The 144,179-nt window shown below is 41.5% G+C and overlaps 2 protein-coding genes and 1 long non-coding RNA gene across 4 annotated transcripts in view; 1 reads left to right on the forward strand and 2 right to left on the reverse strand.

The window, feature by feature from the left end:
- Positions 1-15,146: 15,146 nt before the first annotated feature.
- LOC140711507 (uncharacterized) lies at positions 15,147-26,208 on the reverse strand. The gene is made up of 2 exons (XR_012092769.1): positions 20,017-26,208; positions 15,147-18,351 (listed from the first exon to the last, which is right to left on the reverse strand). It is a non-coding gene; the product is annotated as an uncharacterized lncRNA (long non-coding RNA).
- A 110-nt stretch (positions 26,209-26,318) lies between these two features.
- On the forward strand, positions 26,319-83,952 carry IL6ST (interleukin 6 cytokine family signal transducer). Of its 2 annotated transcripts, XM_007972856.3 has the most exons (17): positions 26,319-26,553; positions 37,683-37,770; positions 44,255-44,333; positions 50,652-50,957; positions 52,141-52,261; positions 56,133-56,299; positions 56,947-57,101; positions 59,820-59,979; positions 63,093-63,175; positions 64,139-64,349; positions 65,403-65,585; positions 68,025-68,126; positions 68,299-68,445; positions 68,771-68,911; positions 73,078-73,174; positions 77,912-77,993; positions 78,821-83,952. In XM_007972856.3, the coding sequence occupies exons 3-17, from the start codon at positions 44,270-44,272 to the stop codon at positions 79,556-79,558; spliced, it is 2,757 nt and encodes a 918-aa protein (XP_007971047.1). In that variant the 5' UTR covers positions 26,319-26,553; positions 37,683-37,770; positions 44,255-44,269; the 3' UTR covers positions 79,559-83,952. The 2 variants fall into 2 exon arrangements, with proteins under 2 accessions (XP_007971047.1, XP_072870860.1); XM_073014759.1 differs by lacking the exons at positions 73,078-73,174; positions 77,912-77,993; positions 78,821-83,952 and adding an exon at positions 70,192-70,619.
- A 14,056-nt stretch (positions 83,953-98,008) lies between these two features.
- IL31RA (interleukin 31 receptor A) overlaps positions 98,009-144,179 on the reverse strand; it is a 60,561-nt gene continuing 14,390 nt past the window's right edge. Inside the window, exons 4-14 of the mRNA XM_007972784.3 lie at positions 134,292-134,443; positions 126,963-127,128; positions 120,969-121,048; positions 117,598-117,814; positions 114,210-114,392; positions 113,039-113,140; positions 112,083-112,229; positions 110,190-110,330; positions 107,285-107,378; positions 105,932-106,013; positions 98,009-104,220 (exon numbers count right to left, since the gene is read on the reverse strand). Coding sequence (XP_007970975.2) covers positions 103,735-104,220; positions 105,932-106,013; positions 107,285-107,378; positions 110,190-110,330; positions 112,083-112,229; positions 113,039-113,140; positions 114,210-114,392; positions 117,598-117,814; positions 120,969-121,048; positions 126,963-127,128; positions 134,292-134,443 — 1,850 coding nt within the window. The 3' untranslated portion in view covers positions 98,009-103,734. The remainder of the gene's footprint in view (positions 104,221-105,931; positions 106,014-107,284; positions 107,379-110,189; positions 110,331-112,082; positions 112,230-113,038; positions 113,141-114,209; positions 114,393-117,597; positions 117,815-120,968; positions 121,049-126,962; positions 127,129-134,291; positions 134,444-144,179) is intronic.

Here is a 144,179-nt window from a genome sequence, read left to right on the forward strand (position 1 = left end):
GGAGATAGAGACCATCCTGGCTAACACAGTGAAACCCTGTCTGTACTAAAAATCCAAAAAAAATTAGCCAGGCATGGTAGAGGGCACTTGTAGTCTCAGCTACTTGGGAAGCTGAGGCAGGAGAATGGCGTGAACCTGGGAGGCGGAGCTTGCAGTGAGCCGAGATCGTTCCACCGCACTCCAGCCTGGGTGACACAGCAAGACTCCATCTCAAAAAATAAATAAATAAATAAGAAAAGGCAGTACATATAGCCTATATCAGTCTACTCATATTGCCATAACAAAATACCACAGTGGTAGCTTAAACAGTTGAGGTTTATTTCTCACAGTTCTAGAGGCTGGGAAGTCCAACTATCAAGGTTCTGGCCACTTTGGTTTCTGATGAGAGCTCTCTCTTCATGGTTTGCAGATAGCCACACTTTCTCACTGTGTCCTCTCATGGCCTTTCCATGGAGAGATCCCCTTCTTTTTTTTTTTTTTTTTTTTTTTTTTGAGACGGAGTCTCACTTTGTCACCCAGGCTGGAGTGCAGTGGTACAATCTCGGCTCACTGCAACCTCCACTTCCTGGGTTTAAGCAATTCTTCTGCCTCAGCTTCCTGAGTAGCTGGGATTACAGGTGTGTGACACCACAACTGGCTAATTTTTGTATTTTTAGTAGAGACAGGATTTCACCATGTTGGTCAGGCTGATCTCGAACTCCTGACCTCATGATCCACCCACCTCGGCCTCCCAAAGTGCTGGGATTACAGGCGTGGGTCACCATGCCTGGCCAAGATCCCATTCTTATGAACTCATTTAACCTTAATTACCTCCTAAAAGGCCTATCTCCAAATACAGTCACATTGGGAGTTAGGGCTTCAACAAATCGATTTGAGGAGGGTACAGTACAATCTATAGCATAGTCTACAGTCCTCTAACACAAACTGTACTGGGAGACACTGTGTAACTCACTGTAAGAAAACTAGCTAAAGCGGTTTAACAATAAAACTGATACCATCCCTCCCTGTCAGGCTGCAGCCTTTCTATTACTGGAATTAATAATTCAGTTTAAAGAACCATCTCTCTCAGGGATGTTGAAGAGGTTCCTACAATGAATGTAAGTTAAGAACAGAAGACTGCTGGATCTCTCTAACTCATAAATTTATCTCTACCATATAAACAAAACAAAACAATTCTACCATATTTGAACTTTTTAAATGTTGCTATTCTATTAGAATCACCCCACATTGTCCTTATCCTGAAAGATTGGAACCATATGTGGTTATTTTGGCATAAGAAGAAAATCTAGTAAAAGGTTTAAAACAACAACATTTAAAAATTCTTGGATTAACTAAAATTTCACAATTCATGCTGCTGCAAAGAGCAATGAGATGTTTATGATTCTCATCTGGATTGTGCTTGGGTTTGTGATTTTTTTGTGGGGTTGGGAGGAAGTGGTTTAAGCAAATTCTTAAGTAGCATCCCAAACTGCTTGCAATCAATTTCTGAAGAAAGACCTTAAAGAGATTAAATCTAATTCCATGACAAGATTGGAGGTATCTAATATGCAAGATAATTTCAAACTTAGTCTTTGGTAACTTTTAGGTAGAAAAAGCCAAGAAAAAGAAACCAGATTAAGAAAGAAAAACAAAAATATTCATTCACTATTTGCTTTCAGAAATTACATGGCCTCTAGTAAGATTACCAGATATAGTTAATTTTCAATAAAAAATTCTTGGTTCTGGATGAACCAGAAATACTTGGCAACAAACACTGTTTCTGAACTCTGTTTAACTGTGACCTCCATTATAACCAAAGTGTGTTTTTTTGTTTGTTTATTTTTGTGTTTTTTTGCTGCCAAGGTCTTACTCTGTCACCCAGGCTGGAGTGCAGTAGCACAATCAAAGCTCACTGCAGCCTCAAACTCCTGGGCTTAAGTGATCTTCCTGCCTCAGCCTCCCAGATAACTGGGAATACAGGCGCCTGCAATGTTTTTGGTTTTTTTTTTGGTAGAGGCAGGGTCTTGCTATGTTATTCAGACTGGCCTTGAACTCCTGGCCTCAAGCAATCCTCTCACCCTGGCTTCCCAAAGTACTGACATTGCAGGTGTGAGCCACTACCCCCAGCCATGACCAATGTTTTAAAAATATGGTAGTTTAGCTTAATACACGATGTTTCACATTTTTGTAAAACTATGTCAATGAACTTAAGACATAAAATGAATTAGTTGCAATCAATGCCTTATTTTTTTATAAATCAAATCATGCTATTAAGAATGTTAAGCAAAAAGGATAGCAAAAGCTATATTTCTGATAAGTAAAGAATAGTTTCCATATAAATTAAAAGCAATGCCCTTAAAACACATCAGTCAGGATCCTTAATGTGAAATATGATTGATACTGATGGCTTTTTTTTTCTCTCTCTCTCTCTTTTAGATCCTTGGACACAGAACAAAGAGATCTCCCAATTGGAATCACACATTTTATTGACAAATACTGGTTCACTCTCCTGTGTTCACTTATAGAGAAAGAACCTTGACTTGAACTAAAAGCCCTGTGTGGTAAGATGATCATGTAATTTATATATGAGAATAACCAACCGGGCGTGGTGGCTCACACCTGTAATTCCACCATGTTGGGAGGCCAAGGCAGGCGGATCATGAGGTCAAGAGATCGAGACCATCCTGGCCAACATAAAATACAAAAATTAGCTGGGCATAGTAGCACATACCTGTAGTCCCAGGTACTCGGAAGGCTGAGGCAGGAGAATCGCTTGAACCCAGGAGGCAGAGGTTGCGGTGAGCCGAGATGGTGCCACTGCACTCCAGCCTGGCAAGAAAGTGAGACTCCATCTCAAAAAAAAACAAAAACAAAAACAAAAAAACCAAGACACTTTTGACATTAAAGGGGGACATAATTACACCAGCTCAGCCTCAGCCAGGTAAACCAGGACATTTATAGAAGACCATGGATTGATACCCCAACATCTATTCCACCTCAATTAATTATCCTACAATAGTAGTCTTGAAAGTTGTGGGCTGGAAGCAATGGCTCATGCCTCTAATTACAGCACTCTGGATGGCCAAGGCACACAGATCACAAGGTCAGGAGTTCGAGACCAGCCTGGCCAACATGGTGAAACCCCATCTCTACTGAAAATAAAAAAAATTAGCCAGGCGTGGTGGCACACGCCTGTAATCCCAGCTACTCAGGAGGCTGAGGCAGGAGAATCGTTTGAACCTGGGAGGCGGAGGTTGCAGTGAGCCAAGATCACGCCACTGCACTCCAGCCTGGGTAACAGAGCAAAACTCTGTCTCAAAAAAAAAAAAACAAAAAACGGCCAGGTGCAGTGGCTCACACCTGTAATTCCAGCACTTTGGGAGGCCGAGGTAGGTGGATCACGATGTCAAGAGATCAAGACCATTTTGGCTAACATGGTGAAACCCCGTCTCTACTAAAAATATAAAAAATTAGCCAGGTGTGGTAGCAGGCGCCTGTCGTCCCAGCTACTCGGGAGGCTGAAGCAGGAGAATGGCGTGAACCTGGGAGGCAGAGGTTGCAGTGAGCCGAGATCGTGCCACTGCACTCCAGCCTGGGTGACAGAGTGAGACTCCTTCTCAAAAAAACAAAACAAAAGTGAACTTGTGGCCCCAGACCTGCAGCACCAGCATCACATGGTAATGCATCATAAACACAAATTCCAACCCCAGACCCACTGAGTCAGAAACTCCGGAGTAGGGCAGGCAGCAATATGTTTTTACAAGCCCTCCAGGTGATTCCAATGGAGGCTAAAGTTTTAGTCCACCAGTGTAAGCCAATTAAAATATTTAATCTCCTTTATCAATGATTGGTTTAGGAATAAGCAGATCCCAAACCAGCCTGAGCCCAATGACATACAGAGAGGGGCTAGTTTGTGATTTCTGGGAAAGATAAATCAATCTCTCTTTTGTTGGAAGTGAACCAAGGGAGCATATTGCCTGGCTGTTGAAGATGACTCTGCGAACTGCAGAGCAGCGACCTGAAAAGGACTTGGTTCTTTCATGGCACACTTTGACTGCTGAATCAAGCAATTCAGAGGCCCATTTTACCTCTGGACTATGTAAAAAAATTAATTGGTTTAAGCCATTTCTATTTCAAATAGCTGAAAGCATTCTAACACACTAGTGCTCATTCTCACTTGTTTTGAACCTATCTTTGCCCTAGACCTTCACCCACAATGTCATCTCTTCTGACATTTCTCCTTTCAATCCCATCCCTTCTCATTTAGTCAAGTCCCACCCATCCTTCAAAGTTTTATTCACTCCCTCCTTCATAAAAGTTACCCTGATTACTCCACCCCAAATTGTCACCACCTCCTGTGTTAGTCTGTTCTTATGCTGCTAATAAAAACATACCTGAGGCTGGGTAATTTATAAAGGAAAGAGGTTTAATTCACTCACAGTTCTACATGGCTGGGGAGGCCTCACAATCATGGTGGAAGGCAAAGGAGGAGCAAAGTCACATCTAACATGGCAGCAGGCAAGAGAGGTTGTGTAGGGGAATTCCCCTTAATAACACCATTAGATGATGTGAGACTTATTCACTATCATGAGAACAGCGTGGGAAAGACCTGCCCCTGTGATTCAATTACCTCCTACCAGATCCTTCATATAGCACATGGGAATTATGGGAGCTACAACTCAAGGTAAGATTTGGGTGGGGACACAGCCAAACCATATCACCTCCTCTTCAGAATTCAATTTCACGTACTTTCTGAAGCACCAATCTGCTATTATTATATACTTCCTTCTACTGCTTTTTCTCATGTCGAAGTGCCTTATTATGTGTATGTTCCTGGCACCTGATATTGAGCATGGCACTCCACAGATGCTAAGTTAATGTTTGCTATAGATGGCGATTCTGTTGATCTACGGAGATGAAGGATTGGGTGAAGTACGAGTTGCTGCCGCTGCTAGCAACAACCGCATTCCCAGGTCACAGTGGGACTTTTGGCTGTGATCACCTTACCACGTCCTGCCTTAATTATAACTCTAATTCTGCTGTGGCCTAACTAGACTTAAACAACTTTACGACAACTATTAGCCAGATACTCCAGGCACAAACATTTTCTGCTCTCCTTTTCTTTTCTCATTGAGAAGATACAGGTTATCAGGTAAATGCCTGGTCACTCCCCAAGTTAGGACATTATTTTACCAAGGGAGGTCTGTGTGGTGAGTAGGAAATGGAGTTGCCAGGCCAACATCAGCACCCAAACTCCTTTTCTGTATTTGCTGTCTTTGGAAACTGGATACTACCAATGGAGTTGTGTTTGGTGGCAGGAAGCTGAGTATGTGAGGTTACAACCAGAGGTTGCAGTATAGCTTAGTGTTTGAGGATGTGGGTTTTACAATCAGACCTCCTGGATTTGACTCTTGGTAGAGACTCCTGTCTAATTATAATCCTAGGCAAGTCATTTGACTTCTCTAACACTCACTTTCCTCATCTGTAAAATGGGGATAATAATCAGATCAGCCATATTTTCTGATATGAGAAATAAGTAAGATCATATAGGTAAAATGCTTACAATCATGCCTGGCACATAGTAAGCATTTGATAATTTGTAGTTTTTATTAGTGTCTCAGCCTCTCTGTGGCTCAGTGCTGGCTTCTTCCCTCCTGCTTGTGATTGTGGGAGAGGGGAAGGGCCTTACACTTCCCTGCTCATAGGCAGGGCAATGAGTGAATAGTGTAAAGGAAACTGGGGTTTCAGGTACAGCTAGAGAGAGCAGGCTTTGCCCTGGCTTTCTGCCTGCCCAACAGCTGTGATTTCGCATCTGAATATAAAAACTGCCAGTATCCTCTTTAGCACAACACCTACCACCTCCGCAGCCTGACACCTTCTCACGCACAGTAATACACAAAGCTAGGATGTTCTCCAAGAGTTGACATTAACTCTCAACATCTGCCCAGCACTTTAGAGTTTAGAAAGCCCTTTCCCATCTCTTCTCCCATTTGGCCCTCATACTATCCTTCTGCAGTAGCCAGGGATAGCTGTTGTTAGTCACATTTTACTGATTAGGAAAGTGAAATTCAGAGCGATTATGTGATTTGCCAAAGGCTGCATAGTCAGGAAGTTACAGAGCTCAAATAGAGATGTTCTGACTCCAACTTACTCATCTGCCCACCCCATCACAGCCCAAATGCCCTCCATGTGGAATGAGGTTTTCCAAAGAAAAGCATGATGTATATGTTCTACATGTAAGATTATTTCAGCAAAATTGTAGAAATGTGAAAAACTTCTTACCTCCCTCTCCAGGACCCATTGCTTAATCTTCAAGTATGTATATGCTTCTCAGGAAAATGAGAGGACAGACCTGTCTATAAGTTAGTTGTCTAAAAAGTATTTATTGTCATGCTTTAACTCTAAGCAGTAGCCATATCCTATTTAACCTGAGTGTTTGCCCTAATCTCTACCTCTCATGTTTAATCAAACCAAAGGTATCCATACTTGACTCTATATAATGAATTTTTTTTTTTTTTTTTTTTTTGAGATGGAGTTTCGCTCTGGTTGCTTAGGCTGGAGTGCAACAGCGTGATCACGGCTCACTGCAGCCTACGCCTCTCAGGCTCAAGTGATTCTCCTGCCTCAGCCTCCCAAGTAGCTGAGATTATAGGTGCCTGCCACTAGGCCCAGCTAATTTTTTTGTATTTTTACTAGAGACTGGATTTCACCATGTTGTCCAGGCTGGTCTTGAACTCCTGACCTCAGGTGATCCGACCACCTTGGCCTCCCAAAGTGTTGGGATTACAGGCATGAGCCACCACGCCTGGCCTATATAATGATTCTTTTCCTCCCTTTCACATTCAAGAAAGGAATCTGACATGCTTATGAAAATTGAAAAAAGAAAACGAGATCAAATAGAAAGCTTTGGAGAGCTGGGGTCAAACTGAGTGTGAATTCACTGTAAAAGGGAAGGATCGAAAGCCCTGTTTGCAGTAGAGAATCTTAACAGTGTGGACTGTGTTGGGCAAGCAGCTCCAGTTAAGGACACTAATCCTTGTGCCGAAGTTTTGTTTTCAGATTGGCAGAAATTAAAGATGTGGCCATGAAGGAAACAATCTTAGTCTCTGGGTCATCCATACTCATTAACTGTAAGTGATAGAAAGGGCCTGGGCTTCAGTGTCATACAAACATGAATTAGAATCCTGGCTCTGACATTTGCCAGCTGTGTGACCTTGAGTAAGTTCCCTAGTGTCTCTGAGTTTTGATTTCATCTGTAAAATGGGACAGTAGTGCCACTTTCCAGATGGCCAAAGGGATTAAGTGACATGACTTAATTAGAATGCCTGGCATGTAATAGGTGATTAATAATAAATAGCAGGTATTATTTATTATCCTAAGCAATTAACAAGAATTATAAGATGGCAATGTTTTCTAAACAATTCTTTTACAGATTAATAATACCATTGAAATGACAAAAATCCATTGGTGATTCTTAGCCTGAACAATCTCTCTGTGTCCTCCAACAAGCTTAGTTATCAAGAACTTCAGTTATTTGCCTGCAAGCCTCTGTGTCTCCATGTGATAGGTCACCATAGGATTTAATGTCAGACCCAGGCTGCTTCAACACGCAGTCCTATTTCACATTTACTTGAAATAGTGGTTTATCATCTTTTTTGCTGTTTTTTTTTCTTTTTGAGACAGTCTCATTCTGTCACTCAGGCTGGAGTACAGTGGCATGATCTTGGCTCACTGCAACCTCCACCTTCCGGGCTCAAGTGATTCTCCTGCCTCAGCCTCCCGAGTAGCTGGGATTATAGGCGCCCGCCACCACATCCAGCTAATTTTTGTGTTTTTAGTAAAGATGGGGTTTCACCATGCTGGCCAGGCTGACCTTAAGTAATCCACCCACTTCAGCCTCCCAAAGTGCTGGGATTACAGGCATGAGCCACTGTGCCTGGCCAAAACAGTGGTTTATCATCTTGATCCTGCACTTAACTAATTGTTTGAACCAGAAACTAATTGAAACCAAGTCTCAATGTCTTCAACGAAACAAACTGCAATGTGTGTGTATGTGTGTGTGTGTGTGTGTGTGTAAAACAAAGGTCTGGGCCAGGCTCAGTGGCTCATGCCTGTAATCCCAGCACTTTGGGAGGCCAAAGTGGGCAGATTACCTGAAGTTGGGAGTTCAAGATCAACCTGACCAACATGGAGAAACCCTGTCTCTACTAAAATACAAAATTAGCCAGGCATGGTGGCGGGCGCCTGTAATCCCAGCTACTCAGGAGGCTGAGGCAGGAGAATCGCTTGAACCCAGGAGGCGGAGGTTGCGGTGAGCTGAGATTGCACCACTGCACTCCAGCCTGGGCAACAAGAGCGAAACTCTCTCTCTCGGGGGGGGGGGGGGAAAAAAGTCTGACATTTAGGTTTTCATTGTTATTTTGAGACCCTAAACCACAGATCCCCACTAAGTTATCCTAGTTTGCCAGTCAGTCTATAAGTCTTCCATGACTAAACTTACTAGTAATAATAATCATAACAACAATAATAATATGCCTTAAAAACTGTAAAGGATTTTTCCATGTTTAGCACTTTTACATATATTATCTTATTTAGATTTCATAGCAACTTATTGAAGAGAAGAGATTTTATTTCCATTTTACAGATAAGGAAATGGAGGTTCAGGTGAGACAAGTAGTCTGTCTATAGTTACAGAACTAATAAATGGTAGAGACACCTGGTTTTCTATCTCCATGTCCTGAGATTCCTCTCAAACCCATCATCATAAACAACAAAGAATTACCAATTGTCTAATACATTAAGGATAGTGTGTCTGGCTCTATTTGCCTAACTGGTTGCTTCCACCAAGGCCCAGCAGAACAAAAATCAGAGCCAGCAGCCACACACCCCCTTGATCTGAGCCTGGCCCCCTTGCACATATGTGATCCTGTGAAATTCACTAACACATAAAGCATCATGGCATCTGAAGGCACAAAATAGCTATTAATAATCCCCTGCATTGGTAAAGTCTCCTCTCTTCTGGAATGTTAGTTTTACAAAGGCTATCATATAATTTCCTCCAAGGCAATTTTAATGATGTGTGCTGTTTCCTTATGTGAAAAAGACTCAAGATGAATTATTGAAACTCATTAGTTGCTTCCAAAAAGAGAAATATTTTGGTTGGCATAATGTCGACTGTTGATCCACAGGTTCAGCCTGACTATTCTACTTAGAAAAAGTACAAATGAGTTTGGGCCCATTCAAGATCTGAAACCTTCTGGCCAAAGCTTAAAGGTACTGGCGTTCTTACCAGTGAAAATTCCAACCAGCACGAAAAACACCTCGCACAGAGGCCATCCTGTATTTCCTCAGAGATCCATGCCAGAGTATGCTGAGGGCTTTCAGGGTCATGCCATGGTAGCTCCTTTTACCCATGATCTCCATATTTCTAATTATTTTTTCCCCACTTTTTGGTATTTTTACCCAAACTAGAAAGCTTATTCACAAGGGAGCATGTGTCGGTGTCCAAAGTGTTTCTGCCGGAGAATGGCAGTGATAGGGCAAAGTGGGCACAATGCTGCCATGAAGTTTGAGTTGACTTTATCTTCATCTTCTTCCCTCACAAACCAAACCCTGGAAGCCATGCAAAAAAGCCTCTCCTGAGGCTTGGCTACAGGAAAGGCAAAAGTAGAGGGAGCAGCCAGGCAGTTGCCTCCTTCCAAGATTACACCCAGGCTAATCTGAGGCTACCATACCCTCTGCTATGTCTACTCCCAATATATCTGTGAAATGTATTGGAAAATTTCAATGAGCTATTAAAAATGTCATGAGTGTAGTCAGTAAAATTAGCTTTTAAAAACACAGGAAATTGGGTAGGCCATGGTGGTAACTGACAAAACAAAGCAAAAATTATATGCATCTAAAAGATATTAGAAATATACCAAAATAGCTGTGTGTAGCGGCTCATGCTTGTAGTTCCAGCAACTTAGAAGGCCAAGGCAAGAGGATTGCTTGAGGCCGGGAGTTCACACCACCTTGGGCAACATAGGGAGACTTCATCTCTACAAAAATTTGTTTTAATTAGCTGAGCGTAATGGCACACACCTGTAGTCCCAGCTACTTAGGTGGCTGAGGCAGGAGGATCACTTGAGCCTAAAAGTTTGAGGCTACAGTGAGTTATGATACAGCCACTACATGACAGAAAGAACGTGTTTCTTTATATATATAATTTAATATTTATATATAAATATATAATAAAATATACGAGGAATATATAATTAAATCATAATTATATAATTAAATTATATATAATATATAAGGAAGATATATAATTCACATATATATATATACATTAACACTTCTAGGTCATTAGAGTGTGAGTACAGTGAACAACTGCTATTTCCTGCCCTGTTTGTTGCAAAAATTAATTGGGATATAAAGTGTATGGATATAAAGTGTATGGTATAGTGAGTTTCTGTCACATAGCTGGCATACAAAAAAGGGTAGCACTTAGGATAATACTTGTTATCCAGGCATTGAAAATTTGTCTCTGATTAGAGAAAACAGCTTAACATATTCCTACTTGGAAAAAAAAAATCACTTTTTACTGAAATCAGAATCACAGTCTAAGTGGTTTACACTGGTTTTCTGCATTTGGGTTGGACCATTTAGTCCACCTGTAGCTAGATGCTCCAGGGGTTTAAAGACATATTCAGTTTCCTTTCTATCTCCTGCCATGACATCTAACACACAAGACAGATGATTCATTCTTCATTTCTTTTTCTGTCTTTATAAACTTAGAAAAAGGTAGGGAGTATATGAAAAAACATTCATGAGAATGATGTTAAGAGGTAAGAAGGTGGGCAAAAGAAGGGAAGGTGTAGTGGCATGTCTGGGCATTGGTGATCCTCTCCCATAGCTCCACAAGGCAGAACCAGAACTGGACACAAGGAGAAGTTCGGCACCTGGCAGTTTTTTTAGTTTTTCTCTTTTCTTACACAATAGAGTATGGGCTTCCACGACCGTCACTGGGAAATTTTCTATGTGACCCCTGAGGCTGAGTTCCCAAATCAGTCAATCCTGGGAAAATATCTAGTTTTATGCTCTGGCCTCTGGTACCTGAAAGCAAGTTTTCAGAATCTGGTTCATCCTTCGTCTCTTCTCATTATCTGCACACACAAATCAGATTAAGGAAGCAGATACTCTTTATTCTAATTTGAGGTTTCTTACCTATGACTGTCTTGGCAGATGTGAGAAGAGGGTGCATATATTTGGAAGAGACAAAAACTTTATTTCAGTATATCAAGATATTTAAGTAAAGTATTTGTTCCAGATTTTTTTTTTCTCTCTACATTCTTCACTTAACAACTTTCCCTGATTGCATTAGAAAAACAAACAACAAAAACCCACTGACTAGCAGAGAATGAAGATGCCAAACCCTTGGACCCTCAAACTCAAAAGCCTTAGTAGTAAGGCAGAAAGATTTGCGGAGATACTTGCTGACCCATCTTAATTGCCCCCCCAACTAATATCAACCCCCCTACCCCACCCCCACCCCTAGGCTAGATAAAGACTTTCCAAATTGGGGAGGGCAAAAGTAGAGAAACGAGTGTTAAGCAAAATAACTTTAGGTAGTAAAGATCTAAGAAAAGGGTCCTCCACCATGCCCCTTACTTGGGGTTAGCTCCAAGTTGGGGAGACATGGTGGAGGCTCATGACAATGTTGGGAATCTATTAACATCTGGAATCCTGGGAGGCAGCAGTCTAGCAGATGTTTACTAGACCACAGTGTTGTCACAGAAGTAAGGTAAAGATGGCCACATATAGTGCCCTAGGTAGGGAAAGTCTGAGGCAGTCCCTCTGAATCTTTTGCAGCCCCCAGAGTGGCACAGAAAAGCTAAAGGGCCCTCAAGAAAGACACATAATTTAGCTGACAAACGGTCCAAGGGGACTTATAGTCATGACCATGAGACACAAAAGTGGAAAGTAGCATGGAATGTACATCTAGAGCCCAGATGCAGACAAGGACATCCCTGCAGGTGCCTAATGTGGGGGTGATGACATCCAAGAACCACAAAGGACACAACTAGAGTGACAGCCCAGGAGTTTGAGACCAGTCTGGGCAATAAAGTGAGACCCTGTATCTACAAAAAATCAAAAAAAAAATAGCCACACATGGTGGTGCGTGCCTATAGTCCCAGCTCCTCAGGAGGCTGAGGTGGAAGTCGCTTGAGCCCAGAAATTTGAGGCTGTAGTGAGCTATGATCACATCACTGCACTCCAGCCTGGGCATTAAAGCCAGACCCTGTCTCCAAAAAAAAAAAAAAAAAAAAAGGAAAGGAGCGGACAGGGGAGGGGAGGACCAAAGAGGGGAGGAGAAGAGAGGGGAGGGGGAAGAAATTACTTAAGAATATACAGGCCGGGCGCGGTGGCTCAAGCCTGTAATCCCAGCACTTTGGGAGGCCGAGACGGGCGGATCACGAGGTCAGAAGATCGAGACCATCCTGGCTAACACAGTGAAACCCCGTCTCTAATAAAACTACAAAAAAAATAGCCGGGCGAGGTGGCGGGCGCCTGTAGTCCCAGCTACTCGGGAGGCTGAGGCAGGAGAATGGCATGAACCCGGGAGGCGGAGCTTGCAGTGAGCTGAGATCCGGCCACTGCACTCCAGCCTGGGCGACAGAGCAAGACTCCGTCTCAAAAAAAAAAAAAAAAAAAAAAAAAAAAAAGAATATACAGCTCATCAGCAATGATTAACCCAGGCTTTGATCACAGATCTGTCCATACATTTCTTACCATATCCCACTGTCAAGTCTTGCCATTCTATCTCCCTAGCATTATTCAGAACACCCTCTTCCTTCTCTTCCAAGATAAGGAGCTACTCTAGTTCAAGCTCTCTTCCAGTTTCTCGTTCCCCCAATTAATCCTCCACAGTATTAAGAGAATTTGTTTTATGAATCACAAATCTGTTCGCAACAGTATCCTGATTTAAAAACTCTAATATCTCCCTACAAAATAAAGTGCAAATCCCCTGTGTAGCATGGCTTTCAAGGAAGGTCTCCACTTTCTTGTCTCATTTTCTCAACCTGCACTCCCTGCTCTCCTCTCACCAGACCTCTTGGTAATACCTTGCCCTTTCACATTCCCACTGCTTCCTCTTGCTGTTCCCTCTGCCAAGAACTGCTTCCCTCCATTATCTCCCTTAGTGAGTTCCTACTCATCTTTCATGAACCTGCTTCAATGTCACACTTCCTCTAGAAAGCATCTCCAGTCTCTCCAGGGAAAAGTAATTGTCCCTTTTCTGAATTAACATAGCACTTTCTTCAGATGACTAATACAGCATCCATGACATTGTATATGTTGGGAGAGACTAACCAAAAGAGCAAAGAATTTTTTCAGTCTGCCATTTTATCTGGTTTCCCCCATTCCCTTTTTGCTCTGTGGTCTAGAAATCTCTTCCTCAATTCCTTTTCTTTCTTTTTTCTTTTTTTCTTTTCTTTTTTTTTTTGAGATGGAGTCTCATTCTGTCGCCAGGCTGGAGTGCAGTGGCGCAATCTCAGCTCGCTGCAACCTCTGCCTCGCAGGTTCAAGCGATTCTCCTGCCTCAGCCTCCTGAGTAGCTGGGACTACAGGCATGTGCCACCACCATGACTAGCAAATTTTTTGTATTTTCAGTAGAGACTGACCTTCACCATGTTGGCCAGGATGGTCTCGATCTCCTGACCTTGTGATCCTAATGCCTCAGCCTCCCAAAGTGCTGAGATTACAGGCATGAGCCACCACGCTCAGCCCCTCAATTCCTTTTCTACAGTGAATGATCATCTGGAATCATTTGCATTTTTGGCTGTGAGTTTCTCATGGCCTAGAGCAGACTTCTGGGAGGAAATAACTACTTAGATGAATATTTTTACACGGTGAGCAAGTTACGCAAAGCAAATGAAGAAGGCAATGACCGGCCAAGGAAGCTGAATAAGCTGTCTCTTCTTGGCATGGAAGCAGGGAACAGTATGTTGGATGTTGGCCCAGGAACCATTAGCGAATAGGTAATATGAGAGCCTGGAGTTGGGGGCCATGTTAGGAGGTAAGACTGGAGAAGTAGGTAGAGGTCACGTAATAAGGGACTTCCATGACATACAAGAAGGATTTGGGTAATGGGAAGGCACTGATGGAGTTTTAAGGAGAGTGAGATGGTCAGATTTTCAGCATGGTACATGATAAAGATCAGAATTTTATTCTGGTTGCTTATTACTCTTAACAAAACAGTGACTTAAACATTTTATTATATATCATACAAATTTTTGAGTCAGCAGTTTGGAAATAATTCAGTTAGGCAGTTCTTCTGCTCTATGTGGCAGTGACTGGGATCAGTTAGTATTAATCATCTGGTGGCTGGTCTGGTATGGAAGTTCCAAGATGGCTTTACTCACACGCCAAGTTCCTGGGCAGGGTCACTAGGAAGACTGAGATCAGCCGGGTCACTCCCCATCTCCCTGTAGTCTCAGCTCTCTCTAGATGGTCTAATAAGGTAGATGGATTTTGTACACAGTGACTCAGGACTTCCACAGACCAAGGCGAAAGCTCCTCTTAAAAGCTGGACCCTGAAAAAGCCTGCCTAAATTCAAGATGAAGGGAAATAGCCCTCAAATCTCTCTACAGAAGAGTATTGAAGAATTTGTGGCCATTTTAAATCTACTACAAGGTACAAGGATGTAGAATTGAAAGTAGATAGAAGCAACTGAGTTCTTACAATGCCCAGTTTCTGAAGTATTCATGTATGAGTACTTCCAGAATATTCTCTTAACATCTTCCTCATAGCACTGTAACATGGCTATGATTTTTGTATGATTGTTAGTTTATGTATTAGACTTTTGAGGTCCTCAATGAGGATGACACATATGTCTTCCTTAGATTAATATCTCAGTGCCTGGAACATAGTTGATGCTCAATTCTTATTGAATAAATAAATTGAATACATTCGAATGGTTGGATCCCATCTTCACAACACCAGAGCAGCCTTCTGCTTGATATAGTTTCCTTCTCCAGATTCATATCTTCTTATGAACTTAAGAAAAGCTTGATTTAAATGTGTAGAAATAATATCCATTATAAATATTTATGTGAATAGCTTTTAACTTTTCCCTGTTGTATTAGTTCTCCACTACATAACAAATTATCACATACTTGGCAGCTTAAAACAACACACATTTATTATCTCAGTTTCCGTGGTCAGGAGTCTAGGCACAATTTAGCTGGGTCCTCTGCTTCAGTTCTCACAAGGCTGCAAACAAGTAGTTGGCCGAGGACGCTGTCATGCGCATCCATGTGAAGAGACCACCAAACAGGCTTTGTGTGAGCAACATGGCTGTTTATTTCACCTGGGTGCAGGCAGGCTGAGTCCGAAAAGAGAGTCAGCGAAGGGAGATAAGGGTGGGGCTGTTTTATAGGATTTGGGTAGGTAAAGGAAAATTACAGTCAAAGGTGGGCAGGAGTGGGGGTCATAAGGTGCTCAGTGGGGGAGCTTTTTGAGCCAGGATGAGCCAGGAAAAGGACTTTCACAAGTTAATGTCATCACTTAAAGCAAGGACCGGCCATTTTCACTTCTTTTGTGGTGGAATGTCATCAGTTAAGGCAGGGCAGGGCATTTTCACTTCTTTTGTGATTCTTCAGTTACTTCAGGCCATCCGGGCATATACATGCAAGTCACAGGGGATGCGATGGCTTGGCTTGGGCTCAGAGGCCTGACGTTTCTGACTTCTTATATTAATAAGAAAAATAAAACAAAATAGTGTTGAAGTGTTGGGGTGGCGAAAATTTTTGGGGGGTGGTATGGAGAGAGAATGGGCGATGTTTCTCAGGGCTGCTTCAAGCGGGATTAGGGGCAGCGTGGGAACCTAGAGTGAGAGAGTTTAAGCTGAAGGGAGATCTTGTGATAAGAGGTGATATTGTGGGATTGTTAGAAGGAGCATTTGTTGCATAGAATGATTGGTGATGGGCTGGATGTGGTTTTGTATGGATTGAAAAACTAAACGGAAGACACAAGGTCTGTATAAGAGAAGGAGAAAAAACAGTTATTAAAGGACTAAGAATTGGGAGGACTTAGGACATCTAATTAGAGAGTGCCTAAGGAGGCTCAGCATAGCCTTGCCAGCAAAGATTATTTATTTACTTTAAGAGGGAATTTAGAGTGGCGGTTTGGGAGAGCACTAGGAGATATCAGCTGTGATGGCTTGGAGAAACAGTATAAACCAGCAGTGTAAACATAAGCAGGGCATTTATGAGTAGTTGAGAACGGTGAACAGAAGTATGAGTAGACAGAAGATAGTGGGAATGACAAGTTTTTTGGGGTGCAGTCCAAGTTGGTCTGGTGTCTGGAATGAGACTGGGACCAAATAAAAAGGAGTGTCCACCCAGGAGCTCAAATGGGCTGGAACCTGTAGCATTCTGAGGACAGGCCTGAATTCCATTCTACCTTTCCTGAAGATTGAGGACGGTAAAGAATATAAAGGTTTCACTGAATACCAAGAGCCTGAGAAACTGCTTGGGGGATTTGACTAGTAAAAGCTGGTCCGTTATCAGACTATATAGAGGTGTGAAGGCCAAACTGAGGAATTACATCTGACAGAAGTGAAGAAATGACCACGGTGGCCTTCTCAGACCCTGTGGGAAAGGCCTCTACCCATCCAGTGAAAGTATCTACCCAGACTAAGAGATATTTTAGTTTTCTGATTCGGGGCATGTGCGTAAAGTCAATTTGCCAGTCCTGGGCAGAGGCAAATCCTCGAGCTTGATGTGTAGGAAAGGGAGGGGGCCTGCATAATCCCTGAGGGGTAGTAGAACAGCAAATGGAACACTGAGAAGTGATCTCCTTGAGGATAGATTTCCATGATGGAAAGGAAATGAGAGGTTCTAAGAGGTGGGCTAGCGGCTTGTAACCTACATGGAAGAGGTTATGAAATGATGACAGAATAGAATGGGCCCATGAGGCTGGAAGGAGACAATTTCCTTGGTCTAAGAACTATTTGCCTTGTGTGGGAAGAGACTGATAGGTGGAAGTTTCAGCTGGGGAATAGGTGGGAGTGGCCGATGTGAAGGAGGAAAACTGCCTTGAGGGATAAAAATTGGAATGCTAGCTGCTTTTTTAGCTAACTTATCAGCGTAAGCATTGTCTTGAGCAATGGTTGGGGGAAGAAAATAGATTTTGGAAGTTATGAGAACTGTAGAAAGTTGAGCATAGTTTGTGATTTTTAGGGCCTCTAACAGTATTAAAGCAGTGGCAGTCGCTGCACACAGACATGAGGGCTAGGCTAAAACAGTAAGGTCATTTGGACAGAAAGGCTACAGGACACAGTCCCGGCTCTTGTATAAGAATTCTGACTGCACTAACCATGCCTAGCAAGGAAAGGAGTTGTTTTGTAGAAGGGATTGGGGTTTGGGAGATTAGCCAGCCGAACATGATCAGCAGGGAGAGTAAGTATGTATTTATGAGAATTATGCCGAGATAGGTAACAAATGAGGAAGAAATTTGGGCTTGACTGAAGTAATGGGGGCTGTCCATGAGGCCTTGCGGCAGTACAGTCTAGGTAATTTGCTAAGCCTGGTGGGTGTCAGGGTCAGTCCAAGTGAAAGCGAAGAGAGGCCGGGATGAAGGGTGTAAAGGAATAGTAAAAAAGTATGTTTGAGATCCAGAGGCAAGACAATTTGGTTGATAAGGTGCAGAGATCTTGAACTAACCTGTAAGCCTTGTCTGGTTTTAGGACAGGTAAAATGGGGGAATTGTAAGAGAAGTTTACAGGCCTTAAAAGGCCATGCTGTAGCAGGCGAGTGATAACAGGCTTTAATCCTTTTAAAGCGTGCTGTGGGATGGGATATTGGCGTTGAGTGGGGTAAGGGTGATTGGGTTTAATGAGATGGTAAGGGGTGAATGATCAGTCACCAAGGAGGGAGTAGAGTATCTTATACTTGGGGGTTAAGGTGGGGGCATACGAGGGGAGGATGTGAAGGAGACTTTGAACTGGGGGAAAAGGCAGCAATGAGGTGTGGCTGTAGCCTAGGAATAGTCAGGGAAGCAGATAATTTAGTTAAAATGTCTTGGCCTAATAAGGGAACTGAGCAGGTGGGGATAACTAAAAAGGAGTGCATAAAAGAATGTTGTCCAAATTGGCACCAGATTTGGGGAGTTTTAAGAGGTTTAGAAGCTTGGCCGTCAATACCCACAACAGTTATGGAGGCAAGGGAAACAGGCCCTTGAAAAGAAGGTAATGTGGAGTGGGTAGCCTCTGTATTGATTAAGAAGGGGACAGACTTACCCTCCACTGTAAGAGTTACCCAAAGCGTCTGTGATGGTCCAGGAAGCTTCCGAAGCTATGGGGCAGCATCAATCTTCAGCCGCTAAGCCTAGAAGGTGTGGGAAGGAGTCAGTCAGAGTCTTGGGCCAGAGCTCCAGGGTCTCTGGCAGTGGCTGCTGGGCGAGTTGGACAGTCCGATTTCCAGGGGGTTCTCGCACAGATAGGACACAGCTTAGGAGGAATCCCGGGCTGCGGGCATTCCTCGGCCCAGTGGCCAGATTTCCGGCATTTGTAGCAAGCTCCTGCGGGAGCCTCTGGCAGCTGCGGTTCAGGCGTTTGGAGTTGTGTGCTGGAGATGCGGCCGGGTTTTGTCTCACAGTGGAGGCAAGGTATTGCAACTCAGAAATAAGTTGCTACTTGGCTGCCTCTACTCTATTATTGTACACCTTGAAGGCAAGGTTCATTAAGTCCTGTTGTGGGGTTTGAGGGCCGGAATTTAATTTTTTTATATTTGATGAAAAAGAGCCTAAACGCTAACTGATTTAGGAGGGGTTGGATAAAGAAAAAGGAACATTAATCTTGACTATGACTTTAGCTCTAGCCACTTTTTTAAGAGGAAATTGCTGAACAGGTAGGGGAGGGCTAGTCACGGAATGAAATTGTAAGCCAGAGCGGGTGTGAGGAGGTGAGGTGATAAAAGGATTATAGGGTGGGGGAGCAGAGACTGAGGAAAAATTGGAACCTAGCTCAGCCTGTTGAGGAGGGGAGAGGTCAGATGCGTCTGTAGAAAGGAAGATTAGAAAGACTCAGTGACACCTGGGGTTGGCACTGAGGGGACAGGTGGGAGGGAAAGAAGGAAGATTTGGGACGAGTTGCATTGGGAACGGAGACTAGGGAGGGACCGATGTGTAAAAGAATGCCTGGACGTCAGGCACCTCAGACGGTTTGCCCATTTAACGACAAGAATTATTTAGATCTTGTAGGATGGAAACATCTAAAGTGCTGTTTTCTGGCTATTTGGAACTACTGTCAAGTTTGTATTGGAGTTAAGCAGCATTGTTGAAGAAAATAAGGTGTTTAGGTTTTAGGTTAGGTGTGAATTGAAGAGGTTTTAAGTTCTTGAGAACACAGGCTAAGGGAGAAGAAGGAGGATTGGAGGATGGAAGGTTGCCCATAGGGAAGGAGGCAAGCCCAGATAAAAGAGAGAGTAGAGACACAGAGAGAAGGAGTTCGGGGGTGCTTGCCCTCCAGAAAAGCAGGAAAGGGGTCGGGGCGTGAAAGGGATTGGTGCGCAAAAATGAGAGGTTGGGGGTGCAAAAATAAGGTCGGGGCACAAAAATAAGAGGTTGGGGTGCAAAAATGAGGTCAGGGTTCTTGCCCTTCCCCCAGAAAAGCAGAGAAGGAGTAGAAACAGGGAGAGAAGGGGTCGGGCCGCTTGCCCCTCCCCCAGAAAAGCAGGGCTTGCCGCTAAGGGTGAAGGACCAAGGCAGGTGTCCCTGCAGTGTGGTCAGACAACTCTGAAACGTGGGTGAGTAATCAGAGAGGCATCCCTGCAATGATTAAACACCAAGGGAAGGCTGCCTACCCCAATCCGTGACTGGCGCCGGCGTTTTGGGTCCACAGATAAAACGTGTCTCCTTTGTCTCTACCATAAAATGAAAGGAATTGAAATTAAGAGAAGGGAGAGATTGAAGGGTGGTGCCAAGATTGAAAGGAGAGAGGTTGAGGGATAGCGAAAGAGGTTGGAGAAGCGAGTAAAAAAGGGGCCGCTTACCCGATTTAAAATTGGTGAGATCTTCCTTGGGCTGGTTGGTCTGAGGACCAGAGGTCGTAGGTGGATCTTTCTCACGGAGCGAAGAGCAGGAGGACAGGGGATTGATCTCCCAAGGGAGGTCCCCCGATCCGAGTCACAGCACCAAAATGTCATGCGTGTCCGTGTGAAGAGACCACCAAACAGGCTTTGTGTGAGCAACATGGCTGTTTATTTTACCTGGCTGCAGGTGGACTGAGTCTGAAAAGAGAGTCAGCGAAGGGAGATAAGGGTGGGGCCGTTTTATAGGATTTGGGTAGGTAAAGGAAAATTACAGTCAAAGGGGGGTTGTTCTCTGGTGGGCAGGAGTGGGGGTCATAAGGTGCTCAGTGGGGGAGCTTTTTGAGCCAGGATGAGCCAGGAAAAGGACTTTCACAAGGTAATGTCATCACTTAAGGCAAGGACTGGCCATTTTCACTTCTTTTGTGGTGGAATGTCATCAGTTAAGGCAGGGCAGGGCATTTTCATTTCTTCTGTGATTCTTCAGTTACTTCAGGCCATCCGGGCATATACATGCAAGTCACAGGGGATGCGATGGCTTGGCTTGGGCTCAGAGGCCTGACAGATGCTGTCTCATCTGAGGCTTGACTGGGGAAGGATCTGCTTTTGTTGGCAAAGTTCAGTTCCTTGAGGCTGTAGAACTGAGAGATTTGGTTTCTTTTTTTTTTTTTTTTTTTTTTTTTTTGAGATGGAGTCTCGCTCTGCCGCCCAGGCTGGGATGCAGGTGCAATCTCAGCTCACTGTGACCTCTGCCTCCTGGGTTCAAGAAATTCTCTGCCTCAGCCTCCCGAGTAGCTGGATTACAGGCGCCCGCCACCACACCCAGCTAATTTTTGTATTTTTAGTAGAGATGGGGTTTCACCATCTTGGCCAGGCTGGTCTTGAACTCCTGACCTTGTGATCCATCCACCTTGGCCTCCAAAAGTCCAGGGAATAAAGGTATGAGCCACTGTGCCCGGCCGAGCGATTCAGTTTCAAAGCTAGCTGTTGGCAGAGGCTGCCCTCAGTTCCTTAACATGTGGGTCTTTCCATAACAAAGTTCAAACATGGCAGGCAGCTTGATTTTTCAGAGCCACAAGAGAGTGAGAGACACCAGCAAGATGGGCACTATCTTATATAACCCAATGACATACATCCCTTCACACTCAAGAGGAAATCACACAAGGAATACCAAGAAGCAGGAGGTCATAGCATTTCCCCTAAAAGTCTGTCATATATCTTTACATCCAAATAATGACTTTCATAATTTGACATATCACCAGATAAGCTTTGTTTCTAGTTTCATTTGACCCTGACATAAAATTTCATTTATTTATTTGTTAATTACGGAAGATGGCCATTCCCTAAATACTGTGAAAAATCAGAGGGGACAATTTTCAGAAAATTCCAGCCCTCTCAGGAAGTATATCCATTTCATTTTTACTTTTCAGTAGGGACTGCCTTCCTCTCTTAAGGAGACAGATACACATTTGTCTAAACCATTATTTAACACAATTAGTACTAGATCTTTCTTCAGATCCTATGTAGGGGGCTGGGAATTCTTAGCTATACAAGCTTACACAATATATTTTTAAAAATTAATGTTGATACTTTTTTATCTATTTGGTTTTAGCATAAGTATTAGACTTGCAGCCAAGGAACCTATTTTGTAACTGCAGAATATTCTTTCCAGGAAGATTGGTGAAAGGAGAATCAACAAAGGAAAGCCCTTGCTTCTCAAACTCCCCATGATAATATTCTGAAGCAAGTATAGTCCATTCCAAAGCTACAGTCCCAATACCTGACTTCCTTATCCTATCTGTGTCTGGGAATAGGATGCACCTAACTGCTGCTCACGTCTTGCACTGGCCTTTCCTTCTCTGAAGCCAAGTTTCCCTCTGAACGAGTAACTCAAGATCATTGACGAGCCCACGGCTATTTGACCAGGGTTTTCCCTAGAAGTAGAGTATGGAGATCTCTGAGCTAGATCCCTTCCTCTGTGTTTAACCTTTACAGAGCAGTGCTTATTTCCTTTTTTTTTTTTTTTAAATGGAGTCTCGCTCTGTCGCCCAGGCTGGAGTGCAGTGGCGCGATCGTGGCTCACTGCAAGCTCTGCCTCCTGGGTTCACACCATTCTCCTGCCTCAGCCTACCAAGTAGCTGGGAGTACAGGCACCCGCCAACACACCCAGCTAATTTTTTGTATTTTTTAGTACAGACGGGGTTTCACCGTGTTAGCCAGGATGGTCTCAATCTCCTGACCTTGTGATCCGCCCGCCTCGACCTCCCAAAGTGCTGGGATTACAGGCTTGAGCCACCGCGCCCGGCCCATTTAATTATTTTTAATTTTGGTGAATTAGGTGCTATCAGGTTACAAAGGTTTTAACACATGCAGAGAGGCTGTCCTCAATTCACCACTGAGTTAATATTTAATTTTTAAACATTTCAAAGACACTTAGTGTTAATAATCAAAAACATAAAACTAGGGGACTAAACTTAGTAGTAGTACGAAGAACAGAGGAGGAGGAATTAACCTTTTAAAAGTAAAGGAGCCTTTTTTCCTCTGAATGGGGAAAAGAGAAAGAGGATAAATATATATTTGCTTCCTAAGTTGGAGAAAAGTTAAGCATGCTCACAAATGATGGTCTTGATTTTAAGGGAGTAAAACAAGGTTCTGTACTAAGAATAAATGTTAGGGTGGGGCTGATAGCTCAAGGAAAAAGGAAATAGTTAGGAAATAGTCTGATAAGGTAAACATAGCTGAAGGTCAAGGGAACTGAAGATAATAGAGTGTAGTTAAAATGGTTGATAAAAGGGTTCTTGGGGGGCTGTGGCTCACGCCTGTAATCCCAGCAGTTTAAGGAGTTGAGATCAGCCTGGCCAATTTGGTGAAACCCTATCTTTACTAAAAGTACAAAAATTAGCCGGGCATGGTGGTGAGCACCTGTAATCCCAGCTACTCGGGAGGCTGAGGCAGGAGAATCTCTTGAACCCGGGAGGCGGAGGTTGCGGTGAGCCAAGATTGCACCATTGCACTCCAGCCTGGGCAACAACAGCAAAACTCTGTCTTAAAAAAAAAAAAAATGTTCTTACTGATAAGTATGATAAAAGAAGATAGGAAACAGCTGATAAACTATGAGAAGAAATACTGGCTGTCACGCTGTCACATTGAGGACAAATTATAGATTCAATGGGAGTGAACACAAAATAGAGGTAGATGGGGGTAAGTGGCTGTAGGTAGAGAGGGAAACTCACAATCCAACGCTTTGGAGGGGAAGTAATTTCATTGATGACTAGGTTGAGGGTGTGGCTCCATCTGTGGGTTGCTGATACAGAGTGAAGTTGAAGATGATTGGAAAAGAAAAGCATGAGAAATTGTGAGGTCAGAGTGCTAATGAGTCATGAACATGGATGCTCAATCATTAAGTTGATGCAGAACATGAGGATAATTCCAGGGCTGACACAGAGTTTCAGAAACATAACTGGGCACAGACAAGCAAGTAAAGAGATCTCCTAGTCAGTGCCAGATTTAGGGAAATAGAAATGCAGGCAAAGTGTGTCTTTGACATTTATCACCTTTGTTCCATGGCACAACTTCCTAAGCTTTGCTCACTTACTCCCAAGTAATTGTAATTTCGGTGCCTTCATGTTACTTTCTCACTGTACAGGTTCCCCAATCTCTGCTCTTTTTTTTTTTTGAAAAGGATTCTTGCTCTGTCACCCAGGCTGGAGTGCAGTGGCACCATCTCAGCTCACTGCAATTTCTGCCTCCTGGGTTCAAGTGATTCTTGTGCCTCAGCCTCCCAAGTAACTGGGATTACAGGCACCCACCACCATGCCTGGCTAATTTTTGTATTTTTAATAGAGTCGGGGTTTCACCATGCTGGCCAGGCTGGTCTTGAATTCCTGGCTGGCCTCAAGTGATCTGCCTGCCTCAGCCTCCCAAAGTGCTGGGATTACAGGTGTGAGCCACTGCACCCAGCCTGCTCTTGACATATCTAAAATCCCAAATGGTCACAGGACACAAATGGAGAGTTCTCTATTAATATACCACTTTCCCCTACTTACCGTAATTTGCATTTTGACAAGGCTTTCTAATAACAAATTCTTAATCTGAAATTGGTAATTTCAAGGCCAGTACTCTACAGAGATGTCTGCAAAGTCATGTAATTCCAGCACAACAGAGGTCTCCTGTCCTGTTGTTCTGAAAAATATTTCTCCAATATTGATTCATCCTTTTGTCCTCAGATTTTAACCACTCCCATAAAATGTGAGTTTCTTGGGAGGAGGACCTGAGCTGAGCCAATAAAAAGACACCCATAAAAGCACTAACTCAGTCATTTGTTTTCCTAATGGTGCCAAGGCAGGCTGGTGTGCTGTGACATATCAATCCACTTCTGTGTACCTGCCCTCCCCTGTCCAGCAAAATATCATTTTTAATATATGTTGTGATACTAAAAGATTTCAGAAGCGTTGACCAAGTAGACATTCAATGATGATTATAGTTGATACCTACAGAGCACCTATTATGTGCTGAACACTTTATGTATTTTAACTCATTTAATCCTTGCAACAATCCCATAAGGTTGGTATGGTTATTCTCATTTTGCAGATGAAGAAACTTAAAAAGACTTGCCCAAGGTCACAGAGATGGGAAATAGCAGCATCAGCATTTAAACCTACGCAATCTAGAACCAGAGAGTACATTTAACCACTATACATTTTCCCCTAAATTCATCTTTGCACCACACCTGTTATCTCTGCACTTTGGGAGGCCACCAAGGCCAGGGGATCGTTTGTTGCCAGGGGTTCAAGATCAGCTGGGGCGGCATACCAAAATCTTGTCTCTCCAAAAATTTAAAAAATTGGCCAGGTATTGTAGGGGCACCTGTAGTCTGAGCTACTTGGGAGGTTGAGGTGGGAGGATCGCTGGAGCCCAGGAATTTGAACGTGCGCTGAGCCATGATCCAGCCACTGCACTCCAGCCTGGGTGACAGAATGAGACTATACAATAACAACAGAAAAATCAAGTCTCCTGGATCTATACAAAATTTTCAATTTAACAAATTTTTATAAAAGTTTGTTTTAAAATAAACACCCCTCTAAATGGCAAAGCCAGAATACAATCTGGTAACAATCTATAGGTTAGATATAGGATGACAGGGAGCAGCAAGAGCTGAACACATCAGCTGCAGCACCATCTAGTTTGCCTGCGACTCTGTTAGCAGGCCCACTTTTCCGTTTTATAAATTACCTGATCAACAACTAAGAGATTATAATTCGATCTACGTTTTACTCTATCTGAATCCTCAATATAATGAAGAACTTTATAATTGTTAATTTATAGATATAATTTAAGTTCATTAAACCATTATTTCCTTCCTATATCCTCTCATTCTTCCACATAAGCCTCTACCTTTGGGTGTTTCTTTACTTTTACAGACACCCACTCACACACCCAATACGCACGCATGCACACGCCTTATCTTTTAACTCGAGATTCTCATCTTCCTTTGGGGAGAAACAAACATCGTGAGGCTTTAGGTCCATTTTCTGAGGGAAAGAGGGGGGCGGAGGCGGGGAGGGGAGGGGGATGAATAGGTTTTTACCCGGTATTTTTTACCATAAACAGGGAGGTATAAACCGCAAAGAAACACCAGTCGCTTGGTGGGCCAGCAGCTCTGGGGCTCACTGATGAATCGCACTCAAACTCATTTACTAATTTAAAAAAGTACTGTGGCAAGGTTCGTTTACATAAGTCTTGGAGCGAAGCCGCCGCCACAATCTGCCGCAGTCTCGTGCGGAGTCACGGCCACCGAGCTCTTCACTTTCCTCAAGAGGCTCCCACGCCTCCCCCGTCCCCAAGGGAGCCAGGCGGTCCCTCGCCGCTCTGAGTCCCTCGGGGAAGGCCGCGAGGAGGCCACAGGCGCCCTGGCGAGAAGGGAGGGCGGGGGCAGCGGGCAGCGGGCAGCACCCGGACTTCAGTTCATGACCCCGTTATTCCACAGAAAAATGGAACATTCCGCTCTTTCCGCCCACAGAGGGGAGGTGGGGGGAACCCTTCGATCTAGTCTGGGAGAGGCGACGCGGGCGCAGCCACCGGAATCCGGGACGCGGGGAGCCGCGTTACGGGAATCGCTACCCCTCGGAGTCCCGCCCCCTCGTCGACGGGCGGCCGCTGGACCAATGCCTGGGCGCAAAGGGTCTCTCAGGGGCCAATCAGCGCCTAGGTCCCGGTTGGGGGCGAGGCGCAAAGGGGGCCGGCGGGGGACGCAGCTGGGTGGGATTGGGGAGCGCCCCGCCCCGCCGCGGGACTGGGGCGGCGCGCTACCTCTGCGGAGAAGGATACGCGAGCGTTCCGGAGCCGGGGCGAGCAGCCAGAAGGCCCGCGGAGCCGCGCTGGGCCGCCCCGGTCCAGCTGAACCGGGGGCCGTGCCTGCCAGGCCGACGGCTCTGGCCCAGCCTGGCGCCAAGGGGTTCGTGCGCTGTGGAGACGCGGAGGGTCGAGGCGGCGCGGCCTGAGGTGAGGAGGGGCCGGGTGCTGGGCCGCGTAGCTGGAGGGAGAGGGTTGGTGTTTGCGGACGGGGTATTTGGCACTCGAGGAGACCTCCCTTCCTCCTGAGAGCAGCGCCCGGAACTTGTCAGCCCAGCCTGGAAATCCCCACATTCCTTCCCCTCCCGGCTCCCGCACCTCTGAATTCTACTTCCACAACTTTGTCACCTCGATTATCTCAGCCCTGAGTACAAACCTCACCCACGCGCACGCACGCACCCCTCTTACGCCCGTCCCGCAGAACGCCCTTCAAGAACAAACTCCCCTTTTTGTTACCAGATCCCACGTTTTTCCCAATCCCCTTTACATCTCCTCTGAAATTCTGTTCGCTCCGCACTTGTCTTTATTCTCGAGGTGGATTTCCCTTCCCCAAAGCCGTTTTTTCATCTTGAAATCGTAACGTTTCAACATTGTTGAAAGTTCACAATGCTTGTAAACATTATTAACGTTTCTTTCCTTCTTTTGATCTCTTCTATTAATAATTATCATTCCTAACGAATTCCACATCCCACTGTATCCCGAGGAGAACAAATCTGTTTTTAAAATTTTACCTCCTCCGACCTAAGCTTGAAGATAGTCCAGGAAGCAAGGGTCTGTCCTTCAGTGGATGAACAGCATTTTATTTCATAATCCGAAACTGAAAAAAAAAAATTACAGGTTAAAAATAAGACTTGTCACTTTTTTTTTTTTTTTTTTTTTGGCCTTCAGAAGGAAACGCATTTCGTGAAGTATATCAACAATTATACTGCCTTAAAATGACTAGTTATTAGAATTTCAGGGTGAATTTTCTGAAAGATTGTGGTATTTGCTTTTGTCAGTGCTGTTAACAAATCGTTTAAACTGTATGACTGCCAGCTTCAAGTTGGAACAAATCTTAATTTGAAATTACGAACTCAGATCATCAGTTTAGCTGTCTTATGTTAATTTCTTAAATTCATGTTAATTCCTATTTGGAAGTATTTTTGAACTATGAACTGAAATACTACATTTATAGAACCAACTTGCCCAACTATCTTTGGGGATAATCTTGAACATTTTTGATCTTGAGTGAAAGAAAAAATTACAGGAAGGAGAAAATGTCAAAAAGGACAAACTTTGTAGCGGGATTTTTTTTCTCATCTTAAGTATGTATTATTGACAATGCCAGTTTAATTTTCTCACAGGCCATTTAGATTATTATAAATACTGCCGCCACCTAATTTAATATAATATATTCTTATGTAACTAAAAATGTTCTCACTTTTATTTGTGAATTGCAGTGTTTTCAGTTTATTTAAATTTGTTTCCAAGGCTTTGCACTTCAGTTCAGTGTTAGGATGAAAGTTAAATACCTGTGAAGTAGGTGTTAAAATGTCCCCTTTATAGAGAAGGAAACAGGAGTCCCTCTGAAACCTAGATCTGTGTGACTCCAAATCCTGTGCTCTGAATCATTTTGTCATGTTGACACATTTCTCAAAAAACCCAGTGCCACAATTTGGATTGGGAACTTAAGGGCTACCCATAAATCCTCTACAGTGGCAGGAAGGGTTCCCCCCCTCCCTCTTTCAGAGCTGCTCATTTTAATGGGACTCAGAATTATCTGGCCCTAATATATTTGCAGCTTGGCTCCTGGAGAAGCATGGAATGTTCTCACAGCCATCTCCCTTTCTTTGATTGCAAAGGCAGAACGATCAGAGTTGAGGTTCCTATTGTGCTTTATTATTTTACACAGCAAATATTAAGCAATTACTACCTGCTATAGGAACTCACAAAGGTGCAGGAGATGTAATCAGGACCTTCAAAGAGTTTCTAACAATTGAATTGACAAACTTATACAAGAAAAACTACAAGGAATCAAAGCAGTTTTAATTAAATGCAGAGTGATGCAGAAAATCCTGTAGATGTTAAAATTAGGGAATGATCGTTTAAGGATTGGAATGAGCAAAGGATTTACCTGAAGTTGGCCTTGAAACCTGGGTAAGATTTGGATAAAGGGAAAAATGAAGAGAGCCCATTTATAATAGCGCATGGAGGACATAATATAGAATGGAGAATATAGAACATAATATAGGACTAACTTGTGGAAAGGATCAGCAATAACTAAGGTCTATTAATTAAAACAGGTGATATATAATTAGTACTTATGTTGTGCCAGTCACTGTTTTGAGCACTTTGCCCATATTAAGGCATTTAATCTTCATAATATTATGAAGTAAGTTTAATAATAATAGGATAATAATCTTCTTTTTACACTTAGGGAAACCCAGGCACAAGAAGGTTAATTAATTTGCCCAGCTAAGTGGTAGATCTAAAGGTCATACATAGACAGCCTGGCTTCAGAATCTGACCTCTTTACCATGATACATCCCACCCCTTCATCCAGTATACTTGAGTAAGAGTGAGTAGATAGAATAATAAGATCATACCAGAAAGTCTTTAAAAACCCACCCTTAATTGTCCACTAGGTGCCTCAAACTATGTTAGATTCTGAGGATATCAAGATATGTGAAACAATTACTGTGCAGCGTTCTGAATCCTATTAGGGAATGATGTGAGAGTACACTGAGAGCAAAGATGTTTATAAAGTGGGGGGAAATTCCATAGAAGAGATGATATTTCATAAGCAGTTTGTAGTGCACAGCAGAGTCAGGAAAGGCATTGTAGAGGCAAGGAATAATACATGTAGAAGCACAGACTGAAAGAACAAGGTATGTTAGAGGAAGTCTAGTGGTTTGCTGAGTCTACAGGGATGGTTAGTAGGGAGTGATGAAAGATAAGACCAAATTATAAATGGTGTGGTGTGGTCAAGCAAAATGAGAAGCTTAAATATTTGCTTTGCAATTTGGAAGCTACAAGAATAATTTCAGCATGATTGGAGTAAAAGCTAGATTGCTTGCAACTGCAAGCAGTTCTCTCTAGAAGTATAGTAGTAAGGTAGCTCGAGGGAGAAGTCAGAGGAAAGGATTTTTTTTTTTTTTTTTTTTAAGAATAGAGAAACTTGAATATTGGAAAAGATAGATTGGATAGGCACACCAAAGCCAAAATTTTAGGTTCGTAAATAGTTAAAATATTTGGCATTATTATTCACCCTTTAAAAAGCTGTTGAGGAAAAGAATGACAGGTTTAGTTACGTTTTAGAGAGAGTGATCCACCAACAATGTTGAGAATGCTTGGGAGGGGGGAAAACAACCGGAAGCAGGAACACAGATGAAATTATTGAGTTGATCAATGTCCAAATTAGGTTAGTTTGTGGTAGAGGGTAAAAAGAAGAGACGGGTGGAAAAGATATTATGGGAAAGAAGACAGGGTAAGATTTGTAACTGAGAAAAGCTAAAATGTACGGGATAAATGAGAGAAATGATAGACTCCACTGACTTAGGCAATTGAAGAGGGTAAGTTGTTTGTAGATAGGGAAAAACTGTAAGTCCTTGTGACTTTTTAAAGTGTGTGGGCATTCATCCCATTACTGGGCATATACCCAAAGGATTATAAATTATTATGCTATAAAGACACTTGCACACATATGTTTATTGCGGCACTATACACAATTGCAAAGACTTGGAACCAATCCAAATGTCCATCAATGATAGACTGGATTAAGAAAATTGGCACATACACACCATGGAATACTATGCAGCCATAAAAAAGGATGAGTTCATGTCCTTTGTAGGGACATGGATGAAGCTGGAAACCATCATTCTGAGCAAACTATCGCAAGGACAGAAAACCAAACACCGCATGTTCTCACTCATAGGTGGGAATTGAACAGTGAGAACACTTGGACACAGGGTGGGCAACATCACACACCAGCCTTTCATGGGGTTGGGAGATGGGGGAGGGATAGCATTAGGAGATATACCTAATATAAGTGACGAGTTAACGGGTGCAGCACACCAACATGGCACATGTATACATATGTAACAACCCGGCACGTTGTGCACATGTACCCTAGAACTTAAAGTGTTAAAAGTGTGGTCATTTATGTGTATATGTGTTCATGAGCATGTATCTGTGTGTATTGGTTTTAGACCTCTTAAATTGATAAGACTCGGAGACAGAATAAGAAGATGAAATGTAACTGGAATTAAAAGAAAGATCCAAGCCGGAATTCTTGAAATTATTTTGTTTGAAGGTAGTAGTTGAAGTCATATGTCTTCAAAGAAGTTGGTATTTAAAAAGAAAAGTTGATGCCCAATACTTTTATCTTTTGCTGCCTTCATAGCCTGGAGATAAAAGCTAGCAGAGAATTCAGCAAAGGAGACAAGAAAGAGGATAAAGGAAAGAATTCAACTACATTATTTGGTTACATAGAAACTGATGTAGCTCTTATTCACAATCAATCAACTAATTAATTTCTTATTAAATCTTACTAAGACATACCAGATAGCCACAGTTTAAAAAAAAAAAAAAAAAAAAGAGACTGTAGCCATTTTGACTATGTATATCACAAGTGTTTCTGAAGCCTTTCACAACTGTTGTTTTGTACCATTGATTTAATTGTCTATTCATTTGCCAATCAGTGCTATGTTTACCTTTAGACCTTTTTTTTTTTTTTTTTTTTTTGGGCGAGACCTCTTTTTTGAGACACAGTCTCGCACTGTCACCTGGGCTGCAGTACAATGGCACAATCTTGGCTTCTTAGTTTACTGCAGCCTCTATAGTCCAGGCTCAAGTGATCCTCCCACCTCAACTTCTTAGGTAGCTGGGATTACAGGCATGCGTCACCATGCCCGGCTAATTTTTTTTTTTTTAATTTTTTATAGAGATGGGATTTTGCCATGTTGCTTAGGCTGGTCTGAACTCCTGGGCTCAAGAAATTTACCTACCTCGGCCTCGCAAAGTGCTGGGATTACGGGCGTGAGCCACTGCACCCAGCCTTCTGTTACATTTTCTAATTAGTTATTACTGGTATGTAGGAGAGTTTTTTTTTTTTTTTTTTTTTTTTGGAGACGGAGTTTTGCTCTTGTTGCCTGGGCTGGAGTAAAATGGCGACATCTCGGCTCATTGCAACTTCCGCCTCCTGAGTTCAAGTGATTCTCCTGCCTCAGCCTCCTGAGTAGCTGAGATTACAGGCATGTACCACCACTCCCGACTAATTTTTATTTTTAGGAGAGACGGACTCCATGTTAGTCAGGCTGGTCTGGAACTCCCAATCTCAGGTGATCTGCCTGCCTCGGCCTCCCGCAGTGCTGGGATTATAGGCATGAGCCACCGCGCCAGCTGGAGAGCTATTTTTTGATGATGTTTTGTTTGATTACTATGTTAAATTCTTAATAGTCCTAATAGTTTGTCATGTGATTCTCACTCTTTCTTGATAGATGATCATATCATTCACAATTTGTTTTCCGTTTTTAGATCTTATTTATTATATTTTTGCTTAAGCCCTTTGGAGCAGTGGTGAATAAGTGATGACTTCAAGCATCTTGTCTGAATCCTGACATTAATAGGAATGCTTCTGATTTTTATCTGTAAACCTATAGATGCTTATTATAGGTTTCTTTCTTCTTTTTTTTTTTTTTTTTGGAGGCAGAGTCTCACTCTGTCACCCAGGCTGGAGTGCGATGATGCAATCTCAGCTTACTGCAACCTCTGCCTCCCGGGTTCAAGCAATTCTTCTGCCTCAGCCTCCCAAGTAGCTGGGACTATAGATGCCCACCACCATGACCAGCTCATTTTTGTATTTTTAGTAGAGACAGGGTTTCACCATATTGGCCAGGCTGGTCTGACCTTGTGATCCACGCGCCTCAGCCTCCCAAAGTGCTGGGATTACAGGCGTGAGCCACCACGCCTGGCCTTACAGGTTTCTTATAGTAGTACCTGTGGCAGCAACAGCAAAAGCTGCACTAATAACAGCTGTTAACCTTCTATTGAGTAGTTACAATGAGCCAAATGATTCTAAGCGCTTTATGTATATTGAGTTATTTAATCATAACATTCCAAGATGGGTAGGTGGTGGTGGTACCCCATTTTTACAGATAAAGGAAATAAAAGTGAAGGCTATTTAAAAACTTGCCTAAGATGTTAAAATATAGGGCCTGAAATTTGAACACAGGCAATCTGGTACTACAGTTCCTGTATCTTCTTTGTTATCCTTCACCAAGGTAAGGATGGTCTCTTTCAGTCTTAGTTTTCTGACACTTTGTTGTTATTTTTAAGTTTTAAATGAACAGTTGTTGAATGTCGAGTGTTATCAGATGCTTTTCAAACATCTGTTGGAATGACCCTGTCATTTTCCTTTGATCTGTTAATATAGTAATTAGCAGTATCTTTTCTCACTTTGAACTGTGCTTGTTATTTTAGGCTAAATACTTCTTAGCATTCACACTTTGGTTTTGTTTTCAAATCTATTTAGGCTTTTCTCTGCCCACACTACGAAAAAAATGTTAAAGGCAGTTTTTCAGGCCAAGGAAAGTGATACCAGATGAAAATATGGATCTATAAAAAGGAATTAAAAGCTCTAGAAATGGTAACCACATGAGTAAATATGTGACAGTCTCACTCTGTCACCCAGGCTGGAATGCAGTAGTGCAACCACAGCTCACTACAGCCTCGACCTCCAAGACTCAAGCCTCCTAAGTAGCTGGGACAATAGGCATGCACCACCACAACTGTCTAACTTTTTATTTTTTGTAGAGGCGGGAGTCTTACTATATTGCCCAAGCTGGTCTTAAACTTCTGGGCTCAAGTGATCCTTCTGCCTTGGCCTCCCAGAGTGATGGGATTACAGGTGGGAGCCACCAATGTGAAGTTTTAATATATGCAAAAGTAAAATGTATGCTAAAATAACACAAAGGTCTGAGGGGAGAAATGGAAGTATACTATTGTATACTGTGCATGAGGTGACATAATATTACTTGAAGATAGATTGTGAGAAGTTAAAGATGTACACTGTAAACCTAAAGCAACCAATAAGAAAACAAAGAATTATAGCTTATTATAATGCTAACAAGGAAAAGAAAATAAAAAATAATGAACAAATATAAGTGCAGAAAAGTAAATAGGAACAAAGAACAATCAAGTAGAAAACAAATATGAAGCTGATAGCTTTAAACCTAATCATATCACAAATTATATTAAATGTAAATGGCCTAAACATCCAATTGAAAAGCAGAGATTATCAGATTGGCTACAATCACATGCAGCCTACCCCCTACCTGTGCCACTTAAATATGAAAAAACATACAGATTAAACAAAAAAGAATGGGAGAGGATATATCATGGTAACAGTAATCAAAATAAGACAGAATTGGCTATAGTAATATCAAAGTAGATTTGAGAGAATATTGCTAGTGGTAAAGAAGGGTGTTTCCTAATGATAAAGGGGTCAATTTATCAAGAGGATCTACCAAATAACATAGTTTCAAAACACACAGGGTAAAAACTGCAAGGAGAAATAAATACACAGTTATACTCAGGGATTTCAATATCCCTTTTGAACAATGATAGAAAATCAGTAAGGATATCTAAGATTTGAACACTATGAGCCAAATTCATGTGATGGCCATTTATGTAACACTCTACCAGCAACAGCAGTGCTTTTTAAGTGCACACAGAATATTGATTTCAAGATTTATAAGGCTACAGTCATCACGACAGTGTGGTGGTAGCATTTAAATAAGCAAATTGATCAGTGAAACAAATGGAGTAGGAGTCAACCTACCTTCTGTTTTCGTAAAGTACTGTTAGAACACAACCACCCCTGTTTGTTTATGTATTTTCTGTGGTTGCTTTTGTGTCATAACAGTAGATTGGTAGCTCCAGTAGAGACCTTATGGCTCACAAACCTAGAATATTTACCCCCTCGCTCATACATGAAAAGCTTGCCCACCCTGGAATTGAGAGTACCCAAATAGACCCACACCTATGTGAACAGCTGATTTTTAACAAAGGCGCAAAGGCAATTCACTTGAGAAAGGATAGTTTTTTCAACAAATAGTTTTGAAATAATTATCCATATATATATTAAATAACTCAAATTTCAGCTTGACACCATACATAAATATTAACTTAAAATAATTGAGACCTGGCCGGGCGCGGTGGCTCAAGCCTGTAATCCCAGCACTTTGGGAGGCCGAGACGGGCGGATCAGGAGATCGAGACCATCCTGGCTAACACGGTGAAACCCCGTCTCTACTAAAAAATACAAAAAACTAGCCGGGCGCGGTGGCGGGCGCCTGTAGTCCCAGCTGCTCGGGAGGCTGAGGCAGGAGAATGGCGTGAACCTGGGAGGCGGAGCTTGCAGTGAGCTGAGATCCGGCCACTGCACTCCAGCCTGGGCGACAGAGCGAGACTCCGTCTCAAAAAAAAAATAAATAAATAAAAAAAAAGATAATTGAGACCTAAATGACTCTAAAGCTATAAAACATAGGAAAAACCCTTTTTGACTTTATTTTTGTTTTTTATTTTTTATTTTTTTTTTTGAGAAGGAGTCTCACTTTGTCACCCAGGCTGGAGTATAGTCGTGCTATCTCTGCTCACTGCAGCCTCCTCTGCCTCCCGGGTTCAAGCAACTCCCCTGCCTCAGCTTCCTGTGTAGCTGGGACTACAGATGTGCACCACCATGTCTGGCTAATTTTTAAAATATTTTAGTAGAGACAGGGTTTCACCATATGCCCAGGCTGGTCTCAAACTTCTGAACTCAGGTGATCTACCCACCTCGGCTTCCCAAAGCACTGGGATTACGCCCTTTGTGATTTTAGATTAAGCAAAGACTTCTTAGATACATCAAAACCACAAATTGATGAACTTTATTAAAATTAAACCTCCTGTTTTTCAAAAGACACTGTTAAAAGAATGAAAAGGCAAGCATACAAGAAAGTAACGCAAAAATCCATTTTCTAATAAAGGCCAGAGTATCTTCTTAGAACTTTCAAAACTGAATAAGAAAACAGGAAACCCAGTTGATCAATATGTTTGAACAGACACATCACCAAAGAACATATAGCCAAGCACACACCTGCCATAGGGCCTAGCCATTCCACTCTTTACTTACCTTTTATTTTGGGGACATAGACTATGTGTTAGTTTCCTAGAATCTACTGTGATAGAGCATCCCTTTGTTACAGTCTCCCTTATCTGAAATACTTAGTAACAGAAGTATATTGAATTTTGGATTTTTTTTTCAGATTGTGTTATATTTGCATTATATACTTAGAGTTGAGCATCCCAAATCCTAAAATCTGAAATCCAAAATGGCAGAGCGCAAAACGTTTTGGAATTAGAGCATTTCAGTTTTCAGATTTGGGGTGTTCAACCTGTACCACAGATTGGGTGACTCAAAGTAACAAATTTATTCTCTCAAGGTTTTGGAGGCTAGGACTTAATGTAACACAGAAACTCTTTCATGTTTCTGTGAATCTTCCTTTGCCTCTCCTAGCTTCTGGTGGTAGCCATCAGTCCTTGACGTTCCTTAGCTTACAGCTGCATAACTCCGATGTCTGCCTCTGTATTCACATGGTATTCTTCCTGGCTCTGTCTCTTTAAAGACACCAGTCATATTGTACTAAAGGCCTATTATACTCCAATATAACGTCCAATTAAATCTGCCCATAGAGTAACATTTTGTGGTACTGGGGCAACATGTCTTTTTCGGGGAACAATTCAGCCCGTAACAAACAACAAGAAAATTAAGTTAATTGTATTGTATTTAGAACAGGGATTGGCAAACTATAGCCCGTAAGCCAAATCCAGCTGCGGCCATTTTTGTAAATAAAGTTGCATGGGAATATAGCTATGCCCAGTTAATATTTACATGTTGTGTGTATGGCTGCTTTTGCACTTTAATAATGGAGTTAACTAATTGCAAGAGAGAACTTAAAGCCCGCGAAGCCTGAAATATTTATTGTCTGGCCCTTTACAGAAAATGTTTGCTCGCCTGTTTTAGAAGGTGTTAAGTGTTGTAGGGAAAAAACAAACAAACAGGAAAGGGGTGTAGGCAACACAGGGTGGTTAGGGAAGATCTCTATAAGGAGGTGAATTTGAGCAAAGGCTACAAGGAATTATTCCATATATGTTAATATTTACTTAGGAAGATGTCCACTATATAGTGTTAAGTGAAAAATGTTATAAAACATTTCTCACTTAATATGATTTCATCTTTGTAAAATAGGAAAGTGTATATTTATACAATATAAAGTTATATAATACATGTACAGAAAATTTTGCAAGAATATCCACCAGAATGTTCATAGTGGTTATCTCTTGGTGGGATTATAGTGCACTTTCACATGGCATTTTTTCAATTTCTTTTCGTTAGACATTTAAAAAAATATTTTTATAAATTTAATTCCTTATGTGTTATTAAGTTATATCAAAGGCTTAATGTGTATGAAACAATAATGGAAGATTCAACTCCTTGCCTAAGTTTCAAGTTACTTCAAAGAGGAGCACTAGTACTTAAGCTAGAATTTAAGAGAACAAATCTTAAAATGAATTTTTATCTCTGGTTACATAGAATAGTTGTTAGCAGGCTTAATTTAGTGTTAGTAGAAGAAAAAAGATGTGATTGTTAAAGAACTCCTTCTGTCATAAATGTTCCTTTCATGTTTCTGTGACATTACATAGACATCAGGGAAGTTTGCATTAGGTGTGGGTGAGCCAATAATGTTTGCAAGTATATATCAAATCATAGCAGTATGGCTGGGCGTGGTGGCTTATATCTGTAATCCCAACACTTTGGGAGGCCGAGATGGTCAGATCCGCTTGAGTTCAGCCTGGGCAACATGGCAAAACACTATCTCTACTAAAAATTTAAAAATTAGCTAAGCATGATGGTGCCACGTATAGTCCCAGCTACTTGGGAGGCTGAGGTGGGAGAATTACCTGAGCCCGGGAAGTTGAAGCTGCAGTCAGCTGTGATTGTGCTACTGCACTGGAGCCTGGGTGATAGGAGTGAGACACTGTCTCAAAAAAAAAAAAAAAAAAAAAGCACTAGGATATTTGATTACTCTTATACAAGTGTTTATGGGTTTATTTTATTCTGAAGCTCAGAACATATCTAAAGTGGGATACTTACTGCAAACCCGAAAGCCTAAGAACAGACGGGGATTTTAAAAGTATACATATTGTGTAATAAAATTATCAAAGCCAGCCTTCTGAACAAGACTCTCCTCTCTTTACAGTGAAACCCAATGGAAAAAGCATGACATTTAGAAGCAGAAGACTTGGCTTCAAATCCCTACTCCTTCACTTAGTGATTTTGTGATTTGGGTAAGTAATTGGTCTTGTCTGAATTTTTGATTTTTTGTTTTGTAAAGTTCCAATAAATAATCCCTGCCCTACTCACCTAATTCTTTAGGATATTAGGAGACTAAAGTAAAATAATTTATTTGAAAACATTTTGTGTAATATAAAATAGTATCCCAGTGTTAATTGTTATGAACTCATAATTGATACTAATGGAAGAAAACAGAATGTGGATAATTGGATAATTTAAAAACTAATAATTAGTTAATTTAGTGCAGGTATTACCAATTTCTGGCAATTCATTCACAGTAACACTGTACCATGAAAGATATATAGAAATTTTCTTCATCTTGATCCCCACTCAACTTACTCATTCAACAAGCATTATTTGGCCTTCTATTTGGCAATTTTAGTTCATATACTATTCTACAATTGTAATAGTAATGTTACCATAGTAATAAAGTTTATATTGACATGCAATGTAATTTTCACCTGCAATGTAAATCTAAGTATATTCATGCTTTTTATTTCATCCTTAGGTTAAGTTAGAAAATGAAAAAAAATCACAATCCATAGGTGACAAAAATAATTTATAAGGTTTTATAAAAACCATTAAATATTTATCAATTGTAACTCTACTGCTTTTTCTCCCATTTGAGAAAATATATGGAAATGAAACGAGAATGAACAACTATAGGGATAATCTTGAATTTGTTCTATTTTAAGTAAATCATTTATAATCTTTGTTTCTCTAACATTAAAAGTAGCAATACTTGTTATACATCGTCTAGCTCCTTTCTGCACACTACCATGTTATATCACCATAGTTGAGGAATGATTACAGCATTTGGTTTTCAGAAATAATCTTTCCTGTATTTATGGTTACTAGTTAGGTTTTGGCTTCATAGAAGCTTCTCAAGTAACCTGCAGATTTCAAGGAAGGATAGTGTATACAATGTATGGTTATAATATATGCCTAGAAAACTCTGCAAGAGGTGAGGCAATAGTGCTATTAATAGAATTTTAAATTAAGTATTGGTGTCAACAGAAGGAAAGGAGGGAAAAAATAAGCAAAGTACTGTCAATTCTGTCTTTTTTTTTTGAGATGGAGTCTCACTCTGTCGCCCAGGCTGGAGTGCAGTGGCGTGATCTTGGCTTACTGCAACCTCCGCCTCCCAGGTTCAAGTGATTCTCCTGCCTCAGCCTCCTGACTAGCTAGGACTACAGACACACGCCACCGTGCCCGGCTAATTTTTGTATTTTTACTACAGACGGGGTTTCACCATATTGGTTAGGCTGGTCCTGAACTCCTGACCTTGTGATCCGCCTGCCTCGGCCTCCCAAAGTGCTGATATTACAGGCATGAGCCACTGCACCCGGCCATAATTCTGTCAATTTTTAAACAAGCCCCAAGTGAAGTTAAGTGTATTGCATAAAATATTTTATATAGTGTTACTGTGTCTTCATCTCTTAGGTTTGGACTATGAAATCAAGTCCCGTAATAGATGTTTCTTCATCACCTCTTCATGACAATCTTTTAAAAGTTAGGAAAGATTACTTTCTAAATGTGAAATGTGAAATCTACCTTTGCCTAGTTCCCTTTACTTGTGTTCCATGGTACTACTCAAACAAATCTAATTGCTTTGAAGTAATCATAAATTCTTCATGGACCTCTTGTTCTGGAGCAGCTTTGTTGCAAGAATATAGTACCTTTGGTTTAGCACAGTGACTCGCACCTGTAATCCCAACACTTCAGGTGGCCAAAGAAGGAGGATTGCTTTAGGCCAGGAGTTTGGGACCTGCCTGGGCAACATAGTAAGACCCCCGTCTTTACAGAAAATTTTTTAAAAAATTAGCTGGGCATGCCTGCAAGCTGTTACATGATTAGGGAGTGCGTAAAATCAAGTTAGTATGTATATTTAATAAAACAATATTGTGTTCCAAGTGTAGAACTAGGAAGCCATTTCTCAAGAAGAGTTAATAGTTTTATTTAGAAGAAAAAAATTACACATTAAGTATTTTGCCTTTAATAATTGTAGCTTTTCTTTTAGGTTCAGAGAGTACATGTGCAGCTTACATGAGTATATTGTGTGATGCTGAGGTTTGGAGTATGACTGAACTGTCACCCAGTTAGTGAGCATAGTACCCAATAGTTTCAACATTAAGTATTTATTTATTTTATTTATTTTTTGAGACAGAGTTTCACTCTGTTGCCCAGGCTGGAGTGCAGTGGCGCCATCTCTGTTCACTGCAACCTCCGCTTCCCGGGTTCAAGCGATTCTCCTGCCTCAGCCTCCCAAGTAGCTAGGATTATAGGCGCCCACCCGGCTAATTTTTGTATTTTCAGTAGAGACGGAGTTCACCATGTAGGCCAGGCTGGTCTAGAACTCCTGACCTCAGATGATCCACCCATCTCGGCCTCCCCAAAGGCTGGAATTACAGGCGCGAGCCACCGCACCTAGCCAACATTAAGTATTTTTTAATTTAAATTTATTTTTTGCATAAGTACTAAAGATTCACATGGTCAGCGTTCGAAGGCTGCAGAGTATATGGTGGAAAGTCTCCCTCCCACCCTGATCTCTCAAATACCCTGTCACAGCCAGTATTTGAACTTTTATCCTCCTAGAGATAGTGTATGCATATATAAAGAAACGAATGTGTGTTTTGTTTTCTTGTGTGTTATTTTGCCCGCAAATAACAGCATATGCATTGTTCTGTACCTTAACAATGTAACAGTGTATTTTAGATAACTTTATGTTTCTGTACATATAGAGTGTCTTCTTTTTTTTTTTTTTTTAATGGCTACAAGTATTTACATTTACTTGGTTTTGGTATACCATAATTTAGTGTCCCATCATAATTAGGTTTTTTCAGTCTTTTACTATTAAAAACAATGCAGTGAATAACTTTGTACCTGTGTTGTTTTATTCATATCTATAGGATAAAGTAGAATCATTAGATTCAAATGTGTGTGTTTTAATTTTGATTGATACTGCCAAACTGGCTCTCTGCCTTGTTTGGGTAGAGCTTTTTTCTTTGTTTTTAAGTTAAGTCTAATTTACAAACAACAAAACTGACAGTTTTTAAAGTGCACAATGTATTGGGAAGCCTATGCCAATTTACACTATAACCTGTAGTGTGTAACAATACTTTTATTGCTTAGTTTCATAACACCCTGTTGATACCTTTTGGGTTTTTATATTTTACCAACAATAATATGTAAGAATGGTATTGGGATGATTTTTGATTTGTTTACCTTTTTTTACATACTGTAAAATAGAACTCATAAGTGTACAGCTCAGTGAGTTTATCACTGTCCAGATCAAGATAAAGAACATGCTCGGCACCCAGAATGTCCCCTTTTATACACTTCCTCACAATAAACAACTGCTCTGACCTCTGTCACCAAACATGGTAGACTTTTGCCTCTTTTTGAACTCCTATAAAATAAATTATACAGAGCATACTTTCCTGCCTTTTTTCTCTTTTTAAATTTTTTTGTAGAGTCAGGGTCTCACTATTTTGTTCAGACTGGCCTCAAACTCCTTGCCTCAAGCAGTCCTTTCCCCCAGCCTCCCAAAGTTCTGATAGTATAGGTGTGGGCCACTGCGTCCAGCCTGTCTGATTTCTTTCATTCTGTATTATATGTGCGATTCATACATGATGCATGTATCTGTTATTCTTTTTCATTGCTGCGATTCAGTTACTTGAATATACCATAATTCGTCCTAGTGTTTAAATAGATATTTGGTTGATTTTATTTTTCATCTATTTTGAATAAAACTTCTGTAAACATTCTTGTACATGTCTTTGGAGGTATTAAGCACTCATTTCTTTTGGCTCTACTGTATCTGGGCAGATTTTGTTTGTTTTTAAGGTCTAATTTATAAACAATAAAATTCACCATTTTTTAGTTACAACTTGATAGGAAACTCATGAGTCTAACATTTCTGCATTTCTTATCAGCAAAAACCCTGATGGCTGCCTTTTTTCTGAACTTTGTTTTGAGACGGAGTCTTGCTCTGTTGCCTAGGCTGGAGTTCAGTGGCGTGACCTCAGCTCACTGTAACCTCCGCCTCCCGGGTTCAAGCAGTTCTCTGCCTCAGCCTCCTGAGTAGCTGGGATTACAGGCGGCCGCCACCACGCCTGGCTAATTTTTGTATTTTTAGTAGAGACAGGGTTTCACCATGTTGGTCAGGCTGGTCTTGAACTCCTGACCTCGTGATCCACCTGCCTCAGCCTCCTAAAGCGCTGAGATTATAGGCGTGAGCCACCATGCCTGGCCAACTTAACCTTTTAAAGAATGTTGGAAGGTAGACTCTCAGAGCCATGAAGCAAAGGACAGGTTTACTTACAGTCTTCAAAGATAGAGATAATGTCTCCCTCTAGAGTAAACGGCAGATATGCTTCCTGCACATTTTTCAAGTCTGGGGTTACTTAAGGTCTGTCTTTCTTTCCTGTGAAATAGCCTGTTCAGGTGTCATCTGACTTCACAACGCCCTGTGGCAGTTGGGACTCAAGCAGCTGGCACAAGAAAATGCTGATACTCTGACTACTGTTATGAGTAATACAGTCCTTTGTCTCTGACTCAAAAATGTCATGCCTTTTGCCAGTATCCATGACACTGTGGTAGGCTGATTTGTTAGCTTGAAAGTAAGGTAAAATCTCAGTGCCTTTGAAATAGTTGACACAGGATTCAGTGGATTTTGACAAATGTAGTCTTTTTTTTTTTTTTTTTAAATAGAGTCTCTCTTTGTTGCCCAGGCTGGAGTGCAGTGGTGCGATCTCAGCTCACTGCAGCCTCTGCCTCCCAGGTTCAGCTCACTGCAGCCTCTACCTCCCAGGTTCAAGCAATTCTTCTGACTCAAGCCTCAGTAGCTGGGACTACAGGCATACACCACCACACCTGGCTCATTTGTGTGTGTGTGAGAGAGAGAGAGAGAGACAGAGAGACAGACAGACAGGAGTCTTGCTCTGTTGCCCACACTGGAGTCCAGTGGCGTGATCTAGGCTTACTGCAATCTCTGCTTCACGGGTTCAAACGATTCTCCTGCCTCAGCCTCCTGAGTAGCTGGCATCACAGACAACTGCCACCATGCCGAGCTAATTTTTGTATTTCTAATAGAGACAGGGTTTCACCATGTTGGCCAGGCTGGTCTTGAACTGCTGACCTCAAGTGATCTGCCCACCTCTGCCTCCCAAAGTGCTGGGATTACAGGCGTGAGCCCCTGCTCCCTGCCAAATGTATAGAGTCTTATAGTTACCACCACAATCAAGTCATAGACTATTTTTATCACTCCAGATTTCCTTTATGTCCCTTTACATGTGCCGCCTCTGCCTCAGCCCTAGGCAACCCTGGATCTGCTTTCTGTCACCTTAGTTTTGCCGTATCAAGAATTTCCGAGGCACAGTGGCACAATGACTCATGCCTGTAATCCTAGCACTTTGGGAGGCCGAGGCAGGAGGATCACTCGAGCCCAGGAGTTTGAGACAGCCTGGGCAACATAGTGAGACCCCCATCTCTTAAAAAAAAAAAAAGAATTTCCTGTAAATAGAGTTACACAATATATAGCCTGTTGTGTCTGGCTTCGTTTATTCAGTGTAATACTTTTGAGATTCATTTATACTACTGCGTCTATCACTAGTTCATACTCTTTTTTTTTTGTTTGTTTGCTGATTAGTATTCTATGCCTCTACCACTGTTTGGATGTGTGTTTATACGTTCAGCATTTGGTGGGCATTTGGATTGTTTCCAGTTTGCGACTTAAGAATAAAGCTGCCGTGAACATTTGAGTATAAGTCTTGGTGTGGGCATATGTTTTTATTTTGGGGAGTACACTCTTTGGAGTGGAAATACCAAGTCTTATGGTGTGCTTTTAACTTGGTAACAAACTACCAAATTGTTTACCAGAGTGTCTGTATCATTTTGCATTCCTATCTGAATAGTTATAATTTTTAATCTCTCATTTTAAGTGAGGTTGAAAGTATCTTTTCGTATGCTTGATTTACTTGTATTTCCTTTTCTATAAACTATTCAAATCTTTTTGCCTGTTGTTCTATTAGGTGATAAAATTTTTTAGTGATTTGTAGGCATTCTTTATATATCAGGGAAAATTTTTGACTGTGCTATGAATTACAGACTTCTTTTTCCATTTGTCAGGTATCTTTTAAGGAGACATATTATGGTGAGTTTTGCCATGTAGAAATTTGTCACTCTGAAGTTCTTAACCTCACAGTTATTTACTAATACAGGACTTCACATAAGAAACAAGATATCTCTTTTAATTAACCTTAAAGTATAGATTATGTTTTCTAGCAGTATTTTCCGTAGCCATTACTTCAGTGAGAATAAAGAAAAATAATGTGAAGACTTAAGGTTTCTACATTCGCATAAGAATGTTACCACCTTTTAGAAACATAACTACAGCATGGAAACGAGATTGTATCTTAAATTATGTGTATATAAGAGAAAAAACATTAAAAGTAATATTACATGTGTCTGTTGCAGAAATATCCGCACAAGATGTTGAGGTTGCAGACTTGGCTCGTGCGAGCCTTGTTTATTTTTCTCACCACTGAATCAATAGGTAAGGTTCATGAAATACTCGTATCTTCTAACTTCACAAATTAGGTATATATATTTTTGTATTATTATATAATTAAGCTTATGTTTATTAATTATGTTCATATATTCTAGGATAATCGAGAGAATATCTTAAATTGATTTTAATAAAAATATTCTCAATAATGTTTTTGTATAATTTGAGTTGTTAACAGTCATTCAGTAATCTTAGATGCTGTATATCAATACTAATAACTTTAAAATGGGGAAGGAAAAAAGTGTGTGGGTTGTTCTGTTTTTCAGTAAATAGTAGAAAATTTGTTAAATCTTGTTAAATTTTACATCATTCATACTACATGCTCTTTAAGTATTGAAGGGCTGCCTTCTTGCGTCTCATAAGTCCTCGTCCCCAAACTACAGTTACCCAGATATCCAGTCATTCTATAGGATCTGGCTTTTAACCCTGTGCATGCTGATTACCCTACTGATTCTTCACTTAGTTGCCTGTATTACATTTAAAATAGAATACTGGCTGGGCATGGTGGCTTACACCTGTAATCCCAGAACTTTGGGAGGCATAGGCAGGAAAATAACTTGAGTCCAGGAATTCAAGACCGGCTTGGGCAACAAAGCAAGGCCCCATCTCTTTTTTTTTTTTTTTTACATTAGCCAAGTGTTAGTCCATTCTCAAACTGCTATAAAGAAAGACCTGAGACTGGGTAATTTATAAAGAAAAGGTTTAATTGACTCACAGTTCTGCAGGCTGTACAGGAAGCATGGTGGCATCTGCTTCTGGGAGGCTTTGGGAAGTATCCAATCATGACAGAAGGCAAAGGGGTAGTGAGGCATCTCACATGGTGAGAACAGGAGGAAGAGAGAGAGAAAGGGAAGGTGCTACACACTTTTAAATGACCAGAGCTCACAAGAACTCATTCCTCATCCGCAATCTCGAGGCAGTATCAAGTGAGAAATCCACCCCTATGATTTAATCACCTCTCCACCAGGCCCCACCTCCAACACTGGGAATTATGATATGACATGAGATTTGGGTGGTGGCACAGATTCAAACCATGTCACGCCTCTAGTCCCAACTACTCAGGAGGCTGAGCCAGGAGAATCATGAGCCCTGGACCTCGAGGTCACAGTGAGCCATGGTCATGCCATTGCACTCTATCCTGGGTAACAGAGCAAGACCCTGTCTCATGAAAAATACTTACCTGTACGTGTGTGTGTGTGTGTGTATAAATCTATTCCAGCTCTCCCCCTTACTAGCTATAGGACCTTGGTCAGTCATTTTCTGTGCCTCAATTTCCTGATCTATGAAATGGTGATAATAATGGTCACTACCTCCTAGGATTATTAGTGAGGGTTCAAGAAGTTAATATAGAGGCCAGGCATGGTGGCTCATGCCAGTAATCCAAGCACTTTGGGAGGCCGAGTTGGGTGGATCATTTGAGGTTAGGAGTTCAAGACTAGCCTTGCGAACACGGTGAAACCCCGTATCTACTAAAAATACAAAAATTAGCCAGGTGGTAGTGGCACACGCCTGTAATCCCAGCTACTCAGGAGGCTAAAGCAGGAGAATCGCTTGAGCCTGGGAGGTGGAGGTTGCCGTGAGCCAAGATCGCACCACTGCACTCCAGTCTGGGTGACAGTGAAACCCTGTCTCAAAAAAAAAAAAAAAATTCTAGGCTTGGTAGCACATGCCTGAAAGTCTCAGCTACTTGGGAGGCTGAGGTGGGAGAGTCACTTGAACCCAGGAGGCAGAGGTTGCAGTGTGTGGAGATTGTGCCACTGCACTCCAGTCTGGGTGGCATAGTGAGACCCTGTCTCAAAAAACAACCAAAAATAAGTTAATATAGAGGAAACGTGGACAGTACTTGGCCTACAATAAGCATTATAAAAATGATAGTTACTGCATATTTATTATAAAGGTTATTGTTGTCTTTGAATAAAAGGTTCTTTATGAGAAAAAAAATGTAATATACCAAAACCAGTCTGACTACAGTGGCTTTCATACTTTGATGTGAACATCATTTTTATAAAGTTATGTAACTATGTGGTAGCTGAGATATACCCTTGTTTCATGTTAAGCTAGTGATCAGTGAAAATTCTCAGGTGTTTTTTACATGAGTTACTCTTAAACTAGTTCTTCCTCACCCTATGTATGTTTCTTATTACCTAAATAGGGTATATTTCCTCGGTTGCTAATTTCATTTTATCAGTTTTAGCCTGTTGTTCTACTCTTTCAACATAGTTTTGAATCCCAACATTTTCATCTGAAGTGTCAGCAGCTGTTTGTAGTCCTGTCCTGTGCTAATTTGATAAGCATGTGTGTCTATCTTTTCCTAAGTTGTGGATTAAAATGTTGAAAATAACAGGACTGCATTAGTTACCTGTTGGTCCCTCACAAATACTCCAAATCTTCAAGGCTTAAAATGATAATAATATCTCTCATGGTTTGTATAGGACAGGACTATAGATAGGCAGGCACAATCAGACTTATTCGTCTTTGTTGTACAATGTCTGGGGCCTCAGCTGCAATATTCAAACTGGGAGCTGGAGTCATCTGCAGACTCCTTCGCTTATATGTCTGTTGTTGATGGTATCTGCAGGCTGAGGGCTTTGCTGGGGCCATTGTCCAAAACACCATACATGGCCTCTTTTTATGGCCTTGGCTTTCTTACGATGTGTGACTGGGTTCTAAGGGCAGATATCCCAGGAGAGAGAGAGAAAGCTAATTGGAGTCTGTATTCTTTTAATGATCTAGCCTCTGAAGTCTCATAGTGCACTCCATTGGCTGGAGTGGACACAAGGCACCCATACAGATCTGATGTGGTTGGGGAAATGCAGTCCCCACCTCTTCATGAAAAGAGTATGCGTGACATTGTAAGAATATGTGGGATGGGATAAATATGTAGGTGTGGCCATTCTTAAAATACAGTCTTCTCCAAGAGTTGAGGGCATGCACTTCAGCATATTCTACTTAAGACTACCCTCTGATTGACTTTTTTCTTAGTCAATATTTTTATGTATGGGTAATCAAATATAAATATGAGTATGAACCTATAAAAGTAGCAAAATAGTAATATCTTAATGTTCATTGTAATATCAGTTACAGTATATTCTTTTTCCATTTTTTTCTTTTTTTTTTTTTTTTTTTTTTGAGATGGAATCTCGTTTTGTCGCCCAGGCTGGAGTGCAGTGGCACAATCTCAGCTCACTGCAGCCTCCGCCCCCTACGTTCAAGCAATTCTCCTGCCTCAGTCCCCTGAGTAGCTAGGATTACAGGTGCGGGTCACCACACCCAGGTAATTTTTGTATTTTCAGTAGAGACAGGGTTTCACCATGTTGATCAGGCTGGTCTAGAACTCCTTACCTCAGGTGATCCGTCCACCTCGGCCTCCCAAAGTGCTGGGATTACAGATGTGAGCCACTGCGTCCGACTCAGTTATCGTGTATTCTAATTCACATTTCTTCATCTTGCCCTATAAACATTCAAAATAACTTTGTCAGATACCTTTCTTAATTAAAATACTTTCTTTTTACAATTTAATCTCAGCCTGGTAGCCCTATAAAATAGAATTAATTTGGCATGGGATGGTTTTAGTGAAGCTGTGTCTCACTTTGAAAAATGGAACATTTGCCCCCTTTTTTTTTTTTGAGATGGAGTCTCACTCTGTCACTCTGGCTGGAGTGCAGTGGTGTGATCTTGGCTCACTGCAAGCTCCGCCTTCTGGGTTCATGCCATTCTCCTGCCTCAGCCTCCCGAGTAGCTGGGACTACAGGTGCCCACACAACGCCTGGCTAATTTTTTGTATTTTCAGTAGAGACGGGGTTTCACCGTGTTAGCCGCAATGGCCTTGATCTCCTGACCTCGTGATCTGCCTGCCTCGGCCTCCCAAAGTGCTGGGATTACAGGTGTGAGCCACCGTGCCCAACCCATTTGCCCATTTTTAATATTTCTCTTATTCTATGTGTAAAAATTAATCATATTGAGTCTCTAATTATATATTATGTTTTTAGTACTCTAGAGTATATTTTATATTTAACGTCCCTATAATTACTTTAAAGAAAGTTTAACAAGTGATTTTGCCAAAGAATAAAGTGATGTCTAGGAAGTTGTAAGTTCTGACCCAGTATCACAGAGTAACTTAGTAGAGATTCTCCACTAGATGAAGGACCATACTATTGGAAATTGAGAGTAATATATGCACTAAGATTTACAGTAGACATGTATAAATAACAGCAAGATGATATAAACAGGCCACATTATAAGTTTGAAACAAAGAAATACACATTCCAGCTCTGGGTTTTACCAGCTTTATGAGAGGTCCTGGGATTCCATTTGGGGATACAATTTTGACTGCAAAAACTGTTTTTAATTTTTCCTGTGCTCACTGCAGCCTTGACCTCCTGGGCTCAAGCAGTCCTCCTGCCTCAGCACCCAACCCTCACCCCCAAGTAGCTGGGACTACAGGCATGTGCACCATGCCTGGCTAATACTTGTATTTTTTTTTGTAGAGATGGGGTTTTGCCATATAGCCCAGGCTAGTAATTCTTAATCTCAAAAAAACTTCATGGGTAACTACCCAGGAACCCTACAGCAAATAGGATTCATTGAGGAAAGCCACCTTAAAATTGTGGACATTGAAGCTAGAGAGAAAGAATGAAACCATGTCAAATAGTTGGAACTTTTGTCTTGATAATAGGTAGGCACTAAATAATTTAAAGTAGAAAAATGTCATAATTATTTTAGAACAGTAACCGTGACAGTAGTATGTAAGATAAACTGGAAGGACGTCAGAATGATACAATACAGTGCCCTGTGCTTCAGCAGTCAAAGTGGCATTGGAAAGAAGAGGTTGGATGCTTATTATGCACATAGAACCAACAAAGTGCAATATTGTTAAGTTGGAGGTTAGAGGAGGCTGATGAGAGATGTTGGAAGATGACTACAGAGTATCTGGCCTAGATGTCTGGATGGGAGTGGTAGTGTTAGCAGAGGCAGAGAAATAAAAATAAAAAATAGTAAGCTTGAAAAGATTATAATACATATAGTTTTAGACATGCTCATTTAAAAATAGCTATGGGATATCTCAGGTAGATATATGTCTAATGGGCTGTTGAAGATATATGTCTAATGGGCATGGGGGTTTAGTGCTTACAGATAGGGATTGAGATGTCATCAACGTGGAGTAGGTGATAGGTAAAGTGTATAGTTGTGTTTATTTTTTTTTTTACCTGATCTGATTCTTTGTGTTTTGTTTGCTTTGTTTTGTTTTGTTTTTTGAGACTGGGTCTCACTCTGTCTCCCAGGCTGGAGTGCAGTGGCATGATCTCAGCTCACTGCAACCTCCACTTCCCAGGTTCAGGTGATTCTCATGCCTCAGCCTCCCAAGCAGCTGGGATTACAGGTGCCCACCCCAACACTCGGCTAATTTTTGTATTTTTAGTAGAGATGGCGTTTTACCATGTTGGTCAGGCTGATTCTTTGTTTTTAAATAGGGGATCTCATCCCGTGCATTTATTTTCACTCCGTTGTCCAGGGTGGAGTGCAGTGGCTCACTACAACCTTGACCCCTTGGGTTCACACCGTCATCCCACTTCATCCTCCCGAGTAACTGGGGCTATAGGCGTGCACCACCATACTCAGCTAATTTTTTTTACTTTTAGTACAGATGGCGTCTCCCTATGTTGCCCAGGCTGGTTTCAAACTCCTGAACTCAAGCGATCCTCTTGCCTCGGCCTCCCAAAAGTGCTGAGATTATAGATGTAAACCACCACACCGGGGCCCATGCATTTATTCTTAAAACTAAACTATTTGGCCATCTTGTTCTATTCTTCCTGTTTTGTATTGGTCCCTTGCTGTTTCCTTTGTTGTCTGAGTTTTGATGTGTGGACAATGTGTCTGTGACCCCAACTGTACTCCATAATAGCATTCAGGACTGTAGAGGAGACTACCACTGCCTGTTTTCTGGAGAGTTTAGTTTAGACCTGGGGTCTAAATGGAGGGACAGGATAGGTTGTGGGGCAAGTATGAATAATGCTGCAGGCAGTCTGTGTTTCTTAAAGAAATAGTTTATACCATGAGCTATAAAGCATGAATGGGTTTTTCTTAATTCAGCTCTATTATCCTTATAATTTTTGTATTTCTTTACAAACTCAGGCATTAAATTCTAATCATATTAATTTTCAGTTGTATATTGTCTTTTTCTGTGTCTTTAGGGATATTTTAGTGAAGGTTGAGGGACTGACTCTATATTGAGTGCTACCAGCTAGATAATCATTTTGTATCAGAAAAATTCAGTCCGTTTATATATTTTCTATTGTTCCTTTTTAGGTGAACTTCTAGATCCGTGTGGTTATATCAGTCCTGAATCTCCAGTTGTACAACTTCATTCTAATTTCACTGCAGTTTGTGTGCTAAAGGAAAAATGTATGGATTATTTTCATGTAAATGCTAATTACATTGTCTGGAAAACAAACCATTTTACTATTCCTAAGGAGCAATATACTGTCATAAACAGAACAGCATCTAGTGTCACCTTTACAGATATATCTTCATTAAATATTCAGCTCACTTGCAACATCCTTACATTTGGACAGCTTGAACAGAATGTTTATGGAATCACAATAATTTCAGGCTGTAAGTTTTGTTTTTGTCTTATTTCAGACTATGTCATGACTGTTGAACTGCATCTTTAATGTTGTCCTTTCATCTTTATAAAATATAGTAATTGTGGACTTAATGACTTGGACATGTTTGGTTTTTAAAAAGCTTAGAAGTAGGAACTACAAGTCTCCTGTCTTTCCTGAAAGCCAAGCAGTTTCAGTTTACTAGAGAAATATTTGACATGAGACCCCCCACCACAAGAAAGTATTGTTGAATTGACGGAATGATGGTTATTCACAGTATCCCTTAATTGCTGAGAAAATGCACATGTAAAGCCAGCTACCTGAAGAAAGTGAACAAATACTGGAGTAAATCCTTTTTTTCTTTTTTTCTTTTTTTCTTTTTTTTTTTTTTTTTTTTTGGTGACAGAGCCTCACTCTGTCACCCAGGCTGGAGTGCAGTAGTGTGATCTCAGCTCACTGCAACCTCCACCTCCCAGGTTCAGGCAATCCTCCTGCCTCAGCCTCCCAAGTAGCTGGGACTACAGGCATGAGCCACCACGCCTGGCTAATTTTTCATATTTTTAGTAGAGATGGGGTTTCGCCATGTTGGCCAGGCTGGTCTCAAACTCCTGACCTCAGGTGATCCACCTGCCTCAGACTCCCAAAGTGCTGAGATTACAGGCGTGAGCCACTGTGCCTGGCCTTGGAGTAACAAAGTAAACAAAATAAACTTACTATGATCCAAAAGTGGGTTATCTAATTTGTGGATCACCCAGACTTTACTGTTTTGGCATTTGCTTTTCTTCCAGCAGAGTTTGGGAAAGCAATAAGAAGAGAAATACAAATGAATCATTTTGACTTCTACTTAATTGCCTCTTACAAACATATGTAACTATTACTTTTAAAAATACACTTAATGGAGAAATCAGTTGATATTTTTTCCAGTTATAAATGAAAGTTGATTTTACGTAGAAAATTAATGTGAAGCAAACCAGTTGATGACAGTTAGGATGGATGTATATGTATTACTACCTAAAAAGAAGTGTAAGAGTTGGGATAGAAAAGAAATTTTCATCAGCCTTTCATTGTGTCCATACTTTTTGCTTGGGTTTGATTTTTTTCATCTAATCTAGATGACAAATGCCTTGGGTAGTATATAGATTGCATAATATTTGTGGATACAAAGCTTTCTGAAAGATATTAATCCCTTTTAGTGCCTCCAGAAAAACCTAAAAATTTGAGTTGCATTGTGAATGAGGGAAAGAAAATGAGGTGTGAGTGGAATCGTGGAAGGGAAACACACTTGGAGACAAACTTCACTTTAAAATCTGAATGGTATGTTATTTTAAATTTGTTTCATGTTAGATTTATTAAGTTAGTCATTTTTGCTGGAATTTTTATTTTACCAAGTAATAATATTAAATACTATTTTAAAACATTTAAATTTTTATTTTGTAACATTTCAAATAAATATAAAAGAAGAGGCCAGGCGCGGTGGCTCACATCTGTAATCCCTAAGGCATGGTGGCTCACGCCTGTAATCCCAGCACTTTGGGAGGCTGAGGCGGGCAGATCACTTGAGGTCAGGAGTTCAGGACCAGCCTGGCCAACAGGGCAAAACCCCGTCTCTACCAAAAATACAAAAATTAGCCAGGCATGGTGGTCGGTGCCTGTAATCCCAGTGACTCAGAGGTTGAGGCAGGAGAATCACTTGAATCCAGGAGGCGGAGGTTGCACTGAGCCAAGATCACGCCACTACAGTCCAGCCTGGGTAACAGAATGAGACTCCATCTCTAAATATACAAACAAATAAATAAAGTAGAAAGAATAGTATAATAAATACCCATACGTACCCATCATTCAGCTTCAACACTGGTCAGCTCATGACCAGTCTTATTTCAAAGGTACTCTTTGCCCATATTGTCTTGAAGAGAGAATCGCAGACATCATATCATTTCATCCAAAAATACTTCAGTACACATCTCTAAAAGATAAGGACATTTAAAAAAAAGCGTAACAACATACCATTGTTACACTCAAATATAAAATATTACATTTTCAGTTAGTGTTGATTTCCCCCATTGTTTCATAAATATGTGTATATGTGAATTTATGTCATGTATCTCTTAAACTATAGGTTATATTCTTTTTCCTTACAATTCAGTTGTTAAACTGTTATACATTGTACATTGTTTAACATATTCCCTTGTCTTTTTTTTTTTTTTTTTTTGAAATGGAATCTTGCTGTGTCACCTAGGCTGGAGTATAGTGGCGTGATCTCCGCTCAGTGCAACCTCAGCTTCCCAGGATCAAACAATTCTCCTGCCTCAGCCTCCTGAGTAGCTGGGATTACAGGCGTGTGCCACCATGCCCAGCTAATTCTTTTTTTGTATTTTTAATGGAGACGGGTTTCACCATGTTGTTCAGGCTGGTCTCGAACTTCTGACCTCGTGATCTGACCGCCTCCGCCTCCCAAAGTGTTGGGATTACAGACGTGGCCACCACGCCTGACCCCCTTGTCTTTTTTTTTCCAAAAAATTGCTGTTAGATCTACAAATTACAGCAGATTTGGGTTTGATTTTTTTCCCCCCCAAAAAAATATTTTGTAGGAGTGATAAGTACTTCTATCAGGAACGACCAGATAATGTTTCGCTGTTTTTCTTTTTTCTGATATTAAGATTGAGCAGTGGTTTTGGGTGTTGTCAGCCTTATTCCTTTATTTTACTAAGTTTCCCATTTGTTTTTTCCAAACAGATAAACTGAAAGAATTTTACAGTGAACACTCTTGCATACCCATCACCTAGATTCTACAATTAACATTTTACTGTATTTGCTTTATCACCTATTTATCTATGCATCCTTCTCTCCATCTCTCAATCGATCTCTTTTTTATGTATTTCATAGTGAGTTGCAGTCATTAATATACCTCACCCTTAATCACTTCAGTATTTCATAGTGAGTTACAGTCATTAATATACCTCATTCTTAATCACTTCGGTAGAGTTCAGTATAGTTTTCAGATAAAGTTTACATATAGTGAAAACACAGATCTTAGTGTATCATTCAGTGAGTTTTGACAAGTGCAGACACCTGTGTAACTCAAATCGGTATCAAGACATAGAACATTACTAACACACCAGAAAGTTCCCTCCTGCTCCTTCCCAGCCAGTCTCAGCAACTGCCCCACCCCATGAGCAACTACCTGTCTGATATTCTTCACCACAGATTATTTTTTCCTGCTACAGAATGTTTCATATGAATGGGATCATATAGTATATACTCTTTTGTGAAAAGTTTTATAACTCAACAGAATGTTTCTAAAATTTAGCCATATTGTTTTCCCACTAGTATTTCCCTTACAGCTTTGAGCAGTCATCCTGATTATAATTTGTATGTAAATTACAAAACTGTGGTATTCTGTGTTTTGTTTCTTTTAGCTGAAATACTTAAAGAGAAACTTGCCTTTATCAGCTGTGGTTTACCCTGAAATACAGTTCAGATAAGAGAAGCAAGATAGGTTTAGTATTTTTCCTTAATTACCAGTTTTATAATTAGTTGATTACCTAGTATCCTCCAAAGGTACCAAAGGTAGATAATGAGGGCTTTTCTTTCTCATTATGAATTTATATTTAAACATATTTGTTGTGTTTTAATTCATTATGGATTGTCCCATCTTTGATTAGTGGCACTCTATTCAAATTGGCTCGTTCATCCTTTTTTTTTTTTTCTGAGACAGAGTTTTGCTGTTATGACCAGACTGTAGTGAAGTGGCGTGATCTTGGCTCACTGCCTCCCGAGTGGCTGGGTTTATAGGCACCCACCACCACTTAACACAACTTCCTTAGCCTTTAATAGCTCTCTGATACAACATGCTTTTTTACAGGCTCATCTTATGTATTTCCTGACCCAGACCTGGAATCAACCTTTTCCCAAAACTCTCTGGTTTCATTTAGTGTGAAATAATATTTATAGACTACAATCCGGGTGCTACAGGAATTCATCACTACTGGTTTGTCATAGATTTTAGATTTTTTCAGTCGAAAGAGTTAGGACATGTTTTGTGATTTGAGATATAATACAGCTTTTAAAAATACGAATTCATACTGATATTTTCAGTTTAAAATTAGGACTATAGGTTTTTACATAATTACATTCGCCTGACATTTACATCTTCTTTCTTATGAACTGAAAAACATAGTTCACAACAACGCTAACATAATTATTAATTTGCTTTATCCTATGGTTAATACAGCAGCTGCAGAATAATAACACCAGTATTAGCACCAACAAAATGATTACTAAGAATGATTTTAAGACTGTTTTTTTCTATGAAGGATGTGTAGTAGTCAAATTACTGTGTTTTAATGTTACTTGAATAGTTCCTTTCTATGTGGTTATACCACATCCTCAGTACACAAGTTCTTATGTTTCATTTTGCTTTTGATTTTTAGGAATTTTTATTAATAATTATATAAAACAATCCAAAAAGTCAAATATATTAATAGTATTAAGACATGTTCAGAAAAGTCTATATTCTATTCCTGAATCCTCTGCCTTATTTCCTTCTTCTCCTTAGAGGCTGACTGTTTTTCTTTTGGTTCAATTTGGGGTTTGGTTTATCCTTCTATTTTTAAAAAGAGTGTTATACATAAATATTTTTAATTGAGGCATAATTTATGTAATTAAAAATAAATATAGTAATATTGCTTGGAACTTTCCATAGTGATAGAAATCAGAAAGTAGTTGCCTAAGTTTGACTAGAAAGAGGCCAAGAGATTTTAGCTCTCAGACTAAAGGCGCAGGGGTGATAGAAATTCTTACCCCTAACCTCCTGTCACCTAGCATATTGTGCTTAAAGAAATTTCTGGTACAGTAAGGGTTCTGTTTTAGGAAAAAGAAAAAACAGCACTGGGATCACAAGGAAATAGATAATTTTTGGAGAGGAATCAGTGGGGATGGAGCCTAAAATTTTAAAGCACAATATTTTTAGACTACAAATTTGAAAATTTTATGTCTTAAGATATAGATCAAAGTCAATTTGAAAGAAAGTTTAATTTTTAAGAAATTTTGTTAGTTATCAACAATTTATTGCAAAGTTTGCCACAACAATCTAAGTCTCTCATCAAATTCTTTGCAAGTAATTTTTTTCACTCTGATTTTTTCAGATGTGTTTTTAATGACTGATTCTTCAATTTTTTGTGTTTAGGGCAACACACAAGTTTGCTGATTGCAAAGCAAAACGTGACACCCCCACCTCATGCACTGTTGATTATTCTACTGTGTATTTTGTCAACATTGAAGTCTGGGTAGAAGCAGAGAATGCCCTTGGGAAGGTTACATCAGATCATATCAATTTTGATCCTGTATATAAAGGTAGTTATAAACCTGAATTTGAGAGTTTATTTGACACTGTAGTAGTTTATAAATTAAAGTAATTTTTATATTTAGATTTTTTTAGATTTTAATGTAGATTTTTAGATTTTAATGTAGTTTTTAGATTTTAAATTTTAGATTATAATTAATGTAGATTTTAGATTTTTATTAATGTAGAAACAAGGATTTATTTATCTTAGTGATTTTTATGAAGTAATTTTATCAATAATATCAAATAGAATTGGGAAAAAGAAAAATATCCATAATCCAACCACACTTAACAGCTGTTTTCACTTTGAATATTTTCTGTTCTCGAACATCTTACACCATTGTAATTACAGTATGTATGTTCCATTTTTATTCTCTTTTTTAAAAATTTGATATCATAGGTATTTGTCTTTTGACATATGAACCTGAAGAGATTAACAAATGTAGTAAACTAACAAGGAAAACTAAAGATTCCTTGGAAGTCTTTTTTGTTTCCATTATAAGGTATATAGCATAGCATAATTTTCAGAGAATTTAGTTCATTTGGTAAGGATAAATGAATATTGTAAAATAAAGGAAGGACAATATAAAGAGTATATTTGAGTTTCTATATGAAATTGTAAAACATAGTAAACCTTAGGATTTATTTTATTTTTCAGTGAAGCCCAATCCGCCACATAATTTATCAGTGATCAACTCAGAGGAACTGTCTAGTATCTTAAAATTGACATGGACCAACCCAAGTATTAAGAGTGTTATAAGACTAAAATATAACATTCAATATAGGACCAAAGATGCCTCAACTTGGAGCCAGGTAAATTGAAAGTTACTGTTTGTTCAAATAGTCTTTCTTTCAGCCCTCTAATCTTAAAAAGGTTCAGTCATTTTCTAAATGTCTTAAAGTTTCTGGTTATGTGAAATATTTTGCTTGACACCTCTTCTAGGTCTTTATTTCAAACAAGGGGAATCAGGAAGATATCCAGATAGAAAATACAGCTTTGCTAAATACAGTAGCCTTTAAGTAAAACATGAAAATTATATAGGGTGATAGGAAATGGCTTTTCTTTTTTTTCTTCTAGAGACAAGGTGTCCATTTGCCCAGGCTGCTGGCTCACTGCAATTTCAAACTTGAGCTTAAGTGATCCTCCTGCCTTAGTCTCACTACAGGTGTGCACCACCACACCTGGCTTTTTAAAATTATTATTATATTTTTGTGGAGATGGAGTCTCACCATGTTGCCCAGGATGGTCTCAAACTGCTAGCCTTAAGCGATTATCCTACCTTGGCCTCCCAAAGTGCTGGGATTACAGATGTGAGCTACCACTACCAGCCTAGAAATGGCATTTTTGATGTGAGATACAAAGAATACAAGTAATAAGAAGCAAATTAAGTGGAGGAGCAAAAATAAAGAGATTATAAGGATAAGGTAGCTAGTGTAGGGATTGGTGTGCTGTAGTTCACCAAAATCAGCCTGTGACTTGTTTTTGTAAATAAAGTTTTATTAGAACACAGCCACACTCATTTCTTTACATATTGTCTCTATTTTTATTCTACAGTGGAATTGTTGAGTAGTTACAAAGAGACTGTCTGGCCCGCAAGCCTAAAATATTAGTAAATATTTTATCTACCTTTTTATAGAAAGTTTGTTAACCACTGAGGTAGAGGAAGGGATTGGTAGGGAACTTGTAGGACTGAAAATGATAGATGATGCTGCGGGCAAAAGAAATACTTGGAGCTTTTAAAAAGGCTGTCACCATAGCATTCAGTTATCCATACTCTTCTCTGTTTTGATTCCATTTATCACAAACAGTATGTCTTTGCTTTTGTTGCTGTGGTCACAGTGAACTTGTAAGGGAATTGGGCTGATGACTTTACTACTTGTCTCCTTACCCCACTTATCTAAAGGGCTGAGAATACAATCAGAAAAAGCAATAAAACAAAATTGGATTAATGCTTCATGTTGTACAGAGAATATACATACCCGAAGTTCTTCAAAATGTGATATTAAGCACAGAATCTTAATTCAGTGCTACAAAAAAGACTGACATTTATTTTGTATCCAATATTAAATTATTAGAGTGATATGACCAGTTATTTATCTATATTTAATCTCCTCTTTTTATCTGAAAGCCAAGTTTAAAAGCGGAAAACTTTTGTTTTTCTTGTTTGGGCTGGATATCTTCCTTTTGCCCATCCACATCTATACTGTACGCTTCTCTTTGTTGTGTCATGCTGACCTGTATAGATTTCATCTGTGGGTTCCCATTCTTTGTAGCTTCCTTGTGACTGGTTAATGGAAGGAAGGGACTAGGCAGGAGAGAAGACAGATAGAAGAACAGTGAAATTGGCATGTTGATTTTCCCCGCTTCTTCCTGGGAACTGGCCATCTTTTTTTTCTTTTTTCTTTTTTTTTTGAGTTGGAATTTCACTCTTGTCACCCAGGCTAGAGTGCAATGGCATGATCTTGGTTCACTGTAACCTCCATGTCCAGCTAATTTTTGTATTTTTAGTAGAGATGGGGTTTTACCATGTTGGCCAGGGTGGTCTCGAATTCCTGACCTCAGGTGATCCACCCACCTCAGTCTCCCAAAGTGCTGGGATTACAGGCGTGAGCCACCGCACCCAGCTGGCTGTCTTTCAACGTAGGTCACTGCCTGTCAAGGCAGCCCTCTCTAGCTGACCTTCTTTCAGGTTCTGGTACTTCTCCTCATCCCTTTGGGCCTAGAGGTAGAAACAGCTCTAAGCACCAGAGTACTAACTGCACTCTCTAAGGATCCATATACTCTGCACGTAGTCCCTTTATGAAGCCCTCCTTGAATTATTCTAAGTGGAGTGTGCCATCTGTTTCCTGCAGAAATCCTAAGCTATAGGCCCTGTGGAAGAAATAAAGGGAAAAAAGGAAAGATAATAGATGTTTCCATACTCCTCAAACCTAATAACTTTACTGATTTGGACTGCCTTTTAACTTACACTTATTTCTCTCCAGAGGTTGAGTTTAATGTATTAGTCTTGTGTCAGTAAAATAGTTTCAGGAGGCTGAGGCAGTAGAATCACTTGAACCCAGGAGGCGGAGGTTGCAGTGAGCTGAGATCACGCCATTGCACTCCAGCCTGGGCCACAGAGGGAGACTCTGTCTCAAAAATAAATAAATAAAAATAGTTTCTAGGCTGGGTGCAGTGACTCATGTCTATAATCCCAGCACTTTGGGAGGCCGAGGCAGGTGGATTGCTTGAGGTCAGGAATTCCAGACCAGCCTGGCCAACATGGTGAAACCTCGTTGATACTAAAAAATACAAAAAATAGCTGGGAGTGGTGGTGGGTACCTGCAGTCCCAGCTACTCAGAGGCAGAGACAGGAGAATCGCGTGAACCTGGGAGATAGAGGTTGTGGCGAACCAATATCGCAGCACTGCACTCCAAGCTGGGCAACAGAGCAAGGCTGTGCCGCAGAAAAAAAAAGTTTCTAAATTTTAACACAACTTAGAAGACCTTACTAATTGAGATTTTCTGTTGGTTGATTTGCTTTTTTTCAGATTCCCCCTGAAGATACAGCATCCACCCGATCTTCATTCACTGTCCAAGACCTTAAACCTTTTACAGAATATGTGTTTAGGATTTGCTGTATGAAGGAAGATGGTAAGGGATACTGGAGTGACTGGAGTGAAGAAGCAAATGGGATCACCTATGAAGATAGTAAGTAAAAAAGTATATGAAGAAGTAAAGCTATTGGAATTCCATCTGTGAATTGGTTCTGGTTTTAATAATATAGCCTCATTGCTTCTTGGTTTGTGATCATTTTATTCAAACTGCAGTATTTTATGTTTTCATTTTTAAGGACATTAAGATGTAAAATTTAATATGGATCATTGATAGTATAAGTCTATTTGATACCTAATTAAATTATCATGGAGGCCAGGTGGGGTGGCTCACGCCTGTAATCCCTGTACTTTGGGAGGCTGAGGTGGGCGGATCATAAGGTCAGGAGTTCGAGACCAGCCTGGCCAATATGGTGAAACCCCTTCTCTATTAAAAATACAAAAATTAGCCATGCATGGTGGCGGGCGCCTGTAGTCCCAGGTACTCGGGAGGCTGAGGCAGGAGAATCGCTTGAACCTGGGAGGCGGAGGTTGCAGTGAGCCAAGATCACACCACTGCACTTCAGCCTGGGTGACAGAATGAGACTCCGTCTCAAAAAACAAAAAAAAGTCATCATGGAATGGTGACTTAGATAATCAGAAAACCGTTGACTTAACTGTTGATAAGTCTAGAACATTTTACTCAAGGAGACTTCTCCAGAGATACTCCTAACTAGAGAATCATCCTGAATCATTAAAATCACACAGTCTAGCAAACTATACCTTAGATCCTCACTATCAAAAAGATATTTGTATTATACCTTTTATTCATTTTTTTCTAATAGCATTTGATAAGCCCCTGGGAAGCGGTTGATCCTGGAATTTTGGTTGGTTGGCTTTTATTTTCCTTTTTTCTCCTATAGATAATGTATATGGTATAGAATTTAAAAGGCACAAAAAGAGTGTACAGTCTAAAGTAAGATCTTCACTGCAAAGCAGCTGATGTTACTAAGTTCAAGAAATAATCCTGTGGCATAGATTTTTCATTTTGAGACCTTCCTATCACAGACTCATCTCTTAGTTATCAGTGGCAGTAGCTGTGGCTGAAAAAAATCCCCTACCACCTATATCCCTTTACTTCCAGCTCTTCTAGAGGTTTAGGTCATGTGACTTGAGAATGTCAAAGGCAGAAAAGTACCCTCCTCCCCTAAGAATTTTCTCTAACTCATAAATGCTGAGAAAGAAAGCAATTTTGCTATTGCTGCTTTGGGAGTCCTCAGCCAGATTGCTTTGTCTTGACCAGGAATCCTTAAAATGAGATGCATGGGGAGGAGTTCATGAAATACTTACAATATTGTGGTTAGTGCCTGTGTGCATTTTTAATGGACAAATGTACATAATCTTCATCAAATCAATGAGTGAATGAAGTCTCTGGGTTCTCTTTATGTTAGGGAATATTTCCAGCTCTTTTTTTTTTTTTTTTTTTTGTAATTTCATGTTCTTTCTTCTGTCTGGGTGCTGCAGTGTAGTCATGTGAATTTATGTATTTGAACTTCTGTACCAGCAGCCTTTTTCCCAACCTTCCTGGTCTGCCTGTCCTATCCTTTCTGTTTTGTTGTCTGTAATTGCCTCTTCATGATTAACATATCAGTACTTAGATTTTTTTGTTGTTTTTTGGAAATAGTACCTTACTCTGTTGCCCAGGCTGGAGTGCAGTGGCATGAATACGGCTCACTGCAGCCTCAACCTCCAAGGCTCAAGCGATCCTCCTGCCTTAGCCCCCAACGTCGCTGGGACTACAGGCACGTGCCACCATGCCCAGCAAATTTTTGCATTTTTTTGTGGAGACAAGGTTTTTCCTTGGTGCCCAGGCTGGTCTTTAACTACTGAGCTGAAGTGAACCACATGCCTCGGCCTCCCAAAGTGCTGAGATTGCAAGCACGAGCCACTATACCCAACCTCACTGCTTAGATTTTATTCAACTCCTTTCTTATTCTACTGACTACCATATCTTGCTATTATATTTATAAAAATTTTGAGAAACCAGTTAATGCCATTGATTTTTTAAAGACAAACTTTTTACAATAAAAAGCTTAACAATGATAAGTAAAAATGAAATGTCAGTTGATATTACTTATTGCTAAGAATTATATACTACTCTACATTTAATGGCTACTATAAAAGTTTTAAAAAATAAATACTGCAGGTATTTTTAAAACCAAATTTAATTACTGGTATTTAACAGTTTATGTTTTGGCTGGGTATGTTGGCCACACCCCAGCTACTTGGGATGCTGAGGTGGGAGGATCACCTGAGCCTAGGAGCTGAAGGTTATAGTGCACTACAGTCATCCACTACACTCCAGCCTGGGCAACAGAGCCAGACACTGTCTCTGGAAAAAAACACTGTTTTATGGAGTGCTTTTTCAGATGGTTAGTGATTATCATAACAATACTGTGCATTTGTTTTTATTACATCCTATCACTCTCAATCATCCTTACATAAAGTAACAAACTTATTTTAGTACATTTATCTTAATTTGTTTTATTATTCCTATGAATATTTAGGGGTAAGCAATGTGTTTAAATAGATTTTCCAGTTTGATTTTCAGCGATAAGTAGTATCAACTTATATTTGTTTCATTTTTATTTTTCACTGTTAAAAACTTTGTTTCAAAAAGTTCATTTTTTCTTTAAAAATCATATAAACTAATTTTTCAAAATTTTTATAATCAGAAGACCTGGTATTTAATAGAATAAGAGAGGAGTTAAATAAAATCTAAGCAGTGACGGGTTGATCATCAAGAGGCAATTACAGATGACAAAACAGAAGTGAGGACAGGCAGACCCAGGAAGGCTGGGAAAAGGCTGCTGGTACAGGAGATTCAAGTAGATAAATACACAAGAATACAGTGCAGTATACAACAGAATAAAGAGCATGAAGTTATAAGAAAGAGTGATGCGTCTTTAGTTGTTGCTCAGGATACATTTTTACCTTTACCATTTTGAGGTTAGAAAAGAGTTGCAGTATAATTGGAATCATCAGGCTATCACCCTGACTGAAGGAAGAGCCCGGTGTGTTATGCTGGGGTGGGAAAATGCTGGTATAAAGAGGTAGAGACACCATGCAGTTGAAGGGCAAGAGTACTAAGAACAAAGTAAAAATAATTTGCAGAATCTTATTTTACTGTTAAAACCTTTTTATTTTAAGAAGTTTATGTCTTTTCTTTAGGACCATCTAAAGCACCAAGTTTCTGGTATAAAATAGATCCATCCCATGCTCAAGGCTATAGAACTGTACAACTCATGTGGAAGGTAAAAAATCACATTTATAGTCCTTTATCTCTTGTAAATCTTTTTTTTTTTTTTTTCTTTTTGAGACGGAGTCTCACTCTGTTGCCAGGCGGGAGTGTAGTGGCGTGATCTTGGCTCACTTCAACCTCCGCCTCCCGGATTCAAGTGATTCTCCTGCCTCAGCCTCCCAAGTAGCTGGGACTACAGGTGCGCGCCACCACACCCAGCTAATTTTTGTGTTTTTAGCAGAGATGGGGTTTCACCATGGTGGCCAGGATGGTCTTGATTTCTTGACCTCGTGTTCTGCCTGTGTGGGCCTCCCAAAGTGCTGGGATTACAGGTGGTGAGCCACCACCCTGGCCCTTATAAATGTATTTTGTATGGTATTGTGAGTGGAGGTATTTTAAATAAATTTTTATTCATCTTAATAGCAAAGCATTTGATTACTATTTTTACTAAATAGAAAGGTAATGCTTTATGTATATTATGTAGAAGTCAGGTTCATGAACTACAAATAATACCTTACAGGTATTTAATTACAGTTCTGCGAAAGTGTAAGTTCTATAAGAAGAGGGATGTTGTTTTGTACTTTGGAATTTTCCGGAGTACCTCAGAAAATAATAAAAGTTTGTGATAATTAAAATGTATGCTGATAAGTAGATCATACTAAAAAAGAAGGTAGAAAAATACTCAAGCATAAAATAAATAATTTAGGCCTACGTAGCCACAGTGCAGAATTGCATACAGAACCAAAAGCTAACAGAATGATGCTACTTACCCTCTTTTAGTTGAGGTCATGCTTTTACTCTTCATTTAGTATATACTAGTTTTATTTTAGAACCGAATTTAAAATGAGATTGTGAATCCTTTGCAGTTAAATATTTAGAGATTTGACATGATGGCACGATTTGTGAATATGAAGAAAAACTGATTTTTATTCAAGATTTATGAAATTGTTTTTAAAAATAAACTATTTTATTACAGACATTGCCTCCTTTTGAAGCCAATGGAAAAATCTTGGATTATGAAGTGACTCTCACAAGATGGAAATCACATTTACAAAATTACACAGTTAATGACACAAAACTGACAGTAAATCTCACAAATGATCGCTATGTAGCAACCCTAACAGCAAGAAATCTTGTTGGCAAATCAGATGCAGCTGTTTTAACTATCCCTGCCTGTGACTTTCAAGGTTTGTATCTATGAGATGGAGCCTGACTCTTGGATGGAAAAGTGGTGGTTAGGTATGGACAGGGCTCCCATAAAAAACACGAGTTTTAGATCTAAGACTGTCTCCTCAGTATCAGGGATAATCACTGTTTTATTTTTTAATTTTTAAAATTTTATAAATAATGATTATTTTCTTTATTTTAGAGACTGGGTTTTGTCGGGTTGCTCAGGCTAGTGTCAAACTCCTGAGCTCAAGCGATCTCCCCTGGCCTCCCAAAGTGCTGGGATTACAGGCATAAGCCACCACACCCAGCCAATGATTGCATTTTTAGGAATCAGTCAGCAGACAAATTTCATCAGGATGGAAGAAACATTTCCATCACTACATGCTCACTTAAACTTCGCAGTAAGCTACTTCATTCATTTAAGCATATTCTGGTTACTTACCTGGTTTTTAAAATACTATTTCAAGATTTTGAGAACTTTGTATACATATGACTGAAATATGTTTATCTGTAGCTTTATTTGTAGCTTTCAAAGAAGAAAAATTGCAATTACAAACTTACAAAACATTTGAAGAATTTAGGGAAAGCAATTTTTTTTTTCTTTTTGAGACAGTTCTTGCCCTTTTGCCTAGGCTGGAGTGCAATGGCACAATCTCGGCCTCTGCCTCCTGGCTTCAAGTGATTCTTGTGCACCAGCCTCCCAAGTAGCTGGAATTAAAGGCACGCACCACAATGCCTGGCTAATTTTGTATTTTTAGTAGAGACGGGGTTTCACCGTGTTGGCCAGGCTGGTTTCGAACTCCTGACATCAAGTGATCTGCCCGCTTCGGCCTCCCAAAGTATTGGAATTACAGGAATGAGCCACAATGCCCAGCGGGGAAGCAAAATTTAAGTTTAAAAATTAATTGACTACTTTACCTGTAAGTTATAATAAAGTGCTTTTATGCAAGGAAATATATGTTATATGCTACAAAAATTGATAAATCACATGTTTTGGAAATGACTGTAAAATATGGAAATTTCAAATTTGTGAATACTTATTATTTAAATATTCAAACTTTGTTTTAAAGCTACTCACCCTGTAATGGATCTTAAAGCATTCCCCAAAGATAACATGCTTTGGGTAGAATGGACTACTCCAAGGGAATCTGTAAAGAAATATATACTTGAGTGGTGTGTGTTATCAGATAAAGCGCCCTGTATCGCAGACTGGCAACAGGAAGATGGTACTGTGCATCGCACCCATTTAAGAGGTATACCTGACTAGAAACATTTAAGTTGATATCCTTTTTCTAACTCTTTAGGCAGCTTTTTATTTTGCTTATAGTGTTGTGGTCCATTGAAAAGACTTCCAGTTTATCATAGCCTCACTACTTACTAGATGTGTGACTTTCTGCAAGTCATACTTAACCTCTCTGAATTGCAGTCTCTTTATGAAGAGAGTGGGGTTAATACTTTCTTCTTTTTGTACCCCAATATGATTTTATCGTCAAGGGGAAACTCCTAAAACTACAGAGTATAGAGAAATATAATAGTCTGAACTTTGCTGTTGATTAGTTGTATGTTCTCTGTACCGAACACCCTCATTCTTCAGATGAGAAAATAGTTTACTAGAGCATCTGGATGACTTGTTTAATGTCTTAGAGCCGTCAGATAGGGGAAGCAGAACTAGAACTCAGATTTCCTTCTGTCTTTCAGTTGGAAGTAGTAACAAAGGACAGAAGTAATGAGTCATAGCACTCCAGTCTGTGTGTTATGGTGCTGCTTAAGTGGTTATAAAGTGATACAACTTTGAAGAGAAAAAAATTCAGTTTATGTTCTTTTGTTGATAAAGAAGGATAATTAATAATTAGAATTCAGCTGTGAATAATATGGTTAGTTAGAGAAAAGCCCTAAGCAGAGAGATTCCTGCCCTGAAGTTTTTGAACTTTAGTCATAACACAGTATTAGTATACAGTTTTAATAAGCTTGGTTTTCTAGTTTATTGACTTTATCAAATTAAAAACATAGTAGAGCTTAGGGAGGAAACAGGCTGGAAATAACTATAGAAACTTTTTTTAAAAAAATAAATACAGGGTCTCACTCTGTTGCCTAGACTGGAGTATGGTGGCGTGATCATGGCTCACTGCAGCCTTCAACTCCCAGGCTGAAGTGATCCTTCTGCCTCATCCTCTGGGGTATCTGGGACTACAGGCACATGCTACACTCAGCTAATTATTTTATTTTTTTGTAGAGAGGGAATCTCACTGTGTTGCAAAGACTGATCTCCAACATCTGGCCTCAAGCATTTCTCTCACATGAACCTCCCAAAGTGCTGGTATTACAGGCGTGAGCCACTGCTCAGAGCCAATAGAAACATTTTAAAGAAGCGGCCAATGTGGAGGCTCACACCTGTAATCCCAGCACTTTGGGAGGCTGAGGCGGGCAGATCACCTGAGGTCAGGAGTTTGAGACCAGCCTGACCAACGTGGATAAACCCATCTCTACTAAAACAAGATCAGCTGGGCATGGTGGCACATGCCTGTAATCCCAGCTATTTGGGAGGCTGAGGCAGGAGAATCCCTTGAACCTGGGAGGTGGAGGTTGCAGTGAGCCAGGATTGCGCCATTGCACTCTAGCCTGAACAACAAGAATGAAACTCCATCTCAAAAAAAATAGAAGCTAGCATAGGTTGTGGAGACATTAGGTTTGGGTAGGTAGTCGTATATTGCTCAGTAACCCTAAAAGCATCACGTTAGAGTAGAATATAGAAATTGTTCATTTTTTGGTAATACTGAGTCATCAAGAAAAGGTAAAAATCACTCTGTTTAAGAAGGTAAAGGAGCAAGTAACTTCATGCGTAATAGTTAAGGAATATACATTCTTGTTGAAGGTATAAATTTCAGTAAAACATTTTCTAATATGTACAAATAATATACTGTATAAAAAAGAAAAATTTTAGTGGTGCATGCTAAAAAAGATAAAAATAAAGGAAGTTTGTTTTTGTTTTTGTTTTTTTTTGAGGCAGAGTCACTCTGCCGCCCAGCCTGGAGTGCAGTGGCACGATCTTGGCTCACTGCAACCTCCGTCTCCTGGGTTCAAGTGATTCTCCTGCCACAGCCTCCTGAGCAGCTGGGACCACCACCATGTCCAGCTAATTTTTGTATTTTCAATAAAGGTGGGGTTTCACTATGTTGGCCACGCTGGTCTCAAACTCCTGACCTGAAGTGATCCACTCACCTCAGCCTCCCAAAGTGCTGGGGTTACAGACGTGAGCCACGGTGCCCGGCCGAGGAAGTTTTTTAAGATACCCTTTTTTCCAACTCACCCGATAAACTAGGGCCATTAGTGCTTTCCCCTAGGTCTTACTAGTTTAGTCATCTTGCTCCTTAGGCTGTTCTCTCTTGTAGGTAAGCCATACAAAAATTGTCAGACTCTGTAAGATCCAGAGTAATCTGAGATCATTGTTTTATAAATTATAGATGTAAATACCATCATTATTCTTAACAATATATTTTTTTATCCACTGCATTGGCAATACTTTCACAGAGATTAAGCTTGAATCCGGTACACAAAAGGCAATGCGTACTTAGACAACTGCAGTTTTAAAAGAAAATTAAGTGGTCATGAAATTACAATGTAAAATAAATTGTGGTTTTAACTTGACTTTTTCATTATGGAAAAACATGCTTAATCTGCTGTTCTTGCTTTAGGGAACTTAGCAGAGAGCAAATGCTATTTGATAACAGTTACTCCAGTATATGCTGACGGACCAGGAAGCCCTGAATCCATAAAGGCATACCTTAAACAAGCTCGTAAGTCCAAACTCACTTCTTTGAAAAAAAAGTTTAGGGCTTTGTATTAGCAAACACATTTTATCACTTTTGAATAAAGATGTATCTCATATGTTCAAATAATTTTATGACAAGGAAATTTTACTAGATTCTAAATGATTTTCAGTTAGCAAATGTGTTTACTTTCTTACAGCACCTTCCAAAGGACCTACTGTTCGGACAAAAAAAGTAGGGAAAAACGAAGCTGTCTTAGAGTGGGACCAACTTCCTGTAGATGTTCAAAATGGATTTATCAGAAATTATACTATATTTTATAGAACCATCATTGGAAATGAAACTGGTAATAAAACTATCAGTTATTAAGAATCACTTATTTTTTCCTTAAGCTTTTAAGTACTAATTTAAGTCTGTTCTTATGTTATACATCTTATTGTAGTATATTGGCCTCAGGAGACACCTGAGAATTTGCCTTATGGTTGTTTTCATGGATTTATTTAAAAAGTACTGCATTGTGCTTTAGAACATAAAATTATGTCAGAACATTATAAACGTTGTTTTCTGACAAAAATACTTTGCTTCTTTAATACTTTCACAATACCGAATATAGGCTAGATAAGCAAAAGCATTGAATGGTTGAATGAAGCACAGTTCTTTATTTCTTCCAGCTGTGAATGTAGATTCTTCCCACACAGAATATACATTGTCCTCTTTGACTAGTGACACATTGTACATGGTACGAATGGCAGCATACACAGATGAAGGTGGGAAGGATGGTCCAGAATTCACTTTTACTACCCCAAAGTTTGGTAAGAAATAATGAACTTTGTTTTTTTTCTTTCTCAAACTTAGATTAGAAATGAACTTAGTTTATGTGCTAAAATTGTGTTAAAAAGTACATCTTTGGAGTCATGATTTTTATATTATGTGGCTTTGGTTGGTTGTTTCTTTATAGAAAGTGTTATTTCTCACCTTTTTGGTATTTTATTAACAACTTCTGACTATTCAGCTATATTGAAAATCCCAAAAGAATTCGTATATCTTTCCAAGTGGGTTCATTTTTTTCACTGGTTTGGGTGTGTTCTTTCCTTCTCTATCCTCATTTCTTTCTTTTATAGACAGATTACTTGAAGGACTACTCCACTTTCTTTACTTCCATACCTCCCTCTCAGTCTTTAGCATACTGAAATTAGGGGTCCAACCCTACCCCTGCACTGAAACCTCTCTGGTGTCACTCAGAAGACCTCTTGATCATCATATCTACTGCATGCTTTTTAGTTTTCATCTTTTTTCTACTTTTTTTTTTTGGAGGCAGGGTCTTATTCTGTCGCCCAAGCTACAGTGGAGTGCAGTGGCATGAACATGGCACACTACAGCCTTGACCTCCTGGGCTCAAGTGATCCTCCTACCTCAGTTTCTCAAGTAGCTGGGACCAGCGCCACCACATCCAGCTAGTTTTTTTTTTTGTAGAGATGGCTGGTCTCGAACTCCTGGGCTCAAGTGATCCTTCTGCCTTGGCCTCCTAAAGTGCTGGGATTACAGACATAAGCCACTGCCTCCAGCCTTTCTATTCTTTTCAACATTTGACTCTGTTGGCCTTCCATCCTTGAAACTCCCTCCTCTATTGGGTTTTCTAACCATACTTTTTCTACTAGTACAGTCTCCTGAGTCTCCTTTTTCTCTGTTGTTTTCTTCTCATTCTCCTTTTTTGCTCTTCTTTTTTTTTGAGACAAAAAAAAACCTGTCACCGAGGCTGGAGTGCAGTGGTGCGATCTTGGCTCACTGCAACCTCCACCTCCCAGGTTCAAGTGATTCTTCTGCCTCAGCCTCCCAAGTAGCTGGGACTACAGGCACGTGCCACCACGCCTGGCTAATTTTTTGTATTATTTTAGTAGAGATGGGGTTTCACCGTGTTAGCCAGGATGGTCTCAATCTCCTGACCTTGTGTTGTGCCTGCCTCGGCCTCCCAAAGTGCTGGGATTACAGGCGTGAGCTACTGTGACTGGCATCTACTTTTAACTTTTAAATGGTTTGTTTTCCTCAGAGTTCTGTTCTTGACCCTATTTTCTGTTTTTGTTTTTCGAGACAGAGTTTTGCTCTTGTCACCTAGGCTGCAGTGCAATGGCGCAATCCCAGCTCACTTCAACCTCCACCTCCCAGCTTCAAGTGATTCTCCTGCCTCAGCCTCCCAAGTAGCTGGGGTTAGTAACCATCACACCTGGCTAATTTTTTGTATTTTTGTAGAGAGGGGTTTTCACCATGTTGGCTAAGATGGTCTCGACCCCCTGACCTCAGGTGATACACCCGCCTCGGCCTCCCAAAGTGCTGGGATTACAGGCGTGAGCCACCGCACTTGACCCTGTTTTCTTACTTGCCTATTCAAACTCTGTCCATGGCTTTAGCCATCCTCTCCTTCCCAAATACATTTCCCCTCCCTCATTCTGTGCCACAACTATCCAACTCCTAGCCAAAGCCAGAAATTTAGATGTGATTACAATAAATGTATTTTTCTCTCACATAAGCTGAGTGTCAAGTCCTATTGATTGTGCGTACCCTTTCATCATCATTCAACTGCAAGCTCCTTGTGCTAACTTTTCTTTTCTTAGTGCGTTGCCCTCAGTGAGGTCTTCACCTCATCATGTGGCTGTTCTGTATCTTCCCTAAAGCAAACTTAACCAACATTCTTTCTTGTTCCCACTACATTTTGAATCATTATAGAAAATTACCTTATTTTACCATAATTGTAATCCCCACCCCCAAGTGCCAACCTACTGAATGTTAAGTAGTAAGTTCCATGTGCTTTGTTGGTTGAATGCTTGCTGAAAAAGATCCTGAGCTTTGCTGTTAGGGCCAGTAATGAATATAGTTTCTGGGATAAGGTTGGTCCCATATGGTGGCATGTTAATAGATATATTATGTTATTTAAAATAAAACTTTATACCATAATCTTGAGAAAAATTAAAAAATAAAAATGTATATTTTATGTATTTCTGTGGAGACCAGCCATCTCTACAGAGCTCTGTATATATGTATGTGTGTATACACACACACATAAAAACCCATATATATATATATTTTGTTTGTTTTTGAGACAGAGTCTTGCTCTGTCTCCCAGGCTGGAGTGCAGTGGTACAGTCACAGCTCACTGTAACCTCAAATTCCTGGGCTCAAGCGATCCTCCTGCTTCAGCCTCCCAAGTAGCTAAGAGTGCTGGTAGGCACCACCACACCTGGCTAGTTTAAAACAATTCTTTGGTAGAGATGAAATCTCATTATCTTGCCCAGGCTAGCTTTGAACTCCTGACCTCAGTCCTCCTGCCTTAGCCTCCCAGAGTGCCAGATTACAGGCATGAACCACCATGCTCGGCCTAACATTTTTTTATTATAACAGTGTTCATTATAGAGAATTTAGACTGTACAGTAAAATGTAGAGAGAAAGAAAAATTAGTCCTAGTCCCTTACCCCAAAATAACATATTTGTATATCCTTTTAGTCTCTTCTCTGTATATATTTTTTCCAAAAATTAAATTATACTTAGTATTACTTTATAACCTACTTTTTTCAATTCTCTATGTATAGTCTCATGGATCCATTATGGCTTCTTCACATGGCATGAGTCTTGCCAATAGCTTATAGCTAGTTGAAGAAATTTTGTATAAGTAAATCAGAAAAAGGAGAACCTGTGAACTATGTAGATAGTAAATAGAGTAGGAATGTAAATACACCAGTAATGGATAATTTTACCTTCAAAGAAGGTTTTATGGAGAAGAAAATACTTGAGCCTTGAGTTAATATGTGGACAAATAGGAAGAAGGTGGCGTCTTAGCAGCATGAGCAAAGGCACAGGCTTGAAAACATAAAAGCAGATGTTTAATAAATAAAAGTTTCTGCCTAAATTAGATTTGGCATTTTTTATATATATATATATACACACACACACAAACATACATACACATATCAATATATACACACATATATCAGTATATATACACACATAAATATATGTACACTCATATATATAATCTTTAGCATTTAAGAGTTAATATTTGCCAACCCATAGTTTATTCTCAAGCATTTATCTGATTTCTTGATTTCTACTGAGCTTCATAGGATAGTAGTTACTTACAAAGGGATATGTGTGGTGGAAGGATAAAATTGAGTGAGTAGTATATGGCTGCAATATTACTTTCATACATTTTTCCTGTAAAAGACTAATTAAAATTCAAAATTAACCAGAAACAACCATCAGGAAAGTCATTTTAAAAATCTCCAATATTTATTATCCCAATTAGTGATTAATTTGATGAATAAGTCCTCTTTTAAATGCAGATGAGGATTTGTGTGGTATTTAGGGATCTTAGGCTTGTTTACTTTTTAGTTTATTCCTACTTGTGCCACTCCTCATGCCCGTTGAGCAGCTCCTAAAATTCTTAGCCCTGTGTCAGATATGTCGTCTTTTTGGAAAATGGTAAATAACTTAAAAATTCTGAGAGTGCATTTTTATTTTTTAGAAGGTTAAATGTGTAGTTCAATTATGTTTTTATAGCTTTTCCATTTTACCCAGTATTTATATTTGTTCTGACATAATTTCTCTGTTATACAGTATTAGAACTGAGAGATAAACTTTTACTAAGATTCTACCGAATGCAGGTCATAAATGTTACAAATGGTTATGTTTGAAAGCTCTAACTTACCCAGTAGATTACCCAATACACTGATCATTTTTATCCCCCAACCAACATTTTATGCTATGCAGCCTGGTTACTGTGTAAGACATAAATGGTTGGGATGTGATTTACCAAAGAGAGAAGAGGGTAAAAAACATCAAGTCTGAAGATACCTTGAAAAATAATTAGGATTGTATTTTATCTTTTCAACAGCAAATCTGGTTGGGAAATTGTATTATATCTCCTTAGTGCATGTGTCAACAATTATTTCCCATCACACCTCTTTTTTTTTTTTTTTTTTTTTTTAAGCTCAAGGAGAAATTGAAGCCATAGTCGTGCCTGTTTGCTTAGCGTTCCTATTGACAACTCTTCTGGGAGTGCTGTTCTGCTTTAATAAGCGAGACCTGTAAGTACCCTTATTCATATTTTTGCATTTTCTCCCAGCTCTATTGAGCTGTAATTTATGTGCAATAAAATTTATCCATTTTAAGTGTACAGTTTGATGAATTTTTGTAATTACATACGGACGTATAACTACCACCACAATCACAATATAGAACATTTTCATCACTTTTATAAAGCTTCCTTGTTCTCCTTTGTAATCTGTCCTCTCCACAACTCAACCCGAGGCAGTCATTGATCTGCTTTTCTGTAACTATAGTTTTGCCTTTTCTATAATTTTTATTTATTTATCTATTTTGAGACAGAGTTTCACTCTTGTTGCCCAGGATAGAGTACAACGGTGCAATCTCAGCTCACTACAACCTCTGCCTCCCTGATTCAGACTCTGGCCTCAGCCTCCCAAGTAGCTGGGATTACAAGCGCCCACCACCACACCCAGCTAATTTTTTGTATTTTTAGTAAAGATGGGGTATCACCATGTTGGCCAGGCTGGTCTCGAACTCCTGATTTCAAGTGATCCACCCTTATCTGCCTCCCAAAGTGCTGGGATTACAGGCATAAGCCATGGCCAAGAATTTTATATAAATACAAATAAATAGCATGTAGTCTTTTGTGTATGTCTTTCACGTAATATTTTTGAGATTCATCCATGTTGTTGCATATACTTCTCTTTTTTTTTTTTTTGAGATGGAGTCTCACTCTGTTGCCCATGCTGGAGTACAATGGCATGATCTTGGCTCACTGCAGCCTCCACCTCCTGAGTTCAAGTGATTATCCTGCCTCAGCCTCTTGAGTAACTGGGATTATAGGCACTTGCCACCATGCCCAGCTAATTTTTGTGTTTACAGTTGAGATGGAGTTTCACCATGTTGGCCAGGCTGGTCTCGAACTCCTGATCTCAAGTGATTCACCCACCTCGGCTTCCCAAAGTGCTGGGATTACAGGCATGAGTCACCGCACCTGGCCTACCTTTTTCCTTTTCATTGCTAACTAGTATTCAGTAGTATGAATACATCAAAACTTTTAGACTCATCTGTTATGGAAGTTTAGGTTGTTTCTAATTTTTAGCTATTATGAATAATGTTGCTATGAATATTCACATACAAAACTGTGTGAGCGTGTTTTCCTTTATCTTGAACAAATAAGTAGGAGTGAGAGTGCTGGGTCATATGGTAAGTATATGTTCAACTTTATAAGAAACTGCCAAACTTTTTCACCGTGGCTATACCATTTTGGATTGCCGCCAACAGTGTTCCATATTATCACCAACACTTAGTGCTGTCAGACTTCTTTCATTCTAGTGAGTGTGTAATACAATATCATTTTAATTTTAATTTTTCTGATGCCTAGTAATGGATCTTTTCATGTGTCACTTACATATTTTCTTTTGTGATGTGTCTATTGAAATATTTTACCCATTTTCAAATTTGGTTATTTTGTTTACAATTGAGCTATAAAAGTGCTTTATATGTTCTAATTACAACATTGTTAAATACGTTTTGCAGACTTTTGTCCAGTCTATGCTTTGCTCTTTTGTCTTTTTTTTTTTTTTTTTTTTTTTTTTTGAGACAAAGTCTTGCTCTGTTGCCCAGGCTGGAGTGCAGTGGCGTGATCTCGGCTCACTGCAAGCTCCGCCTCCCAAGTTCACGCCATTCTCCTGCCTCAGCCTCCCTGGTAGCTGGGACTGCAGGCGCCCACCACCACGCCTGGCTAATTTTTTGTATTTTTGGTAGAGACGGGGTTTCACCATGTTAGCCAGGATGGTCTCGATCTCCTGACCTTGTGATCCGCCCGCCTTGGCCTCCCAAAGTGCTGGGATTACAGGCATGAGCCACCGCACCTGGCCGCCTTTTTGTCTTAACTGTAGCTTTAGAAAAGCAGAAGTTTTTAGAAAAGCAGAAGTGCTGTAATCCCAGCACGTTGGGGGCCGAGGCTGGCAGCTCAAGGTCAGATCAAGGCCATCCTGGCCAACTCAGTGAAACCCCATCTCTGCTAAAAATACAAAAACTTAGCCGGGCATGGTGGCACGCACCAGTAGTCCCAGCTACTTGGGAGGCTGAGGCAGGAGAATTGCTTAAACCCAGGAGGCATAGGTTGCAGTGAGCCAAGATCTCGTCACTGCACTCCAACCTTGGTGACAGAGTGAGACTCCATCTGGAAAAAAAAAAAAAGCATAAATTTTTTATTTTGATGAAGTTCATTTTATCAGTTTTTTTCTGTGGTTCCTGAGTTTTGTGTCCTATTTGAGAAGTCTCTGCCAAACCTAGTATCAAAATATTTTCTCATGTTTTCTTCCACAAGTTCAACAGTTTCAGCTCTTAGTCTATGATCCATTTCAGGTTATTTTTTTGCATGGTGGGAGATCAGGGTCAAGGTTCATTTTGTTCCTACAGATGTCTAATTCCATTGTCATTTATTTTGAAAAGACTGTCTTTTCCCCATGAATTGCTTTGGTACCTTTGCCAAAAGCAATTGTGCTTATAAGTCTGTATCTATTTCCATACTCTCAGTTCTGTTTCATAAATGTATATATGTCCGTTCTTATGCCAGTACTGCCAGTACCACATTGTCTTGATTCGTATAGCTCTATAGTAAATTTTGAAAATAGGTAGAATTCTTCCAGTATGTTCTTTTTTAAAAGAAGTTATTTTGGCTAGATTTCTTTGCTTTTTCATATACATTTTAATTCAGCTTGTCAATTTTTTTTAAAACTATAGTTTTGATTGGGATTTTGTTGAATCTATAGATCAGATTTTATTGAATCTATAGGAGAGAACTGCAATCTTAACGCTATTGAGTCTTTCAGTCTGTAAACCTGGTTTATTTCTTTATGTATTTGGGTTTTGTTTAATTTACTTTTGCAGTGTTTTGTAGTTTTCAGTAGACAGGCCTTACGTAACTTTTTTTGAATTCATGACAAAAGTATTTTTTGTTATTATAAGTGGAATATTTAAAAATATTTTCTAATTCTTAGTATATAGAAATGCAATTGATTTTTTAAAATATATTCATCATATATACTGAGACTTTGATAAATTCATTTACTAGTAGCTTTTTGGATTCTTTAGGATTTTCTACATACACATTCATGCTTCTTGGGAGTAATTATAGTTGTTCTGATCTTTATGCTTTTAGTTCTTTGTCTTAATGCACTGGCTAAGACCTCTAGTACATATATCTAGACCATATAAGAGCATTGCATTGTTCCTGATTTTAGAGGTGAAAGTATTTAGTCTTTCACTATCACATGTGATGTTAGCTGTAGGTTGAAGTTTTTGCTTTGTGGGTTTTTTTTTTTTGAGACTGACTGCTACTCTTGTTGCCCAGGCTGGGGTGCAGTGGTGCAATCTTGGCTCACTGCAACCTCCACCTTCTGGGTTCAGGCGATTCTCCTGCCTCAGCCTCTGAGTAGCTGGGATTACATGGCATGCACCACCATGCCTGGCTAATTTTTTTTGTATTTTTATTTTAGTAGAGATGGGGTGTCACCATGTTGGCCAGGCTGATCTCAAACTCCTGACCTCAGGTAATCCACCCGCCTCAGCCTCCCAAAGTGCTGGAATTATAGGTCTGAGCAACCATGCCCGGCTGCTTTGTGGAGTTTTTTCCCCCTTTACTACTACTTCCAGGGGTAAGTTCTTATTTCTGTTTTGCTTTGCTAGCAATTTTTATCATGAATGGGTGTCACAATTTGGTCAAGTGCTTTTTCTGAATCTGTTGAGGTGATACGGTTTTTCTCCTTCCTTCCATGAATATGGTGAATTTTATCGATTTTCCTATATCATCCTTGCATTCCTTGGATTTTGCTGTATTCAGTTGAATTCTCCTCGTGTCTGTGTTCTTGAGTGGTTAGTCTGTCTTTGTGCCTTGTCTGTCTGGTTTTAAAATCAGGATAATACTAGCCTCATAAAATGAATGGAAACATGTTACCTCCTCTATTTTCTGGAAGAGTTTGTGTAGTGTTAATATTATTTCCTTTTGCCCAGAATTTTGTGGGAAGGTTTCTAATTAAAAATTCAATTTCTTTATAAATATATCATAGCTTTCTTTTTCTTCAGTCTGTTTTAGTAATTTGTGTCTTTCAAGGATTCATTCATGGGTTTGTCTAGGTTGTCAGCTTTACTGCTTTTTATATTACTTCCAAATGTTATAGGTATTTCCTACAGGAGAGTCAGTCTGGTAGGCTCTCACTCTTTGAAGCACCATTCTCAGTAGTCACTTTTTTAAATTTGATTTTTATATTTGAACTTATTCTCAAGATGACTCATTTCCTGTGCACTTATGAACCTCTTTGAGCTAGGAACTGTATTAACTGTAAGGAAGACATATTTCAGTAGGTTTTTGATTATATGGATATCCTAAATGAATTTTACATATTGTTAGCCTTTTCTTATTAAAAATAATTTGGTATCAGTGGGAACATTAATTTGTTATCTGGATTCTTTTAATTGGAATACCACAACATGTGGCCTGGATAAAGATTTTAAGTGGTTTTAATTGCAGAATTTTGAGAGTTAAAAAAAAAAATTGAACACTGATTAGATTTAGCCTTGTTAATTCATTATGAATACATTACAATCCTTATAAGAAAAATAATTTTTGTTTGGGGTAGAGTAGGTATTTTTGTTCATTTAGGTGATTGATTTGGTTTGTAAGTCTTTGATGAACATGTTTAGAAATAGGGACTGTTCATCGTTTATTATGTGTGGTTTTACATAGGCCATTTTTCTTTTCTCTTCAGAATTAAAAAACACATCTGGCCTAATGTTCCAGATCCTTCAAAGAGTCATATTGCCCAGTGGTCACCTCACACTCCTCCAAGGGTAAGAGAAAGAAAATGCTTCTGAGTTGCTTATAATATACTGACATGTTAGTAGGTATATTGAGTATCTACAGATGTACCAAAAGATATTCAAGCTGAGTCAAAAAGTAAATGAAAATAAAATGGTACATAAATGAAAATTTTAATCAAAATTTAATATGTATGACACATTTTAGGGGTATATCACCATCATAGCGTATTTGTTCTGATATTTTAAATTGTTTAGTAAACATTACAGATGTTTGGTTGAACTTGCAAACTGAAAACTTGAGGTGCTGAAACTGCTATGTGATGGTAACTACCTCAAGGCAAGCATTTTGGATTGAGTATTAAGACCAAGTTCAACAGTCTGTCATTTTAGCACTGATGAAATGATCTCTGGGAACCTACTCTAAACTCTGAATTTTAAATATGCCCCAAAGGGGAACTCGTTTGTATTTATTATCCTCCAGTAGTCCTTAAAATTTATATTAACAGAGTAAAATGTATTATGTATTTTTATATTCTACAAAATCTCCGTCATTCAGATTTGATTTTCCTTAATGTTTTCTAGTTTTCTGTCCGGTTAATCCTAGGCTGCCTAGTCTAGGCATGAAATATTAAATACTATTTATAGACCATTAGCTTATCAAAATGTAGCACCAACAATACTGATTTAGGCTACTTAGACTCATTTTACAGTATCTGCATTTTGGGTAGTTGACAGTGACTTAGTGACATAATGCAGGTTATTTCTGTACCACTGAGTGTTACTGGGAAGTTTCAGAGATGCATTAACTCTGTGGCTTTAACTAATACTTGCCATATACAATTTTCTCTCTTCCTTAGCACAACTTTAGTTCAAAAGATCAAATGTATTCAGATGGCAATTTCACTGATGTAAGTGTTGTGGAAATAGAAGCAAATGACAAAAAACCTTTTCCAGAAGATCTGAAATCATTGGACCTGTTCAAAAAGGAAAAAATTAATACTGAAGGACACAGCAGTGGTATTGGGGGTTCTTCATGCATGTCATCTTCTAGGCCAAGCATTTCTAGCAGTGATGAAAATGAATCTTCACAAAACACTTCGAGCACTGTCCAGTATTCTACTGTGGTGCACAGTGGCTACAGACACCAAGTTCCATCCGTGCAAGTCTTCTCAAGATCCGAGTCTACCCAGCCCTTGTTAGATTCAGAGGAGCGGCCAGAAGATCTACAATTAGTAGATCATGTAGATGGCAGTGATGACATTTTGCCCAGGCAACAGTACTTCAAACAGAACTGCAGTCAGCATGAATCCAGTCCCGATATTTCACATTTTGAAAGGTCAAAGCAAGTTTCATCAGTCAATGAGGAAGATTTTGTTAGACTTAAACAACAGATTTCAGATCATATTTCACAATCCTGTGGATCTGGGGAAATGAAAATGTTTCAGGAAGTTTCTGCAGCAGATGCTTTTGGTTCAGGTACTGAGGGACAAGTAGAAAGATTTGAAACAATTGGGATGGAGGCTGCGATTGATGAAGGAATGCCTAAAAGTTACTTACCACAGACTGTACGGCAAGGCGGCTACATGCCTCAGTGAAGGACTAGTAGTTCCTGCTGCAACTTCAGCAGTACCTATAAAGTAAAGCTAAAATTATTTTATCTGTGAATTCAGATTTCAAAAAGTCTTCACTCTCTGAAGATGATCATTTGCCCTTAAGGACAAAAATGAACTGAAGTTTCACATGAGCTATTTCCATTCCAGAATATCTGGGATTCTACTTTAAGCACTACATAAACTGACTTCATCCTCAGACTAGCTGAATGATTTTGTGCTGTTTCAGGATGTTTGCACTGAAGAAAAATAGAAAGCTTATTTGAAATTTATAAAACTTTTTGTTTTGCTACATAAAAAACAAGGTATTTAAATAATAAGCAGTGATATGCTTAGTGAGCACAGCTATACTGATTTTGATTAGTCATCAAAGTGGCTTAGGGACAGTTAATATAAAAGATTAGAGGAGCAAGGTGTAGACCATCTACTTCCGCTAAAATAACTTAAAAAGAGATCCATAGGCCATAGCTATATGAGCCCAGCTTTTGTAATCTGCCAAAAAAAATGAGCAGCCTTGTGTATATCAATGTACACAATATTCCTTAGGTCCCTTCCATTGGTAGTGATGCTGCCAGTTATTACTGGAGAAAAGGAATTCTAGAGCTTTAACTTGGCAGGTTAAAAGTACTCATTTTTTATTCATCAATAATTAGTAATCTCACTAGTTTTCAAAAATTTGCATATTATTGACAACCTCTTTGAAGATCTATTTCACAGACTCAACAGAGTGCCATGATAAGAGCTAGGGATCCCCCAGACTATCTCAAGCATCTAAAAAATTGCCATTTTTAAAGGCTTAAATTGTAGTAATAAAGGGGGAAAAAGAAAGTGGTAGTAAAGGGGGAAAAAAACCCATAAAGCATCTAAAAAAATGGCATTTTTAAAGGCTTAAATTGCTGATGTTTATATATATACACACACACACATATATACACACATATCATTGACCTTAAGACTTCAGAGAATTGGGTAGATGAAGCACTTTATACAGTATATATCTTCAGCTTAAATTTGTTTAGAGTACTTTTTAAAATTTTTAAGTAGGTAAAGATTTAAAACTTTTTAGTGAATGTTTGAAGCAAACTAAGATGACTTGGGCAATGTTTACCAAAACAAAACAGAACCCCAAAAAATGTATATCTTGATCTTAGCAAATATCCTTATTGTAGAGACAGTAAAGAAATGGTATTTTGATATCTGCAGTTCTGAGGTAGGGTGGAACTTAGTTCTACATTGTGATTTAGGAATTTTTAAAACCCTTTTTCTTCAAGGGAGAAGTGACCCAGGCCTCAAGTTTAATGCTAAAGCCGCTAGTGTACTTATGCTGTCCCCTAACCACCACTTGGCATTATGGAGATAGAGGCTAAAAATAGGGCTTTCTTAAGAAAGTAAGAGGAAATTAGCAAGCATTATTAGTGATTGACTACTGCTATCAAGTGAATTCAAAGGAAACAGATTTTTAATGCCATATTTAAGTTACAGAAACCAGGCATGCTTAGAATAGTTTCTGGAGGTTATTGGAGAATAGAAAGCTAAGAAAACTTGACATACATTTACAATTGAAATATAATTACACTTTTTACTCTCAGAATATTATTCACATTAGACTTCCTGTTTATCTTTTATATTCTTGCATTTATATAACACCTGATCCTTTCAAAGTTCTTTCACATATTATATGATCGTCTTTATGAAAAAAAATGCTTTATTCTGATATATTCAGTTTCCCACTTGAGGCAAAATTAGATTAATAGAATCACTAATTCAAAGTAGATGAGGAAAATCAGGCACAGAGAAGTAAAGGTAGGGATAGACCCAAATTTACACAACAAGATAATGATATTGCCAGCATTTAAGTTGGTCATCAAAGGCTGGGCTGGATTTGTCTTGCTATATGTGTCAGGAAATTTATACCTATTACATTTTCTATTTTCTCAAAATAAGTCACATGACTGTAATGTTTAGCTGCAACTTATAACAAATAGTGTCATGAAGAATGTTTTAGTGTGAGGTTTGTACATTTCAGAGTCAGTTATACAATGTGAACTCTTGATTTATGGGAATGAGAATGGAGGATCATTGAAGGCCATGATACAAACAAATGTACATGTTAAAGCCTGTATAAAACATGGTACAGTGAGTGAATACCCCTATCCCCAAGAACACTTTATACATATTAAATGGGTATATGATTACTGTCCAAAAATGCATTCCGGAAATGAACATTCATTTGAGCACTAATATATAATGTACATCTTCTGCCCTAAGGAGAAAATAAATTATAAAACTTGTTTTACATTCAAAATTACTTTCCCGAGCATGTCTTAGAGTAATCTGTGTGTTGATGCATGTAAATTGTACTTTAGGTAGGCAAAGAAACAAATCTGGTTATTTATGTAAAAACTAATCTAATAAAGTTAGTGACTTTATCACTTTAAATCTTTAGAGTCTAAAAGTGGTGTTTAAACTAATACTAGCACATCAGAGAACCTTGTCTGGACAAAACTAGTTCACTCACTGCTTCTGCAACTGCAGTTGCTCCCTTCAGGGTTATAGAAAAAGGACCCAAATGTTACATATGTTGATATTATAACTTGTCAGTTACTGATGTCTGTAGTATCCTACCCTCACCTCTGAAAGGGATAATACTGAATAATTATTAGAAAACTATAAAACTTCACACTTTGTACCATTAAGACCTAAAATTTTAATCCTATCCTTTTTTATCATGGATCAGTCAGCACTCAGAAACAGCAGCAAGGAAAAAAAGCAAATTTCATTCACATGTTCTGTGTTCATCTCTCTTCTCTACCTAATTGTTCATTTAATTTCAGCCTTGTTCCTTGATAAGGGATTTTACCACATGAAGTCATCCAGTGTCCCTAGCTTTTACTGTGAAGTTAGTGGAGTATAATTACAAATGTTACAACTTAAAAATGTTACAAAACATTTAACAAAGCTCATATTTAAAGTAGAACATCTAGTTTGAGAAATAGAATCAATTATTAAAGATGTCTACCCATTTAACTAGTTAAAACCATGACATGTAAATGTAGAAGTAGAATAATCATACAGAATTCCCTAAAATGTTTGTTTACTAACATTGAGCAAGTACATCAAACAGAGAGAGCTTCCTTCATTCTGTTAGAGTCCACATCATTCTAATTTTGCTCAGTTATTATTAAGAGCATATTCCTAAACCATACACTTTTATTTCAATAAAGTTTTATTTTGTTGAGATGAATAAAATATCAAAGTTATAAGCTACATAAGACAAAAGTTCAATTGTTCAAAAAAATTTACTGGGATAGCTTTTTATTATAGGTATTGTTAGATTATATTGCTCTGGTAAGATTACTTTCTAAAAAGTTTGTACTTTTCTGTAAATCAAAAGAATATGGAGTCATAAAATAGCACGTGTTTTAGGGTTAGCCTAAAATTGGGCATTGTCATCGATTTCAAAGAAGGTATGAACTAGCAGGCTTACAGCCTAATCTTTGGACTGGTCCTTGGCAGCAGTTACTTTTCAGACTCAATAAACAGAATTCAGATAGATGTAAGTCAAAACAAAACTTTACAAAGCCAAGCGTATTATCTTTTGCATTAACCTATTTCTCCATCATACATGATACTAGTATGTGCATTAGCATGATATTCTCATATACATTATATTAAAAATTAAAAGGTGGCAGCTCAGGGTGAGCTCTTCTGTTGTTCATTTGTTCCTAAATTTTTAAGGACTTTTTCTCAGTCAATAGTTTGTACAAACTGGTTAGTTTAACTTCATTACCCATTTCATTAAAGTTGATGGATCATGATAAGATGCATTTAAGGCCAATAGTGATAGATGTTTTTTATTTCTTGAAAAAAACACGAGCTTTGTCTGAATGATACTCTTTTATCTCTTAAACACAAGCTTTGAATGATAACTACAGGTTTTAAGTGCTGTTACATTAATACCATAATGTGATGTGTTAGAAACAAAGGGATATTTCAAAGGTAGATATTTGAAAATTCTCTAGTCTCAATGTATATGTGTATTGAATATACTCTAAAAATAAATGTGCAATTTGCTAGTAGGACAATGCAGTGATTAGCATTAGGTATGTCTCTTTTATATCCTAGCTGTGTCCCACTTTCTTCTAAGTGCAATCCTTTCATGTTCACTTGCTGTTTTATCCCATCTACTCTTAACTGCATTTGGAAGGCTTGTCTAGAGTATAGCATGTATTTTTACCTTTGCAGTGAATTGCATGTGCTAATTGTAACCACAGCTATTTTTATGTTGACATAACTCCAAATGTTATATTAAATGTTCTATTATATATCATCTCTAATCCCTTAAGTAAAGTTTAAGAAATAAATTCTTGTTCAGATTTTTTCCTGTATGTGGTTACTATCATCTGACTACGCATATTTGTAACAGCATTTATCATTAGTGGTGTTAGGTAAATAAGCATCTTAGCGTATATGAGGTGCTTCATGTGGGTTTTGTGACATTTTAAATGTTTGACATAATGGAATGTGATTTAAAAGAAAACCAGTATACTATCTTGGCCTTAATAACATAGAATGGAGATGGCAGATTTATCCACTAGTTTTCCAGATTTACTGTTTAATAGCTGAGGTCTGAAATCGCAGCATCCTACCTCCTAGTGGACTTTTAAAAAAAAAAAAAAAAACTACTTGGTTGTCAAGAGCCCAAGTATGGAGGTGCTGCGCCGTCTTGTGGCCGTCTGTGCCCACCCCGCACTGCTGGAGTCCATCCTTGCTGCAGTGAGACTTGAAGGAGATTGATACATGGCATCCTCCTGCTACTTCTTGAGGTTACTAAGCATTATATGAAACGAATCAGTCAGCAAGTCCACCTGGAAGGAAAAGAAAATCTCAACTATTAATGTGCCTTCACATTGTGATTTTATCTAAAAAAATACAGTGAGTCAAAAAACCCACAAGCCAGCCAACAGTAAGTCCTTCACATATATACCAGTTTATAGAAATAACATGTCAGCTTTGGGCTATGTGCTCCTTTGTTTAAAATCTTCTGTTTGGTTATGGCTTGTGTAGGCTCAAGCCTGATTTCTTTAAGGTGTGAGTGACTCATCTTATCCTAATTTGTGTGATGGATACAGTCCATCCTGCTTTGGAAAAGATATGTAATTCCTTGAGCGCATCCTCTTTCCCTAGCCCAAAGGCAGTGAAACAGTTTCCTTGTTCAGGATTGCTTAACTTTCCATTTAAGCTTTTTCTTTTTAAATTAATACAAACTTCTACACTTTCAAAATATGAAACATATTACAACTATGTATAGGCTCTTCCATACTTAAGTCCAGTGCTTGGGCAAGTTAATGGAGTGAACAGAATATGAGCAAAGAGTAACTGAGGTAGAAAAAGAAGAATGTGTGAAAGCAGCATGAAGCTCAGCCAACTCGGAATCAGGGTGAACAGCTCGAGTCTTGTTGCTGCTGATTGGGGTTGGCTCTTGGACAACTTAGATCATGGAAAGGCTGCTTGGGTTCTCCATAGCTTAAAAGTTCTGTCTCCATCGATGGAGGAAAATCTACCTTTCAACTCAAAATTCAATATTTATTTTTAAATACAGCTATATTTCCCCAACTGCTAAAGATTTTTGACAGATATGAAGCCAGAGCTTAGTTTTAGAAACTGTGGACATTCAAACCTGATTCTTCTATTCCCTGTGACTATGGTTATGTCATTTTACATGTCAAAAAAGTTTATCTAGAATTGTCATTTCTTATTTTTGAGTTTTTTTAGTGAGAGTTATCCCCTCACTTAAATGGCTTCTTATTTAAACATCTGTGCATTCTGTATGAAATTGGAGTATTTCCGGGATAACATGGTGAGATATATGGTGGTAATCCACAAACACAAAAATAAAAGCCCAAAAAAAAAAAAAAAACCCTCAGGTAAAGTATTTCTCTCTCTTCAGCTGTCTCATTAGCCCTGGCTGTGGATGGTCCTAAGACAGGCTAGCCAGAGTAATTCAGTGGCCACAAGTGGTTTCTCCCCCAGAGTGCTGGTTCGAACTGAATGAAACTGGCCTGTTGACTAGAAATCTAATACCTCAGTCCAGGCCTACTTTCCTAGAACACTCTTCACTTAGTAATAGATCCAAGACACAACTATTAAGTATACATCTGGGTCCTGTCCCTGTAGGAAAGGGTTTTCCTTGCAGTCTTGCCTGTAGCCAGAAGCAGCCTGTTGACTAATGATAGCTTTTAAATGAATTCATAGAAAATTCTAGCAAATAGGCTCTATAAGCTTCTATGAGAGGGATAATGCTTTTAAATGCATGGCATGAAGGGGAATATTTAAATAAAAAGGCACTGAGATTCTAACAGTAGAAACCATAATTCTGCATAAGCATTCCGAGAATGAAAAGTCAGCCACTCTTCAGGTCAAAGTCAGTGTGGATTTTGCCAGTTGTTCAATCTAGACATACGAACACCAGGGCTACCCAGCCAGCATTAGTGCCTAGAAAGGACCCCTAAGAAACTCTAACTGCCACGGTTAGAATCGAGACTAGACATTGTTGCTGGGGGTGCAGGACCGCTCCTCTTCAAATGAACCAGAAGACCTTTCTGATCACCTGCTGGGGGTCACATGCCGGACCAGGGTGTCCAAAGGTGAGCAAATATATGCCATCTATGAAGTGTTTACTGTGGGTTATGAAATCCTAGAAACTTATGAGGTAAATACCTGCACCATTTACAAATGCAGGCTCCAAGAGGTTGAATAACTTGCCCAGGGTCATGTGGTTGACAAACAGTGGAGTTCCAACTCCAACCTGATCCAAAGTCCGCATTCTTTGATGTGTACGCCAATTGTACCCTACCACTTAAGCAAAATCCTTGATGATGTCATGCCCTGGCTAACTTGTGGAGAATGCACACCTGCTACAGGCCCTTCATACTCCTCTGAGGTTCTCTTCCCCTCGTCGTCTCCCTCCCCACCACTCTTGTTTGTGAATATGAGGCACCTCATGCCCTCAAGCAGCCCCCTGCCACTGCCTACCTTGAGGTGTCCTAACTGAGCCCAGAGCAGTGTTTCTCCTTATGCCCTCAAGGTTTACTCCTCGGCCGGCTCCCCACCCCTACTAGCACATACATTTGCTCTGACCCTATAGAGCAACACCTGCCAAAGACATCAATGTGTCCCACTTTCCTGAGAATGCACCCTCACATGACCCCTAGAGTCTCATTCTTCTGGTCAAAGAAAGACTCCTCTATTGGTGGAATCTAGCCCATGGCAACTAGTGACAGGAGGATCTCTGGCAGGGGCCTTTCCTGGGTGCTCAGTCCACGGTCCAGTCCCAGGTGGTTCTGTCGGCAGACTTCCCTGGGCCTGCTGCCTAGCGCAAGCACCTGTCCCAGCCTGCCTCACCTTCACAATACCACCAGCCACTCCACTCCATCTCCTGCCACTCCCAGAGGGGCTGCCTGCTGCTGCCCCACTGTGCTAACCTCATTCCGCATGCTTGCTTTCTGTCCTTTTGGGGCCTCGCTAGACCTTTCCAACCCCCTAGCTCCACACTTTATAGTTTCCAGAACATACTGAGTGTCTTCTAACCTAGCCCATGCACATGATTTCCTCTCATAGAATGTTCTCCAGTCCCCAGTCCCTGTTAAGCTGGGAAATTCTTACCGGTTCACCAAAAATCAACTTAAATAGATACCCTCTTCAGGGAAATCTTCCATTCTCCTCTCTCTTTCCGCTTGAGTTAAGGGCCTTCTCGGCCGGGCGCGGTGGCTCAAGCCTGTAATCCCAGCACTTTGGGAGGCCGAGATGGGCGGATCACGAGGTCAGGAGATCGAGACCATCCTGGCTAACACGGTGAAACCCCGTCTCTACTAAAAACACAAAAAACTAGCCGGGCGAAGTGGCGGGCGCCTGTAGTCCCAGCTACTCGGGAGGCTGAGGCAGGAGAATGGCGTAAACCCGGGAGGCGGAGCTTGCAGTGAGCTGAGATCCGGCCACTGCACTCCAGCCCGGGCGACAGAGCAAGACTCCGTCTCAAAAAAAAAAAAAAAAAAAAAAAAAAAAAAAAAAAAAAAAAAAAAAAGGGCCTTCTATACCCTGACACCTACTGCTGGGCCTCTGGAGAGAGGGCCCCGGCTCAGTCCTCTCCTGGCCCAGCATAGTGCTTGGTGTTGGCAGAGCTTGCTTATATGAAGAGGTAAGTGGGTGAATAAACAGATTATTTTTAATTTAAAAAAATGTTTAAAATATGTCTCAGGTTTCATCTAATCCAGAGTTGCACAGTGCCATGGGCAGTCAGGAATCTGCCTCCTCTGCACCTCCAACCTGGGATCATTTCCTGATTCCCATCCCACCCTGGCTACAGGCAAGAGCTTCCCCCACCCCCACCGAGAGAGAGTCTTGCTCTGCTGCCCAGGCTCAAGCAGTCCTCCTACCTCAGCCTGCAAGTAGCTCAGACTACAAGCAGCACTGCCATGCCTGGCTAATTTTTCTTTTTCTTTTCTTTTTTTTTTTGTAGACACAGGGGCTCACTGTGTTGCCCAGGCTGGTCTCAAATGCCTGGCTTTAAGCCATCTTCCATCCTTGACCTTCCAAAGTGCCGTGATTATAGCTGTGAGCCACCATGCCTCGGCGAGAGCTTTCATTTGAAGCAAAATACGTACTCAATCCAAAAGCAAAAATTTAGAGAAAATTAAAGTTGGATGGATCCTTACTTAATCATTTTGTCCAAACTCCTCATCCTGGACAAGGAAAATGAGGTTCAGAGAAGAGGGGCCAGTAAACTTTCCAACAGCACAGGAGAAAAGGCTGGGTTTGTGGGTTATAAAAGGACAGCACTGCCCTTTGGGAAGTTACTGTCTAGCGAGGAAGACGGAGTGAACCAGGATCAGGCTCCGCCTTAAGAACACATCAGAAAGTGCAAGCAGGCTTGGGCCACACAAAGCAGACTACGACTAACCCCTGGCCAAACACCAGGCAGCCCCAAATACAAAACAATCCCCCAATTCCTCAATGAGAAGATCCTAAGAAAAGTTTTTGGACAACTTTAACTGTGTAAGCCTTACAGATGTTGATTAAATAGATGTCTGCCTATGATCCGTATTTTAAGTAAGATGATGTGGAACAATGCAGAAATATAGAATTGATTTTTTTCACTCGTACCTCATGATAGTTCCATGCAACTCTTCACCTGCAGTTGGACACTGAGGTCCTTCCTCATCATTACCAGATCCCTTTTGTGAATCATCGGCACAGGTTTTGGGAGCTCGTTCCTAACATTTCCATCTAGTTGTGTGAGAGACAGCAGACGATGCCGTCATGGAAAACAGTATTCAAGCCTTAAGTATCCACTTTTATCTTAAGAGACTTTCCCCCCATCCCAATAATGGAACCTCTTACCATTTTGCTTTTTAAAATGGTCTTTAAAAAACTTTATACTGAAATCTAACCTAGTTAATATTGAGATCATACCCCAGGAATAATGACTAAATCCCTGTTCTATGACTTCGTCTCCTTTTATGCCAGTTCCTTCTGGTGATCTCCATGAGCCTCTCGAAATTAAAAATTAACATTGGATGATATCATTTTGGTGAATGGGTCTTTCACAAACAGAACTTTTGTGTTTAAATAATGAAGAGAGGCCAGGTACAGAGGCTCATGCCTGTAATCCCAGCATTTTCGGAGGCTGCGGCAGGTGGATGACTTGAGGTCAGGAATTTGAGACCAGCCTGGCCAACATGGTGAAACCCCATCTCTACTAAAAGTAAAAGAATCAGCCCGACTGATTGAATTAGGGGACTGCTTGAGGGCTTGGTGGTGTGTGCCTGTAATCCCAGCTACTCGGGAGCCTGAGGCAGGAGAATCACTTGAACCCAGGAGGTGGAGGTTGCAGTGAGCTGAGATCATGCCACTGCACTCCAACCTGGGTGACAGAGCGAGAATCTGTCTCAGAAAAATAATAAATAAATAAACAAGAAGAGAGAAACTGTGATATGAGAAACTTTGTAAGTACTTTGCTAAAGGACTCCCTCTTTTTGGGGGAAAGATTTTTCAGAAAACATTTTATGTTCAGGCAAAAAGCTGTGCTCATCCGGGATGCCCTCTTCTGTAGAATTTTGTCATGCAGGCATGAGCTGGTGACGAGGAGAGCCAGCAGTGTGCACAAACTATTTTCAATTAACGTTGCCTCAGTTCTCTGGGTCAGACTAAACTATAATTCCTATTGTTACAATGAGACTTATATTTCAGGACTGGCCACAAGAATTTTGGTTGACCTCTGAGCAACATCCAGATATTCCCTGCCCTCTTCCAGCCCTTTGCCAAAGGTGTGACTTCAAGTAAGGAGGATCCCTCAGTCCTCGTATCTCCATCAGCCCCAGCAGGGACACAGATGAGTTTATCTACAACCCATGCTCAAGTGCTCGTGGGGAGGTCATCTTACAGTCCTGCTCCCAGGACAGAAATGAATGCCCAAGCTGGCACCTAATCATAGACTTCTGACCTTAATTGAGGCAGGTTCAAAAGAGACGTCTAATCACCACCTTTTCTTTGAGACACAGACTCACGCTGTGGCCCAGGCTAGAGTGCAGTGATACACTCCTACGTAACTGCAACCTCGAATTCGTGGGCTGAAGCAATCCTCCTGCCTCAGCCCCACGGGCAACTGGCACTGCAGACGTGGGCCACTAGACCTGGCTCATTTTTTAAAAAAGCTTTGTAGAGACAGGGTCTCGCTATGTTGCCCAGGCTAGCCTCAATATCCTGGCCTCAAGCGATGCTCCTGCCTTGGCCTCCCAAAGTGCTGGGATTACAGTTGTGAGCCACTGTGCCCGTCCAACCACAACCCAACCACAAGGCAACATCAAACAGGTTTCTGTCTTCTCCAATAGAGTCATGTGTGAATGTAAGCCAGCCCCATTTCCAAACCAGGAGGCTTTCTTTGTGCAGATAATTCTGCAGGTGTCAGATTTTCTCCTGATTCCATGATAAACGAAAGGTCACAATCTGGTGATGTCAAAGGGCCTCCCGTAGCAGAGAGAAGAGTACGAAACACAGTGGGTGAGACAAGAGAGGTACCCAGGGCACACAGTCATGGGAGGCACTCAGTGCCCTTGGCCGACCCCGAGAGCGAGCACCTCCTTCTGTTGTGAGCCCTAGACTCGCCCCAGTCCAGGCCCTGCTTGGTGACGATGTCATCAGCTGGGGAGCTGGGCTTTCTGTCATTCATCCCATGAGATGGGGACTATTCCAGTTCTCACATTTCTTGTCTTTGAGATTATTGTGGCACCTACTTGAGGAATGGACTAGAGAGGGTAAGCCTGGGACAGGACACTACTCAGGAGCACTTTTCTCATCGAGGTGAAGTCTGAAGGGGGCTGAGGCCAGGAAGAAAATAGGAAATCTAAGCCAGCTCAGGAACAGCGCTGCCAGATCAGGCGACTGGTTAGCTGAAGGCTCCAGGGAAAGAGAGGGGCAACGAGCCAGGGACGCGAAGGAAGGGTAGCTGCTCCCAAGCCTGGGGACACCATGTCCAAGGAGAAGCATCCTGCAGAGGGTGAGGGAGGCCTGAGGCTCCAGAAACCAGGTGGCGCCTCCCCTCCTGAGGAGGCCTGTGCGTTGCTTGCAGAGGCTTATGCAGTGTCCATGCCACGACTCTGGCTGTGTCTACCAGAGGTGGGGAGGGAGGGTTTCTAGATTGTGGGACTGGCCTGGGACCCTAACAATGGTATCTCCAGATGAGCACTAAAGGCAAATAGCTGAGAAATACCTCATTTCCTCTTTTTGGACAATTCTAGACAATCCCCTGCCCAGCTTCTCCTCCATGCCTCCTCCTTTATTCCAGCACCACTGCCTAGCCTCCCCCAGGCCTGCCGTGAGGTTCTGGGGTCCTCCAGCCTGGGCAGACCCCTTCTTGTTTGTGGAGAGTATCAGGAAGGTGACCCTGAGAGGAGGGCTGGAAAATAGGGGACTCTTGCCTTAGACACTCACAGCTGGGTTCATACCTCCCCAGAGTCCGCCCCTCCCCTGGCCCCACACGGAAATGAAAACCAATGCAAAGCCACCCTTTAGAAACAGCATGGGCTTTTCTCACCTCAGTTACCTCATCTGTGGTGATGACGACAAGCACCGCTGTAATTCTCCCCGCGCTCACTATGTGCCAAGCACCATGTGCAGCAGACAGTGGTAGAAAGAAGTGGTAGAATCATTGCTTCATTTCACTGCCCCAATTGTTGTGGTGATACGATTTCACCCATTTTACAGATAAAGCAACTGAGGCTTAGAGAGGTTGAGGAACTCGTGGAAGGCAACAGAGGAGCAGGGAGCAAAGCTGGGACTTAAAATTTGGTCTGACCCCAGTGCTCCTGCTTCAAACGACTACATTCTACCTTCAAAATAGGGGAGCACTGGACTGGGTGCAGTGGCTCACGCCTGTACTCCCAGCACTTTGGGAGGCCAAGGTGGTGGATCACCTGAGGTCTGGAGTTCGAGACCAGCCTGACCAACACGGAGAAACACTGTCCCTGCTAAAAATACAAAATCAGCCGGGCGTGGTGGCGCATGCCTGTAATCCCAGCTACTCGGGAGGCTGAAGCAGGAGAATCACTTGAACCCGGGAGGTAGACGTTGCGGTGAGCCGAGATTGCACCATTGCACTCCAGCCTGGGCAACAAGAGCAAAACTCTGTCTCAAAAAAAAAAAAAAAAATAGGGGAGCACCCACTCCAGAGCTGGCCAGGCTGGGATTCAACAAGACAGTCTTTGAAAAACACATAGGCTAGTACCTGGTTCGTGTTATGTAAATACGTGCTCTGCATTTTGTGTTGGCAAATCTGGCAACAGGATCCGCCCCCATCTCCACCAGCTTCCCTGGGCTTTGCTTCCCACTGCGGGCACCTGCAGCTATCTTTCCACAGCTTCCCTCAGGCTACCTGAGCCTGACTCCGGGCCTCCAAGCACACAGTCAAAGGTGCCTGGAGGTTTCATACCCTGTGGGGAAGGCTGTTACTAATGACTGAGGAGCTTAGGAGTGTGACAGCCCAGGCCCCTTGCCTGGGGAGGACACACGCCGAGGACTGAGTCACTTACCTCCAGCATCATCTGGAAATGAGACTGGCGCTGCCCTGCAGGGCTCTGCCTGAAACCTCATCCTGCCCTGGCAAGCCTCCCTCACTCGCTCACCAGTTTCTCTTGGGAATATGCCCTGGATGAATTAGTTACACCTGGATGTTTGTCTCAGGATTTGCTTTTGGGGGACTTAACCTGAGATTCCATTCCTAACCTCATCCCTGTACAAATACAGCATTCAGAATTGGGACGCTTTGGGCGTGGCCCAATACCTTCGGTGACAGTGGGAAGGTGTTCACAGGAGGGTCCAGGTGATGGTTGGACACAGAACCACCCAAAGCGTCAGATTCACTCACCAGACCTCATTTTAGCAAACTCCAGCAGGGCCCATCAGGATTACCTGTCAATGCGTCACACCACCCAGTCTGGGACCAGCTCTAACAAGAAATCTGGACGAGGGGAAACCACGGCTGGGTCCTGTCAGCCTGCAGGTGCCTTCCTGCCTCTCCACCCACAGGCCAAGTTGACCCCAACCCCATGCCCTCCACCTGGGACCACCCTGCTTCCAAGTAAGTAGCAGTTCCCTGAGTGGCCTCCGCAATGGTCTCCAATTAGATGCTAGCAGGGCATTTGCATTGCAACACTCAGCCAGAGATATTCTATCCAGCTGGCAACAGAGAGGCAGGCTCCCAGGCCAGTGATATGGTTTGGCTGTGTCCCCACCCAAACCTCATCTTGAATTATACTCTCATAATTCCCACGTGTTGTGGGAGAGACCAGGTGGGAGATAATTGAATCATGGGGGCAGTTTCCCCATACTGTTCTTGTGGTAATGAATAAGTCTCACTGGATCTGATGGTGGTGTTTTTTTGTTTTGTTTTGTTTTGTTGGTTTGTTTGTTTTTTGTGATGGAGTTTCACTCTTGTTACCCAGGCTGGAGTGCAATGGCGCGATCTCAGCTCACTGCAACCTCCACCTCCCAGGTTCAACTGATTCTCCTGCCTCAGTCTCCTGAGTAGGTGGGATTACAGGCATGCACCACCATGCCCGGCTCATTTTGTATTTTTAACAGAGACAGGGTTTCTCCGTGTTGGTCGGGTTGGTCTCGAACTCCCGATCTCAGGTGATCCGCCACCTCAGCCTCCCAAAGTGCTGGGATTACAGGCGGGAGCCACGGCCTCTGGTTGATCTGATGGTTTTATACAGGGTTTCCCCTTTCACTTGGTTATCCTTCTTTTCCGGCCTGCTGCCATGTAAGACATGCCCTTTGTCTTCCACTATCATTGCAAAGCTTCCCCAGCCACGTGGAACTGCGAGTCCAGTAAACCTCTTTCCTTTATTAATTACCCAGTCTCGAGTATGTCTTTATTAGAAGTGTGAGAAGAGACTAATACAATTAGCTTTGTTATTTTAGAATTTATAAATGTTATCACACTTGTAAACATGCCGTGAGTTAAGTTAGCTTCCCACCTGTTAAGTTAGCTAAGCCCTGACTCTGACAAGGGACTCAGCCTAAGGCATTAAGATGCTCTCACAGGGAAGGTGCCCATCTGGAAGCCGTGCAAGTCCACTCTGCTGTCAGCAGCACAGTGACGGGTCACCCGTGCTCAGTCACCCAGGCTGGAGTGCAGGCCTCAGGGGTACCGTCCTGAGCTCCTTCTCTCAGGGCTCTCCCAAACAAGGAGGTCAGGAGGATTTGAAGGATGATAGTCAGGACTCCTGGGGTTTTCATTTTGTTTTGTTTTTTGGAAGATTTTGTGCCGGGCGCAGTGGCTCATGCCTGTAATTTCAGCACTGTGGGAGGCTGAAGCAGCAGGATTGCTTGAGGCCAGGAGTTCAAGACCAGTCTGGTCTGAGTAACAAAGCAAAACCCCCATCTCTACAAAAAAACCAAAACAATCAGCTGGGTGTAGTGGCATAATCCCAGCTATGTGGGAGGCTGAAGTGGGAGGATTCCTTGAGCCCAGTAGATGGAGGTACAGTGAGCCATGATCCCACCACTGCACTCTGACCTAGGCCACAAAGTTAGACCATGTTTCTAAGAAAAAAAAGACTTTAAAAAAAATTTTCTTGTTTTATATTTTTGGTGGGGAAGGGGTACTGAGGGGATAAGGATCTAGAAAAGAGTGAAAATTCTGATATATGATGGGAAAACATTGCTTTGGGTTCAAGAGAAGATGCCTTTGGACAGCACATTCTCCCTTTGGTTAAAGTAAGGTGTTCTCTGGAACCAGCCCCTGAGATGTCATGAAATCGTCAGTTTAGGAGGCTGCTTCCTTATCAGGAAGGAAATCAGCATCCCGCATGCCTGTCATTTTTCCTGGAACTCACAGTTTTTCCTGAAGGACAACAAAGTCTGGCTGATAAAACACTTGGGAGGTATTTGACATCCAGAATCCTTAGCATTTGCTGACTCACAGGGAAAACTGCAATTTTGATTCTAAGTAAATACATATTATTCTTTCAAAAGGCCAACTGGAAGTGTTTTGTGTCCTGTGGCTTGTTTCCTGTGAAGGAACATTTGAAATCAAGCCCCTGGGAGATGTGTGAGGTGCACGTATGCAGTCGTGGTTTTGACTAAACCAGCACCCTAGGCTTTTCACTAACTGGGGTACACCTGAGCACTGCACAAACTGCAGCACTTGCTAATCCTTAAGAATTCTGAATTCAGATGAAAGTTCATTTGGACCTTACTATTATTGGACTTTCCCTTATTCAGCCTTCTAGGGGCCCGCTCTTGAGGTTCTGATGGGCCAAGGCCTCCACTGGCCCAGTCAGCCAAGGCAGCCCCTGGTTCTACCCCCAGAGCCTGCCCCTCCTGTTCTCTCAGGATCCTGTCCCTGCAGAGCAAGGCCTATGGGAATCCAGCTGGGCCAGGGACCCGGGATGTCTAATTCTAGGGGCACTGTTAGTGAGCCCCCTGGGCCATGGATCTAGGGCCAGGTTTTCTAGGCTCTATAGCTTTGACAACAATAAGATGAGATTTTGATGGGTTTCTGGGCTCAGTTCCCATCAAGCTCCCACTGGGTTCTGATCTCACGTAAGACTATATGGCCACAGTCTTCTATGGGTCAGGAACTCCTAAGAGGACAAACCTGGCATCTCAGGAGAAAGTCCCCACACAGACAGGGAGGCTTTAGTTGGGGCCTTCATGCTGTGCGGCCCAGACCCTGCAAGCAGAGCAAGTGTGACTGTAGAACTGAGAGACGCGACACTGAGAGCCGTCTGTGCTGGCTCCACAGACGGAGGAAGGAGCCGCAAGCCGAGGAATAAAGGCATCGCCTAGGACTGGAGGAGGCAAGGAAGACTCTTCCCTATGGCCTCCAGAGGGGAACACAGCCCTGCCAACACCTGGACTGTAGCCCAGTGCAACTTCCAACCTGCAGAACTGTGAAATCATCAATTCCTGTTGTTTAAGGCATTGAGCTTATGGAAATGTGTTAGAGCAGCAAGAGGACACGAATCCTTACTAAGTCTGTGGACTCTTTGAAAGTGTAACTCATGAGCCAATAACTTTTATTTTTATTTTTGAGACAAGTCTCGCTTTGCCCCAAGGATTAGGAGGAGGCACCTTGTTCCAACAGTCATGGGACATCCACTCTTCCAGCAGACCTGCTTTTGCCCTGCCTAGGTCCTCGGGGTGCTTACAGATTCTACACTCTCATGGAACTTCTTGCTTCTGGAGCCATTGTAAACCCTTCTGAAGCTCAGGGTCCCTGAAGGCTTCTGTCTTCTTGTCACCGGGGCTGTGAAGGCTTCTGTCTTCTTGTCACCGGGGCTGTGAATATGGACATGGTGCCCCTTCCCACCCCCCCCAACCTGCCGTCAGCATTTCTCTTAGACCTCACTGGCTCTAAAACCAGTATCAAGAGCTCTGCAGGCACCCAGGGGAGAGGGGAATGGTCTACATGTCTCACCAAAAAGAGGTCCTTGTAGGCCCTGCACCCCTTGGAGTCTCCGCTCCTCTTGATCTCCCCGACCCCTTGGTCATCTTACTCACCTGAGGTAGAAAAGCACAAGGAAAGTCAAAGGTCTGGGCTCCAACCCCCCCACTTCCCGTGTACAGCCTCAGCGAGCCTCCACCAAGACATTTAGCCTCTGAGCTCAGCCTTCTCATCTGCCACTGGCCAGAGCTACCTACTCACAATGCAGTTGTGAGGCTTACTGGGTACTGCGTGCCATGCCCTGAGCACAGCACCTAGCGCTAAATGCCAGTAAATGGTTCTTCATAAGCTTCGTGATGAACAGGGGTCACTGCGTGTGAATGTCGCCCTGCCCCAGGGCTTCTCCTAGAACCATGGTGGATGTTTGGTGTATATTTGGATACTTACCAGTCTGTTCTGGTGTCCTTATTCCTTGTTCCAAAATTGTTTGCTCTCAAGGGCTTACTTTCTACATTTTTTTTTAAATCAGGCAGTCCCCCTAACCAGAATGGGTTCAGAGTGACTCCCTGCTTTCTACACCTCTAGAAAGTTCTAGCAGTGCAATTGTCTCACTACCAAAAAAACGGAAACAAGTTTAGCTGCCTGGAGAAGCTGCCAGACGGGCTGTGGACCCCGTTCCCTTTAAACCACAGCCTGCACTGTGACACAGTCTGTGGGAAGCCAGAGGGAGAGGAAGATCCAGGGGCTCTTTCTTTCTTTAATGGAGGTGACCCAAGTGTGTTTAGAAGCTGAAGGGAGGGAATGGCTAGAGAAAAAGAAATTGAAAGTGCAGGAGAGGCCATGGCGGGGTGGGCGGGAGACAGAGAAAACAGCAGGCACCTGCCACTCCGAGGTTTCCTGGAAGCCTGAAGAGGAACAAGTCAGGGAGCTCCACGGGTGCTGCAGCCTCAGAGCAGAGAGCTGAGACCCGGAGGAGCTCCAGGAGTGGGAAGGAGTCTGAAATAGGAAGACAATGAGAGCCCAGGTGTGGGCCCCGGATCGTCCACAGGAAATGCAGGCAGGAGTTATTTCCTGCAGCAAAGAGTGTAATGAGCTGCCGAGTCCTGGTCACCTGGAGCCCTTTCCCATAGCCACCAGGCTCCCCTGATCTCTCACGTATTTACATTGTGGAGTCTCAGTTTAGATAGCTGAGTAGGTAAAACTTTAAGACAGGGTCTTGCTCTGTTGTCCAGGCTGGAGTGCAGTGGCATGATCTTGGCTCACTGCAATTTCTGCCTCCTGGGTTCAAGTGATTCTCCTGCCTCAGCCTCCCGAGTAGCTGAGATTATGGGCGCCTGCCACCACCACGCCTGGCTAATTTTTGTATTTTTTGTAGAGACAGGGTTTTACCATGTTGCCCAGGCGAGTCTCAAACTCCTGACCTCCTGATCCACCCCCCTCGGCCTCCCAAAGTGCTGGGATTAAAGGCGTGAGCCACTGCACCTGGCTGAGTAGGTAAACCTTTAATATAGAAGTATAGCATTACATGAAAATAGTATAGAAGTATAGCATTACATGAAAATGGTATTATGGCTTTTTTGTATGGAAGGCTCAAATACAAAAGCATTTTAAAAGCTGTTCCTATTAGCATAACTATGTTTTCATATTCTACTTAATAACAGACTTCTCATGCACATGCATCACAGACTGCATCCGTAGATGGTCCATGTGTGAAAAAGACCACATACCCAGTCTTCAGAGATGGTTCTCTTGGGGCCACAGACTCAGTCTTCCTAGTCGGAAAACTCTGCATGTCCTTTCTAGTTTGCATATTTTTATTTCTACTTTAAAGTGCAGTCCACAGGACACCTTTCTGGCATTTTAGTCCACACTTATATTGAAGTTGGGCAGGAAGAGAGAATTCTATTCCTAAAAATGAAATGCATAGTACATGTATCTCACTTCCCCTGAAGAGCCACAAGAGCGTTGCTGACAGCAGGTTTTGCCCTCTTGTGGAGTTCTGCCCCTCCCCTGCCCCTCGCCTCTCCCCAGCCCTTCTCATCAGCACACAGCAAGCATCTTGGGCAGGACAGCCCTGCATAGAGCTCTATGTCAAGGGCTAGTGTGGCCGGGGGACTCTTCCAGCATAGATTGAAGCTGTTTGTGCTTCAGAGCAAACTCTCTCGTCACTGACTCCAGTGTCCAGAGGGAATGAGGACTGCTGTTATCCTTTGTCATACTCCACTCTTTAGGACCACCCCCCTGCCCCCCGCCACAATAAGAGTGCAAGACACTGGCCACACTACATATTTTGATTACAGGTAGGCTTGTCAATAATCAACATTTACATAAAAACAATTAACAAAATACACCAGTGTGAAATTTCTTTTTCAAATGCCCTACAAAAACAAGTATTTTAAAAGTCAACCAAGTGGCAAAGTCCACCCGCTGTGCTGAGGGCCTATTGAGTCCCTCTTATTTCTAGCAACTCAGCTGGTCTCCCAATGCCCCCAGGAGCATGGAGGCAGAGAACATTCTGTAATGTCAACACCGGGACATGGCAACAATAAAATAAAAATGGGAAAAGTTTAGCTTCACAAGGATTAAAGGAATACAAATAACTATAAAGTTTCATTAACTATTCCCGATAAATTGACAAAATCAAGTTCACAGTGGTAGACAGCTGATTCTCAGCGGAAAAGGACAAAGGATCCGTCAGACATGTCTGGTGATACTATAAATCAGCATAACCTTTGATGCGACACAGTCATGCAAAATGTGACAACCATAAAATTCTGACCCAGCAATTCCACTTTTGAAAAAACAGCCCCAAAGAGACAGGACAAAGGTGAGAAAAGATAAATGTGTATTGCATTGCACTCTATGCTAGGAGGACTTTAAACGAATCCTATCGACCAAGGGATGCCTTAGCAAACCACACCATGCCAGCATGCCATGGGGTTCTTCGTGGACGTTCAAAATGCTTTGCTCATGCATGAATTTTTATATATGAAATAACTGAAAGTAAAGGGAGAACATAATGTGTTCAGTATGATTTGCAATTAGCTGAAAATGTGTACAGGTTCACACAGATCACGTCAGGAGTTAATTAAGCATGACAAATCATTGCTATTTAAAACTCTTGGGATTATTGTTGTAAAGTTGAATTTAAAACAAATTTTAAATTAGAAAAAAGAGGGGACAGCTAGAGGTGAGTCTCACCCATGCGAATGCTGTGTGTGGATCTAGAAGGCAGAAGGTAGTTCAGGCCACGACTTCTCAGCCTCAGCTGACGTTTCTGCCAGATAATTCTTTGTCGTGAGGGCTGTTCTGTGCATTGTAAGATAATTTCCAGCATTGTCGGCCTCTACCCACTAGATGCCAGTAGCACCTTCCCAGTAGTGACAATCAAAAATATCTCCAGGCATCACCAAATGCCTGAGGTTTGGAGGCTGGGGGTCAAAATCACTCCCGTTGAAAAACCACTGGTGTAAGCCACCAGCTCTCAACCTTAGCTATGGGAAGGGGACAGGAATTTAGGAGGGCTGGTGGGAAACCAGTGTGTGTGGGCCCTTCAAAGAAGGCAGTCCCTATTTGGTCGGAAATTCAGAATGACATATCCTGATTTCTTTGTAATCTGCAGCTAATTCAAGGTTGAAACACAGTGGCAGTCTGAGTTTCACATCTGTGGGTTGCGGTAGGCGTCCACCGTACCCCACAAAAATTGTCCACAAATTTTTTCTGCAAAGGATAAATGTTTTCGGCTTTGTGGGAAAAACTCTGTTGAAACTACTCAACTCTGCCTTTGTAGGGGCAAGCCGCCACAGGGAATAGGTCAACGATGGGCATGCCTGTGTTCCAATTATACTTTGTCAACACTAAAATGTGAATTTCATGGACTCCTCTTGTCACAAAATGTTATTCTTTTTGTTTTCAACCATCTAAACAGGTCATTGTGGCTTTTAGTTCATGAACCTACAAAAACAGGGCCTGGATTTGGCCTGTGGGCCACTGCCCTGGGCGGCAGGGTGCCTCCTGCAGCAGGAGTAACTAGGGGCATGCAGGAAATGGGGACAGAATGAGACTGGGGTGGACTGGCCAGCACAGGCTTTCCTTGCACCCGGAGCATCAGCAGAGTGGCCGGAGGGATCCATGCTGGGGGCCTCTCCTTTTTCATCTCTCCCCATCTCCTGCCTCCTCCAGACCCTTGCATGCTGTTTTCACACCGCTGCCTCCCAAGACACCAGAAGGAACTTGTGGTCTTTTTATTTAAGCCACAGATTGGCTTCTCTGTCATTCTTCAAAAATTTTCTGCTCTTACTGTTAAAGAAAGGCCACTAACCTAGCTGTCTGCATGGATCCCAGGGACTCAGAAAACTGGTTAACAGGAATTTTATCCATTTTTAATGACCTTGCTAAAACACAAGCCTTCCTGTTTGTGTCCTCACAATGTCTCTGACAGTAAACAGGGAAAACACAGATGGCCTTCTCCAGTCACAGAGGCAGTCCCGGGTGCCCAGAGCTGGGACAATTGGTGACTCGATCCAGGAGAGGAAGAAACCAGCGCTCTGAACTCTGAGCCCGCATCCTGTGAATCTGCTCAAGAGAGCTAAGTGTGTGGCCCACCAGTGCGTTTTGGGGACTCACAGAAACAGCTCTTCCCATCTAGAGAGAAACAAAGACACCATCTTCCCACCCCTCAAAGGTAATAAAATCATGGAAAATGATCAAAGGAGGCTGATGGAAGGGAAGAAAGGAATGAAAAGAAACAAGAAAAAAAATAGGAAGTGTTAAAAGATGAGAAGCTCTGGCAGTGGGGGAACAAAGCAGAAGATAGGGGCAAGAGGAGAGAAAGGAAAGAAGAAATGAAACAGGAAGGCCTGGGTGGGGATTTGCAAATTGTCCAGCAGGAGACGCTTCCAGCTTTGATGATGAAGGAGCAGAGGCCAGAGGGCAACGTACTTATCTCTGGAATCCACTCACAGGAGCCACTGGGGATCCATTTTCTCTCCCATCAAATTCTTAGATTTTAGGTTCAAAAGCTTCATCTACATCCAGGTGTGAGACAGACAAGTTTGTGAAAACTAATTCCAAGCTCTCTTCTCACCCACCTCCCACAGAATTTGAGAAAATTCCCCCAACTACGGTTGGGCAGGAGGGTTGAAAGAACAGCTGTGGGAGTACCTGTGCCCTCCCCCATCCTCGGACCAAGACAGGAGGCAAGGCTAGAATCTCCCTGTATGTTCACGAATCCGAAGGTGGGGTTGCCAAAGGCTCCATCTGGAACTCGGGGGACAGTGGGCTCACAGAAGAGCCCACACCACAGAAGGGGTGGCGAGCAGGGAGAGCAGACATCGGGGCGGTGTGAGAATAGGACGCATCCCTTTTGTTTGGTCCCTTCCTACACCTGGACCTGAGTGCAGGACAAAGCGTCAGGGACATTGCCCTAGAGTCCTGTTCCCCAGTGCCCTGCCTAGGGCCTCCCTCATTCCTTGCTGTACCAGAAGTCAGTGTTCTGTAAACCGGGAGTACTGAGTCCTGGGTGGGGTGGTTGGGGGACGGCTGCAGCCGCTGGAGATGTTAATGAGGACGGAGCTTTGAGAGAGCAGTCACACCTTCCTGTACCCACAGCAACAAGGCAGCAATTGGCTAAGGTGAATGGCAGGTGACCCAACAGGGACAGGAGGGACCATAGTAAATACACGAGGCCAGAGTCAAAACCACAGCCGGACAAATACATGACCCAGAGGACTCCACTGAGTGACCAACTGCCCAACAGATGCTGCGCCACTGAACATCCTCGGCACTCAGAGCCAGTCCCGGGCAGGACACAGGAGGGCAAAACCCCAAATGTGACCGAGTCACAAACCCAAGACAACTCCGAAATCATCATACTGGGCTGAGGTTACTTTGAAGTTTCAGGTCTCAGGCTAGCAATTAGTTTTAGGAAAGTAAAGTGATGTTTTGCACACCTGAGTGGGTGGCTTGCGAAGTTCACGCCTGCAATCCTAGTACTGATTCCTCACACTCGCCTAGAAAAAATACCATCAGCCTTCCCAGCTGGCAAGTGCTGGGTTCACTGCACCTTGGGTCACTCACTCATTGTCTCGCCTGCCCTGATCTCACCAGGCTCCTAGTGACCTCCCACAAAGGTCAAGGGAGTCACAGCTGACTCTGTCACTGTAGTTACAGGAGGAGCCCAGTATCATCTCAGTGCTGAAGCCAGCAATCCACACTTTCGTGAAAGGCTCCACTAATAGTCACAAGCTCTGTGCTCAGCTAGAGCGAAGGAGAAGAAGTCCTCCTGCTGGGGTTGCAAAGCTGCTAAGCATTACATATTCCCAGGCCCTGCCCTGCTGCTTCCGGGAAGAGGCCTTTTAAGGATATGTTCAGTAAACATTCCTGGGCTCTGAGCCAGTATGAGGGGCCAGCGTCCCCTCATACTGACAACCACTGCAATGTCAGGTGCCTTTCTGCTCCCAGGCTGGGTGCTGAATAGAAGGGCAGTGGCAGCTGGGAAGTGGCCCCTGGAGACTGGACAGAGCTGTGCCCGGCAGCGTGCATTCCCCAGGGCCCTCCCCATTCCTTGATTTTTTAGTAGTCAGGGCACTCTAAACTGGGGGTGAGGATTCTCAGGTGTGGTGTTGCTACAGACACTTGAGATCTAAGAGGATGTGAGGAGCCTCAGGCACCCCCTTAGGAAGGTCCACTCCACCTCCAGCCCCAACTGTGGGGAGAGAGGAAGGCTTCAGGGCTACCTCGTAGGGGAAGCCCAGAGCCCAAACCACCCAAAAGCCAACAAAACAGCTGTCCTCTGGCAGCAGGGAAAGGCCTTCCGGAACGCTGAGGCGTAGCCCCAGCAAAGGCTGGCACCATGACCCAATTCCTAGGAGGCCAGGTATGTCCACCTTGGGGGTCCTTTGGGCTCAGAACCTGGGCCCTTCCTCCAAAGCCAATCTGTCAGGAGGCACAGCTTCTGTGAGAGCTTGGTATCTGAACAAAAGAAAAGAGATTGCTGTTCCTTTCCAAAACTTGGGCTTATCACCATCCCTTCTTCCCAGCACAAGGTCACACCTGTGCCGACCAAGTTCAACTGGCAGCTCAAGGGCAGGGGAGACTTTAACCCAGGCAGGATGTGGCGGGGCCAAGCAAGCGCTGCATGCTGAGTCTTGACATCTTCTCTGGCAAGGGCCATCCACACTGAGGCCCTGAGGGTCTCATGCTATGGTCGCATTTAGACTTCTCCTTTGGCGTGCTCTGGAAGTTTTTGAGACACAAGAAATTCCCTGGTTGTCACTGAATTTTTCAAATACAGATTTGGGGCCGCTGCCTCCCACACATGGTCTGGTGCTAGACTTTCTAGACTTTGACCAGAAGCGAGAAGCTGCTCTTCGGCTTCTAGGCAGGTCCCTTCTGGCATCCTCGAACGCAGGTATTGGGATTTTCTGGGAGGAATCTCAGGTGAAACTGGGAGCTCCTCAAAACTTTTCCCCAGGGGACAGTCAGGCCTGAAGGGGTGGGTCACGTACTCATTCTTTTCCCCTCCTAAATTGTTTTCCTGACCCGTTCTGGCTTCATCTGTGAACATTTCTTGCAGAACATTCCCAAAGTTCACCACCAACTTGTCAATAACCAACTTGTCACTGGGGGTGGAACATGGTTTTAAGATCCTGTCTTCTGTGTTCACAGAGTCATCAGACTCCTTCAGGTTTAGCTTATCCTGGAAAAGGAAAAGAGACATCCCAAGTAGTCATTTAGAAGTCACACATAACATAGCCAAAAACTTATTAGGCTTGGGACAGCAAATGCCCACCTCTGGAACAGCCCCCACCTTCCTCCCAGGCCCAGAAGTGGTGCCCAACCCTCTCCATATGCCCTTCCACAGAGCTTGGAAGGAGTGGCACATTTCCTGAGAAACAGTGCCCTGAATTCAAACAATGTTTTAAATATATTTATGTATATGTATATAATTTTTTTTTTAATTTGAGATAGGATCTCACTCCCGTTGCCCAGGCTGGAGTGCAGTAGCATGATCACCACTCACTGCAGCCTCCACTTCCCAGCCTTGGGTAATTCTCCCCCATCAGCCTCCTGAGTTGCTGGGGCTACAGACGCACACCACCACACCTGGCTAATTTTTTTATTTTTTGTAGAGATGGGGTTTCGTCATGTTGCCCAGGCTGGTCTTGAACTCCTGAGCTCAAGTTATCTGTTGCCTTGGCCTCCCAAAGTGCTGGGATTATGGGCATGAGCCGCCGCACCCAGCCAATTCAAACAATGTATCCTGCTAGAGTGTGCAAGGCTGTTTTCCACATCATCCCATGCTCACAAAACCCCAGTTAAGATGGAAGCACCAAAATTACAACTCTTAGGGATGGAAAAACCACATCATAGAGACAGACTTGTTCAACCTCACCAGAATATCAGAGGCGGCCTCATGGCAGGGACAGTGACTCTGTCATTCGTATCCCTACGGCCTAGCCCAGTGCCTGGCATGTAGTCAGTGATTAATAAGTGCTGACTCTAGAGGCCCAACCTGCACATTATTCAAAAAGCATGTTAGTTATCAGAGAGCACTGCCTATGAATCCGTTTACTCTCTAAATGACATTAAATAAGCAGGAAAGTAAATGGTATAAATCAGTCCAGTATACCGGACTGGTAAGAGGAGGAAATAGAAAGAAAGTCCATTATAACAAAATGCCCATGCTCAAAAAAGACTTCTGAGTTGGAACAAGGACTAATATTTAAAATTTGTGCATCAAGGAAAAACTGGAAACAGCCTTTCTGTAGTAAGGATTTAAAGGTTATATTTGATTGGGCTTGTTTCTATGTAAGCAAGAAATTAAACCTTAAAATTTCCCTAACAGTTTTCCACTTAAAAATTTATGAAAATGGAGGGTTTCTAGTTAAGGAATACTCACTAGAAAACCCCAGTGTCAGTTAAATAAAGCCAAAGCCTGACTCTGATGTCCCCAACCTGAGAAAAACAACATGAGGCAGCCTCAGACGGCCATGCCCATCAACATTCCCTGGTGATATTTAGGCAGTCTTTAGATTAATGTGCTCTTGGCTGCTTTGTAAATGGAGGCCTATAGCCAGGCCTCCTCTCTCTCTCTAGCCCATCGGGTCAGGAAGGGTAGGGCCAGTGTCTTTATTCTGCAGCATCCTTTATGGGACCAGTTCCACCTGGGAACACACTAGGTCCTCATGAGCCTGGTGAAGCCCTTTCCTCTTATCAAAGCATGAGGTCAAAGTCGTTCCAGGAAGGCTGATTCCATCTGCCCTGCCTGCCATTCCCTGAGACTTTTCAACTCGAGTTCTCTTGATGTGAACCTCGAAAAAAGCTCAGCCTAGGACTCTTCCCCATCTCCATTCACCTTGTCTACCTCCCACGACGATGATTTCCTTAATAAAAACAGAAGAGTTTACCTTGAAATCATCTCCACGCCATGTGGCTATACTACTTTCAGCAGGGTTGGGAACACTGGGCCAACACAGGTGAGTCAATTTGCTAATGAGAGAGAAGATTTTAAGATGGGAGGTGAATCCAAGAAGCATTAGCACCATATGGCTGAGTCAAAAGAGTGAGGCTGTGCTAAAGGGAATTGTAAGTTTCCCTCCTAAATAAGGGCATGTCTGCCTGATAGAATCTGGGAAAGTGGAGTTGTTTTGCAGTGTGTGCAGGGGAGTGACATTGCAAGTTCTCTGTGGGATGTGATCAAAGGAGACTCCCCATACAAAGCTTATCTTCCCCTCTCTCCCATCCGGGTATCTCCATACCTGCCCCAATGCTGTAAATTGCACCATCACAGAGTCATTCCTTTGAGGCTTATCCTCTGGGAAGGACAAGTTTATAAGGTTTTACAAACCTTATAAGCTACCCACACTTTCCTGCAATGGTTCTCAAAGTGTGGTCCCAAGCAGCAGCAGCAGCATCACCTGGGAACTTGTTAGAAATGCAAATTTGGGGCTTTACCCTAGAACCACTGAATCAGAAACTCTGGGGATGAGGCCTGATTCTGATGCATGCTAAGATCAAAATGATTACTTCAGTGTATAATGTACAAGAATCTATGCTGGTGGCTTGGTTACCACCTACAGTTGGTAACTGAGGTTGATATTAGCTTAACTAAGTGCAGCTGCTTGACAGAGATGACTCACAGCTGTCTAATTTGGAGAGCCAGTTCAACCAGGGAAGGACCATTAGGGTGCCATACAGCTCACTGCAGAGAGAAAGTGTAAGACCCTGAAGACGTGCTTTCTTCCCCACAGTGGCCAGGGCAAGCAGGGCAAAGGCCCCTGCACCCAGACTCTCACTGCACTGCAAGCAAGCAACAAGCTTGCACCTGCAGACGACTGGCCAGCACTCCAACACCATGGAGACACTGCTCCCTGCTCTGCCTGAGACAGAAGCTTGCAAGAAGGCCTCCTGCTGCAGCCAGGGGCCCTGCTAGACACTAAGAGAAAGGGCCTGCTCTCCAACTCCAGTCTCAGATGGCAAATGGAGCAGACAGAGTCTGTGGGGCAGCTGGCACTCTCCTGGCCTCAAAAAGGCCTAGACCTGGGCATGGAGCTCTGGGAAACGAAAGTGCTTTTGCTTGGTAAGAATTCTGATGAGCCACTGAGCGTGGCCTTTAATAACCTCCATAAATATGCACCAAGTTAATACATGAATGAACACCCCTCAATGGTAGAGTGCCCTCTCCTACGAAGCACCTATGATGACTTCAACCCCTTTTTGTCCCTGATTTTTAAGGCACCCACTGTTGTCTGCAGACTCACTTGGGTTTTTTGAGACCATATGCCACCGTCAGGATAATGAGAATAAGAAGGCCTCCACCAATCAGAGAAGTTATAAGGATAATCTCAAAAACACCTTTGAAAAAGAAAGAACAAAAGTCAGTAGTGAGTTCCTCACCTCCTTTACAAAAATCAATGATTAACTTTTTCTTCTAGTAGCTTCAGCAACACAATTTCTTATTAGTTTGCTTTCAATTAAATTCCATTTCTTTCCACTAAAAAACCCCCAGGTCAGGAGTTTGAGACCAGCCTGGTCAACATGGTGAAACCCCATCTCTACTAAAGATACAAAAAACAAGCTGGGTGTGGTGGCATGCACCTGTAATCCCAGCTACTCAGGAGGCTGAGGCAGGAGAATCGCCTGAACCTGGGAGGTGGAGGTTGCAGTGAGCCGAGATCGTGCCATTGCACTCCAGCCTGGGCGACAGGGCTAAACTTCATTTCAAAAACAAAAACAAAACAGAATTCTGTGGCTCCCCATCTAGGCGTCTTCTCCTGGCAGCATTCATTCCAACAGCATTCATTCAGTGAGTATTTATTGAGCACTTACTTTTTAATTTTTATATATATTTTTTGAGATGGGTCTTGCTCTGTCGCCCAGGCTGGAGTGCACTGGCATGATCATAGCTCACTGTAGCCTCAAACTCCTGGACTCAAGCAACCTCCTGCCTCAGCCTCCCAAGTACCTAGGACTTGCAGGTGCAAGCTATCAATCATGCCCAGCTAATTTTTAGGTGTTTTTTTTTTTTTTTTTTTTTTTTTTAGAAGGAGTCTCACTCTGTCACCCAGGCTGGAGTGCAGTGGTACATCTTGGCTCACTGCAACCTCCGCCTCCTGGGTTCAAGCGATTCTCCAGCCCCAGCCTCCCTGGTAGCTTGGATTACAGGCGCCTGCCACCAAGCCCGGCTAATTTTTGTATTTTAGGTAGAGACTGGGTTTCACCATGTTGGCCAGGCTGGTCTTGAACTCCTGGCCTTGAGTGATCCTCCTGCCTTGGCCTCCCAAAGTGTTGGAGCTACAGGCATGAGCCACTGCGTCCAGACAGCACCTTTAGCTAAGGTGTCCAAGGAAGGAGTAAAATTCAAGCTGATCTTAATAGTGAGAAGGATCCAGCCATGTAAAACCATGGAGAAAAGCATTCCAGGCAGAAGAAACAGTGGATGCAAAAGCTTTGAAGCAGGAACAAGGTAAGGAAGATAAATTGAGGCAGAAAGCAGTAGGAAAAATGAGGTCAGTAAGGGACAGATGATGAAAGACCTTGAAAGTTATAGGAAGGAGTTTGGATTTTCTTTAAAATATAGTAACAGTCACTGGTGGCTTTTAAGCAGAGAATTCAGGGTTTAAAACTCTGGCTGCTGTGTGGAAAATGGATTATAGATTATCAAAAACGGAAGCAGGGTGATTTATAATCTATAGACCAGGGTAGGAAACTTCTAGGTTCCAGGGCTGGATCTTGCTTTCATTTAACTCTTGGAGAAAACTCCTTGAGCTGATGAAATTTGTGCCCAGTGTTGCAAAACTTCAATATAGCTTTAAAAAATTTTAAACAGCATATCAAAAAGAGTTCCTAGAAGGCAATGTTAGTCCATCAAAACAGAATGTTTTCTCTGTAAAAAAAATGTCATACTCACATTTTCCAGAGTCATAAAGCAATTTTGTTCTTGAAAAATGTGATGCATAAGAGGCTTTCAAGAATATTTCAAGCAATTTTTAGCTTGCCTCAGTTACTGCAAAAACTTGGCAGTGTCCCTTCACTTTTGATCTAAAAAGTTGTTCATTCTTTAAGACAGTTTTAGTACGTACTTAAAAATCAAATCTCTGTCACTCAAGGACTTAGCAAAATTAACATATTTCTCTTTCTCCCATTCTCCTTCCTACTTTCTGCTTCATCCCCCTCCTCATTCCATCTGCCTCCCTCTCAAATATCTCCCTTAACCAGCCATCATATGAAGCTACATTTTATTTTACATTATTTGTTGTCTGTAGTAAATTTTTCTTGCTATTTTTTAAAGTAAAAGTGGGTAAGTTAAATATATCATATGCCTTTTTGCTCAAAAAAAGCCTCCACAAATGATGAGGTTAAGCCCCTTCCTATGGGTCAGTGGTCCTGTGTTAACCAAGGTTTTCCCTTGAAGGCCCTGTTGTACAGTGATACGGTTTGGCTGTGTCCCCACCCAAATCTCATCTTGAATTATAGCTCCCACAATTCCCACATGTTGTGAGAGGGACCCAGTGGGAGATAACTGAATCACGGGGGCAATTTCCCCCATACTGTTCTCATGGTACTGAATAAATCTCATGAGATCTGATGGCTTTATACGGAGAAACCACTTTCACTTGGTCCTCATTCTCTCTTGTCTGCCACCATGTAAGATGTACATTTCGCCTTCCATCATGACTGTGAGGCTTCCCCAGCCACGTGGAACCGTGAGTCCACCAAACCTCTTTTTCTTTATTAATTACCCAGTCTCGGGTATGTCTTTACCAGCAGCATGAAAACAGACTAATACATACCGTAACCTATGACATGCAGAAACTGATGACTGTGAACGGGGAGACAGCCTTGAGACGGGAGCTGGTTTGGTGCTAAGACTGAAGTTGGCATTAATTTGACACCTCCTCCTCCAGATGATTTGTGGCTGCCCAAGAGGAATGACCAAAATGACCAGCATCTCCAAATTCAGCTCTCAACTCGCTTGCTCTCTCCCCGCCATCTCCTCACCAATATGCTTCCCAGGAAGGTTGGTGAGCCAGAGAGCAGGGTAGCTCTTTTCACCTAGGCACTGCCCTTTCATTTGACTTCCTCCAGCCTTTGGCAGATGTCATTTCTCTCTGATATAAGGTAAACGTGAGGGAGAGGTACTTAAGGCTTGAAGGAGATACTCACTGAATGACAATGTCTTGAAATTTATGCTGGTCCCGTTGATTCCCCCAGCACTGGTGCTGGCCATGACCTGAACAGTGTAAGAGGTCTTTCGTTTCAGGGACTCCAGGCCATACTGCAAGATGCTGGAGTTGACTGTCTTGGCTAAAGCAAAAATACAGAGATCAAACACCACAGTCAAACCAGACTGAAAATTGTGTCCCAGTAGCACCAAAATAAGAACATTGGAACCTGTGCTTCCAAGCTCAGCTGTCTCATATTCTGACCCCTATTCATGTCCTGCTTAAATATCAAGATGGACCAAGGAGCTCAATATAAGAGCTAGAACTATAAAAACTCTTAGTAGACAGCATAGGATAAATCTTCATGACCTTGAATTTCACAATGGTTTCTTAGATATGACGCCAAAAGCACAAGCAGCAAAAGAAAAAAATAGGTTAAGCTGGATTTCACTAAAATTCAAAGTTTTTGTGCATCAAAAGATAATATCGAGAATGAAAAGACAACCCATAGAACGGGAGAAAATATTTACAAATCATATATCTGATAAATAACTTACATCTAAAATATATAAAGAACTCTTATAAACTCAATAACGAAAAGACAACCCAATTTAAACATAAGAAAAAAGATTAAAAAGACACTTCTCCAAAGAAGATATATAAATGGGCTGGCCGGGCGCAGTGGTTCACGCCTATGATCCTAGCACTTTGGGAGGCCGGAGCGGGCAGATCACCCGAGGTTGGGAGTTCGAGACCAACATGGGGAAACCCCATCTCCACTGAAAATACAAAATTAGCTGGACATGGTGGTGCATGCCTGCAATCCCAGCTACTTGGGAGGCTGAGGCAGGAGAATTGCTTGAACCTGGGAGGCGGAGGTTGCGGTGAGTCAAGATCGTGCCATTGCACTCCAGTCTGTGCAACAAGAGCAAAACTCCATCTCAAAAAAAAAAAAAAAAAAGACATACAAATAGGCAAAAACTACATGAAAAAATGCCCAACATTATTAGCCAGTAGGGAATGCAGGTCAACAAGATAACCACTACATACCTACCAGGACAGCCATAATAATTTTTTTAAATGAAAAATAACACGTATTGACAAGGATGCAGGGAAATGAAAACCCTCATACATTGCTAGTAAGAAATGTGTAGTGTGGAGTAGTCACTGTGGAAAACAGTTTGGTGGCTCCTCAATAAGTTAAACTAGAGTTACCGTATGATCCAGCAATTCAGCTTCTAGGTATATGCCCAAAAGAATGAAAAGCACAAACTCAAACAGATATTTGTACATAGCAGCATATGTTCGTAGCAGACATCTGTTCATAGCAGCCCTATTCACAGTAGCCTAAATTCACAGTAGCCACTAAATTGTACACTTTCAAATGTTTAAACTGGAAAAATATTTTACACGTATTTTACCATAAGAAAAAATTATTTAGCCTCAGCAAGAATCCAAGCCTTGCCCAGTATTTAAGATGTCAGGAGATACAGTGGACTGAAGAACAAAAGCATGATTTGGCAGGGGCAGTAGAAGTCATGGTGACAGGATCTGTTCCTCCTCACTTTTTAAGCCAGGCACGCCATTCCTGGGAATGATGGTCCGGGAGCTCCCGGGAGGTCAATTCAGGGCCCAACCAAGACAAATTATATCAACTCCTTCCATTCCCACAGGACTCTCCTCTCAGGTACTGTCACTTCACTCTCATTTAACCCCCAAAACCCCAAAAGGCAGGTACTCTTGGTCCCATTTTCAGAGAGACTTAAAGAAGCTGAGTGACTCATGCCAGGTGGCAGGTCACAATGAGGTGGGGGAGCCATGCCTATGACAGATTTATCCATAGCATCTATCTGGGGCTTGGGGTTTCTTCCCACTTGGCTACGGGTGCGCTTACAGAATCCTTTTCCGCCTTCAGCTTGGTAAAAGATGGTATAGTTGCAGATGATACCCTTTCTCTCACTCTTGGGAATCTCTTTCCATGTGATCGTAACTGTCTTCACGCCAATGTTCTCCACCTTGGTCTCAGGACCTTTTGATGGAACTGGAAGGGATGGGGGATAAATGATAATCACTGACCACACTCCAGGAGATCGTTCCCCCTACAAAGGCTCTCGCCAGTACTCAGACCAGACCACAGTGCGGGAGGCGAGGGGCGAGGGTTGAGTAAGGAATGGATTAATCAGCTTGTTTGGGAAAATTATTTTCTAGAGCCATCTCTCTTAAGCAACAAGAGAAGTGGCATCAAGACCACTTGAAAAAGTCCTTTCTTATAGATGGCTCACTCCAATTTGGTACCCAGCTTTTTCATTCATATCTGTAAAGTGTAGTTATTATCAAATAGTTGAAGAATATGGTTCCACAAGCTACCTCTGAGTGGCAGAAGATATTTTCCAATGTTGAATCTGGAAGACATGAACTTCCAGAAAGATAAAAGTAAAGCTTGAGCAATTCACCAGTAAAGCCCTTGCTTATTGCTACATAATTAAAAATAATTTTTTAACATCCCTAGCTTAGGATGAACTCTGTAGGCTCCCTGATGTGGTCTTAATTCAGTGTTATTGCTGGTAGCAGCTCTATTTGCACTGTTTATTTGTGACTTTGGGCAAGTTATTTCACCTCTCTGAGCTTTAATTTTCCATTTGTGAAATGAGGGGATTGGACTCAATGATCTCTAATGTCTACCCCAGCTTCAGAATTCAGCAAGTTCATAACATACAGAGCTCACTACAAGATGAAGCACAAATGAGCCCTAAGATGGCTGGGAATGAGCTACAGGCACTTGCAGCCTTATTCACATGTTGGACAGGTCCCACTGTTTCCTTTTCCCCACAGGGCCTTGTCCATACATACTGCCTTCTTTGGCATAAGCCTGGATGGAATATGGCTCGCCAACTTTGTCGTGCAACATTGGATACACAGAGATGTTATAGCACCAGAAAGGTTTTAATTTATCTGTAAAAAAGAAAGAAAAAAAAAGGCGTAAGTGCAGAGCATGGCAGAGTGGAAGGAATACTAGACTAAGTTATGGCCAAACATTTACGGAAGATATTCAATTTCTCTACAGTTTCCACCTCTGGAAAATAAACAGGTTAGGTTGAATGGTCTCTAATATCTATTGCTTTTCTCAGGTTTTCTAATGAATTCTTATTTTAAAATTTAACTTTTTAGCTTTTCCTTTTTTGGAGGCAGGGAATCCCCAGGTCTGTTCTGACCAAATACTGTTGCAGCAGAGAGATCCACAGGATCGCTGAACGCGCTGCCTAATTAAGTCCTAGAACAACAGATCATCACCCTGTGGATCTCAAACACTTCGAATTCTATCTCCTCTACTTGCCTGCATCCCTGCGTGTGTATTATTCTTAATATGGATGTTTGAAGCACTAAGAAATGATTGTAGTGACAGGATTAAAAGGGTAAAGCCTCATTAGGGAGGCTGAGCAAGAGGATCACTTGAGCCCAGGAGTTCGAGGTTACAGTGAGCTATGATCGTGCCACTGCACTCCATCCTTGGCAACCAAGCAAGACCCTGTCTCTAGAAAATAAAAATTCAAACAAAATTAAAAATAAAGAGTAAAGCCTCACTCGTGTATCTTACATAGGGCATGGACTTTCCTGAAAAGAAGGCTATTCCTGTAACAATCACCTGGGAAGGTGGCCTAACTCTTAAATAGGCAACCAGAACTGAAGGAAGTATCCTAGGTAGGCCAGCTGGGATCCACACTCTGGAGTTACCCATGGGATGACCCAGCTGTCTGGGAAGGGCTCTCTGATGGGGGGTGTTAAGATGGTGTTTTCCACCTGGAGACCGGTCAGATACCTGGTCTGCTTGTCACCCACAGCTTTCTGTGCCAGCCTCGCCTTGGAAATACCAAGAAGCGTGTCACTTCATTAAGCTTGCACAAGCTTGTCAAATGCTATTAACCACACGAACAGCTTTGAAGTCAAAGTTAAAGATCTAAAACTGGATGAAAATGAAATTAAACCCTGCACTGAGGGAACCTGTGGGTTCCTCCCTGGCTACCTTGCTGGATCGTCCAGTTCGTGGCCTGAGACACAGATTCCCAGGAAAGAGTGGGGTGCTCTGAGTCCATGTCCGGAAACCATTCAATCATCCAAGTGTTCACGTCTAGAGCAGAGCTTTGCCACTTCACCACTAGCTGGTCCTCAGCAAGGCAGGCCTGCATGACCTCAATGCACCGAAATGCTGAAAGGAGAGAAAAGGACTGCTTCATAGCTACCCACCTCCTTCCCCAAATGCAACAACCACATTGGCATCCTCATTGCCTCAACTGTAAAACAAGGCCAAAGTTCAGGATCTCCACGGCAGCCTCCCCGGATAGGGCTCTTCTCCCTCCTCTTATTGCATCCTTTTTCCTTACACAACACCTTTGAGGAGTAAGTGGCTTCTTAATCTTCCTTTACCTACCCCAAATTAACCTGTTTGCAGAAAAGGATCTCACTAGAGAGTTGATGGCTAAAAAGACTTACCTTCCACAGGCGTCTCTGCAAGTCAAACAGAAAGGAAACCTGAGAGAGAGAATCTCCAAAGGTAGAATTTCAGGCTCTGGGAATTGTGTGGCTGGGAGGCTGGGAGATGGAGACCCTAAAATCATACCAGGGAGATGGCTTCACGCTTTCACTGTATAGTCTGGCTCTACACAAGCTGGATATGAATTCCTATCCTCAAGGCAGCAAGTATTGTGTTTGCACCAGAAAGATAAAGACACTGCCATACAAATTACCCAGTATGGATCAATACACAAATGGCAACATTTTCTGCGGGACTGGCTAGAACAATCTGGAAACAGGTCACAAGGATTTATTTAATAAAAAATTTGAGTGTGTGGCTTCCAATCCAATATCTGGAACTTAATCTGAATCAGAGAGAGATCTTATTGAAAATGTTTGAACACACAGAAGAGAAGAGAACTATTGGAGGTGTAGCGAGGCAGAATGTGGAAGGTACAAACTGGGCGGGGCTCAGAAATTCCAGGGCATGCTCTCCCCTCACCCAATCCTTACCAGCGTAGCACTCCTCAGCCTGCAAAACTGGAATCCATGGGAAGGGCGTTTCTTTTTCTTTCTTTTTTTCTTTTTTTTGAGGCAGAATCTCGCCCTGTCACCCAGGTTGGAGTGCAGTGGTGTGATCTTGGCTCACTGCAACCTCCACCTCCTGGGTTCAAGTGATTCTTGTGCCTCAGCCTCCCGAGTAGCTGGGACTATAGGTGCATGCTAACACACCCGGCTAATTTTTGTATTTTTAGTAGCGATGGGGTTTCACCATGTTGGCCAGGCTGGTCTCAAATTCCTGACCTCAAGTGATCTGCCCAACTCAGTCGGTCTCCCAAAGTGCTGGGATTATAGGCATGAGCCACTGTGCCCAGCTGGGAAGAGTGTTTCAATGAATGCCAGAGATGATCCTGGATGCAGGCACAAAAGTGTCCTGCAAAAAAAACCCCCAAAAGCCTTTCGAAGCTGGAAGCCAAGGCCACATGTAGGAATCTGGGGTGGGGACCGGGGGTCCTGCATCCTGCTGTTCCTTGGCAACAAACCCCAGCAGGCTGTGTGTATATTTAGGAGTCTTGTTCTTGTAAGCCACAGTAGACGGATCCTTTTCCCAAACAGGGCCCTTATGAGACACTCCAGGGGCTAGTCCTAGCAGCAAGGCCAGGTAATTTGTCAACCTGAAAAGGTAACTCCAAGAAGGACAACTGAGGCATGGAGGAAATGTGAAGCCACAGAAGGAGCAGAGGCCAGAGCAAGAAACACAGAGCCTGGAGATCGACCCCACCTAACCCTAGGGCTCTGAGTTTCTCCTTCCAGCCTTCCCCTGCTCACCACCTGGAAGCCTCCCCAGCCAGTCCTGGCTGAAAGTCCCTGCTGAAGCCTTGGAGATGTAACTAGACTCTTCTAGCAGCCAATGTTGGTGCTCCACCCAGACCCACTCAGCTTCCTTCTTACTGTGTGCATGTGTTTTGCTTGACTGCGATGACTATGAGACATCATTTACACTCTAGAGTCCCCTGCAAGATCCAGTGGGAACCCCCCTCCCTGGGGCTTTTATCTCAGATTGTACCTGTATGGGTTGAATTGTGTCCCCCCAAAGTATATCCCCAGTGCCACAGAATGTGACCATATTTGGAAATAGGCCACTGCAGATGTAATTAGTTAAGACAGCGGGCCCTTTATAAGAAAAGAGGAATCTGGGCATGGAAACAGAGACACACAAGAAGCTAGCCATGTGAAGACTGAAGCAAAGATTGGATTTATGGGAGTTACTGGAGCTACCACAAGCTGATGAATACCTGGGGCCACTACAAGCTGGAAGGGGTAAGGAAGGATTCTCCCCTAGAGACTTTGGGGAGCGTGGCCAGCCACCACCTTGACTTGGGACTTCTGGCCTCCAGGACCAAGAGACAATAAAGTTCTGTTGTTTGAAGCCCCCCAGTCTGCAGTGTTTTGTTTTGGCAGCCCTGAAAGCCCACCTTCGTCTCAGCCTCTGCTATGTCCTGGCCTGCTTCCGCAGCTTCCTTTTCTCATCTCCCTGGAGGCGTTTTTTTAAAAAAAAATGACTTGCCCACAAATCCTGGCCTGAAGAAGCCAGGATTAAAATAGCTTCATGCTATTTTAAGTGTTGGGAATTAAGTTAAAAAAAAGAAAGGAAAAATCGACAAAAAATCCCTGCCCTTACGACGCTTACATCGTATTGATGAAGAAAAAGGTCGTAAAATAAATAATTTATAGAATAAGGGATAGCACTAAGTTTGAAAGAGAAAAATAAGAGAGAAAAGAGGAAATCTATTGTCTGCAATTCTTTGAATGAAAGTTTTTTTATTCCAAAACAGGATAAATATGAGTTTGCCTGGGAGCAGTAATATGTCAAAAACTACTCAACCAAAAGTGTAATGAACAATTTATTGGCAAGTATAAACACTAGAATTTTTCCACAGTGACAAATGGAAGGGGAAAAGGAAGAAAACAGGACAGCAAGCATTAAACCAAGGATGGGGATGTGGTGAGTCCCCATCTGTGAGGAGAAGAGTTCAAGAGCAGCTTCGGTCACGGAGGACAGATGTGACAAAGAGGACAGTTTCACAGGACTCGACCCAGCTTACATTCACCCAGACCAGAACAAATCAAAGCTGCACACAGAACTTCTAGGCATATGGCTTTCTATTCTGTAATTTATAAGGTTTCTGATTTTTAACACAGGCTTTGTTCCAAAGGAACATGACTTCAAGTGGTTCATTAATTACCAGCAAATTCTCATTGCTTCACCACCACATAAAAGGCCCCACTCCATTTTCGTTTTGACTCAAGAGAAACAGCCACCCTTGAGAGCCCAGGGACTGCTCCTTGGCCAGTCGATGGGACCAGGCACCTAAGGAAGAAGCTGATGCTCTACTTACACTTTTCCTGAATGGCTGGAATCCTTAGGGTGGTCACTGGAGACTTCCCAAGAGAATTATAAGAAACCATAGACACCCAATAGCTCTCGCCTCCCAGATGCAGTTCAAGCTGCTGGTTAGTGGTGTTCACTGTCTCTGTGAGGTTAGTGTTGTTTTCTGGAAAGTACCATATGTTGTAGCCAAGTGTTTTCTCTAGGACTGGGGCTCCTCTTGCCTTCTGAACCCAAAAACAAAATTTATTGCCAATAACAGAGAAAAAGAAAGGCATTGAGACAGTGAGAAGCAGTGGGGGTGAGGGTGGGGAGTAAGGCTAACTATTAGATACTAAACTACAATGAGGTAATTACCCTCCAGGGATGAATATCACATCCTTGGCTGTGATATTAACCCTTCAAGTGCCAGAAGAGGGGATTTACTAAATTTCGACTAATTCCATGAGGCTAAACTAGAAGAATGCCCAAGACAATGTAAACAAGCCACCCTTATTTCCTTCTGCCTGTTTCTTTCCCTCCATCCTATTCATGTAGAGGAGTAAGGGCTAAAAAGCTGACACATTCCCTCTGAGCCCATCCCAAGTCTGGTCTGGCCCTGAGTCATCTCTTGCCTGGAGTATCCAAGGGTTGGAGAGCACCCTATGCCCTAGTCTTTTATTTCCATGCCTCTCCCTCTGAGAAGGGAGCCAGCTTCCCTGGACCAGGCACCCCAGCCAGGCGTCCTAGCTAAGAGGGCTGCCCTACCAGTCCCAAACGCTTGGCGAGAAGTTTAAGGTAGAATCCTGAGGACTTTAAGCTAAACTTTTATTTTCTGCCTTGAACTTGGGCCCACTCACCAGTATTTGCCTAGAAGACAGCATGGTGAGTATTTCCCAGAATTTATAGGGCTTCCCTTTCTGTTACTGATTACACACATAGATGGAGCGGAACGCCTGAATGTAAGTCCAGGACTTACAAGTGGGACTTTAGCAGGCACTTTGTCCCAGTGCCTTCCTAGTTCAGGAATTTCCTTCACACTTGCCTTGGCATAAAAGGTCAGCTAGAATCTTCCTAATGACCAGGAGCCTTTTATTTCTAAAGACGACCTATTTTCTTTTTTATTTTATTATATTTATTTATTTATTTATTTTGAGACAGGGTCTTGCTCTGTCACCCAGGCTGGAATGCAGTGGCCTGATCTTGGCTCACTGCAACCTCCGCCTCTTGGATTCCAGCGATCCTCCTGCCTCAGCCTCCCAAGTAGCTGGGATTACAGGCGTGCACCACCATGCCCGACTAATTTTTGTACTTTTAGTAGAGACAGGGTTTTGCCATGTTGTCCAAGCTGGTCTTGAACTCCTGACCTCAAGTGATCCCCTCACCATGGCCTCTCAAAGTGCTAGGATTACAGGTGTGACATTACAGCCCCAATTCTTTTTTAAATAACATATTCTTTTTTAAATAATAATAAAAATTGAGATACAATTCACATTGCATAAAATTCACTGTTTCAGTGTGAGTTCAATGGCTTTTATTAATAGTATGTTCAGTCATGCAACTATCACTATTATTTAATTTTAGAGCATTTTAGTACATTCTTTTTTAACCAACTCAAATTCTTAGCGAGCTCTTTCCTCTTGAAGGTGGGAGGGGGAAAAAAAAGACCAGACCCACCAAGTGGTGGGGAGGAGGTGGGCACTGAAACCCATCTTCTCTACTTCACAAGCTGCCCTACTTGGCCCTTCGCCACTGCTATGTAGCTAAGACCACATGTGGGCGTGTGCGGTTGTTGGCTTTCCTCCCCTAAAAATGTGTTGCCAAAATCACTTGTTTTCATTCTTGATGGCTGAGAAAGACAGTACAGCATCTGGGATTGATTCTCAAGGATTCCCCAGCATCTCTGGCTGTTGTCCCATGTGGCGGTGGAGGCTTGGCAACCCAGGGAGTCCCATAGCCTGCAGGTGTGGAGGGAGTGGGCGATGGTGTGGGAGCCTCCAACCCTGAGGTAATTGGAATGTCATCTGGCAAAGCAGGACACTTGCTCCATTTTCAACAGGATTTTGAACTTGCCTGGACTTCAGCAAGTGTGAGCTAACATCGTGAGCATTTCCTGGGAATTCTGGCATCTCCCTCCTCTCCTCCTTCTTCTTCCCCACCTTTTCACTCTTTTTTTCTCCATCTGCCCTTTTCCTTTCCTGTTTATTGCCTTGTCCCCCCATTTTCTACTCCTTCTCTCACTTTCTTCTCTCAGGTCCTCTCTCCTCCTCTTCTTCTCTGCATTCCCCACCTGACTTCTGTTCCTCACTCCCAGGCCTCCATCCTAGAAAGGACCATGTGGTCCCTCTTCGGTTTTTGTGCCCCACTGTTTCAATACACATGTGCCATATATGTTGCCAATGACTCGAGGACACACCAGCAAGCTGACCCTGATCAGAGCTCTTCTTAGACGGTTGGGTTGGGAGGAGGGTTCCAGAGACTAGTCAGCAGAGGCTTGTCAGTGACAGTGTCCTCCAGAAGGCCATGGTGCCTCCTGCACTTTCACTTTCTACCTTCCCCAAATGTTAATGTTTCAGACCAAAGAGGACGGGGGCCAGGGTCTGTCATGTTTGGGCCATCTGCAAGATGACCTATAGGGCTTTTTTGAGCTGGCCAACCAATGTGAGATTTGGGGCATCATAAAGCCCTCTAGGGAAGGAAATTCTGGAGGTAAAATTTCAAGAATCACAGTTTTTGGAAGGGTAAGAGACCAAAGGCTTTTAAATAGGATAAAGAAACAGGCTGGGCATGGTGGCTCATGCTTATAATCCCAATGCTTTGGGAGGCTAAGGTAAGAGGATCTTTCGAGCCCAGGAGTTTGAGACCAGCCTGGGCAACATAGCAAGACCCAGCCTCTACTATATATATACACACATACATATGTATGTGTGTGTGTATATATGTATATATATATATATATATTTAAATTAGCTGGGTGTACTAGCACACCTACCCAGCTACTTGAGTAGGTGAAGTGGGAGGATAACTTGAGCCCAGGAGTTAAAGGCTACAGTGAGTTATGATTTCACTACTGCACTCCAGCCTGGGTGATTGAGCAAGACTCTCAAAAAGAAAGAAAGAAAGGCAGGGGGTTGGGGGGAGGGAGGGAAAGAGAGAGAGAGAGAGAGAGAAAGGAAGGGAAGGGAAGAAAAGGGAAAGAAGGGGAGGGGAGGGGAGGGGGAAGGGAGGGGAGGGGAGAAGAGGGAAGGGAAGGGGGAAGGAAGGGAAGGAAGGGAAGGAAGGGAGGGAAGGGAGGGAAGGGAGGGAAGAGAGGGAAGGGAGAGAAGGGAGGGAAGGGAGAGAAGGGAGGGAAGGGAGGGAAGGAGAAGAAAGAGAGAGAAAAATAACCCAGAGGGAGGTCACCTTCCATAACAACCGCACTGGCCTTCTTCCATCCACCTCAGTTGGTTTCAGGACTCTCCACAGTTCCAGGCCACATGGAGCTGTAAGGAACAAGAATGAGGTACTCAACCCAGAGAGAAGGGAGTTGCAAAGGAGACAGGGAAGGTCAGCTGGGCAGTTGGGAAGGATTTGCTCGAGGGAGCCAGTAGGAATAAGGTGAGGAGCGGAGGGATGGCAGCCTTGCAATGACCAAAGATGTCTTCATTTTGTGGCCAAGGAACTGGAATCTACCAAAGATAAAAAATAAAACTGCTCTTGAGTCTGATGATTTAACGTAAGCTAAAGGAAAAGCATAATAGGCCCCATTGTAATATAATTTGTCACCCAAATCTAGATCAAAATGTGACTATCTCATGTCCTCTAGACATAACATATATATTAAAGCTGGGAATGACACAGATAACTCACAAGGAGATATATGTATATACAATTTATACCAAGTCTGCTTCCAAAAAAATAAAACTACATACTTAAGATGTTATAAAATATAATAAAAAATTAAATGACAAAGGAATAAGAAAATAAGCTTCACTAGGTCCCTCCTTGAGCTCTAAATTTAATGCTGGTTTTTCCAAAATAAAAAAGAATCACATTGAGGTGCCTATTTCTCGTGGCCCAATAAAAAGGAAACCTAGAAATTTGTATGAAGGAAAACTATTTTCTGGCTACGAACACTGAAATCATAAATGGAATTTATCACGTGGATCTTTTCAAAAACGACACAGAGTAACGTAAAAGCCAATATCCGCAATCCCAATAGAGCAAAAGCACAGAAATATCATATATGCGCATTTTTCATAGTTGTTTTCCATAATAGCTAGGGCGTAAATCCTGGCACATACCTTTTTCCAGTAAACAACACAGTCTGAGACAACAGTCCGAGTGTACAGGCTTCTGATGATCTAATCATACAGGGATGAAACTTACAAAAAACAAGGAATTTATAGTTCACTTGATTTCTGGACTGCATCTCTCAAATATCCTGTCTCAAGCAAGTTTTGTCAAGAGATGGCTCACTGGCAATTTATAGTTGAACGCCCTGACATGCACCTGAGATATCAAAATACTGAGCTACTGATTAAAGAATGACCCACCCACTTTAGCCATGAGAGGAAAGCAGAGAGTTCTAAACAAATGTCAAGAAGGCTAGTGGCCCATGATTTGGAGAAGAGAGTAAATGTCCCTAGTCAAAGCTGCAGTAGTTGCACTCTGAATTTTTTCTTGAGGAAGTCACATGGCTGCAGATAATGTAATTAGGTCCACAAAGAATGAGTCTACCACTCAGACCAAGATCTAAACTATTTTTTAGAAGTAAGAGATTGTCTTCAGGGATCTTTTAAATTGTAGGTGATTGGATATCTTAAAGTAAAATTACTGGCTGGGTGCGGTGGCTCATGCCTGTAATCCCACCACTTTGGGAGGCCGAGGCAGGTGGATCACTTGAAGTCAGGAGTTCGAGACCAGCCTGGCCAATGGTGAAACCCTGTCTCTACCAAAAAATATAAAAAATTAGCCGGGTGTAGTGGTGCGTGCCTGTAATCCCAGCTACTCAGGAGGCTGAGGCAGGAGAATCACTTGAACCCAGGAAGCGGAGATTGCAGTGAGCCGAGATCGTACCATTGTACTCCGGCCTGGGCAACAGAGGGAGCCATGTCTCAAAATATTAAAAAAAAAAAAAAAGCAAAATTACTGAACTCCAACTAAAGACAATCTTATAATGAGGAAAATGTACCAAGTACAATTGAGTTAATGACTTGTTTTGCCTTCAATGGAGAGACACATTTCTACAAATACTCTTGCAGAAGCTAAAGTCTAGTTAACACAGTCTAGCTGTTAGGCCCAGGATCTCCCAATGAGATATATTAAATGCAATTCTATTAGAATTGTTTATAAGGAGATTGAAATGTGTTGACTTTACATATTACTTCATCTAAATCCCGCTGACGTGTTGTCTCAAAAGCTCTGCCAGGAGTTTTCTGATTTCTCAAAAGCTTTTATTGAATCAGAAGACAGAACAGCCAGTACTCAAGTTACTCAGACAGGAAGCAACAGACTGGTTTCAGTGAGATGTAAGCAGTGGCCAAGTTCCTCCCAGAAGACAGCCTTTGTACAGGGCTACAAAGTCATTAGACCTTCCAAGGAAACGCACAAGATTAGAGGGACATTCACTCCATCTCTCACATGCAGAATCTCTCTGTTCCAATCATGTGGAGAGTCAAACTCAGGGCTAGTAATATTGAGAGTAAGAAAAAAAAAAAAACTAAAGACAAGGTGTTCATTATTACCGAGTCCTAAATATTCATCTCAAGGACAGATACAGGCAAAACTAAACTGATTATTAAATAATCATTCCAGGCACTTGACTAGAAATATGAGTGAAATTCTTCTTGGATTTAGCCCATAGGCTAGCCGGGCATGGTGGCACACGCCTGCAGTCCCAGCTACTCGGGAAGTTGAGGTGGGAGGATCACTTGAGCCTGGGAGGTGGAGGCTGCAGTGAGCTGAGATCTCACCACTACATTTCAGACTGGGTGACACAGTGAGACCCTGTCTCAAAAAAAAAAAAAAAAAAAAAAAAAAAAAAAAAAAATTTCCCATAGGCAGTCATTTGTTTTCATAGATGGTAATGATAAATGAGTTTAAATGGATATTTTCTTTTTTCATCGATGTCACTATTTCCTGCAAATATGGTCCAAAGAGAAACAGTCTTCTCAGTATACACTTCCCACAGATGCAACTGTTAGTGAAACCACTGCCTCACTAGCATGTAAGTCTTCTATGGTTATTATAGCCAGCTTTCCATTAACCATAAATTGATAATGGATTTTCAGTTTAATCAGAGGGGGAAAAGTAAGGACTCTGAAAAAAGATAACAAAATTAAAATTTTCCAAATCAACCAAAATATCTATGTATTCGAAGGCATCAATTCTCTGGATTGATACAGCAACAACTGATGCTATACTATTTCTATTACAATATGGGTATCCCCACAGCGACCACCCGTTAGACATATACAGGTACCCCTGCTGAAGAACAACAATAAGAAAAGCTAACTCTTAGCAAGTGTCAGTTTCTGTGAATTTTCTCATTTAATGCCCACAGTCCTGTCATTTCTGAAGCATAGAGAAATTAAGCAGGTATTCAATATCACAAGTTTTTAAGAAATAAAGCCAGGATTTGAATCAAATTATATCTGTATCATGTAGTGAGTAGATTGTCTAAATATAGGTAAATAACTTTAATAATCAATATATTGAAATCCAAAAGAAAATAGTCAGTGCTTCATATTCAACTTAGAATACATGTTTTCAAACAATTAGAAAGGTTTGAAGTGGTATGCATTAAACAAGTGGCATTTCATTGAAATAGGAAAACACGTGGTTTATAAATTTGAAAACAATAAATGAGGATTTGCTGGGGGCTGGGGGGTGCATTTTAATCAGTTTCTTCTGGGATCCTGAAAAAAGGAAGAAGGACAAAAGCAAAAGTTCTCTAGTGGTGACTTGGATAAATAAGTGTTGATTTGGTTTAATTAGCAAAAGGCATAGGTAACACCAGCATCTGGTGTTTGCTAATTAAATCAAGTTAGCTGAACTAATAAATCAGATGAAATAGTAAATCTTGTTTTTGGCAGCAAAACAAGCTGAGAAAACTGACACAAGGGACTGGCTGGTCTGTGAGGAGCTCGAGACTCTGAGCCACGATGGCACCAGGAGGTCACTAGAAAGAAGAGTGACAGCCATGGCAGGGGAAGAGCTAGGTAAAACACAACGGCACCCAAGGGAACACTTCATCATCAGCTTGCCTGCTGAAGAGTGAGGCAAAGGAAGAGAACTATTTGCTGAATGATACTGCATGAACATCTCTGGTGGGGAACACAACATTCAAAAGGCATCAAATTGGTTCCAGACATCTGACCATAGGGGTGAATGCACCAAACATCTGTTAATACTAGTGTTAATACTGGAAACTCAACCAGGATCCAAAGGAACAAATCATTATTGTGTGGATGAGGTAGCACAGAAGTTGACCCCAGATGTTATCTGAGACTAGTCTGCAACTTGGGTATGAGACTGAAATCTCATTTTCTATTACAATATGGGTATCCCTAAACTACCTGAAATCATGAGGCCTGAAATCATGGCAATGGGGGAATTCATATTCTAAAACTCACATCCCTTATAAATAAATAAGGTTAAAGCCTCAGAGGAAGGTTAGAAGGGTGGGCATTTTAAAATTTCTTGTCTATAATTCAGAAGAAGAAGTGTGGCCATCACTGGGTATGTATCCAATTAATCATTCATTTACTGTGTTAGGCTGAAAAATGGCCCCAAAATATCTCGTCCAAATCCCTGGAACGTGTAAATGTTTCCTTATATGGTAAAAGGCACTTTGCAGATGTGATTAAGTTAAGGATCTTGAGATGGGGACTTGGATTAGCCAGGTGGGTCCTAACTGTGATCACAAAAGTCCTTATAAGAGAGAGGCAGAGAGGTCTGACACACAAGAGCGGGGAAAGGTGATGTGATGATGGGGGGATAAGTTTTATAGATGGAGGATGGACCACAAGCCAAAGAATACAGGCAGCCACTAGAAGCTGGAAAAGGCAAGGAAACAGATTCTCCACTCAGAGTCTCAGAAGGAAACAACCCTGCTGACATCTTTTGTTTAGCCCAGTGAAACTGATTTTGGACATCTGACTTTCAGAGCTATGAAAGAATACATTTGTGTTGCATTAAGCCACTAAATTTATGTTGTTCCAGCAGCAATAGAAAACTGATACATTCATCACACATTTATTGATCACCTACTGAGGGTCAGACTCTGAGCAAGACTCTTGAGAAAAGTAACACATGCTGAGTGACCCTGAGCCATTTATTAGCGTCTCTGAAACTCAGTTTCCTCATTTCCAAAATGGGAATGACTCTACATATTTTATTGTGCTTTTAGGAGAGTTAAAAATAATAATAGTAGGATAAATAATAAGAATAGGAAATCTAGCAGTTAGTGAATATCTACTATGGGCTAAACACATTATTTCATTTAATCTTTAAAATAATGCTAAAAAAATAGGTACTACTATAAACTTAACTTACATATTATATTTCAATATAGAAAAGGGGAACAAACGTGAGGAAACTTCTGAGAATGGACTGAGAGATTAGGTATCTTGCCCAAAGATACCTGGCTTGGGATTTAAGCCAAGCCCACTGACAGGAAGCGTTGCTCTTAATGACCATACTGACACTTAGTAAGCGCTTGATCAACCAGCAATCCACGCCTCTTTCCTTTCCTCACTGTCATTAAAGATGTGATTTTTTTTTTTTTTTTTTTTGTATTAGTTACACCTTTATTTTGAGTAGTAGCTCCAGGGTTCACAATATATATCTTTAATTTATCACAAGATACCTTCAAATGATATGATACTGGCGGGGCGCAGTGGCTCACGCCTGTAATCCCAGCACTTTGGGAGGCCAAGCTGGGCGGATCACCTGAGGTCAGGAGTTCAAGACTAGCCTGGCCAACATGGTGATAGCCCGTCTCTACAAAAAATACAAAAATTAGCCGGGTGTGGTCGTGGGCCCCTGTAATCTCAGCTACTTGGGAGTCTGAGGCACAAAAATTTCTTGAACCCGGGAGGTGGTGGTGGCAGTGAGCCAAGATCACACCACTGCACTCCATCCTGGGTGACAGAGCGAGAGTCCATCTCAAAAACAAAACAAAACAAACATACCCTTTCATGTATAGTACAAGAATCTCATGAGTATTAAAATGTGACCCTTTGCCTCTGAGGCACAAAGTTGTGCAGGCTCACTCTTGGAGGGTACAGGGGGCCCCTGGGGTCATGAGATTCCATGATTCCCAACCAGGACACTTGACAAACCCCACCAAGTCTAGCCCAAAGCAGCCTTACGCCAGAGCAGACAGGAAGGGAATCGCAGGGAGTAGCTTGCCTTCTTCCTCAGTCATTCCCATTTTTTCTTGGCTCCAGTCACTCCAGAACTTTGACTCCTTGACCGCACATCGCAGAGCTACGACATACTCTGTAAAAGCCTGCAGCCCCATAAGGTTGTAGGTTTGGTTTGTATCTTTACGGTTCTTAGCGAAGTTGACTTCCATCTACAAGACAGAGACAGTTCTAAACTGAAATGGAGACCACACATGTTATCCTCCCATTTTCCTCTTCACTACCCAACTTTTACATTTTTAGAACTACTACTCTTTACTCTTACATTTTTAGAACTAGTAACGCTCTAAATCAAATTTTAAAATACATCATTTTCATTAACAGACTTTCATATATGCCTGGGAACAATTGGTACCTACATAGATATGAACATCTCCGTGAACCACCACCTCCCTCCCCATTTCCTGTATCTAAGCTTATGGGGCAGAGATTCCTGCCTCTGGCCTGTCTGAATGAGCAGAGCTCTGCTGCTTGCTGTTCTAGAAGATGTAAGCCTCAAGAACCAGGGCAACCTGAGCCTGGGAGGTGACTCCAACACCTAGAGATACTGCCTCATGGAACTGCAGGAACAGAGACCTTAGCTGCATCAAATGCAATCCTCACGTCATGCACGAGACCCAGGAAAGTTAAATAACCATTTAAATGAAAGTTAGGAGATCTGCAGAATAGGACCAGAACATAGATTTCTTCACTCCTAGGCTTTTTCATTTTACCCAAATCTTTCACTTCAAAGCATTGGTCTTTGGGTGACCAGTCAAGCTGCTGAAAGTCTCAACAGCCTGAATGTATAAATTAATTTTGATACTCTCTTGGGGAGGGAAGAGGTAAATAAATCAGTTCTTTTCTCTAGATGTCAGCTTCTCATTGGTAAAGTGAAGGTGTTGCTTTATACAATTTCTGGGACTCAGCTCTCCAAGAGAAACCAAACATTTAGCTATTCCTTTTCTGAACACAGTCATTGTTGCTGCAATATAAACCTTTAGTTCAGTATAAACATTTAGCTCAATATAAGCTTTATAAACCTAAAGTTATAAAACCCAAAACCTAAAGGTTTATACAGCTTATTTTGAGCTGATTAATAAAAAATAAACTTCACTGGCCGGGCGCAATGGCTCACACCTGTAATCCCAGCACTTTGGGAGGCTGAGGTGGATGGATCACGAGGTCAGGAGATCGAGACCATCCTGGCTAACATGCTGAAACTCCGTCTCTACTAAAAATACCAAAAAAAAAAAAAAAAAAAAATTAGCCAGGCGTGGTGGTGGGCACTTGTAATCCCAGCTACTCGGGAGGCTGAGGCAGGAGAATGGTATGAACCTGGGAGGTGGAGCTTGCAGTGAGCCGAGATCGCGCCATTGCACCCCAGCCTGGGCTACAGAGAGAGACTCCGTCTCAAAATAAATAAATAAATAAATAAATAAATAAATAAATAAATAAATCAAACAAACTGCACTAATAGACATGTCTATTTAACTACTATGCACACAGCATAGTCCCATGGGATCCTGCAAGAGAAGGAAGTCCTGATACTACTTACATCTATGTCCCAGCTTTGAAAATGAGTACCTAATTGCAGCTCCTGTGCTTTAAGGAAATTGGGCAGAAGGAGGATATGTGTCTATGGCAGAAAGCTGACAACTGCAGACGGTCTTTGGAACTCCCAGTCTGGTGAGATGGGGGTGGAACAAGAAGAGGCAATGACACTTTGGGGGCTAAATCCCAGGTTCCCTGAGCATCCCCTTCAAACAGGCCCTGGAGATGCTGTGACGGCAGACTAGGGTTGTGGAGAGCATAACTTGGGACAACCTGTTGTTAGTCAGGGATCCAGTTAGAAAAGGATAAAGACTGCCAGGAAAGGCCCAACCACATGGTGCCCTCCATACATGATTTAAAATACAAATACTAATCCATACAGCAAGTGTAAGGAAGTCTAATAAAGCTCTATTTTACTTTTCACACTTTAAAAAATACATAATATTCTTTCTAATCTTTCAATTTTTCCTCCTGCTTTTTGGTACCCTTAGCACATGCTCAGCCTGTGTCGTGGTTCTCATCACGTTCATGCTCAGAAAGTTCTGCCTAATGTAGCCATGGAAGCCTCTTCCTCCCAGCCTGAGGCTCAGAGGAGATGAAACCACTGCTCAGTCTTTTAAACAAGGGGCCTGTAAGGCTCCTTTACTTTGTTATTTTGTCCAGCCAAGATCCTCTGGCCCTGACAGGGTCCAGGATCAACTGATCCTTTATATACAGGCTTAGATCTAAAACTTCCCCAACTCTGCACAGGCAATGGAACCCTACCAAAACACTAATTAGCTTCATCAGGTTCACTGTTAACAATCTATGCTTTGTGCCAAATCCTAACTCACCCAAAGTGTTTGTCTTAATAGATGAGTCAGAAGTTCTGATACAAAACCTAAATCAAATTCTGTGTGTGTGTGTGTGTGTGTGCGTGTTTCTCACTCTGTTGCCCAGGCTGGAGTGCAGTGGCAAGATCTTGGCTAACTGCAACCTCTGCCTCCAGGGTTCAAGCAATTCTCCTGCCTCAGCCTCCCCAGTAACTGGGGCTACAGGTCTGCACAACCATGCCCAGCTAATTTTTCTTTTTTTTTTTCTTTTTTTGAGACAGGGTCTCGCTGTGTCACCCAGGCTGGCGTGCAGTGATCTCGGCTCACTGCAAGCTCCGCCTCCTGGGTTCTTGCCATTCTCCTGCCTCAGCCTTCCGAGTAGCTGGGCCTACAGGCACCTGCCACCATGCCTGGCTAATTTTTTGTATTTTTAGTAGAGACAGGGTTTCACTGTGTTGGCCAGGATAGTCTCGATCTCCTGACCTCGTGATCCGCCCGCCTTGGCCTCCCAAAGTGTTGGGATTACAGGCATGAGCCACCGCGCCCAGCCACATCTGGCTAATTTTTTTTGTATTTTTAGTACAGACAGGGTTTCATCATGTTGGCCAGGCTGGTCCCTAACTCCTGACCTCAATTTATCCACCCGCCTCGGCCTTCCAAAGTGCTGGGATTACAGGCGTGAGCCACTGCACCCAGTCCATACATCAAATTCTTAAAACAGTTTTGAGATCCCTTTCTAAGAGGCTCACATGGCTTTATTATATAAAGGTGCAAACCCTTTAAACTAGGGCCATAAAAGAATCTGGAGGCTGCTGAGATATGGTCACATGGAAGGCAAACCTGGGAGACAGAAAACCTGAGCTTAGGTTTGCAACTGACAAGCCCTGTGATCTTTGATAGATCATTTAAGTTTTCAACATCTTAATTTCCTAACCTGCAAAAATGGGGATAGCAAGGCCTCAATTACAGGATATTTGCAAGGATTCAATAATTTGGAGTATAAGGAAGCTCTTTGTTACTCACATATCACACAAATATGGGCCTTGTTATATGGACATGTTGGAATTTTAGCATTAGTTTTACATGGCTACACTTAAACAAATATTTATTGAGCACAGGCATGTACCAGGCAAAGGGAAAACAGATGAAAGCAAAGATTCCGGCATTTGAAGAACTTACAGTCTAACTGGAAGAGAAAGTTGAAATGCGTTGTTGTTAAGTGCAATGACAGAAGCATGCAGAGGAGGGACCAGGCCCAGGTCCTCAGAAGGAAATATGTCAGGCCTGAGTTCTGAAAGGTGAAGAAACTGGGGTAGGAGAAGAGATGCAAAAGCAGAGGGTGTTCTAGGAAGAGGCACAGAAAGAGTGAGAGAACATGATGCAAAGGAAACAAGCAATTCAGAATGACCAGAGAGGCAAGAGAGAGAGCGTGAAGGGGTCGGTAGAAGCCAGGTCTCACAGGGTTAACAATTTGGACCCTTTTCCATTAACAATGGAAATCTTTGGTTGGGAAGAGCTGAGTTGGGTTTAGCTGGGATTACAACTGAGGATAACTGCACGTATTTGAAAGCTAAGGAGAAGGCCAGGCATGGTGGCTCACACCCATAATCCCAACACTTTGGGAGGCTGAGGCAGGTGGATCACCTGAGGTCAGGAGTTTGAGACTAGCCTGACCAACATGGTGAAACCCCATCTCTACTCAAAATACAAAAAATTAACCAGGTGTGGTGGCACAAGCCTGTAATTCCAGCTACTTGGGAAGCTGAAGCAGGAGAATCACTTGAATCCCGGAGGTGGAAGTTGCAGTGAGCCAAGATTGTGCCATTCCGCCATTCACTCCAGCCTGGGCAACAAGAGTGAAACTCCATCTCAAAAAAAAAAAAAAAAAAAGAAAGAAAGAAAGAAAGAAATCCAAGGAGAGAGAAAGAGTAGTACAGACTTCCACCTTCCTCCCTGCATCCTCCAGGAAAACAGGAGGCAGGACATTTTACCTTGGGGACTGGAAGGAAGGAAGCAGATGTAGAAGAAGAGTACAGATGTAGGTGAGTTTGTCAAAGAGACAGGGTACAGGCTGCCAAGGGTTGGGTAGTTTATACTTGTTGCCCTCACTTAGTGTTGTACGTGGTATAGTAATTTTCCAGAGGGACTCTAGTCCTGGTTTATTTTTCTTGTTGAATCCTATCCCAGCAGCTGTAGTGACTCTGAGCTCGTCAAATAGAAGGAATTAAGGGTTTATAGCCAGTAGATTATCCCAGAAGTTTCTCAGGTTCACGGAGACCATGACATGTGGTATGAAGAGGAGCTTGTGCTGTACCAGGGACCGCCCCACTTAGGGGTTTCCCAAACTACGATTATTGAATCTAATGTTCCACATAGGCAGGTTCAAAGAGAATGGTTCCAGAGCTGGCTTAGAAAGGAAGCTGGGGGGAGAAGTGGCCACTATCACCTCTCTGAACATAGTGATAGAGGCAGAAGGCAGATAAGGGGGGTTCCCAGAGAATCTCCGACCCGCCCCACAAGTGTTTACATCAGATGCTTTTGTGCAGATGGGGAAACCTGCCCAGGGTCTTGTCCACGCATGCCCACAATGGACTGGGGATCCGTCTGTGCGCTGGGAGAATGGGGTGGAGCCACGGGAAGTTCACACCTTGTGCAGGGAGAAGGAGCCTGGACTCTTCAGCTCCTGTGTGGTGGCCTGGTATTCAATCTGTGAGATGGTAGCCTGTTAGTAGGAGCCCATCTCGCTTTGCTGAGAGTTTTTTTCTCTTGTTTCCTTTTCGCCCAATAAATTCCTCTCTCCTCACCCTTCAATGTGTCCGCGTGCCTAATTTTTCTTGGTGACACAAGAACCCGGATTTAGCTGATCTAAGGAGCAAAAATTCTGCATCAATAGGACAAATAATGCTTTACTGAAAGAGTTCCAGACAAGGAGATGACGCTGCAGTAAATAGGGTGTCTGTGGGTTTCCACAAGGGAAAGGGTCGCATGATAGCCTCCTGGACAAGATAAAAAAAAAGTAGCCTGAATGACGATAGTGGTAATTAGGTATATTCATAGAACCCTGAATAAATGACCATATCCAAAAGAACGGTTGATCCTCTGGATGGTTTCTACTGGTTTACCACAGGGCTCTGATGTAGTCACCATTTTTATTAATAATTAGATAAAGGTATAGAAGGAAGTGTTATCAAATCTGGAGATACTGAAAAGTTAAAAAGTAAAAAGTTAATCATAAGTTTTGGACCAAACAGGATTCTAAATAGGCTGGAATGATAGATAAGACCAACATGAAGAAATTCAATAAGAATAAATAAAACACCTGAACTTAGGTTAAAAATCGACAAACGATAAGATAGTAGAGGTATGTTTTACTAGCAAGTCTTCAGGAGGTAAAAAGTCTTAAAGGTTTAATTAGCCAATAGTTGATTAGAAGTCAATAATGTGGCTGCTCATGATGGCTCACACCTGTAATCTCAGTACTTTGGGAGGCTGAGGGAGGAGGATCACTTAAGACCAAGAGCTCGAGACCAACTTGGGCAACACTACAAAAACAAATTAAAAATCAGCCAGGCATGGTGGCACATGCCTGTAGTTTCAGCTACTCGAAAGGCTGAGGCAGGAGGATCATCTGAGTCCAAGAGTTCAAGGCTGCAATGAGCTGCGATCACACCACTGCACTCCAGCCTGGGTAACGGAGTGAGACCCTGTCTAAAATTTATAAAAAGGCAATAAATATGAGATGATTACAAAAAGGTGATACAATTTCAGGCTGCATTGATGGAAACTGCAGAATATTTTCTGAACTTTGAGGTAAGAAAACATTTCCTAAGACACAAAAGGCATAAGCATAAAGATAAAGACAGATAAAATTTAACCATATTAAAATTAAGTGACTGTTCCTCAAAAGTCACCACTAAGAGAGTGAAACGTCATGCCACATAGTGAAAGATGTGTGCCATACACGTAGCAAATAAAACTCATAAACAGAATATATAAGGAATGCCTACAAATCAGTTGAAAAATCAGGCAGACCAGCCAATAGAGAAAACATGCAAAAGGCTTAAATCAGCACTTCCAGAAGAAGGAATCCAAAGGGCCAATAAACATATGAAAAGGTGTGTAACTTCATTAAAAGTCAAGTAAATGCAAATTAAAGTCACCATTCCATCATGTTCAGACTACAGGATACTACACAGCAATGAAGATTTATAAACTACAGCATTATATAGCATGAATAAGTCTTAAAAGCACAATATTGAGAGATAGAAGCCAAACATTAGAAAATACAAAATGTATGGATTCCCTTTATATGCTCCTCTATTTCTACTGGGCGCTCCTTCAGGATGAAGGAGGAGGGCTCAAGGAAAGAGGGCATAGTCTTTTAAACTATGTTCTTCAGTGATGCAGGCTTAAATGGTAAAAAATGAAAGCAAAGAAGATTACCACAAAAATCAGGGCAATAGTTAGCTCTCACGGAGGTCATGAGCAAAGGGCAAGCAGAGGGCTCTGGCATCCTGGAGATGTTCTGTTCTTGACTGCAGTGGTTTCTACATGAGCACTGACTTAGTAATTTGTTAAATGCAATATTTATGTTTCGTTCACCTTTCCAAATGTACGTTATACCTCATGATTTTATAAAGGGTCAGAAAAATAAAAAATAAAATGGCCAAACCATAGACTCTCTGGTAGCCACACAGCTAGACGCAAACTTGGATATAATGCAGAAGTAAATTTCTCACTCTTTATTGTGTCCCTGCGCTCAGAAGGCAAAAATGCCTATTGTAGAACACTCTTCCAATCTAAAAGGTCCAGAAGGAAAAATGGAACACTAGGAAGAGAAGTACTTCCTAGTGTCTCTCTTCTATTTTCAATGTAAAAAGTGAAATAATGATTCCAGGTCAACAATAGTTGTCAATGATTCTTTTCCTCTGGGCCTCTAATAGGAACATTATTACAACGGCATAACTTACCCAGCTGGTACTATTGACTGTCCTGAATCGAAGTTCATATTTTAAATCAGATGAATCAGGCGCCAACTCAGGCTTTATCCATTCAATCTGAATCATTCGTTTGATGCCCAAAACTGGTTTCACACTGAAAATCTCAGGTGGTTCAGTTTTCGCTGAAAATAAAAATCATATAACTCTCATATTTGCAAAAAGATAAGAATTTGCTAACAGCATCCATCCAAAATTGAAAAAAGAAAAAACCTTAGAAAGGAAATGATAGTGCATTGTGGTCTGCTATATGAACGCAGATGGCATTTGCAAGGCAGTACAAAAGGAATGTCGCCCCTCACCAACCCCAACACCTCTGAAAAAGGAATACCCAGTGAAAAAAGGATGCATTCCTGTGATTTTTCAGCAAATCAGCCTCTTATTGATTGGGTCATCATATGCTATACCAAGCAGAAAGAAGGTAAAAAGAGACCACAGAACCAGAAAATAGGCTGTCTCTCTTATTTATTCTCACCTCCCCTAGGCCTCTCCTTCCTTGACCTCCAGGATGATGGAATACCCACTATAAACACTATCAAATAACTCTCATTTTCCTTCCACACTGCAAACATTCTAGCCCCAAATTTCTCTCTTTGAAAATATGCATTTTTCTAGTTATAAAAGTAGCATATGCTCATTATACAACATTTTTTAAGTGTAGAAAATACCAAGAAAAACTAAAAATCATCCATTACCCCATCAACCAGAGATAACCCTTATTACCATTTTGGTATATTTCCTTTCAGCTGTTTTCTGCATAATTATTTGCATTATCTTTTAAACAAAATTGATATGCTAAATAAAGCTTTTGTTTTTTTAAAATATGCAATCAGCATATATCACCTTCTATTAATAATTCTTCAAAACATGATTTTTAAGGTTCATAATATTCTACTGTATGGATTAACATAATTTTTTGACTTATGTTCTATTATTGCACATTCACAGTATTACAGTAGGTAGCTAATCAGGCATGAGCAGGACAGGAGAGGGCTCCCCCTACACACCACCAGGAAAGTCAGGTGACCATCAGGTGATCCTCAGACAGTTGTCACCCTGCCTTGCAAACCTAATAATTGGCTGCAGCCAGCAACAGGGAAAGGCAGTTTCCCAATAAATAAAAACATCTGTAACTAGTGATTGGCAGCTCCATAATAAGATCTCAAGAATTGGGCTGGACGCAGTGGCTCACAATCCCAGCACTGTGGGAGGCTGAGGCAGGCGGATCAAGAGGTCAGGAGTTCAAGATCAGTCTGGCTAACACAGTGAAACCCCATCTCTACTAAGAATACAAAAATTAGCCAGGCGTGGTGGCGGGTGCCTGTAATCCCAGCTACAGGAGGCTGAGGCAGGAAAATCACTTGAACCCAATAGGTGGAGGTTGCAGTGAGCTGAGATTGCACCACAGCACTCCAGCCTGGGCGACACAGCGAGACTCCGTTTCAAAAAAAAAAAAAAGAAACAGGCCGGGCGCGGTGGCTCAAGCCTGTAATCCCAGCACTTTGGGAGGCCGAGACGGGCGGATCGCGATCACGAGGTCAGGAGATCGAGACCATCCTGGCTAACAAGGTGAAACCCCGTCTCTACTAAAAAAATACAAAAAACTAGCCGGGCGAGGTGGCAGGCGCCTGTAGTCCCAGCTACTCGGGAGGCTGAGGCAGGAGAATGGCGTGAACCCGGGAGGCGGAGCTTGCAGTGAGCAGAGATCCGGCCACTGCACTCCAGCCTGGGCGACAGAGCGAGACTCCGTCTCAAAAAAAAAAAAAAAAAAAAAGAAACAAAAACTTAGGAATTGGACGAGTAGGCTCAAGCATGGGCATTAAGAGGCAAAATGGCAGAGTTTAACTGGTATATGAGCTTCTGGGGGCATTCTATTGGAAAAGGGAAGAACGCTTCAGGTGAGCATGCGTACGACTCCAGTAAACACACTGCGCATGCTCACTTCCTAAGTGCCAGCTGGCCAACGTGCAAGTGGGCAGATCACCTTAAGGGAAGAATCAAGGGAAATGGGACACAAGATGCCAGAAGCAGGCCAGCATGGAAAACCCTAAGTCCAAGGTCAAATGGGGCACCTGACTGCCAAGACGCCCACTTGGCCCTCTTCCAAGGGTTGTTTACCTTCTTTCCATTCCAGCTCTAAAACTTCTTTTCTTTTTTTCTTTTTTTTTTTTTTTTTGAGATGGAGTCTCGCTCTGTCACCCAGGCTGGAGTGCAGTGGCGCGATCTCGACTCCCTACAAGCTCCACTTCCCAGGTTCACACCATTATCCTCCCTCAGTCTCCCAAGTAGCTGGGACTACAGGCGCCCGCCACCATGTCTGGCTACTTTTTTGTATTTTCAATAGGGACAGGGTTTTACCGTGTCAGCCAGGACGGTCTCGATCTCCTGACCTCACGATCCGCCCGCCTTGGCCTCCCAAAGTGCTGGGATTACAGGTGTGAGCCACCACACCCAGCCTCTAAAGCTTTTTAATAAACTTCCACTCCTGCTGTAAAACATGTGTGGGTTTCTCCTTCTGTCCTATGCCCCTCAGTTGAATTCTTTCTTCTGAGGAGGCAAGAACTGAGGTTACTGCAGACCCATTTGGATTTGCTGCAGGTAACTCAGATAACTTCCACCACTAACAATAGTGTTTCTAATTTTTCATTTAAAACTTCTTAAGGACAAAGGCTGGACTTGATCACAGAGTCTAGAATTAACACCTGACATTTAGCAGGTATCAAATATTTGTTAAGTGAATGAGTAAATGGATGATAGTTGAATTTCCCTTTACATCTCTGATGGTTTCCTTAGACCCCTTAGCACTGGCTGACTGGGTAAAAGGGCATGACTGTTTTTAGGGCTGCTGTCACACAGTGCCATTTTGCTTACCAGAAAGGTTATACTAATTTCAGTTTCCATCAACATTGTATGAATACCCATTCACCACACTCTTGCTGGCTAGAATTGAATAGTATTATCTTTTCAGTCTTTGCAATACTGTTTTTTTAATTTTTAAAATTTTTAATTTTTGTGAGTACGTAATTGGTATATATATTTATGGAGCATATGAGCTGTTTTATGCAATGTAAAATAATCACATCATGGAGAATGGGGTCTTTGTAATTCTTGAAGAGTTTTGGAAAGCAAAATCCCTACTTAGAGACATGGACTTTAAAACATTAACTGGGTAAAAATATTCAGAAAGCTCTTGTTAGCTACTCAAAAAATAATTTGTACTGATACCTGGACTAAAGGGTGATCATCAATCCGTGTGGCCACTAGTAAGTAGAGCTGTATACAATAAACATATTAAATATTTCCATAAAATTATTGATATGTATTGAGCACTTGATAAGTATTTTTTTAGGTGAATCATTTTGTTGAATCCTTTCAACCACCTAACATTTATTATATCCATTCTACAGAAGATAAAACTGGTATTGGAAAAGGGAAAATAACTTTCTAATAAGAAGCCAATCTAAGGCTCATTTGTATCCACACCAAAGTTCCTGCCCTTACTCATTACACTAAACTACCTCCAGTCAGAATAAACACAAATACCTAGTGTAGTTCCACTTAACTCTAACACTCTGTCACCAAGAAGATAGAAAGTATTAGTTACTCCTCTGAATAAAAATGGCTCTCAGAATATCTCATTAAGAACTGATTTATATCAAGTGACATCAGCAAAATGGCAGACTAGGTAGCTCTACGTTCTTATTCTTCCATGAAAAGATTAAAAAAAAAAAAAAAAAAAAAAAGACAGGGCCGGGAGTGGTGGCTCATGCCTGTAATCCCAGCACTTTGGGAGGCCAAGGCGGGTGGATCACAATGTCAGGAGAAAAAGACCATCCTGGCCAACATGGTGAAACCCTGTTTCTACTAAAAATACAAAAATTAGCTGCGTAAAGTGGTGCGTGCCTGTAGTCCCAGCTGCCTGGGAGGCTGAGGCAGGAGAATCACTTGAACCTGGGAAGCAGAGGTTGCAGTAAGCTGAGATTGTGCCACTGCACTCCAGCCTGGGAGATAGGGCAAGACTCTGTCTCAGAAAAAAAAAAAAAGGACAGACACTGGCTGAACTAAACTTGTAGGAGATCTGGAAACCAACCCAAGGTTTATAACCATAATAAACACCAAATCAAGACAAAGTCACCTTAAAAGTGGCAGGAAAATAGTTTTGTGGCTGTCTTACTTGCTCTTGCCCCACCCTCTGCCTGAAACATCAGTGGTCTTGGTTTGGAGAAGGTGGCATCTCTGCTCTTATTTCCCTTCTACCAACTGGAGAGAACAAAGAATACTTATTTACATTCCAGCCTGTTGGAGGGCAGACTAAACGACTGGTCTCTGTTTTGCCTAACTTTAATCTTAGGCAGGAAAAGAGCCAGGCAGTGCTCATAAAAGCTACAGGGAGACTACAGATTCGTGGAAGCCTGGGGCAAGAGATTATGTAAGGAGACATACAATAAATTATATAAAATCATAAGGAGAAACTGGGTAAGACTCTTTGGGAAATTAAGACATTCAAAAGCAGCTATGGCCGGGCACAGCATCTCACACCTGTAATCCCAACACTTTGAAAGGCCGAGGCAAGCAGATCGCTTGAGCTCAGGAGTTTGAAACTGGCCTGGGCAACATGGTGAAATCCACCTCTACAAAAAAATATAAAAATTAGCTGGGTGTGGTGTGTACCTTAGTCCCAGTTACTTGGGAGGCTGAGGTAGGAGAATGGCTTGAGACCAGGAAGGGGAGGTTGCAATGAGCTATGATGACATCACTGAACTCCAGCCTGGGCAACAGAGCCAGACCCTGTCTCAAAAAACGAAGAAAAAAAGCAGCTGTGTGTATACATACTGTAACTGAGAAAGCACCATCCAGACCTAGGCAAGCTGTATACTCAGAAAAGAACTGAGAAGACTTTAAGTTTTCACCTAGGGCTAATCCCTAGGCTCAGAGTAAGCCCAACAAATCTATGAAGAACAGTCCCAGAACAGAGTCAGTCTGCAAAGACTTGGAGAAGTAGCTGTTTTTTCCAATGCCCAATTTTTAACAACAACAAAAATTGCAAGGCATACAAAGAAACAGGACAACATGGCCCGTTTAAGTAAACAAAATAAAACCACAGAAACTGTCCCTGAGGAAGCCCAGCAATCAGAATTTCTAGACCAAGACCCTAAAATGAACATCTTAAATATGTTCAAAGAGCTAAAGTTAAACACGGACAAAGAACTAAAGGAAATCAGGAAAATGATACATGAACAAAATGAGAATATCAACAAAGATACAGAAATTTTTTTTAAAAAAGAAGCAAACAAAAACTCTGAAGTTGAAAATCACAATACCTGAAATATAAATTCACTACAGGGGTTCAGCAGTAAATTTAAGCAGGCATAAGAAACAATCAGTAAAGGTGAAGATAGAACAACTGAAAGTATTGAGTCTCAGGAACAGAAAGAAAAAAGAATAAGGAAAAATAAACAGAGTCTAAGGGACCTGTGGAACAGGATCAAGCCAACCAATAAACACATTTTGGGAGTTTCTGAAAGAGAAGAGAGAGAGGAAGTGGTGGAGAGATTATTTGAAGAAATACTAGCTAAAAAGTCCCCAGATTCAATGAAACACACAAATCTACAAATCCAAGAATCCCAGTGAATACTAAGTAGGATAAACCCAAAGAGACCCACACTAAGACACATTACAACCAAACCCCAGAAAATCAGTCTCTTGGAAGCAGCAAGAGAGATACAACTCATTACATACAATGGATCTTCAATAATAATATCAACTAATTTGTCAGCAAAAACCTTAGAGCCCAGAAGGCAGTGGGCTAATACATTTAAAGTGCTGAAAGAGAAAAAGAATTGTCAAATGAGAATTATACACCTGGCAAAACTGTTCTTCAAAAATGAGGGAGAAATTAAGACATTCCAAGATAAATAAAAGTTGAGAGAGTTCATTACCAATAGGCCTGCCCTATAAGGAATGCTAAAAGGAGTCTTTCAGGTAGAAATGGAAGGACGCTAGACATTGACTTGGAATCAGATGAAGATATAAAGATCTCTAGTATAAATACATGAGCAAATATAAAAGCTAGTATTATTGTAATTATGGTTTATAATTCCTCTTTTAATTTTCCAAAGAATTTAAAAGATTAATGCATAAAAAACAATTACAGCTTTATGGTATACAATGGATACAGATATAATTTGTGACATCAGTGACATAAAGTGGAGGTGGGGAATGAAGCTGTGTAGCAGTAGAGTTCTATATGCAATTGAAGTTAAGTTAATATCATTTCAAATTAGATTGTTATAACTTTAGATGCTATTTGTAGTCCCCATGGTACTCTCAAACAAAGTATCTATAGAAAATCCTCAAAAGGAAGTCAAAACATGTCACCATAAAAAATCAACTAAACGGCCGGGCGCGGTGGCTCAAGCCTGTAATCCCAGCACTTTGGGAGGCCGAGACGGGCGGATCACGAGGTCAGGAGATCGAGACCATCCTGGCTAATACAGTGAAACCCCGTCTCTACTAAAAAATACAAAAAAATAGCCGGGTGAGGTGGCGGGCGCCTGTAGTCCCAGCTATAGGGAGGCTGAGGCAGGAGAATGGCACAAACCCGGGAGACGGAGCTTGCAGTGAGCTGCGATCCGGCCACTGCACTCCAGCCCGGGCGAAAGCACGAGACTCCCTCTCAAAAAAAAAAAAAAAAAAAAAAAAATCAACTAAACACAAAAGAAGACAATAATGAAAAAAAGAGGGATAAAAAAACTATAAAATATAAAGAAAACCTTTAAAATGTCAAAAGTAAGTCCTTTCTTATCAATAATTACTTTAAATGTAAATAGGTTAAACTCTCTAGCCCAAATACACAGATTAGCAAATAATTAAAAAAAAAAAATCCAACTGTCTGGGCACAAAGGCTCATGCTGGTAATCCCAACATTTTGGGAGGCCAAAGCAGAGGGTTCATTTGAGGCCAGGGGTTCAAGACTAGCCTGGGTAACATAGCAAGTCTCTATAAAAAATAAGATAAAATTTTTAAATGTAAAAAAAAGATCTAACTATATGCTATCTACAAAGACTAACTTTAGATCTGAAAATACAAATAGATTGAAAGTGAAAGGATGAAAAAAGATGTTCCATGCAAATAGTAACCAAAAGAGAGCAGAATGGGCATACTAAAATCAGACAGAATAGAATAAAACTGATGCATATCAAACATAGCAAAAGTTTATTCATTTAGGTACCACTAATTATAATAATTTGTGTCAGAGACTGGACCAAAGTAAACCCTGGCATTATCTGTGAAAAAAGGTTTAAGCAAATTACCACTGTAAACTGGGAGTAGGGGGGACATATTTCAATTAGAAATCAAAAAAAAAATATATATATATAAAGATGGAATCTCACTCTGTCACCAGGCTGGAGTGCAGTGGCGTGATCTTGGCTCACTGCAACCTCTGCCTCCCGAGTTCAAGCGATTCTCCTACCTCAGCCTCCTGAGTAGCTGGGACTACAGGTGCACACCACCACGCCCAGCTAATTTTTATATTTTTAGTATAGACAGCCTTTCACCATGTTGGCCAGGATGGTCTCAATCTCTTGACCTCATGATTCGCCCACCTTGGCCTCCCAAAGTGCTGGGATTACAGGCATGAGCCACCGCACCTGGCCCAAAATATTTTTAATTGCTCTTAAAAGCACTGTCATAGTTCTATCCACTTGAATTTAAATTAGAAAAGTTCTAGTGAAAGTAATGGCAAAAACCACAATTACTTTTGTACTAACCTAAAAATTATAAAATTATTAGGCTCATTATTCTGATATTATATGCTTTTATTAAAGGATTAAAAAAAAAATCTTAGTACTTAGCAACACTTTGCCAGGTCCTAGAAACATATAATAAAAACAGAGTTTCTTCAGAGGTTAATTTTATAATTCCAGTATTGTATCAATTGAGGCCAAAATTCCTCCTCAACATTTTAAGCAGTGCCAATTACAGAATATTTAAATAGATACTAAATCTGGTTGAAAGAGGGACTAGAAAGTTTGTTTTGTTTTGCATTTTCTTTGTAACTGAATTTGTTTTTTAATATTTTAATTGCTAAAGTAATAATACACTTATTTTAAGAAAGTAAAAATAATAATAATAAGGTTTTTGAGAAAAAGTAAATAATCTTGTCCCTTTCCAGGCCCATCACCGTGAATTAACAACAATGTTTACAGTGTGGAGTGTCTTCCAAATGGAGTTCTTAAAAAAAGTTTTATAAAGAAACCAAGTCAAAAACTACCCACAAAGAAAGCCCAGGCATAAATGGCTTCACTGAGGAAATCTATGACAGATTTAAAAATAATTAACACTAGTCTTTCACAGACTTTTCCAAAAAATAGAAGATGAGGAAACACTTACTAGCTCATTCTATGAGGCCAATATTACCCTGATACCAAAAACAAAGATATCACAAGAAAGTTACACACCATATCCATGTTGAATATAGAAGCAAAAATCCTCAACAAAAAACTAGGAATCCAAATTCAGTAACATATAAAAAGAATTATACACCACAACTAAGTGGTACTTATTACAGAAATACAAGGTTTGTTTAACTTATGAAAATCATTCAATGTAAGACACCATTTTAATAAAAGACAAAACCACATGACCATCCCACCAGATAAAGAAAAGGCATGTGACAAGATCCCACACCTATTCACGATAGGGAAACACTCAACAAACTATGAATGGAAGGAAATTTTCTCAATGCAATGGGTATCTACAAAACCCATAGCTAACATCAAACTTAAATGATGAAAGACTAGATGCTTTCCCCCTAAGATCAGGAACAAGAAAAGGATGTCTGCTTTCAACACTTTTATTCAATGCTATACTAAAAGTTCCAGACAAAGCAACTAGACAAGAAAAATAAAATGTATCCAGATCATAAAGGAAAAAATAGAATTATGTTTGCAGATGACATTACCTTGTATGCAGACAATCCTAAGGAATCCACCTGAAAAACCTTTTAGAACCAATAAACAAGTTCAACATCCAATTACCAAATCAATATACAAAAATCAATTGTATTTATATACACTAACAATGAACAATCTGGAAATAAATTAAGAAAGCAATTCCATTTACAATAGCATTTAAAAGAATATAATACTTTGGAATAAATTGAACCAAATAAGTGTATGACTTCTACACTGAAAACTGTAATAAATTAATGAAAGAAACTGAAGGCAGCCTAAATAAATGGAAAGATATCCCATGTTCATGGATTGGAAGATTGTATATTCTGAAGATTACAGTATCCATATTGAAATTGCAGCTGCCTTCTCTGCAGAAATTGACAGGCTAATACTAAAATTTATATGGAAATGCAAGGGACCCAACAGCTAAAATAATCTTGAAAAAGAACACAGTTGGAGGACCCACTTTCCCAATTTCAAAATTTATCATAAGGCTACAGTAATCAAGACAGTATGCTCTTGGCCTAATGACAAAAATATAGTTCAATGGAATAAAATTGAGAACCCTGAAAAATACCTTACATTTATGGTGAATGAATTGATTTTCACAAGGGTGCCAAGACAATTCAACAACATGGTGGGGGGTGTGTGGGGGCAGAAGTCATCTTTTCAACAAACGGTTCTGGGATAACTGGATATCCACATGCAAAAGAATAAAGTTAGACCCCTATTTAACACCATATACAAAAATTAACTCAAAATGGATCAACAATTCAAATGTAGGAACTAAGACTTCAAAACTCTTAGAAAAAAACTACAGCAGTAAATCTTTCTGACCTCAGGTTAGGCAATGGTTTCTTAGATATGACACCTAAAGTACAAACAATCAAAGAAAAAAATATAC

The sequence above is a fragment of the Chlorocebus sabaeus genome, chromosome 4, assembly GCF_047675955.1.
Source record: "Chlorocebus sabaeus isolate Y175 chromosome 4, mChlSab1.0.hap1, whole genome shotgun sequence".
Taxonomy (NCBI): Eukaryota; Metazoa; Chordata; class Mammalia; order Primates; family Cercopithecidae; genus Chlorocebus; species Chlorocebus sabaeus.

What these genes read in the sequence shown, in the direction of transcription:
- IL6ST (XM_007972856.3), top strand. Translation starts at nt 44,270, where the DNA reads ATGTTGAGGTTGCAGACTTGGCTCGTGCGAGCCTTGTTTATTTTTCTC. An exon ending in AATCACAATAATTTCAGGCT is followed by an intron (nt 50,958 to 52,140) that starts GTAAGTTTTGTT and finishes AATCCCTTTTAG; the next exon opens with TGCCTCCAGAAAAACCTAAA. An exon ending in GGCATACCTTAAACAAGCTC is followed by an intron (nt 68,127 to 68,298) that starts GTAAGTCCAAAC and finishes ACTTTCTTACAG; the next exon opens with CACCTTCCAAAGGACCTACT.